The sequence below is a fragment of the Lithobates pipiens genome, unplaced genomic scaffold (genome assembly GCF_037356315.1).
Source record: "Lithobates pipiens isolate NorthernLeopardFrog02 unplaced genomic scaffold, aLitPip1_a1.2 Scaffold_18, whole genome shotgun sequence".
Taxonomy (NCBI): Eukaryota; Metazoa; Chordata; class Amphibia; order Anura; family Ranidae; genus Lithobates; species Lithobates pipiens.
In genome coordinates, this window is record NW_027507758.1 from 557,785,312 (window position 1) to 557,929,490 (window position 144,179).

General features: G+C 41.4%; 1 protein-coding gene across 3 annotated transcripts; it reads right to left on the bottom strand.

The window, feature by feature from the left end:
- Positions 1 to 7,600: 7,600 nt before the first annotated feature.
- RUNX2 (RUNX family transcription factor 2) lies at positions 7,601 to 117,771 on the bottom strand. Of its 3 annotated transcripts, XM_077488951.1 has the most exons (7): positions 116,500 to 117,769; positions 114,532 to 116,411; positions 94,997 to 95,153; positions 82,342 to 82,446; positions 39,019 to 39,192; positions 31,290 to 31,451; positions 7,601 to 10,257 (listed from the first exon to the last, which is right to left on the bottom strand). In XM_077488951.1, exons 2-7 carry the CDS (start codon positions 114,823 to 114,825, stop codon positions 9,782 to 9,784), a joined length of 1,368 nt encoding a protein of 455 aa, XP_077345077.1. In that variant the 5' UTR covers positions 114,826 to 116,411; positions 116,500 to 117,769; the 3' UTR covers positions 7,601 to 9,781. The 3 variants fall into 3 exon arrangements, with proteins under 3 accessions (XP_077345077.1, XP_077345078.1, XP_077345079.1); XM_077488952.1 differs by lacking the exon at positions 82,342 to 82,446 and having other exon boundaries at positions 116,500 to 117,771; XM_077488953.1 differs by lacking the exon at positions 39,019 to 39,192 and having other exon boundaries at positions 116,500 to 117,770.
- Positions 117,772 to 144,179: the final 26,408 nt, after the last annotated feature.

Consider the following 144,179-nt stretch of genomic DNA (forward strand, 5'->3'; position numbering starts at 1 on the left):
GTAAGTTGTTTAGGAATGCTGCCCAAGAGTCTCTTGTGATTTTTTTTTTAAGTTAAATTACTTCATAGTACTTGCAGCTACAGAGATCAGTTAGAGCTAGTTTTAAAGTTAATTTACTGCTTGTTCAGAATATGTAAATACTTTAATGTCTGTAGCCGGGCCACATGTACATAGAAGTATCCTCAGGACTTTAGCAATGGCAACCTACATATTTATCCCATGGAAGGTTTATTTTAACTAATTACTAATGATGCAGTTATTCATGGCTTCCTGAGAACTGGTACACTAATGCCCTGTACACACAGTCGGACATTCCGATGACAAAACCTGTCTGCTTTTTTCTGACGGATTTTGGCCCAAATTTGTGTTGCATACACACGGTCACACAAAGTTGTCGGAAAATCAGATCGTTCAGAACGAGGTGATGTACAACACGTACGACGGGACTATAACGAGGCCAGTAGCCAATAGCTTTCGTCTCGTAATTTATTCTGAGCATGCGTGGCACTTTGTGCGTCGGAAATTGTCTACACGCGATCGGAATATAAATGCTCTGATTTTGTTGTCGGAAAATTTTAGATCCAGATCTCATACTTTGTGTGTCAGAAATTCCAACGGAAAAAGACAGATGGAGCCCACACACGTTCATAATTTCCGACAACACGTCCGATCGCACATTTTCAGTCGGAAAGTCAGACCGTGTGTACAGGGCATAAGAGAATTATTGCAAACAGAACAAAAAAATTTATATTTTTCTAGGTAAAAAATTGCAACATTAACAGAAGCATTTGTTGAGCAACAACAAGCATAATTATTATAACTAAAGAAGAAGAAAAAAAAGGTGTGTGGAGTTTTAAAGTGTCATGCAGACATAACAGAGTAATCCAAGTTTGTGAGCTCAATGGGTTGTAAAGAGCACAGCTATACAGTTAACAATGACCCAGAGGTTTTGTAAGGTGCCAGCAGCCAGTAGCTGCCATATTGGGTTACAATATTCCTTAATAAAATTTGAAGTAAGGACTGTCTGTATTTCTCTACAGTTCAAACCTGCCCAAATGAGGAAAGGAAGAAAGTTATAAGTTTGGGTGTGATAAATTTTCAGATAGGTGGATTGATGAGGTTCAATATCTTTGAGAAAAGCTACAGTATTTGTATTTGGATGTAGAAACCATTAAATAAGCTTGCTGCTTTACATGCATAATTTTGAAATGGAATAAGAATGAAGCAGTTAGGTTTCCCTTATAATAATTATGTCACCTAAAGATAAGGGAGATATGATTTTGATTGCAGAACTAGCCAATGACATACCATAAAACTATTGCAAGAGATGTGGCCATAGCTCACACGGTGACAACCAGGGACATGATTACAGACAGCAGTTTCCATAGAGCCCCTACCCTAGTGCAGTGACTTTAGAAAATTTACTGCATTTCTCCATTTACCGCACTGGACCAACCAGATCCTGCATGGCTGAAAGTCTTATGGGAATATTACCTTATTACAGTGACCATTGAGAGTTTACTCCCCTGCAGTGGCCATAAAGACTCTACCCCCCTGCAGTGTCTATAGAAGACCTACCCTATGTGATCACTGGCTCCCTACCCCCTGTAGTAACATGGAGCCTTTACCCTGTGCAGTGACCATATAGACACTACCCCACTGCAGTTGCCATCATGACACTACCCCACTGCAGTGACCACAGAGAACCTACTCCAATGCAGTACCTATAGAGGCCCTACTCCCTTTAAACAGGCCCTGAGAGAAGCACTATACCACATACCTTTTATTGTGACAACACCTACAGGCAGATTATGCAGTAATCTGTGTTCTAGCTATGTACATAATGTACCATACATAGATCAATAGCAGTACAAAAATAATTTTCTGTTTGAGCTATAAGGGACCAAAGGCTGGTTTATGTGTAAAGAACATGCAGAGAATCCCTAAATAAACCTTGTTTATCCATCCACAATGAGTACATGAGCTTCTACAGAACACCGCTAAGAAATAGATCTCAGGATAAACCATCAATAATGGCATCCAGCTATTAAGATTGTCATTATGAAATACCTGAGTGATCGCACAGATTCAAAGTAATCTAAGAAAATATTCTCTCAAACATTGGTTCGGCCCCAAACATTCTACCTTGTGGAGCATTTGCATATAATAAATGTTATAAGAATCTAAAAGGGCGATTCATGAAGGATCATGCAGGGACAGCCTGTGCAAAAAGTGTGCATTTTAATTTATAATGTGCAAAATTTTTAATAACTATGCACATGCTATTTAAAGTTATGGAAAAAACACTAAATTCCAAGAAACATTAAGAAAAAAACTGATTGACCAGAAAATAATCTTCAGCATTCAGTTTTAGGGTTCGGGATTAGGTAACATTTAGGGGTTAGATTTAGATCAGGTTCAGGTTAATGGTTAGATCAGGTTCTGGGTAAAGATTTCAGTTTGGGGTAGGTTTAAGATAACTAAAATGTTAAAGGGTTGTGGTTTAGGTGGGTTCAGTTAGCAGTAATGTTTAGAGGCTATGTTAAGGACTGTTTATGGGTTAGGCTGAGTATTGGGATTATTCTTTAGGGGTCATGTTGAGTTTAAAAGAGAAGTATGCACTAATAAGCATTTTTACTCACCTATGTGGATGCAGCATTGATCCGATGCTGCATTTGTCCCCTACTGGCTCTGCAGTGAGAACTGACCAATCAAACCCCACTTATCACTCAGTTCTCCCCCTCCACTCTCAGCAGAGAGCCATGACTGTCAGTCACCGGCTCTTTGCTTTGCCCTTCCAGCGTTTACTGGAGTGTTGGGCTGTGGAAGGGGCAGGAGAGGCTCTCAGCGGATCACTGAGAGGCCAAGCCATTTGTCAGTCCAGTCATTGGGTGGATCCCAACTGTAAAGTCATGATCTTTCCTGAGCCTGGACCGGCTTAGTGACCTCAGCAGACTTTAGCCTGCTGTCGGCTGCAAAGGGGTCACAGGAGTGCAGAACAAACTGCACTCCTGTGACCTACAGGAGAAGTATAGCCAAATTAGCTTTGTCCATACTTCTCTACTATAAATTGATTGAAAGTTAAGTAGGAGTTCAGAATAACTTGTTTTTCTAATATTGGGTATTCAGAAATGATCATTTACTTGTGATAAATTAGTGCCACCACCGATGCTCAAAATTATTTTATTTTATTAACTTGCCATGCAAGACTGTTTATAAATCTGCCAAACACCATATGAGCAAACTGTGCTAATGCTGCCAGCAGCCACTGTATATATTCCGCTACTAATATGAAGTGAGAACCCTAAACACTAATGCCCCGTACACACGGTCGAATTTCCAACAGACAAAGTCCAATGGGAGATTTTCATTGTATATTCCGACCGTGTGTATGCCCCATTGGACTTTTTTCGTCAAAAATTCTGACGGACCTATAAAGAGAACATGTTCTATATGTTTCCAACGTACCAAAAATGATGCATGCTCTGGAGCAAGTACAAGACGGAAGCTATTGGCTATTGAACTTCCCTTTTCTAGTTCCGTCATACGTGTTTTACGTCACCGTGTTCTTGACGGTCAAAATTTGGTGTGATCGTGTGTACGCAAGACAGCTTCAGCGGAATTCCGTCAGAAATCTGTCGGAAAAACCTTCAAAGTTTATTCCAGTGGGAAAACCGGTCGTATGTACAGGGCATGAGATGTACTCGGACACAGTACTTCACTAGAAATAGAAGTTCTGATAGTAGGATTTTTTTTAGTACCCGCTCTCTATTGGAGGCAACTTTTTAATTTGGTCAGTCACCCCTTGCATAAGCATTATAGGACACTGCTTTCCCATAACAACAACAATGTAGGAAAGTGCTGAGTTTTCATTGATTTGTTCAGTTTTTAGGTATCACTATAACGGACACTACTGTCTCCAGGAGAAATGAAAGATAAATAAAAGCTAGGTTCCCCCAAATGGCTTACTACTCCATATATGATCACTTAAAGGCTTCCACTAAAGATTGACAAGTAGTGGATAGAATTCAACTACAAAAAACTCTCACCACTGAAGATAACAGCTTTGTTGTCCTACATCCCCCTTTCATTGTGGTCTATAGCATGTTGTCACCCTCCCCTGTTGTAATTATCCATTTATTCCTACAGTATAAGGAGTATGACAACCTCTAGGGCTAAAGCAATGACCAATGTGATGGGACAGTAGAATTGTGTATCCAAGTGGAATGATCTCTTTGGCTTTTTCTCTAGACTTATTGAGAGCTATAAGGAACCAGCTAATGGTTAACCCTGCTGACCTATACCTAATATTGAAATACTCCTTCTGGGTGAATTTGACCTATAAGTGTCAAAAACATCATTTAGAAAACGTGTGAAGAGCAATTATAAATATGAGCAATGAATGAGTAAATCTCTAAATATAAAAAATAATTTAAGGTACCTGTTAGTGCCAAGTGCAAAAGTCTGAACCTGGAAAGTACCATATTTTCATTTCTCAAGTAAATGCAGTGGAGGTCACTTTCACACAAATCATTTTACTTCTGCTTATTTTATGCAGAATTGTTGCGGCAGTTGATTTCGAGTGAACTTGTCAGAATTATGGGAGCGTCCAAAGCTGGCTGTTATTTTAACCACTTGTTGTCACATGGACCAAATTCATTTTTATATTTCAGATTTAAGCCCATAGGTCTGGAAATCATTTTTTTTTTATTACCTATTATACATTTAATTTTTGTATTTATTTTTTGAAGAAAAATTGGTGGAGCTGCCTTTCCAAAAGCCATTTTGTTTTATGTAGATTCTAAAGGCAAAAGGATAAAATTAAGAAACTGTTATAACTACAAAGTGTATTTTATTCTGTAATTTTCCTCATTATTATGACATGAAATAATGTTTCTGATAGAAAGCATGATGTATATAAGAGCAAGTTTTAAAAAAAGAAATTGGGTGTTTTGTTAATACTGCAAAAGCATAAAAAGTAGAAAATAAAATCTGAGATTATACATGTTTGCAGATATCTGGAAAAAAGTTAAGCTGCAAACTTGAAGGAATTTACGGTAGTTCATTAGGGCCTTTAAGAATAGCCTAGGAATTTATTAAAGTGCACATGTGCTCAGACTATGGACATTAAAGAAGAAATCTCGGTATGGTTATTTTTACATTGGTCCAGCTTGGACTATGCATTTACCATACCTGTGGGATCCCTCTAGAAGCTGGAAATCATTCTTGTAGACAGCCCTACTACAGTGATGGCCACTAGCTTCTGGGCCCCATGCAGAGTGACTGTCCTGCTACATTGTGAACACAGGAGGTAGACTGCTAGGAATGGGTGTCCTTCAGAGAATGCTGTGTATTTTCTCAATGAATGCAAAGCATTCTCTGATTGAACAAGGTGAAGAGCATGATATCACTACTCTGCCTTTCCACCTCGTTAAATCAGAGAATGCTTTGCTTTCATTGATAAAAGGCAAAGCAGTGTTTACAACAGTGATTTCCAACTTCTAGGTGGATTCCACAGGTATGGTATCCCTGGACCAATGTAACTATATAAAAGTATTCATACCTGGAACTCATCTTCAAGCTATTTACATACTCTTAACAAGCAGCAAATAAGCTTTAAACAAGCCCTAACTGACCTCTCTATCTGCTTTTAATATAATGCTTCCAAAGTTTCTTTCAGTCTCTAACAACAAAAGCTGGCCATATATTATACAATTTTCTTATTTAATTTCCTTTAGATATACCTTCAATTATGTAGTGCAAGGGCCGGCCTGATTGCATACAAATTGAAAGGGTTTAGGTTTGACCTCATATTATATGGTTTTGGTAAATCTAAAGGAAAATTATATAACGTATGGGCAGCCTTAGAAACACCTGCTGTTTGTTTACATTAGACCAAGTTTATGCTCTCATAGTAAAAAAGTTTATTTCAGTTCCTGTGTTTTGAAATTTTAAAATGGATCTCTTCATAATACCAATAGATACAGAGATGAATAAGGCTCGGTTCACACAGGGGCGGCATGACTTGCAGCACCGCGACCTGCACACGATCAGCGGCGACTTGCAAAACGACTTCTGTATAGAAGTCAATGCAAGTCGCCTTAAGTCGCCCCAAAGTAGTACAGGAACCTTTTTTCTAAGTCGGAGCGACTTGAGTCGCTCCTATTAGAACGGTTCCATAGTACAGAACGGAGCGCGTCTTGTCAGGTGGCGAAGTCGCCTGGACAAGTCGCCCCTGTGTGAACCGAGCCTTGGGGCTTGTTTAAAAGTGCTTTTAGTGCTTGCTTGCAAATACTTAAGTGTGCATGATCTGGGCACAGGTTAATGTTAAGCAGTATGTTTCATATATACAAATATATATATATATATATATATATATATATATATATATATATATATATATATATAGTATATATGTATCTTCTGTAGCTGACAGCTACAACAAAATGATTACACTGTATCCCTCAATGATCACTGTAGTAGACTCTTACAGTGGTAACCGAAGAAGAAGCTTTTGTCAGTGGCTCTTGTATACAGACCAGGACCTCAACTATTAACTTGGCAGTGCACATCTGAAGAAGCACAAACACACCAGCTGCGAATAGAGCTGTAGGATGTACAAAGTATGTCCTGTGGGCTGCCATCTTTAATTGGACTCCACTACTTAGTGAGCTACTTATCCGGAACAAGCATGAAGCTAGTAAAGTCTCAAGATTGAATCATATTCACCATGGCAGTTCCAGTTCAAGTAGCCCCTGGGTAATGGGGCCAGTATCAGGATGACAGCTTTGCAGTTTGCAACAAAGTCAGCAAGGACAGCTTCCATATTTCTTCATAGGTTCACTCTGAACACAGCAAGTATAGTTAATTAGTTACCAAAGTTTTTCTGAATTTATTTTTTAATTGAGCAAAAAATTACCCTATATTTACCCTAATCATAATGTTATGTAATTTTCTCCCAAAAACTAACCTGCATCACCCATATGTGCTGTTGGAAGAAGCTTTACTCCATCATTGTACTCTGAAACATATCTTCCCTTGTATGAGAGAGCAAGAAGCCTACTGTAGGTGTGGTTGAAGAAATATGGCCTTACCTATTCATGTAGTCAGCAATTAGTGTTCCCAGAACACCAAATTGCTTCCAAAAAGGATGATTAAAGTCAGTGGGATGGCATGATGCTTGGAGCTTCCAAGACACTTAATAGGTTGCACAGTGTGGTAGACTCACTGCTTGACACCTATGATGATAAAATTGCTACACTGGGCCTATAGTATCCAAAGTATGCCCCTGGTTTCAAAAGGCATGAGCCAGAACAAGGCAAGGTAAATTATGCTGTAATACATGTTTGCAAACAAAACATTGTTCTATAAGTGCACCTAAGGTTGAGACTGGTACCATACGGCTCAGAATGGAGCCCCATGAAAAATGGTGCCCTAAGCAACAGCTTATTCCTAAAACCGAACCTGAGCACAAAGTTTTTTTCTATGGTAGTGCAACCAGTACCGTAAATTTGTACATACCATACCTCTATTGAGGTAACACTCTTAGTCAAAATAGATATTTTTTTAGGGACCATAAAATGTGACATTTTACAGCATCTGTGTTAACCCACAATAAGTGCGTGTACCGTTTATTCATAACTAAATACATGTATCGATTTTCAGGACAAGAAACAAGCCAAATCTTTGGAACAGAGAAGTGCAAGAACATAACAGAGGCAGTGCATACTTTTACATATAACAACGACAATAGTGCTTAAAGCTTTAAATGAGTTCAAACACTTTTGAGTGAATTGATCTGTATGTTGCTACATAATATTTGCATTTTTTTTAGCTCAGGCCAAAATATTTAAATGTACCCTGTCATTAGATGACATTCTAGCACGTTGTACGTAGATTCCCAGAATAGTACATTTTACATCTGTATGCTCAGTGAAGACACAGAGAGACCAAATTACAGGTTGCAATTCCTGAGGGGTTATTAAAGGGGTTTTCTTTAAAAAATATACCTCATGGAACACCCCATAACATTTGTCTAGCCCAACTGGTCAACCAGAAAATATTTGGACCAACCACTTCAATTTTTTCAAGCTAGGCCCCCTTAAAGGCCTCCAAATTACATACCTCCCAAGTGCTAAGACTTCTTGTTTCCATAAAATATGGAGGACCACGGGGGTTCGGGGTGAGTAGAAATGTTAAATAGTACAGATATGCTTCCCGCAAGTCCCAAAGCTCAATAAGCAGTGGGATGCTCAACCTCCTGTAAGTTTCCACCCCATGAAAACTTTCATTGGCACCTGCAGTGAATGGATACTGGGCCCAAATGGGAAACACAAGGAGACCCGCAGCACGCCACGTCAGTAAAGGTACTGTTTATCTCTTTTAGGTTAATTTCCTATCAGAACCCCCATCCCAAACTCTACATTTAAGAAAATTACGTTTTTCATTCAAATGGCAAAATAGACATTTATACCTCACTACTGAGCAAGTGTCTATATTTGGACACAATGCTTTGATATGACCCACACCTTCCTACGTAGATCTTAGCAGGATCCAATTACTGAATGTAGTCTGGATCTACCCAGCTTTTCAACATTTTGGATGTAGCTGGCAGCCATGGTTTTAAATATAAAATGTTAGCCCCCAGCTAAAGCATGGTTAAAAAAAATAAATAGCAGAAATCCCCTTTAAAGTTTCCTTATCCTCTGAGAATGGCCATTTTGTGAACTCAAACCATTAATCATGAGATTACAAAATCCCTTAGCCACCAGTGACATCTGAGCGGCCTAAAAAGTCTTTGTTTGATATATTGGGGTTTAGCCCACAAAATATGTGGCTTCACTGAGCACAGACACACAACCATCAGTCTTTGTTTATACACTGTATGTACTATGAGCTTGTGAACTTTTCAAAAAGAAAATCTGTAAAATTAAATGAAAATACATATTTAGGGACCTATCAGCATATTTTAACATAACAAATACTTGAAGGGTCCAAATATTATTAAATAATTATAAATTAAAAATGTGAAGATGTCAAAATTTGTAAAAAACAAAACAAAACAAAAAAACAAAAAAAACAAAGTTTATACATACAGATAATTTAAAAATAAACATTAAATTCATATGTTTTGAGCTAATATTGTTGCTTCTTTTTTTTTTTGTCTTTCGTTTACATAGGCAATGTTTTTTATTCATATTTTATATGTTTTTGTTTGCTTTGTTTTAAGGCATTAAAATGAAATTGAGATATGAGATAAGTGCATTTTGCAATGTTCAAAGTCTGTACCATCATCCAGATGAAATTGTACAAAACAAAAAAATTTCATAAGAAAATTCATAAGACGTACATTTTGTGCAGCTTTCTGTATCACTTGAAAAATTCCCTTTTTTCAGTACATAAGGCAGGTTTCAGCATTTTTGGTATTGCATAAAGCACGTTCATTTAAATTCCTAAAGTTTTCTCCTTTTTTTCTTTCTCCCACAAAAAGTCACATCTGACGATGTTTATTTTCATACTCGTAAAAACTATAATTTTCTTTGGAATGCTTCAGTTCAATATAAATATTAATAAAAAGAAATAGTTTAAGGCAATGTGGCTTTTAGCCCTTTTTTATAACAAAATGGCACAATTGTTGACTGGTAAGTTGTATTGCATAAGATTTTCAAGGTCTTTCTGAGTCACACTCAAAATATGAATTCGTATATAAAAGGATTAAGGCACGTACTGATTTTCTTAAAAAATAATGTTTAAAATAGTCTAAGGCCACAGGAGCATATGATCAATAAGGCCTCCAAACTGACTCATCCATTCGACCGCTAGAATTTAACACAGTGGGGGAGCTGCTGTGGCTGCCATCTGCATCAACGCCGTCATTCTGGTTGCCTAGATTAGGGTTTAGCAATGTGCTGCCATTTGCAGTGGTGCATGCAGGAAGCATCCGAGATGGTGAGCGGTCACCCCCTGGGACCATAGGAAACTGGTAGGATCCAGATGATGTACCATAGTAGAGATAAGGTGTGCTGCTGGTTTGAAAAGGTCCACTTTGGTTCTGGGAGGAGCCGGGATAAGGAGGTGGCAAGTAAGTGTGATAGTGAGTGGTTGCAGACATACCCAACGACATCCCTGAGGTGACTGGCGGAGTGTAAGTAAATGTTGCAGGGTAGTGCATTCGTGGGTTCGAGAAGCGACTCTCCGTTAACGAAGAAATACTTGTAAACTGCCTGGGATCTGAAAATGGGCCCAGCTCTGAGGCACCTTTAAAAAAAAAGCAAAGAATTATTTATTATTTCATTTCAGTAACCATACAACACTAGCTACTAATAAATTGGAACAACTGGAAAATGTGAGATTTTGAATTAAAGCCGAAATCTAACAAAAGTATCAGAGTGTCCAAGGAAAAGAACCTCTGTCAAGTTTTTGTTTGCAGTCTATGTCTACACTGAGAAGATTTCTCACTTTTTGTCAGGAGAAGAAGCAAGGGGAAATCTCTCCACCGGGGACACATACTGCATCAAAATTTACTTGGTAAAGTAAAATATGGAAAGTAGGAACCACCCTCAAATTATTATTACTCTTCCGTCCTTTTCCAAGTGACAATCACTCCATTATTTCTTGTTCTCCGTGAAGTTGGGTAAAATCTCCCCAGCAAGTCCGGGGGAACAATAAAAACATAAATACTTATTCAAATATTGAAATAAAATTCACCTTTAATTAGGTAGAGTTTCTTAAAGAAAACCTACTGAGATAAACATAGAGGTTATCACTAATAATCTCTTTCTGAAAAATTAGCACTATTAAAAAGAAGTCATCCTTTGTGTTTTTTCTCACTATGGTTGTCCATACAGGACACTCCTTCCACATTGTGCTCTCTCCCTCCCCATCCACTGCATCTATCACATAGTCAGGTGCATGGCCCAGGAACTTTGCAGTAGGAGTGGATGATGCCTGATGCGGAAGTGAGGGACTATTTTCCCATCAGGTCCATCTGGCTGTTGATTTACAGTGCACGGCAGCGAGCGTATCCACAGCCACTATTCAAAAGTAAGGTGGACCTAATGGGAAACTAGTCTCTGAGTTCCCCATCAGGCTCCAACCAACCAGACTCCATTCAACCCAGTGACAAAAGTAATTTCCCGAACTTGCCATATTTGCCTGAACTTTCCCGAACTTGCCATATTTGGCTAATGACATCACCACTGGCACTGTTTACATCTAGCTTTTGTCCAATAAATGGCCCCCCGATAGCTGATATAGAGCCCCATATGGTTATCTGTCACATACATGACAGTTTCCCAGCAAGTTCGATAAAGATGCTAGCACTCACTCACAATCACACTGCAGAAGCTATATAAAAAAGTCAATAACAAATACCAGCTACATTTCATAACCACAAAGGACCCTTCCTCAAGGTTACATAGTTACATAATTAGGCTGGTTGAAAAAAGACACACGTCCATCCAGTCCAACCCATGCAGAAAAAAACAAAACACCCTAATAGAAAACATCCATATACATAATCCTATAACAGTTGATCCAGAGGAAGGCAAAAACAGCCCAAATAAATAAACAATCCCATAATCCTATAACAACAGTTAATCCAGAGGAAGGCAAAAACAACCCCATGATGCAAGTTGCTCCAGTAGGGGGGGGGGGGTGTATTGTGTTCCTGATTACCCATGAAGCAATTGGATATTCCCTGAATCAACTTTACCTATACATATTAGTATTCTGTTATATTTTGTGCATTTAGGAAATAATCCAGACCTTTTTTAAAACAACCTGCTGAGCTGGCCATAACCAGCTCTGAACTAGGCACAGGTAGTTCTAAAGAAACTGCCATCATAAAAGTGCTTTTAAATCTTTATTTTCAGTCAAGGCACCCTTTAAAATTATGGACTCAAGTCTCAAGGCACCCCATTCTAAAATGTAAAAAATGATTCAAAGTGTTTTATGTAACGCAGCGGCATCGACACACGTAGGACACCCAACATTAGTGGTGATTTATTCCTCCAAAGCAAATTAACTCTTGCACACTGGTACCGACTAATATTTCGGTGTTTCTCCTCTCCCTCAGTTTCTCTCTATCACTCAGCTAACCCCACTGTTGACGGAGCGGGGCAGGGGAGGGTCAAACAAGAATGCTTTACAGGCAATCAACACACTTCTTAGCAACGCTGATGACATGTTTGTTAGGATGCCAGAGGATGGAAGGTTGTAATGGTGCAAAATGAAAACCCGTGGCTTTGTATAAGTAAAAGGCAGACTTGATCCACCTGTTGGCTTGTATACATTTTTGATCAATTGTTAGGCATTTTGCCAAGGCACTCCTGAAGAAACCTCAAGGTACCCAGGAGTTGAAAAAGGCTGCCATAGAGAACCAGTAAACACCTTAAGGAGCTTGTCATAAGAAACATACATGGGTAGGTCAACGATAGCTGCGTATTTTCCCATGACAGTTCTCCTTTAAAATAAAAAAAAAAAGAGACTATTTAAAGTGAAAGCGACTTCTAATAATAAATATGTTAAATTGGTTACGTTTTCAAAGGCTGATAAGTGTGATATTTAGTTATCAGCAAGAGGTGGCTGGCTGTGTTTTAAATAACCCTTCCTCTATCTGAAGGGGGGAGCTCACTTGGGATTATGAACTAAAATGAAGGAGTAGATCCTAGTAAGACCTTTACAGAACAATCGCTATTAAGTGAGAGAGCACACATTTATATTTTCCATGCTCACTTGTAACCAGAAAAATCAATTCAACGAGCAATAAATAAGCAAATTAAAACCCGACCTAAACAGGCTGCAGCTACGACACCTTTGCTTTTTCTACAACATACATTAAGCTGCTCAGCTTTTTCTCAGAGAGTAGAACAATTAAAACGTCATGTGTTTCCAGTTAGAATGTTGCAGAAGTCTCATTAAAATTTTCAGGCTTGGCCTTGTGCCAGCCTAACCCGTCTGCATCTCAATAGACGATTCTTTCCTTGAACCCCCCCCCAGTTTGCATAATTTCACGTCCCAGCCTGCTGTGTCATGACCGCTCTCCATGCGTATGCCAGGTAATGTCACTTGCCGTTCAAGTAACAATTAGAAGCCAAAAAGATGTGCATGCAAGGAGTAACGGAAAATAAAATTTCCATCTGGCTGGCGAGCCCTCAGCCTTTCGTTCTCAATTACAATAGCAGCGGGAAGATCACTTCCTCATTGGCCAGTCAGCCTAATTGCACAATAATGGTTACATTAATTCGGCAAAGTATATGCGGCCGTTTCTGCGTCAACTTGCATTATGTTCTTGTTAGACACTGTGCAAAAAGAGACCACTAAGGAACCGAGTTGAGGCCCTGGTGGTTTGCTATAAAGGAACAGTCTATTTATTGAGACCTCAACTGAGAGGCACCAAGGCATGCAACAGTAGGTTTCAGACATCAGGCAAAAAAAAGGGCTAATTGTCTGTAGTCCTCAAGCATGGGCCCCAACAGTAGATCAGCAGCCAAAACTTTTTTGTCTAGTTTTGTATTGTGTGAGGAAATGTTAAAAGCTCTGCCAGGTTTTTATTTTCGACTGTGCCCCATTGCTCTGGTGAAAATTTAAAAAAGTGAGGGGTTGTCCCCAGAAAAGGAGAGAGAAAAAGAGAAAATTCTCCAATGAGGACAGTTGTCCAGTGACAATGCCTCAGAGCTCCTCATTTTGGAAAAAGTTGCAATTACTTCTGGTTGTGTCCCTGGGACAGGAAATACAAGTCAGTGTCACTACCTACTCTACCTGAAACTCAAAAAAAAAATTCTCTCCACCCTGTGCACAACATTACTCTTCGACTCTCCCTTATAAACATAAGCTGGATACCCACTATACAATTTTTTTGTACATTTCTTTCCTTCACATTTACCAAAACCATATAATATGATGTCAAACCTTAATGCCCTGTACACACAATAGGATTTTCCAAAACAAATGTTGGATGTGAGCTTGTTGTCGGAAAGTCCCACAGTGTGTATGATCCATAGAACATTTGTTGCCGGAATTTCAGCCAACAAATGTTTGAGAGCAGGTTCTCAAATTTTCTGACAACAACACTTGTGGGAAATTCCGAGCATGTGTACACAATTCGGATGCACAAAAGTCCACGCAGGCTCGGAATCAAGCAGAGGAGCCGCACTGGCTATTAAAATTATTTTTTCTTTTCTCGTCGTACATGTTGTGCGTCACCGCGTTCTTGATGTTCGGAGTTTCCGACAACACTTGTGTGACCGTGTGTATGCAAGACAAGTTGGAGCCAACATCCTTCAGAAAAAAAAATCTACGGCTTTGTTGTCGGAAAATCCTATCGTGTGTACAGGGCATTAGAGTTTCAATTTGTATGCAGTCAGGCAGGCCCTTGCACTACATGGTTTTGGTAAATCTAAAGGAAATCAGACAACAAAATTGTATGAGGTCTAACACATACAAGAGCTTTTGCCCAGGATGAACATTCACATTTATGTAGCACTTTGATATGACTAGTGCTGGAGAGTGTTTGGATAGTAACTTCTAGTCCAGAACAAAATTAGAAAGGAAATCTTCCAATGAAGACACTTGCGCCCATGACAACTGTCTAAGGGGATTTCCATCACATTGAAAAGATATCCCCTAATGCTCTGTTGAGACTTCATGATAAAAAGTGTGTGTGGGGAGGGGAGGGGTTTGTGGTATCCAGTTGGCACCCTTATTATTAAAGGGGTTTCCAGATTTCAGTAAGCCCCCTGCCTGCAGACCCCCAACACCACCAGGCCTGGGTTATGGGGAAGAGGCACTTAGTCCTCATCAACATGGGAACAAGATGTTTTTTGCCAGGTGGTTCCCCCTGGCATGGTACCCTCCCCCTACTGTGTTGGGGGCAAGTGGCCTGGTATGGTTCAACAAGCAGGCCCACATGCTCGGCACCCCACCCCCTTGTTTCTGTCCTGCCAAGCTACATGCTCAGATAGGGGTCTGATATGGATTCTTGCAGGAGACCTGATGCTTATTTCTGTTTGCATGGAATTCCCCCAAAAATCAATACTAGAACCTTAAGCTCATCCTTCACCAGAAACTATAGAAATACTTTAAAACAGGTGTAGACAAATTAATGTGATATAAAAAAAATATTGTTTTTCAAAATTAGATGTGGATAGTAGAACTTCTACTAAAAATGTCTTTAATATTATTTTACCATAGCATTTAAAAGCAAGGTCAGATTGACCAATCCAGCAAACGTTTTTAGGAGGCAGCTCCATTAACAACAAATAGAGACAACCCTAAAAGTTATGCCGCGTACACACGACCGGACTTTTCAACGGACTTGGTCCGGCGGACAATCCGACAGACTTTGCAGCTGAGGTCTACCGGACTTTCAAACGAAAGGACTTGGCCACACGTGATCACTCCAAAAGTCAGACAGATTCGAAAGTGATGATGTAGAATAAGGACGATCATATCCAGTAGCCAATAGCTGCCCTAGCGTCTGTTTTAGTCCATCGGACTAGCACACAGACGAACAGATTGTCCACTAAAAGCCGAGTCCGGTGGACAAATTTGAAGCCAGTCTTATTTCAAGGTCTGCCAGACTGTTGGGAAGAAAAAATCCCTTGGAGCCCACACACGATTGAATTGTCCGACGGACTCTGGTCCGCCGGACCAAGTCCACCGGTAAGTCCGATCGCATGTATTAGACATTAGCTGTAATATTTAGTGAGCATTGGCTGCCTGATTTCTGGGATTTGCCCAGCCCTGCTAGAAAATCCAGCGTGCAGGAGACATCCAGGTCTTGTTTCTAGCAATGACATTATTATTTTTTTTGCTTATCTGTATATGTTTTTCTTATTATGTTTGCCAGGCAACACAACTATTTTCGTCTTTCCAAATAATCTTCTGTAGGCGTTATTGTGGGTTTTTTTTTTCTTTTTTGTTGTTGTTACTGTTGATGATGATATCTATCTGAAAGAACAGTGCTCGGCAGGTGACTTCAGAAACGCTACGCGAGCCTCCGGTACTGACCGTCTTTTTTAGGTTATGTGAAATGACTGGAAAAAGTCCTGGGCTCTATTTCTATAAACTTTGATGTAAACCAGCTCCCGCATTCCTTCTCCAGAATTTTGGGAGGTAAACTTTCTGTTTACGTTTTATTTAATCTATGCCGATTTGAACAGGAAAAGGAAGACGGAATTAAGAATCTTTTTATTTACAAGCTGAGAGTAAACAGAGTCTTCTTCAGAGTAACAAAACATTGTCGCTAAAAGCCCCCCCTCCCCCCCTGGTGACGAGTCTCGCGGTAGGATCCCTGCACGGATTACTCACATTCTGCCCTAATAAACATTTCATTGTTGCCATTGAGGGTCAGGCTGATCTGCCAGGACCGAAACAATAACTCTGAAGCAATTTCTTCTCCTCGGCGGTGAAATAATATTTACGGTTCTGCCCAGGAGTAATAAAACTGTATTTGTTTACATCGCTCAGTACATCGCAGCCCACGGAGGGACCCGAGACGCTGGCTGTTGATGGAAATTGATTGCAGACATTTGAAGATCAAATATTTGTCTAACTTAATGGCTTCAACTGCCCTTAGTCACAAGACTCGGTTCTCACAGAAGAGTAAAAATAAAAAGATGGGATGGACAGTACTGTATTACTTAATTTCATATGACTTTCATATTCTTGATATGTGCCTGTTGTAACATGTACTTGTATAGAAAGTATCCTGTTCTCTTTGTATTGCTTTCCTATTAAAAACTGAACACACTAGACATGAGAGCACATCATGGGCATGGGTTTCTCATCCGCTAGCTCATTATGCAGCTAAGAACATATGGAATGTGATCACTTCTAAAAAAAAGGGGGGGGGATGTTTTTTATATTTATACAAAAATGTTTTGCCTTTTATTTCAATTTTAAACTGAATGGATTGTTTTAAAATGTGAGGGTTTACATATGCTTAAGGCTGGGTTCACATTAGTGCTCTGTGCGGCATTTGCACAGCAGTCAGAATCACATATGATGTCTGTGCGATGCAAATTCAGCCATACAGATTGTATGGCTTAATTTGCATCGTATTCAGAACAAAGTTGTGCAGGACCCTTTTTTTGGTACACACCAGAATTGGATCGCTTGGATGTTCACACCCATGTGATCCGATTCCTGTCCGAATTGACAGTTCACACTGCGATATGCGAACCATTCTGGGGGTGTATTGACACTCGATCAGTGGTGGCCCGTGCACTGTGGACGCATGGGTGCTGCCCCTCCATCCATGTGCCCGGCCCCTTTCAGGACGCCGGACGCATGGATTCCTATGGCGGGGGTGGCCAGAGGCTCTAATAGGCTTCAAAATAGGGTGGGTTCAGGGCACAGAATCGCCTCCAATTGTGTGACAATAGCAAATAAATTTTCACTATTTCCACACTATCCTTCCTCCTCACCAATCAGGAGGCAGGGCATCAGACCTACTTCATGATTAGCCAAAGCGCCAGGCAACACTTTTGATGCTTAGGAAGAGGAGCAGAGTGGAGGTCATTGCCGCTCTGAGAGGAGCTGCTGCAGTGCTATGGTAAGTCCCATCGGCTCTGCCAGAGCGTACACACGATCAGATTTTCCAACAACAAATGTTGGATGTGAGCTTGTTGGCGGAAAGTCCAACAGTGTGTATGTTCCATCGAACATTTGTTGGAGGACTTTCCGCCAACAAATGTTGGCTAGCAGGTTCTCAGGATCAGACTTTCCAATCGTGTGTACTCAAGTCCATCGCACAAAAGTCCACGCACGCTCGGAATCAAGGATGAGCCGGAAGCGCTCGGTCTTGTAAAGCTAGGGTTCGTAACGGAGATATCACATGACTATAGAACATCCTTTTTATTGGCTCTTCCTACGTTTGTATTTGTTGGCCAACATTTGTGTGACCGTGTGTACCATGATGCCCCGTACATGCGATCAGACTTTCCACCAACAAAACCGTGGATTTTTGTTCGAAGGTTGTTGGCTAAAATTTGTCTTGAATAAACACGGTCACACAAATGTTGACCAACAATTACAAACGTGGGAACAGGGTGATTTACAAGAAGTACGATGAGCTGAGAAGAAGGAAGTTCAATAGCTAGTGCAGCTCCTTCTGCTTGATTCCGAGCATGTGTGAACTTTTGTGCCACGGACTTGTGTACACACAATCGGAAATTCCGACAACAACGTTTTGTTGGCGGTAAAGTCGAGGACCTGCTAGTCAACATTTGTTGGCGGTAACGTCAAGAACTTGCTAGCCAACATTTGTTTGGCGGAAAGCTCCGACAACAAATGTTCGATGGAGCATACACATGGTCGGACTTTCCACCAATAAGCTCACATCCAACATTTGTTGTCGGAAAATCAGTTTGTGTGTACGGGGTATTAGAGTACGTTCATACTAAGGGCTTTTGTTAGCTGTACTTCATCCTGCGCCATTATAGAATTACCTTTTGTTCCATATTAGGAGAGCAACCTAGGGTGACAACCTTGATTCCCTCCATAGATACAGTGGAGGCATGAGTGTAGTCACCCAGGAACAGGAAGTGTTTTATTTGCAGGATTACCAGGTGAAAATGAATGCAGCCACCACACCAAATCCTTGAAAGCTGCAACATATTAGATTTTTGGTTTTGGATTTAGATACACTTTAATAGCTGATATGAGAATTCAGTGATTGGGTGTACATCTACTTCAATATTTGGTCGGAGCACACCTTTAATCGCCCCAGAAGACTTTGTCATAACCAACGATGCTTCTAACAAATGACATTTTAGAAAATTTCAGTAGGACCTAAAAAAATGAAATGAAGCTTGGCATTTCTTCCCCTCCATGCCTCACAACATGCCCTCTTCAAACAGGACAGGCTCATTAGACGGAATTCGGCGGCTCTCCCCTGACAGATTGATTAGCCACTATGAAAGCTGAAGTAAAAAAAATAAAAAATAAAAGAAGAGGAGGGGGGGTCTTTCACTTTGAAACGAAATCTAGTGTAGAACAAAAGCCAGTCCTGAGGCAGCTGGATTATTCCGAGAGGCCACCCACATTGCCACACAGACCATGTGACTCTCTCTGTCACATCCTGGAGTCATTTCCAGCCAGCGTGTGCGTGAGTTTGTATTCCGCTTGGAGAAAGAGAGTGGAAAAAAAAAAAGGATGAGATATATTAGGACAAAACATATGGAAACACTTTCAGCAAATCTGCTGCCATGAAATTTATAATGAGCCGAGAGGCTTCAGATGTGGTTAGGAGCCTGAGATAAGACCCCCTAAAACAAGGACAGACGACAAGCTTACCCTTGCCCGTCTTTGCTTTTCAGGAGGCAAAAATAAATAAATGGGGGGATCAGAATTCCGCAGACGTAAATATCCGATAACGGATTGGTCAAGTGGATATCAACTGAGCACCTGTCACTCAAGCTTGGGTCCAAGGATGTGGGGGGATTCCTCGAAGCCTGGACTACAAAGGGCGCTCTCTTCACTACACGTGCGCCCGGCTCAGTTCTCCCCGAAACATCATTTATAATTCTGATCAAACTCTGAAAAGTTAATCGCCGACAGGATAAGCTGAGGGGGGCCGGCATGTTTAATCTAGTTTTCGATAAGGCATGTTTAAGATTCTGTAGCGTCAGGAGGAACGTGATTGATCATCTGCTGGGGCGCTGAGAATCAGCATTTGTTATCCGGGATTAGGGGAGAATTAAGAATGTAGAGGTAGAGAATGCTGCGGTAGACGAAGCGAGCGTTGTTAAAAGGGAAAAGTCGTCTTTACTCGCCAGAAAATGGAAAAAAAAAGGGTTTTATTTGAACATATATTTTACTTTGAAATGATGTCCTTAATCATTTTACAGTACATGTAAACCCTGACTGAATGACTTTTGGCCTGCTAAAGAATCGTGTATTTAAAAGAACTGCCTTTTTTTTTCTAATAAAATACTGCTTTCGCCATTTTTTTCATCCTGTGTTCCATTTTAGTGCTGCTGATCTCCTGTATCCTGTTTGCTGCCACTTTCTCTCTACATGCACTCCAATGAAGGCTGCATGACATTCCTTTCCTTTTACCCAATGGTGACAACGGTGGACCAAGCTTACCTAATGCCGGTTAAGACCGCCACTTGTAGTCTGCAACAGAAGCCCGTGTGACAGCACAAGAGAGGGACAGAAACATAGATTGTTGTCCTCTTATAAGAGGTAGAGACTGACTTACATTTAATTTGCTAAAGCACTGTGATATATATATATATATATATATATATATATATATATATATGTATGTATGTATGTATGTGTATATATATATATATATATATATATATATATATATATATATATATATATATGTATATGTGTACAGTGGTGTGAAAAAGTGTTTGCCCCCTTCCTCATTTCCTGTTCCTTTGCATGTTTGTCACACTTAAGTGTTTCGAAACATCAAACCAATTTAAACAATAGTCAAGGACAACACAAGTAAACACAAAATGCAATTTGTAAATTAAGGTGTTTATTATTAAAGGTGAAAAAAAATCCAAACCATCATGGCCCTGTGTGAAAAAGTGATTGCCCCCCTTGTTAAAACATACTATAACTGTGGTTGTCCACACCTGAGTTCAATTTCTCTAGCCACACCCAGGCCTGATTATTGCCACACCTGTTCACAATCAAGGCATCACTTAAATAGGAGCTGCTTGACACAGTAAGGTCCACCAGAAGATCCTTAAAAGCTACACATCATGCCGAGACCCAAAGAAATTCAGGAACAATTGAGAAAGAAAGTAATTGAGATCTATCAGTCTGGAAAGGGTTATAAAGCCATTTCCAAAGCTTTGGGAATCCAGCGAACCACAGTGAGAGCCATTATCCACAAATGGCGAAGACATGGAACAGTGGTGAACCTTCCCAGGAGTGGCCGGCCGCCCAAAATTACCCCAAGAGCGCAGCGACGACTCATTCCAAGAGGTCACAAAAGACCCCACAACAACGTCCAAGGAACTGCAGGCCTCACTTGCCTCAGTTAAGGTCAGCGTTCATGCCTCCACCATCAGGAAAAGACTGGGCAAAAATGGCCTGCATGGCAGAGTTCCAAGGAGAAAACCACTGCTGAGCAAAAAGAACATCAAAGCTCGTCTCAATTTCTCCACAACACATCTTGATGATCCCCAAGACTTTTGGGACAACATTCTGTGGACCGATGAGACAAAAGTGGAACTCTTTGGAAGGTGTGTGTCCAAGTATATCTGGCGTAGAAGGAACACTGCATTTCATAAAAAGAACATTATACCAACAGTAAAATATGGTGGTGGTAGTGTGATGGTCTGGGGCTGTTTTGCTGCTTCAGGACCTGGAAGACTTGCCGTGATAAAAGGAACTATGAATTCTGCTGTCTACCAAGAGATCCTGAAGGAGAATGTCCGACCATCTGTTCGTGTACTCAAGCTGAAACGAACTTGGGTTCTGCAGCAGGACAATGATCCTAAACACGCCAGCAAGTCCACCACCGAATGGCTGAAGAAAAACAAAATGAAGACTTTGGAGTGGCCTAGCCAAAGTCCTGACCTGAATCCTATTAGACATGTGCAGAGTAAAATATTTCGTTTCGGAATTTCGTTTTCGTCTGAAAACTTAATTTATTTAGTTACTCCCGAAATTCGTTTTTATTTATTTCATTTTTCGTTCAAAAATTGCATTCGTCCGAAAATCCACATGAATCACGGTCGAATCTGTCTTTGAAGGCTTATGGTGTCTGTCGAATGTATAAAGAAGATTCGACGGAGCTAGTATATAGCATACTTTAGAACCCTATTAAAGTCTATGGGACTCCAACGTTCAAAATCTAAAGTGCTCATTTTAAAGGCTAATTTGCAAGTTACTGTCCTAAAAAGTGTTTGGGGACCTGGGTCCTGCCCCAGGGGACATGGATCAATGCAAAAAAAAGTTTTAAAAACGGTCGTTTTTTCGGGAGCAGTGATTTTAATAATGATTAAAGTGAAACAATAAAAGTGTAATATTCCTTTAAATTTCGTAGGGGGGGGTTGTCTATAGTATGCCTGTGAAGGGGCGCATGTTTCCCGTGCTTAGAATTGTCCCTGCACAAAGTGTCATTTATGCAGGAAAAAAAGTCCTTTAAAATCACTCGCAGCTATTATGAATTGTCGGCTCCCGTAATACAGAGAACACTCATTGAAAGTCATTGATAAAAAAATAAATAAATAAATAAATAAAAAAGCGTGGGGGTCCCCCAAATTCAATTACCAGGCCCTTCAGGTCTGGTATGGATATTAAGGGGAACCCTGCCTCAAATTTAAGAAAAAATTTGACGTGGGGTTCCCCCTAAATATCCATAACCAGACCCTTCAGGTCTGGTATGGATATTAAGGGGAACCCCGCGTCAAATTTAAAAAAAAATTGACGTGGGGTTCCCCCTAAAAATCCATACCAGACCCTTTATCCGAGCACGCAACCTGGCAGGCCGCAGGAAAAGAGGGGGGGACGAGAGAGCGGCCCCCCCTCCCTCCTGAACCGTACCAGGCCACATGCCCTCAACATTGGGAGGATGCTTTGGGGGTCTGTGACCCCTCAAAGCACCTTGTCCCCATGTTGATGAGGACAAGGGCCTCATCCCCACAACCCTGGCCGGTGGTTGTGGAGGTCTGCGGGCGGGGGGCTTATCAGAATCTGGAAGCCCCCTTTAACAAGGGGACCCCCAGATCCCGGCCCCCCCCCCTGTTTGAAATGGTAAGGGGGTACAAAAGTACCCCTACCATTTCACAAAGAAAGTGTAAAAAATGTTTAAATAAAACAAACACACTTTTGAAAAATTCCTTTATTAAAAATAAAAAAATAAAAAAAAGATTCCAGCGGCGGTAATCCACTCTTGCTATCCATCGACGGACGGTCATATCTCCAGCGATGTCTAATATCATCCAGCGCAGCGCAGCATCCTTCTTCTGTCTCCGTGGAGGAGACACTACAGGCATTCCGGCGGCTGACGTTTGTTATATACGGAGGGCGGGGCCACCCGTCACCTGACCCCGCCCCCCTCTGACGCAAGGGGAAACCCGGGGTTCCCCGTGACGTAGGGGTGACCCCGCCCCCCTCTGATGTAACGGAAACCTGCCTGTGTTACATCAGAGGGGTGCGGGTCACCCCTACGTCACGGGGAACCCCGGGTTTCCCCTTGCGTCAGAGGGGGCGGGGTCAGGTGACGGGTGGCCCCGCCCTCCGTATATAACAAACGTCAGCCGCCGGAATGCCTGTAGTGTCTCCTCCACGGAGACAGAAGAAGGATGCTGCGCTGCGCTGGATGATATTAGACATCGCTGGAGATATGACCGTCCGTCGATGGATAGCAAGAGTGGATTACCGCCGCTGGAATCTTTTTTTTATTTTTAATAAAGGAATTTTTCAAAAGTGTGTTTGTTTTATTTAAACATTTTTTACACTTTCTTTGTGAAATGGTAGGGGTACTTTTGTACCCCCTTACCATTTCAAACAGGGGGGGGGCCGGGATCTGGGGGTCCCCTTGTTAAAGGGGGCTTCCAGATTCTGATAAGCCCCCCGCCCGCAGACCTCCACAACCACCGGCCAGGGTTGTGGGGATGAGGCCCTTGTCTTCATCAACATGGGGACAAGGTGCTTTGAGGGGTCACAGACCCCCAAAGCATCCTCCCAATGTTGAGGGCATGTGGCCTGGTACGGTTCAGGAGGGAGGGGGGGCCGCTCTCTCGTCCCCCCCTCTTTTCCTGCGGCCTGCCAGGTTGCGTGCTCGGATAAAGGGTCTGGTATGGATTTTTAGGGGGAACCCCACGTCAATTTTTTTTTAAATTTGACGCGGGGTTCCCCTTAATATCCATACCAGACCTGAAGGGTCTGGTTATGGATATTTAGGGGGAACCCCACGTCAAATTTTTTCTTAAATTTGAGGCAGGGTTCCCCTTAATATCCATACCAGACCTGAAGGGCCTGGTAATTGAATTTGGGGGACCCCCACGCTTTTTTATTTATTTATTTATTTATTTTTTTATCAATGACTTTCAATGAGTGTTCTCTGTATTACGGGAGCCGACAATTCATAATAGCTGCGAGTGATTTTAAAGGACTTTTTTTCCTGCATAAATGACACTTTGTGCAGGGACAATTCTAAGCACGGGAAACATGCGCCCCTTCACAGGCATACTATAGACAACCCCCCCCTACGAAATTTAAAGGAATATTACACTTTTATTGTTTCACTTTAATCATTATTAAAATCACTGCTCCCGAAAAAACGGCCGTTTTTAAAACTTTTTTTTGCATTGATACATGTCCCCTGGGGCAGGACCCGGGTCCCCAAACACTTTTTAGGACAGTATCTTGCAGAATCTTTTCTCTCTGTCAAATCTTTTTTCTCTGTCGAATATTTTCTCTATATAATCTTGGACTAATAGAGGTAAGGTTAGGCACATTCGAACACAGGTTCTATAGACACGTTGTCAGAGTCACGTCGAATCTCCTATTCTATATCGAACTGTTGTAACAATGAAAACGAAAATAAAGCATTTATTTATGTCGGATCTTTCGTTTTTCGGATTTTGTGCTTTCGTTATCGTTTGGCAAAACGAAAACGAAAATAGCTGAAATTCGGACGAAAATGCATTCGGACGAAAACGAATGCACATGTCTAAATCCTATTGAGATGTTGTGGTATGACCTTAAAAAGGCCGTTCATGCTCGAAAACCCTCTAATGTAACTGAATTAGGACAATTCTGCAAAGATGAGTGGGCCAAAATTCCTCCAGGACGCTGTAAAAGCCTCATTGCACGTTATCGCAAACGCTTGGTTGCAGTTGTTGCTGCTAAGGGTGGCCCAACCAGTTATTAGGTTTAGGGGGCAATCACTTTTTCACACAGGGCCATGATGGTTTGGATTTTTTTTCACCTTTAATAATAAACACCTTCATTTACAAATTGCATTTTGTGTTTACTTGTGTTGTCCTTGACTATTGTTTAAATTGGTTTGATGTTCCGAAACACTTAAGTGTGACAAACATGCAAAGGAACAGGAAATGTGGAAGGGGGCAAACACTTTTTCACACCACTGTATATATATATATATATATATATATATATATATATATATATATATATATACACACACGCATGCACGCACACACACACACACACTGTATAGTCAAAATTATTGGGACGCCTGCCTCTCTCCATAGAGTATTGAGATATACACAGTCCTACCACACAGCACAGCCAGGTGGCTGAAGCCACCTACAGTACAGCTGGGGAAAAATGTTGTCTTCTGTCCACTCTAGCACTCTGATTGGACAATGAAGGAGCAGTAGCAAAGTGATGAAGTCAACCTTCACTCTGCTCTCTCCTCCTGACAGTATGTTCCATGCCAGCCCATTTATATGTAGCTAATCCGACTGGCACCCAACCTTCAGGATTACAAAAAGATGAAATCAAGTTCAAATTCTAGTAGTACACATTGCAAACAAAATACTTAAACAAAATATATGTAGGAATGAATACAGAACTGCACTCATTTTTGGCTGTAATGTCTGCCTAGAGTAAAAAAAAAAAAAAAAAAATATATATATATATATATATATATATACACACACTATATTACCAAAAGTATTGGGATGCCTGGCTTTACATGCACACAAACTTTAATGGCATCCCAGTGAGCTGGCCCACCCTTTGCAGCTATGACCGCTTTAACTCTTCTGGGAAGGCTGTCCACAAGGTTTAGGAGTGTGTCTATGGGAATGTTTGACCATTCTTCCAGAAGAGCATTTGTGAGGTCAGACACTGATTTTGGACAAGAAGGTCTGGCTCGCAGTCTCCGCTCTAATTCATCACAAAGGTGTTCTATGGGGGTTGAGGTCAGGACTCTGTGCAGGCCAGTTAAATTTCTCCACCCCAAACTCGCTCAGTCATGTCTTTATGGACCTTGCTTTGCCATGATACACATAAATAGGGACGAGGGGTCCTGCAGAAGGCACCATGTCAGCGCTTGACGCAACCATTACATATGGGTTGCAGGTTGTGCTTCTTTGCCCCTTTCCTACCTTCTGTCCCACCAACATTCTCAGGTGTGTTGATCTTCAAAATTTCCCAGGTATGTTTATTGATCTCCAGTTGACCTCCTTCTGACCTGCCCTTGACCCGCTTTAACTCCCATTTGTTGCACTTTTTTGTGTATTGAACATGACATCAAGATCCCCATTTTTTTGCTATTGTGGCTATTCACATCTCTACACTTAGTCACTTGAAGCTTGGGAAAGTATGCAAAAAGCAAACGCACACATTTTTGGCTCTTTAGGCTGGGTTCACACTGGAGATCGCAGCGGCTCATAGCAGGAGTCCGGTGCGTCTCCATTCACCATATCGGAGCAGCACAGCAGTGTAGTGGGTAGAACTCTTGCCTAGCAATAAAACAGGTCGCTGGTTCAAATCCCAACCACAACACTACCTGCCTGGAGTTTGCATGTTCTCCCTGTGCCTGCGTGGGTTTCCTCTGTGTATTCCAGTTTCCTCCCACAATCCAAAGACATGCTGGTAGGTTAATTGGTTTCTGTCCAAAATTGGCCCTAGTATATGAATGTGAGTTGGGGACCTTGGATTGCAGGCTCCTTGGGTGTGGAGACCAATGTGTGTGTGGTGTTCTGCGTAAATTGACATGTGGGTACCCTAAAAAATAAATACTATATAATGGAGGAGCATCTTCATGAGATTCAATGTGCAGGGATAGGGACAATTGTAGACATGCACCCACACTCACTCAGGTTGGACTGGTGTCTTTATTCAACCTTACTAACTATGTAGGTCTGATTTAAGGCCAAATTTTTGGCTGAAATGAACCAAAAGACGCACAGGACTCCTGTGCAATTCAGATCGGAGCCACACCAGAGATGTGTGAACCGGCTCCATAGAGAGCAGGCCACAATCTCCTGCTATGTGAAATGGATGCGGTGAAACCCACATCCAATTCGCAATAGTGTCAACCCAGCCTTAATACAAGAAACACATGTTCTTTTGCACATTTTCCCACCTGCACTTCTGTTCTCCTCTGCTTTCCCCAATAAAGGTCTTACATATAAGTGCAAAAACATTTGCAAAACACTTAAAACATCAAAACAGCACAGAAAACGTAAAAAGAAAAAAAAATGCTTCCAACCTACTAAAATCGCTCTACTCAGGGGTGAATGGGAGCTAAAGCTGCTTTTGCATTCTCAGACTTAGTCAGACACAGGGTCTTTTAAATGTGACATAAAACTGGCACACCCAAAAGGGATTTGAATTTTATTATAGTTGGTGTGACACCAGTTGATTGAAAAATGGCGCAACAACACTAATGACCACTAGGGTGCGCAGGTCAGACATTGCTAGACGCAAAGCAGTGTCTCAATTATAGTGAATAGGAAAATCTGAGAATAAAAACAAGGCAACTGATACTTCTGACTTGTGTTTAACAGGTGAGGGCTCTGACATCATTCTGATTTTGCTTTCACTGCCCAATCACTAACCTTGAACATAAATGAAAGGTAGGAGCTTTTTAGACTCCAATGGCTTCTTGCTTGTTCCAGGGCTTGCCTCTTTAAATTAAAAAAGCAGCGCCCATATATCCATCCTCACTGGTTACATTTAAAGCCAGTCAAATCACTCATACCTTACATGCAATTAGTAGTAATGCACAGTGCCCCAGCCGCCCAGAACAGATTTGGCACATGCAAAGAATTTTTTTAGAATAATATTGATAATATGCCCATCCACCCAACACCAGATTCCACATTTTTGGGTGACAAAATCATAAAGGAAATGAAATGGTCAAGGTAAGGCCCGGCAAACAAAACTGAAAATAAAAAAACAATTTGTTGACTCAACCATTCTCAATGAGTGATAATCAGTAAATCAGTGCTGCAACTCACTGGGCTTTGTCAAACCAAACATTTCTTTTATTAACAAATACTAGAAAAATGTTGCACTTCATTAAAGGTACCCAAACCACATAACTACACACACACACACACACACACACACACACACACACACACACACACACACACACACTTAAAAACACACACATCCACCCCACTCATGCACACAAGCACACCTCCCAACATTTTGTGATGAGAATGAGGGACACCTACTAGCAAAGGTATGTAGGCATAGGACACGCCCCTGCATCACACCCCCTTAAAAGAGAATTAACCAAAAAATAGTTAATTAAATCCACAAGTGTTTTTTTTTTTACCACTGCTATTCCTTTATATTGGCATTTAAAATTTACAAATGCAGCAATTTAGAAATTGAATGAACGGTTTAGCTCTATATACAACTATATAGATCAGACCAAAATGAGGGACAAATGAGGAGGAAAGAGGGACATTGCTCCAAATCATGGACAGTCCCTCAAAATCAGGGACAGTTGGGAGCTATGATACGAGCATAGTGACCCAAAGATATTTATAAAGATAATATCACAAGTCATGTGTTTCTACAAGGCAGATATATACAAAAGATATCTCTCCAAGAATCATTGGGTAATGGTTCCCGTCATGGATAATAATTCCTACATTGGTACATGTACATCACAAGGAACCCAATTTCTTCACAATGGCAAATTTAGAGCAATTTTTGGTGAATGTGCCAAGTAGGTATATGGAGGAAGCATAGAAGTCCTTGGGAAAATTCCTAGTGCCGAGAAATGCAATTTCTTGTACAATTTTCCTTTAGATTTACCAAAACCATATAATATGATGTCCAACCTAAACACTTTCAATTTGTATGCAATCAGCCAGGTTCTTGTACTACATAGTTGAAGGTAAATCTAAAAGAAATTGAACAAGAAAATGGTATAATGTCCAGCAAGCTTCAGGCTTGTACTTAAAACCTAACTCCGGGAAACCTGAAAATTCTCTCTTGTGGTGGAGCTGCACCCACACTGAAAGGGTTAGCTGCTGGTTTATTCTAGGGGCTGCAAAAAGCACTTTTACTTATGCCCCATGCACATGGTCGGAAATTCAGACGGAAAAAGTCTGATCGGATTATGTTGTCGGAAAATCCGATCGTGTGTGAGCTCTATCAGACTTTGTCTGTCGGAATTTCCGACGGAAAAAGTTTGAGAGCTGGATCTAAAATTTTCCGAAAACAAAATCCGATCGGATTTTTTCCGATCGTGTGCAGAGAAAGTGCCACGCATGCTCATAAAAAATTTGGAGACGAAAGCTATTGGCTACTGGCCTCTACATAGTCCCGTCGTACGTTACGAACGTCACCTCATTCCAAACGATCGGATTTTCCGACAACTTTGTGCAACCATGTGTATGCAAGACTAGTTTCGGGCAAAATCTGTCTGAACAAATCTGATGGATTTTGTGGTCAGAATGTCTGACTGTGTGTATGGGGTATAACAGTACCTGATCCTTTTGCTCCCCTGGCAGTGGACTGTCAGTAGACTGTCCCTCTGCATCCTCACGGCCAATACAGGGCTATGGACTTAAGCCCCATACACGCTATCAGACTTTATGCTGAGTTTTTCCTTCAGATTTACCAAAACCATGTAGTGCAAGGGCCTGCCTGATTGCATATACGTTGAAACTCCTAAGGTTTGACCTCATATTATATGGTTTTGGTAAATCTGATGGAAAAACTCAGCAGAAAATATGATGTGTGTGTATGGGGCTTTAGGATGTTAGAATACAACAGTAGAGCAGATGCATGAGGGATGCAGCACAAAGGAGTGGCAGATTGGGTAACTAAATCTACTTTTCCATGCCCCCTAGACCTAAACGAGTTAATCCATGCAGTGCCTCTTAAAGGGAGAATTTTCACTTTTCCTGAAAGTCAGCTATAAATAATATTCACACATGGTAAGCAGGTTTTTTTTTTTTTATTTCCTCAGCTGCAGAAGAAGAGTTCTACTTTACTATTGCACTATCTACTTTACTATTGCACTCTATTGGACTGCGCCGCCAGTAATATTTATAGCTTTAAGCAAAGTATGAGGATAAAGTAAATGTTTTATCACTAGCATAATGAAAATTCCAACGATTGTCATTAATCGGAAATAACAATACATGTCACAATAGGATATGTTTTTTTAGTAAGGATTATAACACAGGGCTGAGCTGTGTAACGTCCCCAGACAACAAAATAACATTATTCTGAGCGGTGTATTTATTTGCCGGCTTGAAGAAACACAGCAAAGACAACGTGGGCCATCTGGGTGTGACAGCGACAATTGTCTTTAGAATGCCCACGCACTAATGTCATTACCAGTGTAAAACAATTTCTCTATAAATGAACAATGTGTCTCTTTAGATCACAACTATTGGCCAATAATGTCAGCATGAAAACATTTGAAGCAGAGATTTTTAGCTGCACCAATGAGGGGTTGTGTTTGAAAGTTAACCCGTCAAGCTGGCCGTACATGGTCATACATGGCCAAACATGGATCAAAATTTGGCTGGCCGAATTTCGATCCATATATGGGCACTCTGGTTGTACTCAAGTCGATCTTGAGCAAGGGGAGAAGAAACAGCAGCACACTGATCTTCCCAGATGTGTTGATGGGAGAATCGAGCAAATTTCCTTCCTTCCACCCGTGGTGGAAGGAAAGAAAATTGCATGATCTATGGCCTGCCTTAGTGTTCTACTTAACAATGCTGCTTGTAAAGCCAGCCATAGACAATGGGCAGGGATGTCCAAATCTGGACAGATTATTTTGTCCAACAGTAATGATTATATAGCTTACACATGCCTACAATGCTACCTTTACATAGGATCTCAGTCCATTATGAATACTACTACCAGACTCATCCTCCTTACCAATCACTCACTGTCCACCACCCTTTGCCAATCCCACCACTGGCTTCTGCTCACCCAACAAATAAATATTAAAATACTAACAACAACCTACAAAGCCATCCACAACTCTGCCCCAAGCTATATCACTAAGCACATCTAAAATACCAACCAAACTGTTCTCTTTGCTCCACCAACATAATTTGTATTCATGTGTAGAGGGTTTACAACCTCAGAGAGGGGCAAAGATTGGGACTAGACTGCAATAAACTATGTTTTGAAGCAGGATGACCAGTCCTCTATAAACTGTGACACTACATATAGACCTTTATGTAACTACATATTGCAGAGATCAATTGTGTAAAAGCAACACGTTTATTTTATTTAGACCTTTCAAAATAAAAAAGGAGGAAAAAGGACGTGAGGGAAAAGAAGTCGTCAATATATCTTAAGATCAGCATAATATGGTAGAGCCAGTGGGCACTTACCTGAGAGGCGTCTAGGCACATCCGAGATAGCTGGGAGCCCTGTTCCTCGGCTGGAGGATAGGGGTGTTGTGGAATGAATGGATGGAGAGGTCATCTGGCTCAGGTACGATGGATAGGACTGGTCGTAGGACCACGGAGGGGATGACTGTGCTTGCCTGGGGTCTGCAAATAGAAAATGAGAAACTGAGTCTCCATTCCATTAATTGTTTTTATGGTATTGAGTTAAAATTCATCAGTGATGGCGTTCATAAATGCAAATGCTATATGTAATCTAGATAATATCTCCATAGTATTAAACTCAGCTGTCCACGATTTAAAAGGCTATCAGCTAAATCACAGAGCTGCTTGTTAACAGCATGCCCTCATGCCTATTCATTTCTTTTCTGGAGGTCCACAAGAATGAAGAGCTCCAAAAAAGTTGTTGGAAGTGCAGAGGGTACACACAAGCCTGGAGGTTTTTGACAAGCTGCTCTGTGATCTAGTTGGCAATTTATTACAGAATGTGGAAGGTCAAGTATACGACTGGTAGGCGTCTAGTTAGGTACGATTATGCTGGACATACATTATGCAATTTTCGTTGCTTTAACTGTGGGCTAAAAGAAAGAAAATTGCTCAATTCCCCCATCAACACAGTGGGTATTTATTGGAGAATGCCTCCTGTTGGGCTATTGTATTCTGACAGTGGAAAGTTTCCATGCGGTCAGAGTACAATGACAGGATGCTTGTACTGAAGGCAATCAATAGATCGCCTTCAGCACAACCAATCTGTCCATAAATAGATCGAAATTTGGACGGTTCCTTCTGAACCACCCAAATTTTTATCCGTCTATGGTTGGCATTACCCTATTAAAAAAAAAAAGAAGTGTTCTATGACTAAATGATAGTTATGAATATACAAAGGGGCAACTATATTTCATTACATATGCAGATGCTGCTTCCTACTTTGTAGTGCTACAAAGCAACAGTGCTTTACTACTCCCTCTTACAATGCAAGCCACCTGACTGATGGAAGACAATACATTCCCTTGTCTATCTTTTCTTAACACTTGTTAACCATTTACGAAAAATACATTTAACAGCCAGCTTGTAATAATATGAAAATTGCATTAAACGTTATTTTAAATTAATCACTGTAAAAATTATTCCAGCTATCTACTCAATTAAAATATATGTGTTTCCTTCACTTATTGAAAGCATAGTGGATAAATATTCATTTAGTGTGAAAGCATTGAATACAGGTCCGATGTAAGAATAATCAGTGTGCAGTGTGGAGTTTAGGGTGATGAGCGGAAATTTCCTCTCGCCCTGTTTTTTCCCCCATCTGGCAGGGTGAGGTCCGGCTGCAGATTTGGCAGGGAGGACATCTGTGTCATTTCCATAAGTCATATTGTTTGCTTTATTTTATTCTTATTTCCTAAAATTTCTGTCCAAAGGAAATCCAAACTAAACAGCCCGATACACAGCCAGCATGTGCAAGAGATTAGTGAGCCGGTCCATGCTTTTTATAGGTCAGCCTAATGAGGTCTGCTTTAGTCATTGACCCGTACCCAACAAACTACTGGACAGTCATGGTAGACAGGGAAGTCGGAGGCTGCTCCGGATCAAACCCAACCTATGACTTTTCTTGGACACTTGTTAGAAGGGATTAAAGGTACTTTTCCTGTTGCATGAAGCGTTTCTTTACTCACAGCTTTTCTGGTTAATGTTGAAGTTGGATGATGGAGCTTTTCTGACAAACCTATTTAAGGCACTAGTACCAATATTAATTCTTGGTTCTATCAGTTTTTTTTTTTTAGTTTTTTCTTTTTTATGTAATTTATCTGAAAACCAGACAGTGTAATAAAAAATCCCTTTTTGAAAGCGGAATAACACAAGAACCCAAATCCTCACAGACGGTTTGAAAAAAATCCAAATCACAAGGATGATTCTGAGGTTATGGACTATGACTTAAAGTGTTACTAAACCCAGGAGCCTGCATTCACTATATCTGGTCTCCCACAGTACACACAACATGGGAATGCAATGGTTTTAGTAAATATAAACTGCTAAATACCTTTTCTTATCAGCAGTATATAGCAGTCTTGTGTCTTCTATTAGTGTCTGGTTAAAGCCTGTAGGAGGAGTTTTCATTCTCCTGTGATTGTCCTATGAGGATACAGGACTTCTGACCCTCTGTTTGGACAGTGATGATTGGCCCTGTGCTGATCACATGCGCTCTCCCAAGAAAAAAAAAACCTCTAGTAATGCACACTAAACTGAGCATGTGCAGCTTGCCCCTAAGGCTCTGTTCTATCAGGAGATGGATTGGGGACTGTGGAAAAAGGGAGGGATCAGGGAAGACAAGATCAAACAGGCATTTTACACAATGCAGAGGACTAACCCCTTAGGTTCCATAGTGAGTATAACAAGCATGTTTTACTACATATACAGACTGATTTACTGTTTTGGGTTTAGTAACACTTTAAGTCCAACTTCTAGAAAAACAAGAACAAAAACACTTTCTTCTTAGCAAATGGAAGAAGTTAGAACCTTTGTCTTTTTACAGCTGTGAACCCATTTGTGAGTGTTGCCACACTTCCTGTCCCAGTGACACCTTTGCATGCTATGGTGTAACAGGGTGTTAGTAAGACAGGAAGTAAGGGGAACTCTACATAACTCTACATAGGCAACCTCAAAAGGAAATTCTAACTCTTACCCACTCTTTAAAAAGAAAAATGATCCTAAAACTGCAACACAGTGGGGGTTATTTACGAAAGGCAAATCCACTTTGTACTACAAGTGCAAACTACAAGTGCAAAGTGCACTTGAAATTGCACTGAAAGTACACTTGGAAGTGCAGTCGCTGTAAATCTGAGGGGTAGAGCTGAAATGAGGGGAAGCTCTGCTGATTTTATTATCCAATCATGTGCAAGCTAAAATGCTGTTTTTTATTTTCCTTGCATGTCCCCCTCAGGGACATGCAATTGGATAATAAAATCAGCAGAGCTTCCCCTCATTTCAGCTCTACCCCTCAGATTTACAGCGACTGCACTTCCAAGTGTACTTTCAGGGCAATTTCAAGTGCACTTTGCACTTGTAGTTTGCACTTATAGTGCAAAACGGATTTGCCTTTTGTAAATAACCCCCCCATGACTTTTCGATGCGAAGCTCTGATAGCCAGTTGCTGCATAAGTTGCACGCAAATGATTGCAGACAGTTGAACAAGGCTGTAACAGATCATGATTGTGGCATAGTAGAAAAGTTAAAGGGATGGATGCCGAAATGCTGAAACTGCCATTATTGATTGGTTTTTTTGAAGATTCAACAGTACAATTCTTTTACTATTTAATGAGTCATTGACATTGAACAAGTGTACTGCTACTAAAATTGGCCTAACCTGACTGTAAAGCCATGCACTGTACAGCTTACAGAAACCTCAGTACAGTAGTGTATGCAGGGAAGTCTGAAATGCTCTGAATCTCTGAATGTAAATTAGGAACGTAAAGTATAACTAAAGCTAAAAACGTTGTATTTTTTGATAGAGTTGTGAAGGACAATTAGAGAGGAAGCATCTCCCTACAGGGGACACAGACTGTAATAAAAACATGGCAGTGGTCCCAACCCTTTTCTAATGTATCCCAATTTTTTTTTTTTTAAAGTTAACATTAAACATGTCTTTTATGGAATACATTATGCAACGTTGACCTACTACTACAAAAAAACATAGATATAAATACAAAGGATCAGTGCACAGGGCCCATTTTTTTCTGTGTACTAAACTTAGGAGTGGATGACTAATTCTCATAAAGTGTTAATTATAAATGTATTTTTTGATTAATCACAATGAATTATATTCATGTGTTGTTTACTGTAGTTATTCTGGTGCCATGAAAAAAAAATTCAGAGGGTGCAGGCACTCTGCTATATTTCCTGTACACAATAATAAGGCACCCGGGTCCTCGGTGAGCATGAAGCAGCTCCTTCCTGTGCGTGCTACAAAACTGCCATACACCAAGCTTCAAATATTGCTAGTTATCTCGTTCCAAATATGTTGACTTGTAACTTTGAAGAACAGGTCTTGTGCCTGTGTGCTGCACATGCTAACGATCTGAGCAACTTTTATCTTGCTGATGACAAGTTGAGCGAGCCAACGACAGAAAAATGCTAAGATACAAAACAACACAGTGCACCTTAACTCCTTATTTGCCAGAGATGGCGTAAGATCTCATACAAATGATCGTAACCACAACACGGCTGTAAGTGCATAGTAATGGCTGCATCTGGAGATTATTGCAATGGCAATGTAAATAGGTAAATAGCAAATATTAAACAGAGACACCCTTGTAACTGTTCACAAAAATATTTAAAAGGTTTCTAAACAAATTACCATAAAAATTGCCTATGTTAGATACAACCACTGACACAGAGGCTTTCAAAGAACAAACAACTACTCACAAGAAGGTTTCCCATGGAGGTTTGTCTTTAGTAGACCCTACCATTGACATAGAAGCTTTTCTATGATTCAAAAAACCACTGACATTAAGTTTTTCCATGGTGGACCTTACATTCAACAGAAGCTTGTCCATGGTAGATCCAACCACTGACATTAGAGCTTGCCCATGGTAGACACAGCCACTGACATGAGAACTTGTCCATGGTTGACCCAATCATTGAAAGTTTGCCCCTTGTAAACCCAAACACTGACATAAGAGCTTGCCCATGGTACACCCAATCACTGACATGAGAGACTGTCCACAGTTAACCCAACTGCTGGCATGGAAACATACGCATGTAGACCAAGTCACTGACATAGAAGCTTGCTCATGGCAGGCCCAACCACAAACATGAAAGATTGCTCATGGCAGACCTGACCACTGACAAATAAGTTTGCATATGGTAGCTGGTAGCGTCAACCACTAACATGGAAGCTTTCCCATGGTAGACCCAAACACTGACATGAATTTTTTCCAAGGTAGACCCAACCATTTACATGTAAGCTTGCACATGGTAGACCCAAACACTGACATGTAATTTTGCTTATGGCAGACCCAACCATTAACATGGAAATTTGCTCATGGCTGACCTAATCACTGATATGGACATTTCACAATGACAGACCCAACCAGTGACCTGGGAGCTTTCCAAAAAATATCCAACCATGAACACAGAAGCTTGCCCATGGTAGACCCAACTTCTGACATTGAATTCTAATATACTAGAGATTTTTTCAATTCATCCTCTAACATTCTATCTATAATCACTGAACAAGCTTGTAGAAAGCCTTCTATTTTACCTGCACAAACATAGCCCAGAACTCATTCTCATAGCTCCCAACTGTCCCTGATTTTAAAGGGACTGTCCCTGATTTGGAGCAATGTCCCTCTGTCCCTCATTTTGGTCTGATCTATATATAGATGTATATAAACTGCACTTTTTATCTATCAAAAAGTGTTTTCCAGTACTAAATCTTTCATCTGATTTCTAAATTGCTGTATTTGTAAATTCCAAAAGCGAGTATAAAGGAATAGCAGTGGTAAAAAACATTTGTAGGTTTAGGCAATCTTGTTTTGTTTTTTTATATAATTCTCCTTTAGGGGGCATGGCAAGGGGTGTGTCCTATGCCTGCATACTTTTGCTGGTAGGTGTCCCTTATTCCCATCTCAAAAAGTTGGGAGGTATGCATTCTATGTGACCACAGGCTGGAATCTACCCTAATGAATTGTCAGTTCACTAAAGAATCAGGAATAATGGCAGTGGGTGGAATATTTTGCCTAATTGTTTATTAATACTGCAATTAAGGTTCTCTGGATATACTACCACACCCTTAAATCAAATAATTGCTTGTTCCCAAGCTGTTCTAAGTGAACAGGGAAGTCTCTTCATTAGACTATTTCCTGACTCCCTGCCAACACATTATAATATGACTGAACACAAAACAGAACTGACACAGCTAGCTCATCCATGTCTAATAAATAATCATTTATCTAAGAATAATACAACACTTTGAGAAGAATTCAAGCTAAATTAAATAGAAGGATATTGATTTTGAAATGTAAAGCCACCAATTTCACTACATACAACCAATTAGCATTTTTACAATTTGGAGTGCAGCAAATGTGTGAATTTAGTACAGAGGGGGGCCACAGGAACTTGAACAATCAAGTCTAGAAAGAGAGGCGCTTAAATTGGATAGGCCAGTTGGTGGTAAAGACCATTTTAATGCCTCGATGTGCTCCTTTACCCAGTAACATTAACTGAAAAGTACATTTAAAACCATTCCCTAAAGTCTCACAAAAGCTTATTATGCAATTTCAAAAATTGTTGAATTATTTTTAATATTTGTAAATCAGCAGCTTTCATCCCTGGTGATTTTGCCATTCTTGTCCTGGCAGTTTCTGTTACAGAGTGAAAACTGCCTCCCAACTGTGCTCCTACATTGTCTCACTGAGACTACAACACCCATTGTACAGGCATGGTCCACTGTTATCATAGTACTTGGTAAATTAAATGTCATCCAGTGTGGGCTTTATGTCTACTTTAAGTTAAGCTGGTGCTATTTTACCAAGGAAAAAAAAAACAAAAAAAGAAATACCCGGCTGATAAGTTTTGAAACAAATCAAGCTCTCTGAAAGTCACAGTTGAAGACTAGTTCATAAGGCCTTGACCTAGTTTCAAAATTTTGAAGAAATACATTTATCTAAGGAGGGAAAGCTTTTGCAGTTTGCACATTTTCATAGACCCATCTACAGGAGAACTCAATATATCATTTTGTTTCATAAATATGACCACATGTGGGATAATATAGAAACGTAAGTCTATGACACTCTGCAACGCCACCAAGAAACTCTTCCTCCATGCACATATACTATGCAATCAAGCAGTGCATGCTCAAGGATCTTTCCTATGAAATACTTTTAGCATTCTGACTGTAGTGTTATATTAGACTGCCATCTAATGTTGATGGCTAGCTACAGTTTGGCTTGTCCTACAATGGGTTATAGCTCAGTGGTACCTTAGCAAGTGTATTGACTATACTCAAGGGAGGATGAAAAAAAAAAATTGTATTGTCATTGAGTCCATTGGGGGAGTTCTCATCACAGGGACTTCTGATAGACATAAGAGGACAATTGATAAGTCAGGCCATCAGTAATATCCCCAACCCAACTTTTAGGTTTGAGAAGGATGACCCATTAAGAGGAGCAATCTAAATAAGATGAAAGATGCGTCAAAATCCAACAATTTGTTCATAACTTGCTGTGTCAGAAAGGTGGGAGCTTTGGTGGTGTATGAGCCAATCTATCTTACCATTTTACCATCTTACTATCTTAATCAACTTCAAATGAAAATGAAAAAAATGCCTATATATATATATATATATATATATATATATATATATATATATATATATATATATATATATATATATTATCATTGAACTATTACTAAAGATAGTCGTCACTTCATTGCCCCCCACCTGAAAGATGAATAAAGCACTGAGAGTAGGGGCTTACAATCCCCTTTGATTTCTGGCACAAAGGGGATTATGGGAAGTTAATAAGAACACCGATTTTAGATAATTATACTGGTAGTATTTAACAAATGCATATAGTCTTTTAAAAATGAATACATAACTGGATGAAAGGTTAGATCCACCAGGAGTTATGCTTCAAAACAATACATAAGACATCTAATCTGTATTCTAACTAGAAGAGGCTATACAAAAATAAAACAATGTAAGTCTGCCCCTTACCTGCAATCTGACTCTGTCCTTGTGGATTATAAGGACTTGGTGCAGAGTTCAGGGAGGGCCGAGGACTCTGGGTAGGGACACCCACTCTCATACTGGGATGAGGGATGCGCCCTAAATCACTGAGGCGCTCAGAGAACAAACTAGGTTTAGAGTCATCAAGCTTCTGTCTGTGCCCTAGAAATAGCAAATCATAAAACGAGAGTTATTATTATTGTCAGTGAGAAGCCTTCCATACAAAGCACATAACACCCGCCTAAGAGAAGGGTTCTGGTCAATCAATTATACAGAACAATCTCTAAACCTGTAAGCTCTAATTAACAGGGCCCTTTGATTCATCCTGTATTGAATGTTATTGTAACTGTACTGTCTACTGCTATATAAATCCTGTATAATAATAATAAACCTATAAAATATCACATGGCTCAATGTCAATCTAGCAAAAGGAGAATACATGTCAGCACAACTCACTCCTTGTAGATGAGACACTGGCAGAGCCATCTGAACAGAACTCCTAGAACCAATATATAAGCATGGGCGGGCATTGGTGCTATAAACTGTACTGGGCCTCTCCATTGGACAACGCAGGAGGCAGTACTTAAAATAATCAATCTTAGTGACCAGAGACAATAGACAAACTTTTTAAGAAACTGCAAGAGCTACATAGACAACCCCTTCATGAAGGATCTTTCACATTTGAAATATCTTATTCATCAATCAATTTGATACAAGCTATGAAATTTTCAAATACTATATTTGCCAAAGATGTGTTTTTCCAGAGCTAGCCCTTCCATAAGAGCTAGCTCTTCAATTCTGCTTCTCAGCTTTGAATCGGGCATTTTTCTACATCACTCCTACATACCTATGTTTTAGTACAGATTTTCTCCTACTACCACGTTTCTTCTATTGGTGATGTGATGTCTGCCAGATAAGCAGTAGAGATGGATTGGGCACTTTTGGCAAATATATGTAACTTGCGTGAAATTTCTATTTCAGAGGTTGCAGAAAGAACACAGGGAACCCCCTCCATGAGTCTATAGGCCAGATACCTGCAGTGGGCCTTCACCAAGTGCAAGGAGTGCCACACCAAGCAGTACCTGAAGTCACCTTTCTCGCAAGCTATTACTGCTTTATAACCTTAATACAGCTAATACAAAATAAATGAGGGTGTTTTTGAGCCAGGGGAAATATTGCATGTGTATTTTATTCTTAAAGTGTATGCAAATCTTAAGTCTGTTGTTCCGTATGTTTACCATCATGCCTCACTCTATAACAGCCTTTCTTAACCTTTTACCCCTGAGGAACCATTGGAATAATTTTCAGGACTCAGGGGAATTCCTGGTAAAAAAATGAATTGGAGGTCAGTGGGAAAAATGCCCCTTACGTTGGTGGCCAGTAAAAAGAATCCCTCCCCTTATAGTGGTGGCCAGTGGGAATACTATCCTTACAGATGACTAAAATAAGAAATAGTTTTATGCAGCTGGCTCTGTCAAGTGGCTTTGTCCTTAAAGTGGTTGTAAACCCTTACAAACCACTTTGACCTACAGGTAAGCCTAGATTAAGGCTTACCTGTAGGTCCAATATATGGTTTAGGAGATATTTGCCCGAAAACAGGCACTGCTGTCTACGGCGCATGCGCCGTAGACAGCGGCGCACAGGCGCACTGAGCGCGGCATTCTCAACGACGGAGCTGCCGCGCGTGTCGGCTCCCGTGCGCATGCGCGGGAGTGACGTCATCGCGGCTTCGCCGAATGACAGCGGCGGAGCTGCGAGACCCCACCAAGAAGATGGATGCGGCGGACTACAGGGGACAGCGGCGACTTCGCTGGCTCCTGTGTCAGGTAAGTGACACATAATGCGATGCATAGTAGTCCATTATGCTTTGCCTTTGCAGGGAATGAAAGAGGAAGTAAACTCACCAGGGTTTACTTCCTCTTTAAATTATGTAGGCACCTTTAAATGGGAGATCAATCAGCCACAGTTCAAAGAACCCCTAGCAACCTCTGGAGGATGCCGAGTTCGAGAATGGCTACTTTATAGAGTTTTCTTACCTGGAGAGTGTGCCAGTAACAGCACTTCCTATTGCAAGCTAGCAATGCTAAGCCACTGCTTCTCAACTAGCGGCAAAATTGTCAGCCTTCCATTTCAGCTCCTTTAATAGGCTGCCGGGCTGCCTATCTGATAGACCCGAAAATCAGCCCATTGGCCAATTCTGGGAGCACACACAGCAGGCTGACAATGCTGCTGCTTGCACGGCAGCGGCGTAGCATTGTCAGCCTGAAACTGAATGAGTTGCTTTTGGTAGGACCATCGGGATATAACTTTGCAATAAATTTACAAAAATATATTTGCTTAAAAAATTGTATATGATATATGACATCAAATATACAGAAAAATCGTTTTTTGGGCTTTTTGGTTCATATGCACTTTAAAGATTTTAAAGCTGGCTGAGGTCAAAAGTTCCCACACTCCTACTCCTCAGGTCCTTCTGGAGGACAAGATAATAGGATCTACCCTGCTGTGAAGCCACTGAAATGTCTTACATCAGGGGTCTCCAAGCTTTCTAAACAAAGGGCTAGTTTACTGTGCTTCAGATTTTAGGGGGGCCAGACCATGGCCAGTGGGAGTAGAAAATTCCCTGGCATTAGTGGGAGTAAACAATGTGCCATCTTGGATATTATGGGACATTTTAGTGCCCCATTGTTGTGCCAGCGGAAGGCATAGTTCCCTATTGTTGGTGTAAGTGGGAGCAATAGTGCCCCATTGTTAGTGTCAGTGGGAGAAAAAATGCCCCACTGTTGGTATCAGAGGGTGGAATATTGCCTCAAATCAGTGGGAAAAATAGTGCCCCAAGGGCCGGATAGGACTATACTAAGGCCGCAGTTTGGAGACCACTGTCTTAAATTAATACTGAGAATATGGTATTTTATTCTGAGAAGTAATTATTTATTAGACAAAATAAACTGACTCTGACAAGCTTAGTCAGCTTAAAGGACAGGGAAAAGGTCACAGTTTCAGGCTTATAATGTATCCCCAACCTCTACAATACAAGGTACAGGACAAATTGGAGCCTGTGCAAAAAACTAATGGAAATCAAATAAGCGCACTCCAAAGACTTCAGGTCTTCCTTTCAACTTTTTAGAACTGGACAAAACACCCCGCAGCCTTGCCTAGAACTGCCCCACTGTAATGCGTTTCACCTGTTTCACCCTTTCATAGGCTTTCATAGAGAGTGATTTACTCTTTACAATGAAGCCCTGGCAAGTGTGAAACCAAAAAAAGTTTTATTTTAGACATACTTTAAACAATCCTAACAGTCATCTAACACTTTGCCAGCAACTCAGAGCAAGACATGTTATGCTATCATGTATATCTCATGAACATATTTCATTATGCACTACTAAAATGTTCTTAGCTTACAGTGAATAATGACATATACTTTTGTCAGAGCTTAGTGAGTCTACTGGCTTATTTTTATCGTGTTCACTAAGTAACACCGGAATTCAGTAATGACTCATTTTTGCAAAGCAGCCTTCTGTCTCAGGTTTTAACCTTTATTTGAATCATTAAAGAATAGGTAAACTTATATCTCCCCCATCTACATCACCAACCTCATCTGCAGATATCGCCCAAATCGTCCCCTCCATTCCTCCCAGGACCTCCTGCTCTCTAGCTCCCTTGTTACCTCCTCTCATGCTCGTCTTCAAGACTTCTCCAGAGCCTCTCCCATCCTCTGGAACTCCCTGCCCCAGTCTGTCCAATCAGCCCCTACCCTGTCCACCTTTAGGAGATCCCTAAAAACGAATTTATTCAGGGAAGCCTATCCCACACCCACCTAACAACTGTCCCCGAGCCACCCCCATCAAATCATTCTCTGCAGCTATTACCTTTTGTACCACCACCCCCTCCCTTTAGAATGTAAGCTCTACGAGCAGGGCCCTCTTGTACATTTTTTATTGTACTGTAATTGTGTTGTCCCCCCCCCCCCCTATACATTGTAAAGCGCTGTGTAAACTGTTGGCGCTATATAAATCGTGTATAATAATAATAATAATCCAGCAACACCCTAATTTGACCCCATCTCCCCTTGCAAATATAAAAGCAGAACCCCTTTGCACAGAGGCAGATTTATCCCTTGTTCAAGATGCTCGGCCAACACTTGATCAATCAGAATGTTGACTATGGGCTACCCAAAATGAGGACCTGTAATACAAGAATATGTGCTCTGTTGAAAGGATGTAAAAGCCCCTGGAGGAAAGTTTTGGGTGACATATGGTTGTGGGCCTACAGGCTGCAATGAGGGAAATCCAAGCCTAGTTATGAGTCTTCATGTTGCTAGTGCCCTGTCCAGTACAGAGCATGCCTAGTTGACAGCCATTGAGTGGAATAGCTATCTGTCTACCTGCTGTAGTTGTAGTGAAGCAAGGATAAGAATGAAAGACATGGAGGGCGCCCCTTCAGAAAAAAGTCCTACACTGTACATGCGGACACTGAGGGCCCACCTACATTCCAAAGTGTTGAATAATGGAAGAGAGTGCCAGGTGCCAAGGAAGCATGGAGTAAGATACGTACACCACTTAATTCATCATATCCTAGGCCAGGGGTCTCCAAACTTTCTAAAAAAAAGACCCATTTACTGTCCTTTAGACTTCAGGAGGACCGACTGTGGCCAATGGGAGTAGAAAATACGCTGGTTCTGTGGAAGAAAACATTCCTGCACCTGTGGTATTAGGGGGAGGAATAGCGCCATAGTGTCCCACCGTTGCTGTCAGTGAGAGAAATAGTGCCACATCGTTGGTGTCAGTGAGAGAAATAATGCCACATCGTTGGTGTCAGTGAGAGGAATAGTGCCCCATCGTTGCTGTCAGTGAGAGGAATAGTGCCCCATCGTTGCTGTCAGTGAGAGGAATAGTGCCACATCGTTGGTGTCAGTGAGAGGAATAGTGCCCCATCGTTGCTGTCAGTGAGAGGAATAGTGCCCCATCGTTGCTGTCAGTGAGAGGAATAGTGCCCCATCGTTGGTGTCAGTGAGAGGAATAGTGCCACATCGTTGGTGTCAGTGAGAAGAATAGTGTCCTATTGTTGGCGTCAGTGAAAGGAATAGTACCATCATTGGTGTTAGTGAGAGGTATATTGCCCCATTGATGGTATCAGTGGGAGGAATAGCAAACCAGCGTTGATGTCAGTGGGAGGACTCATGCCCCATCATTGATGTTAGTGAGAGAAATGCCTTTGTTTGTGTTAGTGAAAGGAATAGTGCCCCATCATTATTGTCAATGGGAAGAATATTGTCTCATTGTTGATATCAGTTGGAGAACTAATTTCCCAACGTTGGTATCAGTGGGAGGAATAGTGCCACATCCCTGGTGTCAGTAGGAGGAATAGTGCCCCATCATTGGTATTAGTTGGAGGAATAATGTCTCATTCGTTGTCAGTGAGGGGAAAAGTGCCATAGTTTATGTCAGTGGGGAGGAATAGTGCCCCATCACTGGCATCAGTGGGAGGAATAGTGCCCCATCACTGGCATCAGTGGGAGGAATAGTGCCCCATCACTGGCATCAGTGGGAGGAATAGTGTCCCATCACTGGTATCAGTGGAAGGAATAGTGCTCCATTGTTGGTGTCAGTGGGAGGAATAGAGCTCCATTGTTGGTGTCTGTGGGAGGAATAATGCTTCATTGTTGGTGTCAGCAGGAGGAATAGTGCTCCATTGTTAGTGTCAGTGGGAGGAATAATGCCCCATTGTTGGTGTCAGTGGGAGGAATAGTGCTCCATTGTTAGTGTCAGTGGGAGGAATAGTGCCCCACTGTTGGTGTCAGTGGGAGGAATAGTGCTCCATTGTTAGTGTCAGTGGGAGGAATAGTGCCCCACTGTTGGTGTCAGTGGGAGGAATAGTGCCCCATCACTGGCATCAGTGGGAGGAATAGTGTCCCATCACTGGCATCAGTGGGAGGAATAGTTCCCCATCACTGGCATCAGTGGGAGGAATAGTGTCCCATCACTGGCATCAGTGGAAGGAATAATGTCCCATTGTTGGTGTCAGTGGGAGGAATAGTGCTCCATTGTTAGTGTCAGTGGGAGGAATAGTGCCCCACTGTTGGTGTCAGTGGGAGGAATAGTGCTCCATTGTTAGTGTCAGTGGGAGGAATAGTGCCCCACTGTTGGTGTCAGTGGGAGGAATAGTGCCCCATCACTGGCATCAGTGGGAGGAATAGTGTCCCATCACTGGCATCAGTGGGAGGAATAGTTCCCCATCACCGGCATCAGTGAGAGGAATAGTGTCCCATCACTGGCATCAGTGGAAGGAATAGTGCTCCATTGTTGGTGTCAGTGGGAGGAATAGAGCTGCATTGTTGGTGTCTGTGGGAGGAATAATGCTTCATTGTTGGTGTCAGCAGGAGGAATAGTGCTCCATTGTTAGTGTCAGTGGGAGGAATAATGCCCCATTGTTGGTGTCAGTGGGAGGAATAGTGCTCCATTGTTAGTGTCAGTGGGAGGAATAGTGCTCCATTGTTGGTGTCAGTGGGAGGAATAGTGCTCCATTGTTACTGTAAGTGGGAGGAATAGTGCTCCATTGTTGGTCTCAGTGGGAGGAATAGTGCCCCATCATTGGTGTCAGTGGGAGGAATAGTGTTCCATTGTTGGTGTCAGTGGAAGGAATAGTGCTCCATTGTTGGTGTCAGTGGAAGGAATTGTGCACCATGGGCTGGAAGGCAAGCAAAGGGCCACATCTGGCCCCCAGACTGCAGTTTGGAGACAACTGTCCTGCACAGTTCGGCTTTAAAGGACATGTATACATTTTTACATAGTAAATCTATCTAAGCTGATTAATGTGTAAACATAACATTTCCCCTAACAAAGAGCATCCACCGACAATGCCTTTATCTCTTTTTTCCCCACAAAAGGATGGACCCATTTTTGTTTTGGTATTATTCAGTCTTCTTCCTGGACTGAGATGACAGCTCAGAGATAACACAGTTGGGTGCAGGTCCCGGCTGTGTTTACAATTGTCTGGCACATATTAGCCCCTGCTGCAGCCTCTCATCTCATGACAAGGAAATGTTTTATCCTGCCTGCAGCAGACTGATGACATCATCACAGCCAAGCCAACGTCACTGCCTGGCTCTCTTAAAAAAAGGTGGAGCAATATTGTGACATATCAGGAGTGTATTCATTACTTTAACAGTGCCAGCTAATAGTCACCCTGTTCAATAGGCATCATGGGGTGCACAAGTAAGCGTGCAGTGGACTGAAATGCGCAGTTTTAGCTCCCTATTACCAACTTTCTAAGAAAAAGTAATTATCCTCATATACTGTACATCCTGGTAAAAAAAAAACAAAGTTCAACCTCCTGTGCACAGGAGTGGTGCTCAAGTATTAGGAAAACCCTCCTTATTTCAAATTACAAGGATCTAATTCCACTCATTAAAGCGGTAGTAAAGTAAACCGCATCCCAAAAAAATAAAAAATGTAAGTCATAATGTGCTAGTATGCATTGCATACTAGCACATTATGACAGACTTACCTGAAAACGAAGTCCTCAAGCTGTGCGCTGTTTATTACAAGGGAAGGTAGGTCATTGAACTCACAAACCAGTAAGAAGGACATGCTCAATCAATATAGCTTTGATGACGAGGGACCCCCCCCCCCCCCTTAAAACATATCAACTTCTGCAGACCCGTGTGACATCTTCACCAGCATACAAGAAGCATGTGTAGCGATTCTTGCGGTTTTCCATTTAGATATTTATGATGAGCATTTCCTTTTTACTGGTTTGTGAGTATAATGACCTACTTTCCTTTTTAATAACCAGTGTTTAAAGATAATGCACCAGGCTGGTGCTCTCTGTTTTTATTTTTTTATACATATCCTGGTAAAAGGACCTTGCTTTGTGCAGTGGTCCAAACCACTTGATGGAGGGGGGGGGGGATTATGGTGTGGGGTTGTTTTTCAGAGGTCAGGCTTGGCCTCTTAGTTCCAGTGAAGGGAACTCTGAAGGTGTCAGCATACCAAGACATTTTGGACAATTTCATGCTCACAACTTTGTGTGAACAGTTTGGGGATGGCCCCTTTCTGTATCAACATGACTGCACACCAGTGCACAAAGCAAGGTCCATAAAGATATGGGTGAGCGAGTTTGGGGTGGAGAAACGTGACTGGCCTGCACAGAGTCCTGACCTCAACACAATAGAACACCTTTGGGATGAATTAGAGCGGAGACTGTGAGCCAGGCCTTCTCCCCAACATCAGTGCCTGACTTTACAAATACGCTTCTGAAAGAATGGTCAAACATTCCCATAGACACTCTTAAACCTTGTAGACAGCCTTCCCAGAAGAGTTGAAGCTTTTATAGCTGCAAAGGATGGGCCAACTCAATATTGAACCCTACTGAATAAGACTGGGATGTCATTAATGTTTATGTGTGCGTAAAGGTAGGCGTCTTAATACTTTTGGTAATATAGTGCAGGTGTGTGTATATCTATATATATATATCTATATATATATATATAGATATATATATATATATATATATATATACACACTATATTACCAAAAGAAAATACAAAAATAAAAATAAAATATAAAAATAATTATATATTTTGGGATTACAAAAATATGAAATCAAGTCAAATTCAATTACTTACTGTACACATTGCAAACAAAATACTGAAAAAAAAAAAAAAAAAATAAAAAAAAAAAAAAATATATATATATATATATATATATATATATATATATATATATATATATATATATATATATAATGTATTTATTTATTTTAAGTATGTACAGTAAGTAATTGAATTTGATTTGAATTTCATCTTTTTGTAATCCCCAAGGTTGGATGCCAGTCGGATTAGCTATATGTAAATGGACTGGCATGGAACAAACTGTCAGGAGGAGAGAGAGCAGAGTGAAGGTTGACTTCCTAACTTTGCTACTGTTCCTTCATTGTCCAATCAGAAGGCTGGAGTGGACAGAAGACAACACTATTTCCCAGCTGTACTGTAGGTGGTTTCAACCACCTGGCTGTGCTGTGTGGTAGGACTGTGTATATCTCAATAATCTATGGAGAGAAACAGAAATCCTTTGGATTTATTTTTTTATTGGAATTTCATTGGTTATTGCATTTCATTTTGCCTCTGAGAAAGTTGGGAAGTACAAGGCCATGCTGGGACTTGTAATTTTGTTTTTGTTTTTTGTTCAAAATGTGGGGTCTTTCTAGGCACAGACGCATATCTCTTCCTGTGGCGTCCGCTCCGATCATTTCTGTGCTGCTCGGAGCAACTGATAAAAAAGCTGCGGTCTCCCCATGCCTAGCTGATGCCAGATGATGGTTACATGTGTGTTTCTCCCAGGGCTTTGGGAGGAAGTCTGATAAATGTCTTTGGCAATAAACACCCCTGAGTGAGTGATAGGGTCCCTTCACACGCCGGTGCAAGTATTACAACAGGGAGGATGAATATGCCAACATGAGACAGCAGGGTCTCTTGTGGTTTGCAAACAGGAAATGTGTAAAGCAAAGATCAAGCAAGGTCTTGGTCTGAGCAATAAAAACACAGAAGACTCACAGGCCAAACAAAAACTACAGCTGTTACAGGCAGTCATTGTAGGCAACACTTCCCAAGGAACTACAAGGCTCAGCATGCCTTGCCAGTCATTATGGTAGGTTTATGGTAGAACTGACTTGACTAATGGGGGTAGAGGTAAATCCAAATGCAGCAAACCTTGACAGAGCTGTAAAGTAGAAATAAAGACCCCATTCTGGACTTAGGCTGGTGGCTTTCTGATCACAATGATCCAATTACTGATTAAAATCTTCTAAGCCCCTGTACACACGGTCGGAGATTTTGCCAACCAAATCCGTCGGATTTTGCCCGTCGGATTTAGTCGGACGAATTGTGTCCGAAACTGTTGCATACACACGGTTGGGCCAAGTTGGCGAAAAATCCGATCTTTCAGAACGTGATGACGTAATTTCGTTACGATGGGACTACATTCAGGCTAGTAGCCAATAGCTTTGATGTAGGAATTTGATCTGAGCATGCGTGGCACTTGGTCCGATGAAAATGCTCTGCACATGATCGGATTAGGTCCGTCCGGCCCAGTTGGTCGGGAAATATTTCCATCATGTTGGAAAATTGGGTCGGACGGAGATTCGGACGGAATCAGTTCGATGCATACCACACACAGTCGGATTATCTGATGACACGGTCCGATAAGACTCATTCCGACAGATTCTCCGACCGTGTGTACAAGGGCTAAGTGTGTGGTTAGGAGCACCTAGGAAAAACTTCCATTTCACTTGAAATTTGTTTAAAATCTTTTTTTGTTAGGAACAACAAGTACACCCAACGCATTTTGGGGGGAGATCCCCCGCTTCTTCAGGGCTTGAGCAACATTTTATAATGCAATAAAAGTAAACTACCATAGAAGCCTGGAACTGAGGATAGTGTGTTCTAAAGACATTCTGGAGAATACAATGGTGGGGTACCTGTTGCCTTTGCGGCTATATGGTGCACTTGAGCACCAGTTCCTTGGAAAATAGGTGAGACCATGTTTGTCAATTCTTCCTTTATAATTTATATAGAACTGACAAATTCCTCTAACTGAGTACACAGAACCAAGCATAGTTCCTGTCCCCAACCATCTTCATATCCATAAAGTATGCTTTGAGATAATGCAAGAAACCTGAAGATCACCCACACAAATGTGACAAGCAAATTTCACAATGACATCCTCCCTGGTAGAAAGTGAAGCCAGGATTATATGTAAGAGAAAATGTATAGGATTCTTGTTTAATGAAATGTGTGTATTGCTTGAACTATCTGCAATGATGCTTGAATTGCTTGCTTTGGCTGTGCGGGTCCACTGGACAAAGTGTAAGCCTTTACCTACAGGGTGGTCAATGTCTCCTATGCTGGCAGTCATTAAGGACTGAATGTAATATAGTACAGTAAAGACATTCCCTGCAGCCAACTGTCTGCTTCAGTATACAGAACAGTAACAGTTTATAGTACAGTACAGGTATCCCTTGCACCCCCTTACCTTATGTATTATATAGTACAATAGCAGTATACAGTATAGTACAGTACAGGCATCCCCTGCACCTCATTGTGTTCTTTAGTATACAATACTATAGCAGTATATGGTGCAGTACAGGCATACCCTGCACCCCATTGGGTTCCTTAGTATACTGTAGCAGTATATAGTACAGTATTCCTGCACCCCATTGTCTTCTGTATTATATAGTAGGGTCTCCCAATTTTCTAAACAAAGGGCCAGTTTATTATCCTTCAGACTTTTGTGGGGGCTGGACAATGGCCGTTGGGAGTAGAAAAGGTCCCGTTGTCAGTGGGAAAAAACAATCCCCATCTTTGATGTCACTGAGAAGAATTGTGTCCTATTGTCGGCGTCATTGGGAGGAATTGTGCCCTATCATCGACGTCATTAGGAGGAATTGTGCCCTATTGTTGGTTTCATTGGGAGGAATTGTGCCCTATTGTTAGTGTCATTGGGAGCAATTGTGTCCTATTGTTGGTGTCATTGGGAGGAATTGTGCCCTATTGTTAGTGTCATTGGGAGCAATTGTGTCCTATTGTTGGTGTCATTGGGAGCAACTGTACCCTATTGTTGGTTTCATTGGGAGGAATTGTGCCCTATTGTTGGTGTCATTGGGAGGAATTGTGCCATATTGTCTGAGTCATTGGGAGGAATTGTGACCTGTTGTTGGTGTCATTGGGAGGAATTGTGCCCTATTGTCTGAGTTATTGGGAGGAATTGTGACCTAATGTTGGTGTCATTGGGGGGAATTGTGCCCTATCATCGGAGTCATTGGGAGGAATTGTGCCCTATTGTTGGTGTCATTGGGAGGAATTGTGCCCTATTGTTGGTGTCATTGGGAAGAATTGTACCCAATTGTTGGTGTCATTGGGAGCAATTTTGCCCCATTATTGATGTCGTTGGGAGAGATTGTGCCCATTCATTGGGGTGGTGGGGGGGGGGATTATGCCCCATTGCTTCATATTTGTTATCAGTGGATGACATAGTGCCCCAAAGGCCAGATAAAAGCAAGCAAAGGGCCGCAGTTTGTAGACTGATATAGTACATTAACGGTATATAGTATTGTACAGGCACCCACTGCACCCCATTACCATCTGTAATTTATAGTACAGTAACAGTATATAGGCAGTAAGGCACTCCATGCAACCCAATGTCTTCTGTATTATTTAGTACAGTATATAGCACAGTACAGGAATCCCCTGCAGCCTATTGTCTTCTTCATTATACAGTACAGTAATAGTAATTCTCTTCTACTTTCATTTTACAATAAGTAACAGTATATAGTACAATAAAGCCATCCCTTACATCCATTATACGGTGCAATAACATTACACAGTACAATACAGGCATTCCTTGCACATGCACTCCATTGTCTTCTTCAGCTTACAGTACAAAAAGTGTAAAGTACAATATCTACATCCCCTGTACACCACCCTTCTTCCTTATTATACAGTGTAGTACCAGTATATAATATAGCATAGGTGTCCCCTGCACCCTATTGTCTTACAGGGGATGGTATACTGTATAGAGGAGGTATACAATGCAATCCATTTCACCCCATTGTCTTCATCATTATACATTACAGTGTTCAATGTACTGTATAGTATTGCATCCCCTACAGCTTAGAGGTATTCAGGGGCCAATGGTAAAGCAAGGCCTTGGGGCTTATGCATGAGAAACCTGGAGCTTTTCCTCAATGTAAAATATCCTATTTACCGTGAAGGAGTATTAAGGTCATGACAGCATGATGTCTCTGGCTCAGCTCTTCCTCCAGTGAGATAAGAGTTTTAGGGTTATTTTCCATGCAATGGGATCCGGGGCCCCAGCACTGCCAAGCAGTAATGGTGACAATTCATATAGGAAGTCATTTTGCTGTTACCACTGTACTTGGAGAAACATCTCAGAAGTCTGATTTGTATTTTAGCATACTTGGGCATATGATGTTGTTTAATATAAGCACAAGGAAATCTACTTGTGAATGATCAGCCTTTCCATGTGAACCGATCTGCAGTGACCGTCTGTAATAGCTCACCATGTTCACTAGAGGGCACTTGGCTTTATCATCTTACTATGTACAGTAGTCTAACTCCTGGACAGAAAGTCTGGGCAACTTGACATTGGGATTTGGGCTACTTTTTATGGCAAGCCTAGTTTGCAGAAAGTTGCAACATGACCCTTGGCTGGCTGCATTCTACAGCAGCGCATGGGAAAGACAGACACTTACTCAAAAGACCCTCCTCATGGTACACAGGATGTGATTAAAAATAATTCTGCAGAAACAGCAAGTTAAGACGGAGAGGGAAAGGGAGTAGCACAATGAGCAGATCATGTACTGGCAAAGAGCATGCTGATAGGAGGGGAAAGCAAAGGGATGAGCTCAACACTGTGTTGCTTTTCTTTTCACTGTCCAGTCACAATCTGGGGCAGATCCATTACAGCCTTGGCCTAGAGGAAATAGCTTGAGTAATACTTTCTGTCATTCAGCCACAATGACTTCTTATGGCGGAAAAGAGGTACTGCAGAGTCAGCTCTAGGTTGATGCTGTGTATTGTAGTTTCCTTTTATTTTATGTTTTAACAGACTCATCTTTTTTTACTGTTTTACTTTTAACTGGGTGTCTGCTTTAAACATAATAAAAACCTTTTTATTTAAAAAAAAAAAAAAAAAAAAGTCTTGATGGACCACTTAAGTATTTTTTCTGCCGTCACGCTTCTATGTTTCTGTTTTCACAGCTAAATATAATTTAATTGATGTATATCTGACAGCTCTATATGAAAGCAAGGTTTGTGGAAAAAAGATGGTATTTACAACTAAAGAGGACAGCTGGGAGTACTGTTCTACACCACTGACCACTGATAGCCACAGCATGCTGGTTCTTGTAGTTCTACAGCGACTGACAATTATTCTTATAACCCAAAGTAGACCACCAAGCCAAAACACAGGCGTTATCAATTGCCGCTGGGTTCAGTCACCTGTTTTTTTTTAACAACCGTCGGTGGAACATGTGTACACTGGCTGTGTTCCTACACCTCCCCATTGTTTTTAGACCCACAGAAAGCCCAACTCCTCGTTCCTGCCGTGCAAATGAGAATTCAGGAAAGTAAAAGTACTGCAGATTTTCAGTCCAAGGAAAATAACTGTGCAGACAATCCAGGCTGATTGCTTTCAGCACGGCTTAACCTGTGTGGTCCATATGTGCTCGTTGACACCTTGGGGAAACACAAAACTATTCTTATAAGCGTGTAATTAATGTTCGGCCCGGGATGAAGATGAATGCTCAGTAAGATTAGCACCTGTCACGTTAAATACGCCGTCACCTGAAACATGCTGAGCAATGCAGGGAAGGGGAGCCAGGAGGCCTGCTAGCAATAGTTTAACAGCCTTTACTGGCTGCACCAGGGGGATGGAGAGAGACAAGTTGCTCTGAAGGATAAGAAAATACCTAGGGGTCTTCCATCTGAGTCAATGCACAAAACAAGCTTTCTAACGCCACCTCTGCTGCAAAATAATTAAGCTCATATATAGGGCGCATTTGGATCTATGTGTGTGTAGAGGTGAGTCTTTTTGTAGCATTAGACAGGTGTTTTGCCATGCGTGTGAGTTTCTTTTGTGCATTAACATGCGTTTTGACATGCGTTGATCTACGTTTATTGTGCATTTTTTATTTTGAATTTTCGATTGGATAGGATTAACCAAGAATGGAATGGATATGATTGGCCAAGGATGGAGTGGATAAGACTGGCCAAAGATGGCGTGGATAGGACTGACCAAGGATGGAGTGGGTAAGATTGACCAAGGATGGAGTGGGTAAGATTGACCAAGGATGGAGTAGAGAGGATTGACCAAAGATGGAGTGGAGAAGATTGACCAAGAATGAATTGGATGGGACTGACCAAGGATGAAGTGGATGGGACTGACCAAGGATGGAGTGGATAAGATTGAACAAGGATGGAGTGGATAAGATTGAACAAGGATGGAGTAGAGAGGATTGACCAAAGATGGAGTGGAGAGGATTGACGAAGAATGAATTGGAAAGGACTGACCAAGGATGGAGTGGACAACATTGACCAAGGATGAAGTGGATATGACTGACTAAGGATGGAGTGGATAAGATTGACCAAGGATGGAGTAGAGAGGATTGACCAAAGATGGAGTGGAGAGGATTGACGAAGAATGAATTGGAAAGGACTGACCAAGGATGGAGTGGACAACATTGACCAAGGATGAAGTGGATATGACTGACTAAGGATGGAGTGGATAAGATTGACCAAGGATGGAGTGGAGAGGATTGACCAAAGATGGAGTGGAGAGGATTGACCAAGGATGGAGTGGAGAGGATTGACCAAGGATGGAGTGGAGAGGATTGACCAAGGATGAAGTGCATAGGATTGACCAAGGACGCAGTGGATAAGGTTGACTTAGGATGGAGTGGAGGATTGAATAAGCACTGTTTGCAATTAAGATGGGATGGGCTCCCCATCATTTAATCATTGTGATTAGCTTTGGCACATGATTGGGAATCTGTCCCACCAACTAATCACAAACAGTGAATGGGAGCCATGAGTGACACTGTGTTCTCGGTACTGGGGATGCCTTTAGCATTACAAACTCCTAGACAGCTCACTCAAAATTTTATTTGTTTCTATATGCTGGAGAGTTAAAGAACCTGACAGCTTCTTGTGTCCCTTGGAGACAATTTTAGCAAGATCTCCGTGCTCTTGTTCCTGGGTCTGCATACCTGCTGTGGCCATTGTGGTGGGTTCCCACTCTCTCTCTCCCAGGTGAACATGAATATAGGAACTATGGCACGGAGCTATCAATGCTGAAGTATCCAAGACATACTGTATAAGAAGCTAGGGGCTGACTCAGCCTACTAAGCCGCCAATAACTAAAAGATACGTTTTGGGTGAAGCTGGCCCTCTAAGGATATATATCTGTATAATAAAGGCTGTGAACCTATAGAACCTAGTTATGTATAGTTATGTGAAAACCAAGTAAAGCTGCCATATTGCAGCCCCATGCTAGGTCTTGGAAATATGGCTGACCTTTGTCAATTTGATTGCCTTAGTACATAAACAGAAACAGCAAAATACATCAGGACAATAATAATGGGGTAATTTTAAATTACCCTTGAATGCAAAGAAAGTGACATATGAGTAATTAAGGAAGCAATTGAAGATATTCTAGTAAAGAATAAATCCCAAATTTGTACCTAAAAAATAGGATTTTTTTAGTTACTGGTAAAAAAAAAAATTCTATGAGTACAGTACAGGGCATCAGATCCATGCCATGGTTAAAGTCTAAAGATGCTGTGTCCTGTACTGTCCAATTTATTTTTTTCAAATTTAGCCATGTGTCAATAATGTATATTCAGTCCGCACATGTAAATTATTGGACTACGTAGCAAAGACGAATGCTGTCCTATCATAAGTTACTGGCTCCCTTAACCCCAGGCAGCTTCCTAGATGGAGAGCCCTCTTTTTCCCTTCAATTTTGGCTGGTGTATCATCAGTGTCATTGGTGCATCATGAGTGAATTCTCTGCAGTGGTTTTGAGGTTTTTGGTCCTCAGAAGCCAACCGACTTGCTGTAATTGACATACTGTGCTCCAGGACACGTCCGACTTCCCAAGTCTACAATAAGCCAGTTTAACTAATTCACTACCGATGGCTGTCACGGCCTACCACAAACCAGAGAGATATATGTGAGGTTTTAACGTCACCATGCCATGCCAATCTACTAACTCAGGCCATGTATCAGATACATTCAGGAGGTATCATGTCAGTGTAAACACCCCCACTTCACAAAACAACATTAATCAGTACAGCCAGAAATGTGTTGCATAGTATTATCTATTTACAGATTGATCGATCGATCTATCTATCTTAAACATGAATTCCAGGCAAACAGCTAAATACATACACTATATTGTCAAAAGTACCAGGTCAAATGCAGGTACTTATATTGATTGTATTAAAAAAAAATGTAATGGTGTAAAAATGATAACAGAGTTCTGACAATGTGTGTATTTTATATCTGCTTGGAGCAGTTTTAAATCTTCTTATCTGTGTATATGCATGTATGCATACGGTTATACACTGACAATGCCCTTCTTAGAACCTTACCCTGAACCAGGGCGACATTCCCAGCATGCATTTCAGCCCTTACAGTATAAGGACTCTTGCTAAATGTGAATTTACAATTTTTTTGCATTTGAGCCTGGAAAGCATTGTAGTCATGATCAGTGTATTATGGGTGTAATGATCTGGCCCATGCAGGCTACCAAGGTAAGGACCTTCAGGTATGAAGCTAAAGGAAGTATCAGTGTGGTGACATAGCTGCTCTTGTGCTCCATTGAGAACTACAGTCCATCTGCCACGGTGGAAGATGGAACTTGAATGATGCTGCTGTGCAGGCAAAGCCACACACAGCCATAGCAAATTCAAATTTGGAAGGCTAGCAAGGACAAGAACCCATGATTATGTAAGGTGGAGAGGAGGTGGACTAAATATGGGTGTAACATGAAACATGGTCCAAAAGTTGAAGTTAACTTTGAAGCCAAAGATAGTCTCCACCATGACCAGCGCCATGAGCACTTCCATGTTTGATTCTTCCTCTGGGAGAGCTGGCAGCTGATCAAGCACTCTCCCATAAGGATCTCTGCTTACATTACATAGGATATCATGGCGATCTCATGAGCTTAGAAGGAAGTTGAGATGGGAGGGGGAGTTAGTGGGGTTAGCAGGACAGCCTCGACATAGGGAAGATATCCCTTCACTTCCTGTCCAAGTGACCACTTCCAGACAGATGTGAAATCTCTTTTAGCTGGGGTTGGGCTTTAAGCTCAGTTGGGGGTGTATCAAGTGCCCCCTTTGTGGACTGAGCTGAAGTTCAGGCTACCCACAGATGCCCGGCGGCCAATGGTGATAATGGTCCTCTTCATAAACCAACCACAGACTCACTTCCACATCTACAGTCCAAGGTCCGATGCCAAGACCACACTAAAATACAATCAGGACTCAAGCTCAGACGATTTATGAGCAGTATCGAGTTCCTGGCGGTTTTTTCTTCAGCAGAACAATTATGATTTAGGCATCTCTTTCCAAACCATATTATCAAAATAGTCATTTTCTATGAAATGCGATATGCATTTAAATTGCTACTTGGTGACGCAAGGAAAGGCTGCGATTCCTTTCTGGGCTCGTTACATCTCCTCCGGTTTTGCTCCCGGTTCGTCCCAGAAGCCTGCCTGTGCCAAGCTCAACAGACTGGGGTCTGCCAGAAACCATCTGCAGAATAATTCTTCGTGCAGACACGGTGCAGAGGGCTGTACGGCCGGACAGCTTGGCACAAAGTCTCCTGAAGCTGACAAAGGAGCCCTGCGAATAGCATTCATAACTTCAGACCAATCTGCCCAGACCGAAAACAACAGGATGATTTGTTGTTGTGGACTTGTTTGGCTTCTGGAACGGCCAGAGTGGCGGATCCGTTTTCCGGGAAGTTATTTTCAAACCCTGTCATTAAAGGGGCTGTGTCAAGCAGAATGTACAATTTTAACTTGTGATTTTATCTGACAATGTCAGCAAAATGTCAAGAACCTTGACGGCAACAAAAAAAATGTTTTTTTTACTGGTTTTTATAGACTGCATATTACTAATCTGAACTGTGGAAGAGCTTAACACAGAATGGGTAGGCAACATGAAATCTGAAGGGTGTATATAAAAAAATGGACAGCTATTTGTTCTGTACATTCATTCTTTGCAAATAGGAGCACAATTGAGTGTTAGAGGCTGTTTTCTCTCCAGGTCTAATGTTATACATCCATACAGAATTGAGTGATTTAGGAAAATTTGTCCTGTGCATGTACATTTGTTCTGTGCAAATAAGGCAAAATTGAATGTTACAGGCTGTTTTCTCTCCAGGTCTAATGTTATACATTCATGCAGAATAGAGTGAATCAGGAAAATATCACAATATGACAACTAGATGGAGCCGTTGATAATAGGACATAATCGCCATCTAGTGGCCATAATGCAGTATTTACCTAATTCACACTAATCTGTATGTATAAATCACATTTAACCTGGAGAGAAGATAGCATAATAACTTTTAATTTTGCTATCATCCACACAGGATGAATGTACATCCAGTTTTGAAAAAGAATAGCTCTGTGATTTTTTTTTTCTAGACCTTTTAGAGTACATGAGCTGCCTTTTTGTGCAAGCTGACTATTTAACAAATATGAATGATAATTGTCATGTAACATAAAGTGACTTAAAGTGAATGCATGCTTTGCACATCCAGAACAAAGCAATAGGTTCACTTTGATCTCCACCACCCTAAAAATATATACTTAACTCTCCTTCATTTGGCTACTAGGAGCCACTCTGGATCCCATGTGACAGTGCTGGTGTTTGTTGATTGGCCCAGTTGTGTCACATGGAGTGAGTTGCAATCTCCTCTGCACTGGGTATTTTCTGTAATCCGGCTTAAAGAGCAGCAGGAGAGCAAAGGAAAGGTAAGAATGCGCAGTCGTGAAAGAGGGGGGTAGATTAAATCTTGGCCAAATTGATATCATTATTCAGGATCTACAGTGAGGGGAAAAAAGTATTTGATCCCCTGCTGATTTTGTACGTTTGCCCACTGACAAAGAAATGATCAGTCCTTCGTTTTATTTTAACAGCGAGAGACAGAATAACAACAAAAATATCCAGGAAAATGCATTTCAAAAAAGTTATAAATTGATTTGTATTTTAATGAGTGACATAAGTATTTGATCCCCTATCAATCAGCAAGATTTCTGGCTCCCAGGTGTCTTCTATACAGATGAAGAGCTGAGATTAGGAGCACTCTCTTAAAGGGAGTGCTCCTAATCTCAGCTTGTTACCTTTATAAAAGACACCTGTCCACAGAAGCAATCAATCAATCAGATTCAAATATCTCCACCATGGCCAAGACCAAAGAGTTGTCCAAAGATGTCGGGGACAAGATTGTAGACCTACACAAGGCTGGAATGGCCTACAAGACCATCACCAAGCAGCTTGGTGAGAGGGAGACAACAGTTGGTGCGATTTTTTCACATATGGAAGAAACGCAAAATAACTGTCACTCTCCTTCGGTCTGGGGCCTAATGCAAGATCTCACCTCGTGGAGTTTCAATGATCATAAGAAGGGTGAGGAATCAGCCAAGAACTACACGGGAGAAGTTTGTCAATGATCTCAAGGCAGCTGGGACCACAGTCACCAAGAAAACAATCGGTAACACACTATGTTGTGAAGGACTGAAATCCTGCAGAGCCCGCAAAGTCCCCCTGCTCAAGAAAGCACATGTACAGGCCCATCTGAAGTTTGCTAATGAATATCTGAATGATTCAGAAGAGAACTGGGTGAAAGTGTTGCGGTCAGATGAGACCACAATCAAGCTCTTTGGCATCAACTTAAAGCGGTTGTAAAGTAATTTTTTGACTTTTACCTACAGGAAAGCCTATAATAAGGCTTACCTGTAAGTTAAAAAAAAATCTCCTAAACCTGTATGGTTTAGGAGATATTCCCCTCGCAATGCGCCGCTGACTGCAGCGGCGCATGCACACAGTGGATTCTCGGCTGGAAGCCCCGCAGATGCCGGACCCTGCCCGGAAGAAATCTCCCACGTGCACGCACGGGAGTGACGATATCGCAGCTCAGGCCACTCACAGCTCCGGAGCCAGGATACCCGGAAGAAACGCAGAGGGAATATGTCAGCTCCCTCTGCGTGGATCGGGCCAAATGTCGGGGCCTCGTTCTAAGGTAAGTATGCTGTGCATACTAGCTCATTATGCCTTTTCCTTTGCAGGTCAGAAAAAAAAATCTGCGGGTTTACAACCGCTTTAACTCACCGTGTTTGGAGGAGGAGGAATGCTGCTTATGACCCCAAGAACACCATCCCCACCGTCAAACATGGAGGTGAAAACATTATGCTTTGGGAGTGTTTTTTTCTGCTAAGGAGACAGGACAACTTCATCACATCAAAGGCACGTTGGACAGGGCCATGTACCATCAAATCTTAGGTGGGAAACTCCTTCCCTCAGCCAGGGATCTGAAAATGGGCCATGGATGGGTATTCCAGCATGACAATGACCCAAAACACACCACCAAGGCAACAAAGTAGTGTCTCAAGAAGAAGTACATTAAGGTCCTGAAGTAGCCTAGCCAGTCTTCAGACCTTAATCCTATAGAAAATATGTGGAGGGAGCTGAAGGTTCGAGTTACCAAATATCAGCCTCAAAACCTTAATGACTTGGAGAGGATCTGCAAAGAGGAGTGGGACAAAATCCCTCCTGAGATGTGTGCAAACCTGGTGGTCAACTACAAGAAACGTCTGACTTGCCACCAAGTACTAAGTCATGTTTTGCAAAGGGGTCAAATACTTATTTCATTCATTAAAATGCAAATCAATTTTTTTTTCTGGATATTCTGTCTCTCACTGTTAAACTAAACCTACCATTAAAATTATAGACTGATCATTTCTTTGTCAGTGGGCAAACTTACAAAATCAGCAGGGGATCAAATACCTTTTTCCCTCACTGTATATGGCACCACCGGTTTGCACAGCACTTTAGAAAATGACCAGAAAATAGAAGAACTCAGTTCCCTTCCTAAGCCACACCCCACCGACGCATTTCATCTCCATTGGGCTTGTTCATAGCGGTACTCCTAGAGTAGAGCAATGGAGTACTATACATATGTACAGTCTCCAATAACATCCTCATACCATTCGCTTTTTATTTTAGGCCACACTGTATATCAGTCACGTCACATCGATTATCTTCATACCGTGCTCCCTCTTCCATGTAACATTGCCCATAGCAAAGACAGCGGTACTAAAGAGGAAGTGCAATGGTCAATTTTATGTCAAATATTTAATACAGGGGAATATAATGATACCATTAAGGACCGTCTGAATGCCTATTGGCAACCTGTACATAACTGACTAAGTCAGAAAGTCTTTCTTAGCTAGGGAAGAGGGAACTGTGCATTCATTCGGTATGACTTGCTTTAGAAATCGCTATACTGTGTGTATAATCTGTTCTCTCCTGCTATTCAGGTCTATTTTATAGTCTGGGCTTCAGAAAGCAAGGGATGGAGACCCCCAGAATTACACACTGCATAGCTCAGTAAAGAAGAGCTCTAAGAGTTGATTTGAGAGAAGGGACACACCCCCTTCATACAGCACACAGGAATAAAGTAGAAGCTTTCAATCACAGGCTGTGTGCTGGAGATCCCTCCTCGTTCACTTTTTTTTCTCTTAGTGTCAGGAAAAGGATGTTAGAATTGACTCATACAGATAGCAAAGAAACAAAGCAGCAGAAAGAAATGTCACTTAGGGGTTAATTTACTAAAACTGAGAGTGCAAAATCTGGTGCAGCTCTGCATAGAAACCAATCAGCTTCCAGGTTTTTTCGTGAACAAGCTAAAGTTGGAAGCTGATTGGCTACCGAGCTGCACCAGATTTTGCACTCCCCAGTTTTAGTAAATCAACTCCTTATGCCCTGTACACACTGTCGGAAATTCAGACGGAAAAGGTCCGATCCGATTATATTGTCAGAAAATCCGATCGTGTGTGGGCTCTATATGACTTTTTCCGTCGGAAATTCCGACGGAAAAAATTTGAGAGCAGGATCTCAAATTTTCCAACAAGAAAACCCGATTGGACTTTTTACGAACGTTTGTAGAGAATTCCGAACGGACAAAGTGCCACGCACGCTCAGATCAAATTACGAGACCAAAGCCATTGGCCACTAGCCTCAACGTAGTCCCGTCATAACGAACATCATCACGTTCCGAACGATCAGATTTTCCGACAACTTTGTCCAACCGTGTGTGTGCAACACCAGTTTAGGACAAAATTTTGTGGTCGGAATGTCCGACCGTGTGTACAGGGCATAAGTGCTTTTAATTGCGACAAGCTCACACTATAGAGGGGTATGCGTTGTTCATATTTCATGTTTGAGGTTTACAATCGCTTTAACAAGCTGTAGGCTATAAATCACTGAATGGCCTTTCTTTGTAGAAGAAAAAATGTGATTCCAAATTTTTTTTTTTTTTTTTTCTTTTTTTCACTTTTCTTTTTTGGTTTGTGATAAACCGGAAAACCCCTTTAAAATGCTTTAATAAACATGTCATTTTCAGGTGTCTCGTTTTCTGTGGTCTCCTGTGCATGACAAGCCTGGAAACAGTAGCTGAGCAGCGAAGTGTTATTTTAGAATGCTGGAAACTATGTAAACCAAGGCGTAATTAATGTTTGCTGGCCCTTTAAAACCAGATGTCTGTAAAGTGGAGGTAAAGCAGGACAACCAGAAGCCACCATATGCATCGTGTAACACAATGCGCCGTTGTTTTGGTTACGGATGAAGCTATTTCGGTCCGTGCGCCCCCTTCCACCCCCCCATATGTGTCTTTTTCTATTCAGTTTTCTCTGAATGAAGTCTCTCGGTGGCTCAGGTCAGACCCCAATCTCTCCAGTCATAACAAAGTTTATTTATGAAGAAGCCGAGCCCCCCAGCGGGATATTGTTATTCTCCCATAAATATTGCTTTGTATCGCGTTCGTTACAGACTCGCTGCGGTGTGAAGTCATTATTTCCTCTTCCTACCAGGAAAAAAATAAAAAAAGAGGACAATCTTTGCCCAACTGGTATAAACCTACTACAAACCAAAAACTGCCCATAAACTGATAGATCTTTGTGCGAATGTTCAAGAAGATCGTTTATCAGAGCATCAGATAATACCGCGAGATACTGTTAGTGACTCTTTACATTTCATATGAAAGCTCTGAAAATTTTCTTAGATTTTTAATATTTGATTTGGGGGTGAAATGAAATGAATAAAACTCCAAACGGGAATCACATTCAAAGTTAGAATTTAGTTCTATCCTTCAGTTTCCTAAGTCATTGTGGTCATAAATGATCACTGATTTGACCACACTAACCATTAGGAAACCACCGTTTTACAACTGAATATCTACCAGTGTATGGCTAGCTTAATTGTCTCTAAATGAAAGAGTTACTAAACCCAGGACCCTGCATTCACTATATCTGGTCTCCCACAGAACATGGAACTGCAATTATTTTAGTAAATATAAACTGCTAAATACCTTTTCTCATCAGCAGTATATAACAGTCTTGTGACTTCTATCAGTGTCCAGCTGAGCACTAGTTAAAGCTTGTAGATGGAGTTTTCTGACGGTCCTATGAGGCTGCAGGACCCCTAACCCTCTGTCTGGACAGTGCTGATTGGCCTTGTGCTGATCTCTAGCAATACACACCAAACTGAGCATGTGCAGAGTGACTCCATAGACTCTGTGTTTTCAGAAAGTTATTAGGGGACAGTGGAAGGAGGGGAGGATCAGAGAATACAGGACCAAACAGCCTTTTTACACAATGCAGAGGATTAACCCCTTAGGTTCCACAGTGAGTAAAACAAGCATGCTTTACTGCATATACAGACTGATTTATTGTTGTAGGTTTAGAATCACTTTAAAGAAGAATTCCAGTAATGGATCATTTATAGCAGTGGCGGCCACTCCATTAGGGTCGCTGCCCCCCTAATCCATGCGTCCGGCCCCTAAGCTACATGTTTTTTGCTGGAAGCACATGATTAGAGCCTGAGGCTAATTGGCTTAAAAAAATGGTGGGCTCTGGGAGCAAAGCACTGCACCCTGAGCCCACCCAGTTGTGTGACAATAGCGAATTAATATTCACTATTGTCTCCCTGTTCTTCCTCCTGGCCAATCAGGAAGCCAGTCCTGAGATCCAATTGGCCAAGATGAGAAGCGACCACATTGGCTGGTACCAGGGAAGCATGTACATGGAAATCCAGTGGAGGATGTCCTCATTGAAGGGAGCGATCTGGCTCTGCATGGGAGGGTGGAGTAGGTTCTGCTAGAGGGGGGATTCAGGTGGTTTGTTTGACGACCCCCCCCCCGGCTGGAGTACCAGCCGCTATTGATTTATACAGTACATAGTTACATTAGTTTAGCATGGACCACTGTAACTATGTATATATACCATACCTGGTTGATGCCCCAGGATGCTGGAAATCACTGAAATAGACACCACTACTCCAGTAATTGCCACTTGCTTTCGGTTCCCTGCTTAGCGGCTGGCCTGCTGCATTCTAAACACAGGTGTCGACATGTCCGCACGGGTGCTATTCAAAGAATACTTTGCATTTGTCTGAATGAATGCATAACGTTCTCTGATTGGATGAGGTGGAGAAGAAGCAGGACAGTGATGTCATGGACTATGAGGACAAAGCCATAACATCAAATCAATCTCCATCCAATTGCACAGGACCTTACATTACATAGTTGTTGGTAGATATAAGCCCCGGTTCACACTGCTGTGACATCATATGACTTGTGACATATAAAGTCATATGACAAGTCAAAACACATTCATTTTGATGGGTGCCGTCTTAATCAATGTGACTCAACTCTACTTTTCTGCGACTTTGGTGTGTCTTGAGTGTCGCAAGGAAATCACATGAGGTCATACCAGTGTGAACCAAGCCTTAGGATACTGTGTAATCAGATCGTATAATGTCAACTATAAGGGCCGGTTCACACTGCGACGCGAGGCGAGGCGACACGGCTCGCCTCGCCTCGCTCCCGCAAGTCGCCCCCATTCAGTGCTATGGAACCGTTCTGAGAGGAGCGACTCGAGTCGCTCCGACTCAGAAAAAAGGTTCCTGTACTACTTCGGGGCGACTTCGGGGGCGACTTGCATTGACTTCTATGCAGAAGTCCTCTGCAAGTCGCCGCTGAGGTCCGTGCAGGTCGCGGCGAGGCAAGTCGGAGACGCCTCGCCGCGCATCGCTGTGTGAACCGGCCCTAAAGTACAACTAAAGGCAAAACTTTTCTTTAGTTTTGTATAGAGTGTAGAGCAGGGGTCTTAAACTGGTGGCCCTCCAGCTGTTGCAAAACTACAAGTCCCATGAGGCATTGCAGGGCTAACAATTACAAGCCTGACTCCCAGAGGCAGAAGTATGATGGGACTTGTAGTTTTGCAAAAGCTTGAGACACTTGGTGTAGAGGGATTAGAGCACTTGTCAGTTTTTATTGCTATCTGCGCCTCCTTTAGGGAGATTCCCCTCTCTATTAGTCCTGTTTAATATTATCATTGAAAGTTAAAGTAAAATCCCAAATTTCGGATTTGTCCCTAGAAAAGTTATAGAGGGGAAATCTTCCGATGGGAAAACTAATTCTGGTGACCTGGGGTTCCTCAAAAAATTTACAGGGATTTCCTCTCACTTCCTGTTTGGCTATGAGACAGGAAGTGAATGTAGATCTCACTAATGGGACACCCTTACTCTTTCCAAATTAAACAAAAAGTTTAGCTTATAGCTCTACTTAAAGGGTCAGCTTTACATACCTCCCAACATTTTGATGAGGGACACCTACTAACAAACGTATGTAGGCAAGGACACGTCCCCTGCCACACCCCCTTAAAGGAGAATTAACAAAAAAAAGGTTAATGAAATCCACAAGGGCTTTTTTTTACCACTACTATTCTATTATATTGGCTTTTAAAATGTACAAATGCAGCAATTTAGAAATTGGATGAAAGTTTAGCACAGAGAAACACTTTTTGAAAGATAAAAAGTGCATTTTTTGCAGAGGGACATTGCTCCAAATCAGGGACAGTCCCTCGAAATCAGGGACAGTTGGGAGCTATGGCTTTAAAGTGTTAGCTCACCTTTTACAGAAAAAATGTAAAGGTGAACTAATACCCCCACTGGTAAACTTGTACTAACTTCTGGGGTTTGCTGAGCTGTCACTGCCCACGGTTCAGCAATCCAGGGATTTGAAAGCCCTACTGGTCTCCCTCTTCTCTCTGCAGCGCTTCTGGGATGAATCAAAGCAATTCTGATTGGTCAGCGCAGTCACGGAGCATTGCTCTGATTCGTTCTGGAAGAGTTGCACAAAGAAGAGCGGGATTTCAAATCCCCGGCCTGCTGGACCACCTACGTGGGCACTGACAGCTCAGCATCCCCAGAGGTAAGTACAGCGGTAGCAATGGAGGTTTACCATGTCAGTTCACCTTTACATTTCTTCTCTAAAGGTGAACTTACACTTTAAGGTTAATGTTGAGTATTATTGCTTTGTGCTTGGTTCTCTGTGCCAAAAACCAATGAGAGCCCAAATAAAAGAGAAAAGAAAGAGAGGGTGAGAAGAGGAGAGAGAGGGAAGAAAATACACCTGTCTTCTTGGTATCCCACCAGCGACTTCCAGAATAATAATTCCGGTCAGTCTTGGTGTAGAGTTGCCACCTCATCCCTTTAAAACCAAACACATAATGATTACACAGGTTCTGTGGCTGATTAAGATGGTAATTATACACACTTGGTGCCTTATCTAAAATAATTTAGACTCAGAACCTGTGTAATTCATATGTGTTTGGGTTTAAAGGGATGAGGTGGCAACCCTATCTTGGTGTGATGCTGCAATGAGAAGCTCTGGCATTGCCTGCATTCCCTCAGCCAGTTTTAGTGGGCAGTGCTGAAAACACACAGCGAACTGTCTCCTCCAGCAGCTGCTTCCTGTCCTCACCGCTTCCTCTGAGTCCCACTTATTACAACGCAGATGAGAAGATTCAAATGAGGACAACGTTCTGTTATGCAGAAACAAACATCATGGTGGGGACATCATCCAGCCGAGTGCATGGAGCTGACAAACATACCTGTATTTACCAGCCCACGAGGGGTCATTATTAATTTAGAATTACAATACAGGCTCTCCTCACTTAACGACCAGGTTCAGTTCCAACGACCAGATCATTAAACGAGGAGCCACAAGTAATCAATATTTTAAGCATTCTTAAAGAGGAAATAAACCCTGATGAGTTTACTTCCTCTTTGATTCCCTGCAAAGGTAAAGCATAATGGACTACTATGCATTGCATAGTAGCCCATTATGTGTCACTTACCTGACACAGGAGCCAGCGAAGTTACCGCTGTCCCCTGTAGTACGGAGCATCCATCTTCTTGGTGGGTCTTGCTGCTCCGGCGCTGTCATTCGACGGTGCTGTGATGACATCACTCCCGCGCATGTGCACGGGAGCCGCCACTCGCGGCATATCACCGTTAACAGCGGCACGCTCAGTGCGCCTGCGCGCCGCTGTCTACGACAACGGTGCCTGTGTTTTGGCAAATATCTCCTAAACCGTGTAGGTTTAGGAGATATTTCTTGGACCTACAGGTAAGCCTTAATCTAGGCTTACCTCTAGGTCAAAGTGGTATGTAAGGGTTTACAACCACTTTAACTACTGTACTGTATTGTTAAAAAAAGGTCTAAATACAAAACTCCAGCTCAACAACGCTGTTTTATTTTGCATAAGTACAGAACGCAAACAAAAATTCTGTACTGTACAATACAATGATGTACAGCGCGTTGCTGGGGTGGGGAGAGCTGGTCGCAGGTCCGGATGGTCATAAAACAGGTAAATCGTTAAAGGGGTTGTAAACCTACATGTTTTTTGTCCTATCCATTAAGGTAAAAAGACACCTGTCAGTGACCGCCCCCCCCCCCCCCGTTTTGCTTACCTGAACCCTGGAACTTGACCCAAAGGGGATGCAATGTCGCTCTGCCCAGGGTTCTTGGCTCTTGATTGGATAGATCGATAGCAGCACAGCCATTGGCTCCCGCTGATGTCAATCAAATCCAATGACGCGGGCGCCGGGGGGTAGGGCCAAGTCCTGCATTCATCCTCTATGGATGCAGAATGCTGGACTCGGGAGCGCGCCCACAAGGTAACCTCAGGGGGTTATCTGATGTGGGGAGGAGCCGCAAGCGCCGCTGAGGGACCCCAGAAGAGGAGGTTCAGGGCCACTCTGTGCAAAACGAGCTGCACAGTGGAGGTAGGTATGACATGTTTGTTATTTTTTTTTTTTTTTTAAATAAACAAACCCTTACAATCAGGAGGAGTATCTGTATACAGTGCTTTCCATTGCTGCACCACAGGGAAACTCAGCAGCTGATCTCTAACATTAAGGTGAGCCAGTCATGTCCTATAATGAGTGTAAGCTAAGAATATTAATTTAATGCACGCAAAGTATCATGCCGAGAGCCTGGAAAGGACTGTAAATACCAGGAACAAGCTGTACATGGCCTCAACTGCACCCCAGGGTCACCACTAGGCTCCATCCTGAACTGGTGCTAAGCCCCACTTTCTGTAATGTACTCCAAAGACATGCTGGTAGGTTAATTGCCATCTGTCTAAATTGGCCCTAGTATATGAATGTGAGTTAGGGACCTTAGATTGTAAGCTCCTTGAGGGTAGGGATGTGCAATGTATATGTAAAGCACTGCATAAATTGACGGCGCTATATAAGTACCATAAATAATATTAATAATTATAATGTAAGCCAATGACAGGGATTTTACAGGTTCGAATTCTGCTGTGGGTGGGGCTTAATGTCTTGTCTTGATGTATGACTAAGTGCTGACTTTCAGAGAAGTCAAAGACCCTTGTACCCGGGATGCAGTGCCAGATTAAGGTCTGACGATAAAACCAGGTATCTATCTGTTACCAGCATTGTAAGTCTACATGCTTTGCACAAGGTTTAATTCTAATCAACATATCAGTTTTTGTGTTCACAAGGCTTAAAGAGGAACTTCATCCCCATGTGTATTTTTTTTTTAGCTCTCCTCTTAACTGTTTTACTGGGGTTAACCTTAAACAGGTTATAAAGGTAGAAGATTTTTCACCTTAATGCATTCAATGCATTAAGATAAAATACCCTTTCGGTGTGTAGCAGCCCACTCAGCCCCCCTAATACTTATCTGAGCCCCATCTCTGTCCAGCAATGTCCAAGAGTGCCTTGGCCATCCGGGACTCTCCCTCCTGATTGGCTGAGACACAGCAGCTGTGGCTTCCGCTGCTGTCAATCAAACTCAGTCAGCCAGTGAGAAGAGAGAGAGGAGGCGGGACTGAACAGCAGCTCCGTGTCTGAATGGATACACTGAGCTTGTTGTGGGGGCACTCAACAGGAGGGAGGGGCCAGGAGCACCATAGAGGGACCCAGGAAGAGGAGGGTCTGGGCTGCTCTGAGCAAAACCAACTGCACAGAGCAGGTAAGTATAACATGTTTGTTACTGTTATAGAAAAAAAACAAGACTTTACAATCACTTTAACATGGTTCTAAAGGCTCAAGATTTTTAGGGTTAAGATTTTTTACCTTAAATTGGTTGCAAACCTCAGACATAAAGGCACTTATTTCTATAGTGTTTACTAGCCTCTCCCCAAAGCACTAAGGGTAAATTCTCTCTGCTGTCTAGTTCCACTGTTATCTGCATAAGTCACGTCTGACAAGTTTGCCAACACCAAGAGCTAAAAAGGTGAGAGGTGAGGGAGCTCCAGCACACAGCCTGTGAGTTACAGCCTGAGCTCTGTTCCTGTGAGCTGTGTGGAAGGGGGTGTTTACCTTCTCTCCAATCAGCTCTCAGAGCACAGTGTGTAACTGCAATTCGACGCCCCCTACTTTGTGAGCCTGTGAAAAATCCTTTTCATCTCTGAGTTTTACAATGATGCACAGGGCAAAGTGGAGGATATATTTAATCTTCGTGTATCACCTGAGGCCAGTCACTTCACTAGGTATGGGTAAGGGTTGAAAACCATTTTAATGCATCCTCTACATTAGACCCCTTTCACACTGGGCACTTTGCAGGGGCTACAGCGCTAAAAATAGCGCCTGCTAAGCGCCCTGAAACAGCCGCAGATTTGTCTCCAATATGAAAGCTCTGAGGGCTTTCACCCTGGAGCTGTGCACTGGCAAGACGGTAAAAAGTCCTGCTAGCAGCATCTTTGGAGCGGTGAAGGAGCGGTGTATTCACCATTCCTCCACCGCTCCTGCCCATTGAAATCATTGGGGCACCGCGGCTATACTGCCGGCAAAGCGCCTCTGCAGAGGCGCTTTGCTGTGGTTTTTAACCCTTTCTCGGCCACTAGCAGGGGGTAAAACCCTTATACTCACCTGAGCCAGATCTTGATCCAGCAATGTGCATCGTTGCTTTCTCTCCTCACAGGACACACAGGAAGAGGCAGCGGCTAGAGCCATTGGCCAATGAGAGCCAATCAAATCCTGTGAGGAGGGAGCAGAAGGTGGGGCTTAACTGCACTGTGTGTGTCTGAGGACACACGGAACCCAGCTCGGGAATGAGCCAGCACGTCTGCCCCATAGCAAGCTCTTTCTGTGGGAGCAGACACAGATAAGGAGGAGCCAGGAGCACATTAGAACACCATTGCACAGAGCAGGTGATATATTATTTTAATTTAAAAAAAATATTTTAATAACACTTTACTAAACTAAAGGCATTTTTTTTCTATTTTGGATAGAGTAAGGGAGGGTTATAACCCCTGGCAGTTTTATTTTTGCCCTCTAAGTCCCATTGGAGACATTTCTTTTCATTTCCTATCCTATAGCCAAAACAGGAAGTGAGGAGAAAGCCTTCTAAAGTGAGGCAATCCCCTTAGCAGAACTCCCACTGTCCCCATTTGAAGATTTCCAAACTATTTCTGTTCTTGGGACAACTCAAAATGTGGAATTTTCTTTAAATTATGATGTACACAGGACAGATGGAGAGGGTAAATCTTGCTAATGGAGACACAGACAGCAAAAAAAATCTGCCAGGTGTTCTAATCCCTCTACTCTCCAATCCATCTAAAACTTTGAAACTAAAATTGTTGCCTTTAGTTATACTTTAGTAAACATATAGACATACCCAGCAAATCCAGGGTTGTTCTGGTGTGATCCACCACTCAGCTGCACTCAGGGTCCCATGCCGCCATTTTCCTTTCTGACATCATCCGAGGCTGACTGTCTCTTCCTGGTTCATGCAGCCGGTCCTCTGATGACACACCACTTGGTCTCCCCTCTCTATGGCCACTGTGTTGAAGTGCCACTTTAGAGTGAAAGTCTGCTTTAAGTCAGGCGTGGAGTCTTTATTAAGCAAAATCAGAAGTGGATTCCTCATCAAGCAATGTAGCCTTGTCACCTCCCCACTCCAGCCTGTGATTGGATAGTGAAGGAGCAGAAGCACACTGATAGGGTCATCCCCAGTTTTGTTGTCTCAGCATTTTCTTGAAAGCATATGTGGATTGCAGCATACTGTACCTGATTGGACCCCTGTCCCCTAGTCCAAGATTTACAGTGCAGTGCATTAAAAGAGGCTTACATCCCTTTTAAAAAAAAATAAACTGTTCTGTTCATCAGGTACCAGCATGTCCCATCTTCCAACATGCTGTGGAAGGCTAGCTGCATGTTTGAACAGAATGCACTTTCCCCCCGACCCTCCTCACGGCAGTCTGACAACACAGCTAGCAAGGATATGGCTGCATTGACTCCAACTCCAAGTGATGGCCCAGGCAAGAGCAATGCATGTGAATTAGGGGTGTGTCCTGTCCCATCTCTCTGCATTCCTCTTGCAGGCACTTGCCTCAGGAAAGTGCTTTGTAAGCAATAAATGCAGCCGTCTCCTTGCTAGTTGCGGAGGCAGATGACCGGGGGAAGTTGGAGGGCATCCTGTCCAACCACCTACCTAGCCTTCCGCTGTGGTTGTAGAAAAGGTTCTTAAAGTGAAAAAATAAAACAAATGCGGTCACCAATATACTGCATTTTTGTTCTTGAGTTTAGATATATTTTAGGGACAACAGTACTGCTTTCTTGTTAGTATAAGAGAAGTCCCCCTATGATGAAGGAAGAATTTCTGTTGCTAAACCCTAACATTGCAGGAAAACATAAACAGCTAAGAGGGACTTTAGGTACCAGGACTGACTGCATACAAAACTATATCCTAGAGGACATGCCACTTGTATCTTTTATTAAGGCTTACAGTAAGTCCTCATAGAGATACAGTATGGCAGAGATATGGTACAAGAGATACGACAAGACACAGGTCTGCCATTTCCAGTTGTATACAGCTCTTTCTGATAAACAGCCTGTGTATCCTTGCATCAGTTCCTTAGAACTTTGCGCAACATAAATGCCTCTTGATGTGTCATTTCCTGCTTGGCCAGCGGCCCAGCTCCTGACACTCAAAAACTTACAAAAAAAGGAAACTGAATGATTTGAGAATTCTAAATTGTGCTTCTCCCACCAACTTATAACACAGAACCCACGAATAGAGGAGGTGCTATGAATGGGATTTAATGAACCCAACCAAATGCCCAATAATGTGTGCTATCAAATAATGATATATGTACAGTATATACATCACAGTAAGTTAATAAGTCCAACTTGGTTCATTTTATTATTAGTTTTGGATAGATTTGGGATGAATTTTCTTGTCAAACTTTTATAGCTCTCGTAACAGCAGCCATGCTTCTTATCCCTTTGACAATTCATTACTGAAGGAAAAGAAATGATTGGAGTGGTCATCACTGGGACACTGGGTCATCCAGCTTGGCACAATGTAATTATCCATATTGTATATCTGGAGGGCTTACTTGGGATGCTGCAAACCACTGTAGTAGCATGCACTGCATACATTGATAGCCACAATCTTCCAGGTCCTGCCCCAATGGCTTTCCCTCTGCACACTAAACACAGGGGATCACTCACTCGGCACCGGCACCAACCTGAAACTGCCTTGTGATTTTTAATGAATACAAGGCATTCTCTGATTGGACAAAATGGAGGGAAAGTGTGGATGAAGTCTAGATCTACCCTCGTCCAATTCATTGAAACAATGGTGGTGCCAAGTGGGCAACCTCCTGTGTTCAGTGTGCTGAAGCTGCTCGAGCAGGACTTGGAAGATCGCAGCTGTCACTGCATCAATATAAGTTGGTGATAATGATAATTCCTGGACTTTAATACTTCTTCCTATATAGGGTCAGCCTAAACCACAAGCAAACCACACAGCTTCCTACTTTACATAAGAAGCCCTTGAAAAGTATCAGTAATCAAAACTTCAACCCAGAGAATGGTCAGTGCTGGAACCAAGAAACACGCTGTCCTAAATTTTCACAAATTAGAGTCAAGGTTATTCAGAAGATAAAGATTTAACCTAGACAACCCAGTCCAGGTCCACACGGTGAATGTCATCATTAAACGACATTTCATGGGAGACATATTTTAATTCTGTTGTCCAGCAAGGTAAAGCTAAATCAGAGAATTATGAGACACATTTACTACAAAATAACAGCTTGCATCATAATTTCCTCCATCTGATGCTCTAGAGTACAGTACCACTGAGGCAGAATGAACCCTGACCCTGTCCACTGCTTAATTATGCAGCTTTATGGAGCAGCCATTCTCAACCAGAGTTCTGTGGAACCTTAGGGTTCCTTCAGAGGTTGCTAGGATTTCCTTGAGCTGTGGCTAGTTGACCTCCCAATCAATGATGGTGCCTTCACAGTTATAGGGCCAACACCACTTGGCAGAATCAATGGCATTACACCAATGATCTTTATAGACGGCAGAGCAAAGAAACTTCTCATCTCAACTATCTCAATTATTCAGTGCGTATGTGCTACAAAGCAGTAATGGTTCCTGGTTAGTATTTCCCAAAATGTACCATGTTTATTAAAATTTCTGGTTTAGTGCATTTTTTTCAGTCTATGTATAGGAATAAGCGTTTTTTTTTTTTTTGGATAGGAAATAGTTAGCCCCCCCCCCCCCCCCATTTCTTTTTCTTTGCTGTCTCTGTCCCATTGAGGAGATTTTCCTTTATTTCCTGTCCCACTTGCACAACAGCAAGTGAGAGGATTTTTTTCAAAGTAAGGACAATTAGACAGTTATTACTGGAACGGGGGTTCTCACTGATAAACCCCCCCTCTCTTCCTGTCCCAGTGACATCAATAGTCACTGGGGCAAAGGTAACAAATAACTCTTCCTAATGAGAACACAAACAACAATAAACATTGGCAGGGGTTCCAACCCCTCACCGCTCATCGGAAGCTAATAAAAGTTATGTTTATAGCTTCAATGTAATAATACATTGGATTGATTGCATCATCTCATTGTTGATGAAGTTTCTTTTGCTGTACATCCAGGGAAAACATTTGGAAATCCGGACTCTACTTCTCATCCAAAATGTATATATCAAGGGAGTAGAATATTTTATTACTTTTTGTCTGCTTTTCTGTATGTCAGGATAAAAATAGCTCAGCACGTACTATACTAATTAAAATCTACAGGACGTGGCTCCATGAAATGACACACTAAATTGATGAAACATGCATAAAAGTATTTGCTCGCTTAGCATCTTTGTAGTAAATGACTCTGTTCTGTTTCCCCCCATGCACTTACTTTTTATGTCTTACAATTTAGTTTGATAAAACAAAAAGATTCTTCGGTCTTCTATTTACAGTATGATTTGGACTGGGTTCACAATTTTACAGTGCATTAACGTGTGTTACTTTGGGTGTTAAAGTGATACTAAAGTCTTGTTTTTTTTTTTGTTTTTTTTTAAATAACAAACATGTTATACTTACCTGCACTGTGCAGTGGTTTTGCACAGAGCAGCTCAGATCCTCCTCTTCTCGAGTCCCTCTGCAGTGCTCCTAGCCCCTCCCTCCTGCTGAATGGTGCTTGCTCTGAGGGCACCAAGAGACGAGCCGAGCTGCTGCTCTGTGTGCCCATTCAGACACAGAGCCGTGACTCTGCCCCACCCCCTCTCTCTCCTCATTGGCTCACTGAATTTGACTGACAGCAGCAGGAGCCAATGGCGCCCACTGCTGAGTCTCAACCAGGGAGGAGAGAGAGTCCCAGACAGCCGATGTTCTCGTGCAACAAGGCTGGATTGAGATGGGGCTCAGGTAAATATTGGGGGGAGGCTAAGGGGAGCTGCTGCACACAGAAGGTTTCTTTTTTTATCTTAATGCAAAGAATGCATCAAGATAAAAAACCTTGTGACTTTAGAAAGACTTTAACATGCATTGTGTTAAGGCAGCCCATGCCAATGCACTGCCTAAGGGCCCATTCATACGGGCGAGCTGATCAGGTCCGCCTGTCATTCTTTCACTTGCACCTGATCAAAAGGTCCATGCATTCATATAGAACAGTGGGAATAAACGTTTACACCCACCCAATCTCCACATCCAATCAGGCTAAGAAAAAAAAAAAAAATGGAGGAGGACAGTGTCCTCCTTTGTTTGGGAGTACCAGATTGGAGGCAGCCATATGTAAATGGTCAGCGGAGACTGTTTATTCCTCCCGGCTGCCCATGCAGGACTTTTTGGTGCACCTGATCTAATAGAAACCACCTGATCTAATAGAAGTCTGTGGGAAAGCATGAGTAACCCGCACAAAATCTGCAGGTACACTGCTCTGCATCCAAACTGCAGCAGATCAGTGTGAAACCAGCCTTAGAGTAAGGAGGCCCTTAATGACCTACTTTACCCCCACTAAATAAAGTTCAGTACAGATTTTAGCACACATTTGACATACTCTGGAAAAATACAAACAAGTATATACACACGTAGCAAATACTAAACTGATTATCTTTTGATAATATTACCACACCTACACTGGTGGTTAACCTAGAAATTTACATGATTTTATCATGTGTAAATAGTAAAAAAAAAAAGTTATTTAGAAAAATTACATTTTAGATTTTTTTTTTCGTTATTGAGATAAGATTTTTAAGGAATTCAATCAAAACTTGTTTTATTTCTTGGCTTTCTTGAAAGCTGAATTTCAAACAGAAAAACTTTCAAATCAAATGTTTTCCTCAGTAGCCACAAAGGATGCAAATCCACTTTGTGTGAACCAAATGGCTTGTAAAAGTGGTACTAACATCTTAGCCTTTGTAGACAGCAGAGCTGTAGGAGGGGCCAAGCAGGCTCCACCCAATGGATACTGCCTGTACAAAACTAGAGGAGGGGGTGGAGACAAGACCAGTCACCCTGCACAAGGAGAGAGAGCAGCAGTGACTGGTCCTTAATACAGGATGTGTGAGTGAAAAAAAACTCCTGTGCTACCATATGATGGCTCTCAAATTATAAAAATATACCTGATAAATAAATCACATAATCTGTTGGGTGCTGCATGCACACAATTGTGTTTGCAAAATTCAAAAATAAAAAATAATGAAAGTGTGCAGCGCTACCAATCTCAAAATTATAAATGTGCAATACCATTGAAAACAACTAAGTACTGACTTAGTAATAATAATGTCCTTCATATACATCAAGTGTTAAATAATAAATCAGTTTCCCCTGGTGAAGTTGAGTAGTGTGTGACGTAACGCGTAGGGCAGAGCCTGAGGGATCACGGACCGGACGTGACGTCAAACTAGGATGAACGATACTCTGTGAATGTATGCAGTATTATTATCAATGTAAGCAGCATTTTAATTATTATTAAGCCTTCCTTTTACAATATTAGACTTTTGGGGGCACCCTCTCTATTTTAACATGGCATTGGAGTAGCCATACATCACGTGAGTAAGACACTCTTAAAGAGACCAGCACCCTATTACCCTGGAGAAACACCTAACAGGATACAAGCACCCTAGTGGCGAGAGGTCACACTACAGGTTCACGGAGGACCCTGGCATAAGACACTGACTGGAGAGAACCAAGCTGGATTTGATTTTACATGCATATATATCATAATATTAAGGTGAGGGCACTGAGAGCACAGTGGCGATCAGGAAGAAGTGGTTTTGGATCTTATGAAGATTGTTTGGATGTGATTTTCACAGTTATGCACTTTTGATGAACTGTCAATATTATAAACTGATTTATTATTTAATACTTGATGCATATGAAAGACATTATTATTACTACATCAGTACTTACCTGTTTTGCATGGTAGTGCATATTTATAATTTTGAGATTGGTAGAGTGGCACTTTCATTATATTTTATTACAGGAAGTTCCTGCACAGAGACAAACATTCACACTGGGTTATTGCAGGGATTTTCGAAAAAAAACACAAAGCACGCCAAGATTCAAGAAAGACTTGATATGACTCTTGTATTTAGACAGTATTTGCTTATTGTGGAGTTCAGCTTTAATGTCCCCTAGCTGGGCAGGCTTAAAATTGTTGCAATGGCACCTAGAAAACAATTGCTTTCTATGTGCCAAGCGCATACCATATTTGTGCGGTGGTGTGCACTGCCTAAAAAGGGCACACGCAACATGCATAAATCTTAATTGCCACCAAATAAGACATTTTTCTAATTGACTAGAGTTCAGTTGTAACCCCCCAGCCACTTGCTGCTGTACCAAAAGAATGACCTTCCCTTTTATAAAAAAAATAAAATAATAATACATAGCAATTCACCCAATAAAAGTGCACATACGTTTGTTCTGTGTGAATGGGACAAACAAAAAAAAACACAAATGTTATTAGTTTATCTTTGTTCGAATGTTTTCTGCCTGAAGTTTAGTGGTAACCCCCAAATCACTTGCTGCTGTACCATAATAATGACCTTCACTTAGGGTGTCTTTATGAAAAGAAAAATTAATGCATAGCAATTCAACTAGTGAAAGTGCATGTACATTAATTCTGTATGAATGGAGCAAAAAAATGAACGTTATTAGGTTATCTCCTGTGCTGGTTGAATGTTTTTCTTTATAATGGAAAATACTGCATTTGGGCACTAGGTGGTACTAAGTATTATAGGCATTTCCTATGATACTTAGAGCCATCTAGTGGCCAAATGCTGTAATTTATATTTTAATTCAATGCAAAACATCAACCAGCACAGGAAATAAAAAACATTTTGCCCCATTTGCACAGAACGAATGTACATGTACTTTCACTGGGCGAATAGCTATGCAATTTTCTTTTATACATACCCCCACTTAGTTTACAGCTCATCATTTTGCTACTTTTGAGAACTATTATTTCTCACTTCTGTTATCTGTCTGCCATAAATCATTTTGTTTCAAAACATGATCCCCTCTTATCAGCACAGTATAAATATTTCTCGCTGAATCTGGGGTGTTCGACCTTAAGCAGTCAGTCTGACACCGTGTAATCTCCTATCTGGTACACACACAAAAGCAGCATTGTGTCAGCGCACCACGTCTGCACCAAAATATTTCACATATCCAGACGAGTGTGAGGAAACCAGGTTCACTTAGCTGAGACCAACCGTAGTAATTGCTGCTAATTCTTTGACTTCAAACAATTATTTCCGCTAGCAAGACAATCGCAGTGCATGTGGCAATTTCTGCAAGTCTGAGTGACAGAAGGAGGGGGGGTGGGGGGGTGACATGAGACTGGAGGGTGTCCATCAGGCAGCGAGGACATGGCATTTCATTGCTTTTCTCAGTAACACATTGATGTTATTCCAAGGATTTCAGACTGCTCATTCTCTATTTTTGCCATACACTCTTATATTCTGTCACAAACCAAAGCTGGAGTTTAATCTGCTCATAATTTGCCTTTTTTTAATTCTTCTTCCCTAATTCTAATTAACACGCTAAATAAATTTGTATATGAAGTCTTTAAATTTTCACAACTCATTTTAGATCCTACATGACATCTCCGGTTCCCTATGCTTCTCAATGCAATGCAGGCAGATCATAGCTGGTGGGAAAGGCTGGCAAATATCAAAATGCCTTGATGGGTGGATGTCAGCCTGGAGTAGTGAGTGTTCGTAATCAGGCTGTATTTGCATAGTAGACCGCCCTAGTTAACACCCACATGTAATGCTGTGCCTCCATGATTGAAAGGCCTAAGATCCAAAGAAAGCGGCAGGCCAGTCTGGAGAAGAAAGGGCTCCCTCTTCTTTGGAATCCATTCAGACCATCACAGTGCATTAATGCTGAAGGAAGACAAAATCGAATCTTGCCGTGCCCCATCCCCTTGCACTGCAAGAGATAGATGATTGTTTAGTCTAGGCTACCAGATTATGATAAGCCCCCTCCCACCGACCCCCACAATCACTGAGTCAGAGTTGTGAGGAATAGGCCATTGTCTTCATCAACCTGGGGACAAGGTGCTTTGCCAGGGGCTATGTGGTCTGATGGTCCAGCAAGGATGGACGACCCCCCTTTTCTGGTCAGCCAGGCTGCATGCTCAGACTAAAGATCTGGTATGGATTTTTCGGAGGACCCTTTTTTTTATTTTGCGTGTGGATCCCCCTTAAAATCGATTCCACACCGGAAGTCTTGTGCCTATGCTATCCCCTTGACCCAAATCGTGAGCTGTGGCAGGGTAACACTTATGACACCACCCAGTCCTGGGACCAAGTCATCCAGTGCCTTGGGCAAAGAAGCCAAATTGCGCCTCTCTCCTTCATTATGTGCAAGCTTAGGGGCTGCTACCCCCAGCTGTCAAATGCCTTGTATAAGAATGAGCTCACTGGTGCCCCCATCCATACAGTAAACTGCTGCACCCAGGGCAGCCTCCCTTCCTGCCCACCCATTGTCCCGGCCCTGACTCCACCCAGCAGCCAGCACAATTTCTGCACAGCCTAATGACAAAAGGGCTCCTGCTGGTCCTTATGAAAGCTTTTGTCTCCTGTTTTGTGAATCCTGATTGCTGTGTTTGTTCTGTCCATTTCTCTGTCTGTCATCTGCCTTAAACTTTTGCCTTTATTATGACCTGAATGCACCTGTCCCATCCCATTTCTATCATTCTAGGCTGCCCGTAATCCTATATAAAGCTCCTACCTCTTTCTGGCATCATAAATACATGAAACCTTTAGGGTGGGTTCACACCATTGCTAATTGAATGCGGCTTCCCGCATCCAATTTGCAATAGCAGGAGGTTTTGATCGGCTCTCTATGGAGTCAGTTCATATATATCCGTTGCGGCTCTACTGCAAATTTGCACAGGAGCCATGTGCATCTTTTGGTCAGATTCAGGTCTGAATTCAGACAAAAAATTGGGCTGAAATCGGACCTGAAATCGGACCCCTGCTGGGAGCCACATATGGTGTGAACCCAGCCTTAGACTTTGCAGGCCAGGTCTAAAATTGTACAAAGTGCCAGGTATGGCCCACTCTGATTATTGCAAAGCCTTTCTTGTTGAAATATCTCTACACAGACTATCCCCCTTGAGTCCATTAAGAATGCTCCTGCCAAACGTATCCACCTATCCAAATGCTCGGTGTCTCTCTGAAATCCCTCTATTGGCTTCCACACACCCAATGCTTAAAGATTCCAAATACTAACAACATACAAAGCCATCCACAACTGTGGTCCAAGCTACATCACCACCCTCGCCTCAAAATATCACTCAAACCATCTTTACTCCTCCCAAGGCCTCCTCCCCTCTAGTCCCCCCCTCACCTCTTCCCATGCCAATCTTCAGGATTTCTCCAGAGCTTCTCCCATCCTATGGAACTCCCTACCTCAGTCAATCTTGCTATCTCCTACTCTGTCTGCTTTCATTTGATCCTTGAAAAATTTCTCCATCAATCCCCCTCTAGCTATTGCTTTCTACCTTTTGTATCACTTCCTTCTCCCTTCAGGGCCCTTTCACAGTGATCAGTTTTCCTTCAATTTTTGCCTTACAAAAAGCAGAAGAAAAATGGATGACCATTAAATCCTATGGAACACTTTACACCAGGCATTTGCATTTTGAAAGTCCTGAATGCTGTTTTTTTTACGTGTGCTTTTTGCACATGTGCAGGTTGATGTCAGACACCTACACAACTCACCGGAAAGACTGCAAAAACATGGCAAAAACACAGCAAAAACACACGGCAACGAAGCTGTGTGAAAGCAGCCTTATATTGTAAGCTCACATGAGAAAATCCCTCTAACCCGCTTGTTTTGAATTGTATGGTAACTGTACTGTCTCCCTTAATTTTCTAAAGCATTGCACAAACTGTTGGCGCCATATAAATCCTGTATTAATCCATAATAGCATTGTGATACCGGTATGCTCTGATACTAAAACTGATACCTCCCTGGTTCACACCAGTGCGATTTGTCATGCAATTTGCCCAATTGCCAGCAATGGAACCATTTAAATTGCTGTGACTTTGAAAAAGGTTCCTGCACTACTTTTTTGGTGATTTCATTGCGACTTGCATTGACTTATGTTAAATGAAGTTGCAAGCCGCAATAAAATGGTCCAAATTACACTGATCTGTGGCTTTGAAATTGCGCTAAAGTAGCGTGATTTCAAAGCCGCAATGATTGATTTTATGTTTGCGCAGCCTACTTAAAATAGGTATTGGTAATAGGTATCAGCTAGTACTTGAGAAAAAGTATTGCTACCCATACTCTGTCTTAAAAAAACTGGTATCGGTGCATCCCTTATCTATGATCAAAGAACAAGAAAGCATAACCTTTCACAATCACTGCTATCCATTGAAAAAAAAGCATGACTGAATTTCAAAATTTTTTGATGCATATGATTTCATACAAGATTCATAAGATTAAAGGTCAGTCCAGTCAAAAACTACAATTCAGTTTTTGGTAGATGCTGGAAAGTTAAACAATTTGGCAGTTTCTTATATTTTAGATCTCTCTATTGAGTTCCTAGGTCTGCACACCTTCTGAACCCATTATGAGGGTCTCCCACCATACCTGCAGGCTTTCCTATTTATTTTCTATCATGGATAGTGTAACAGGAGTAGCTAGAAAACTAGAACATACAAAAGTAAGGCTCCATTCACACCCAAGCGTAATGAAATTGCAGGCAGAATCTTGCGATTCCAGAATCGTCACAAAACACAGGACACGTTTGCAAGACCATTATTTCTTAATAGGTGAGATTTTGCTGTGATTGTTGAGTGACAAAACATGCTAAAATCACACAGAAAAATTGCACCGCTTCTTTGGCATGTTTTTGGAGCAGAGGGAGGCCCATTAAAACAAACGTGTCGCTGCAGTACGCTTAGATGTGAATGGAGCCTTAGTGGAGAAGCCAAATCTCCCTGATGGACAAAACCACAGCTTGGAATTATGACTATCACTGTTGGTATATCCAAGTCATATAAGAAACTGATGCCCCCCACACCCTATATCTAAGATGAACATTTTGGGCGGAGCATGCCCTGACAATTTCAACAATTCAAAAAAGATAAAAACTAAATAAGACACATACATTTGAAAGCCTCTGCTAAATGAAAATGTACTTTATAGTCATAACTGTCCTCAATTAACTTTTCATTCACCTGACATATACTGGAATCACTGTACTGTCCTACAAAGAACCCAGCAACAGCAGGTCACATGGAGGACACCACTTTCAGCAATATGAGGTCTGTCACAGTAGAGCAGGAGGTGAAACTGAGGTCTTGAAGAAGAGGAAATTAGGTTCCCAGAGACCAACCAATTAGAGTTCAGCAATATAGAAAAGAGTGGTACTTACGCCTTGGTTCCCTTGGTCCGTCGACCGTCACTTTTATGGCTCGGTGGTAGGTGGCAACTTGAGGTGGGTTTGTAAACACCGTGATTGTTAATGTAAAACTTTTACCTGCAAAAGGCAGATAAAGGATCAGGCATTAAATAATTGTCTTTTAATATAGTGAACCTTATAGCTATTCAGGAGCATGGCTGCTTACTCTTATTTTGGTGCCCCCCATGCACCATGGAACTGGAAGTCCAAGCAGACCCCATAGGCTGACAGTGAGAGGGACTCCCAACCTTTGCAATTTCTCCATGCAATTTACTCTTTACAGTATACTCCTGTCATTGTCTAAAATAAAGACCTCTACACACTATCACTGGATGGTTACTTCTTTGGAAGAAATGATAATAGCATATACATCATTCATCCTGAAAAGGGGAGCCATTCTTGGGAGTTAGTAACGTGTAAAAGAACTGTACATAACTACAAACAATACGCCTATTCACTTATACACCATATGCATTAAGTCCAGGCAATCAATCTATTTTTACCACAGTATGTCCATCTCCCCATCTTCTGAAGTTCACTTTTATGAGGTCTACTGGTCTTGTTTAAACATATACAACTCATTAGCTAAGCTTTAAACAAAAACTGCCATATTTACCATATTTGATCATATCACAACTCTTTTAAACAAGCCCCACCACTTTCAGAATCCAAATCTGGATATTAAGAGACAAGGAACCATGTCATTAATCAATGAACCTATACTGGGTATATATAAGTGGTCAACGATAGGCAGTCTGCTGCAAGCCTCCACAAATGGGGACTACTTGGTGAATGCAAAAGAATAAAATACAAATTCTTTGTAGACAGGACCTCGATCAGAGTTGAATGAATGCCCCACATTTGTCAGCCCTTGTAAAGTTCTTGTTTACTAAATGTTCTTTTTTTTTTATAAATGTGAATGACTGTATTGTATTTTATTATAAATCCTTTCATTTGAAAGAAGCTGAACACCCAAAACCAAAAAGCTGCTCCAAAACTGGATTTGGATACATGTTTGCACCTAGCAGTTCTGTTGCATTTGATGGATATGTTCAGTGTTATTTTTTACACTATACCTGAACTTGAGATTTAAGGTCATTGTTAGGGGTAAAAGTTAGGTTATGGGTTAGCAATAGGGATTCATTGAGGTTTATATCTATGTATTGGTTAGGTTGAGGCTTTTGGTCAAGCTGAGGATAAGGTGAGCTTTAAAATACGATTCAGGTTTAGGACTAATTGTAGAGGTGAAGTTCAGTTTTAGAGTTTCATGTAGGTGACGGGTTCAGGTTAAGGGTTGGTTTAGGGTTTGATTAGGTTGAAATATAGGATCAGGCTAAGTGTATTGCCGCATACAGATGTTTACAACAACCAAAGCATGGATTTATTTCCGACAGATGTTGGCTGAAACTTGTCTTGCATACACACGGTCGCACAAATGTTTACAGAAATTCCGAACGTCAAGAACGCAGTGATTTACAACACGTAGGACGGGACTAGAAAAGAGAAGTTCAATAGCCAGTGCAGCTCTTCTGCTTGATTCCGAGCATGGAATTTTGTGCGTCAGAATTGTGAACACACGCTCGGAATTTACATCAATGGATCTTGTTGTCGAAAATTTTGAGAACCAGCTCCCAAATTTTGATGGTTGGAAATTCCGACAAAAAATTTCTGATGGAGCCTACACACAGTTGGAATTTCCAACAACAAGCTCACATCGAACATTTGTTGTTGGACATTCCGATCGTCTGTACGCGGCATACGAGTTAGCTTTTGGAGGAAGAATGAGGCTTATGGTTAATTGTAGAGGTGAGGTTAAGACTGAGAGTTCACTTTAGGTGATCATTTTAGGGGTTAGGTTGGTTAGATTGAGGTTTAGGATCAAGCTGAGTGTACATGTTAGCTTTAAGAGGAAGGATGAGGCTTAGGGTTAATTGTAGAAGTGAGGTTAAGATTGAGAGTTTGGTTTAGGTGATGGGTTCACAGTAGTTCAGGTGTTAGGTTGGTTAGATTGATGGTAAAAATCAGTCTGAAGGTAAGGCTTATATTTAGAAGGAAGGATGAGGTTCACTGCTTACTCTAGGGCAGGGATCTCCAAACTACCGCCATCCAGCTGTTGCGAAACTACACATCCTACTTGGCATTGTAAAACTCTGACATTCACAAACATTACCAGGCAAGATTGTAACTTTAGTTCCTGGACAACTGGAGGGCCATAGTTTGCAGACTCCTGCTCTAGGGGTTAGAGTTAGCTCCAGGGTTGGGCTCAAGTTAAGGGTCGTTTTAGGAGTTAGACATAAACTTAGGGTTTGAGGTTACCCTGAAAGTAAAGGCCAACTCCAAGCAGAATTTTATTTACTTTAGTAAGAGGGGAGAAAGATTATAACCTCTCTGAGTTTTCTATTGTTGTTAAGCCCCTGTTAGGGAAATTATACTTCACTTTGTGTTTCAGTAACTAAACAGGAAATGAGGGGATCTCCCCATTAGAAAGACAGATGGCAATAAAAACAGACCCTACTTCTAACCCTTGATTACGCTACTTAAAAGAAATATGTATATTTTACCACTGCCTGTACCATCATTAGATTGAGACACTCAGAAACAGCAGTTTAAATAACTTGACAGGGTTCTAACCCTTGCCCACCCCATCCAAAACTGATAAAAGTTTTGGATGGAGTTACGAGTCAGGTGTATGTAACTTGCTTAGTGTTCATGGGTATGCCCAATGAAATCATCGTAGTTTCAGTGCCAAATAACAATGGCACTGTATGTATATGTACACATTACATGGTAGTTAAAATTCATGTACAGACATTTCTGGTGCTTAAAACCTTTGCCATAATCGTGCCAGGACAATTCAAAGTGTAATGAAACCCTAATCACAATGCACATAAAATGTCACTATGTGGAGAGAATGTACTTTTTTCATTAACTAACATTATCTACCAAAGAAAGCCAAGTGGAATAGGCTGGCTGCACACATATGCCAGCAGCCAACCAGAAGTCTGCTTCTAAAAAATTCATCTTTTTTCATTCAGTTTCATTCAGTTTTCTAATACAGACAATTGAATGATCATTTTTAACTGCAATTAAGACTAAAAGGGGAAAAAAAAGAGAAAAATCAAAAATTCAACCCAGTGGGCTGAACGAATTTTTTTTTGAAGAGCTCAGAAGGCAATCCTGTACCAACAATAACAATCCGATGTTAGTACATCGATCTCCCCGCTGAGCTATTGTGTTCTGATAGAGGGAGCGGGACCGCCCCCCCCCCCCCCCCACACCACCAGCCAATAGCTGCGAGCACTAACTGGATGCCGACCGGGAGACCTTTTTTGGTCGTGTACCTTTGATAGAAGCCGGACATTTGGCCAGCTTCTGTCGGATCAGCTGCCGTACACATGGGCCGAATGTCGGTTTCTATTGAACCCGCAGATACTCCTGATATTTGGCCCATATGTATGGGGTTTTAGACAGTTGGAGCATGGGGACAAGATGCTGTTGGGACTGGTCTAGTGCCTGGTACACATGATGAGATTATCGGTTGAATGATTGTCCGTTTTCTGGGGGGGGTTTTCACGCTAATCGCAGATCGAACCTGAAGAGTTTACCAAATGGAAGTGATATAATGTGTTGTTGTGTATTTGTATTGCATTTTCGAATGACAACTGTACTGATTAAACTAAAATTGTACGCTCTGCCATCGTATGAAAATATTTTGTGCATGTCCGATCAAATTATATCAGATGCAGTGTCCTAATCGGCTCTCGAAAGCTCTATACCAATGATCCGATTATCGTACGATCGCTCCGAAATGTGTATTTTTCTTACAATTTTCTGATCGTGTGTACGGGGTTTAAAGTGGAGGTAAACCCTCCTATTGTTTTCAGCTAAGGAAGCTGCCATCTTGGGCTCTGTGATCATCTGCCATGGTGCTGCACATGTGATCAGTTATGACACCAGCCATTTGGATGGTTTGACAGTTTGGTTAAGAGCACAACCAATGTGACAGTTAGCCTTCCCGGGATGCCGGGAATGTAACTGTTTTTTGAAACTGTTAAATTGTTGGGTTTACCTCCGCTTTAACAGTGCGCAAGTTGTTAAAACAGGTAATTATATCTTCTTTTCTATGTTCCCTAGACCTAAACGAGCAATTATTCCCTGCAGTGATGGCACAGCCCTTGATAACTTAGATAACTATGTTTCCTGGGTTGGGCTTTAACGGTTTTCTGTCTAAATTTGTTGAATCACTTATGGTACTACTGAATGTTTCTGAATTTCCATACGAATGCCTAGCCTTACCCACAATCCTCCTCTCTTGAAATATACACTTTTATGACATGTTAGGCAAGATATACTATAACTAGCAGATATGTTACAAGACTTATAATTTATTTAGCCTTTTTGCCATTTATTTATGCTAAAAAATACAACACAACATGTGTTTTTCTATTATTATTATTTATGAATATCTGATTTAATAAAAAAATTCAATTTTTTTAATACTTTTTTAATAATTAAAGATTATAAGATATTCATAAATAATGCATGTTTATAACACAAATATCTGAATGTTATCTTAGGGTTAGGCCCAGCCTCAGATAAAATTCTATTACAATTGTATTTTAGGGAGATTTTTCTCATTTTAAACAATGAGTATGAAAGCACAAAGCTACAAAGATCTATGCTTATGGCAGAAGCACTTTAAACATGGAACTAAACTGTGCCATTGTGCCCCTGGCAGCAATGCCATCCAACTCGTCTCCATTTATTTATTGCTTTTCACAAGCAGAGCTGAAGTAGCTGAATTTCCTCAGCTGTAAAACAATGACTGTTTGGCTGGATGAAATAGGCGCAGGCTGGACTCCCTGACAGTTGTAATCTGTTGAGATGTATAACGGTTATTCCTGTCACACAGAGACTTCTGCAAACTGTTTTAACACAGGAAGATGTGGGCGGGAAACGTTGACTCAACAAACAGTCAGCGGTCCCAGGCCTGGGCTGATGTATGAAGATGCTTCTGTTCCCAGTTAAAGGAGCTGTCTCCCAACATGAGCCAACCTCCCGCTGTTGCCAGCCCTGGTGACACACAACGACTTCCTCTCAGCCTATTCTCAGCGTCCCACAGTGTCTTCTCTACAGAGGACATGCAAAACTATTTCATAGTTACTAAGCGGGGTTATTTACTAAAACTAGAGTGTAAAGTCTGGTGCAGCACTGCATAGACACCTATCAGCTTTCAGGTTTTATTGTCAAAGCTTAACTGAACAAGCTGATATTAGAAGCTGCTTGGCTACCATGCACAGCTGCATGAAGTTCTGAGTGCTCCAGTTTTAGTAAATCTCCCCCCCTAAACTAAAGCCTAGTACACACTACTAGCTGGGTACTAGCAACCAACCGGGTTGAACAAAAAAAAAAATCGGACAGCTCTGTATGGGGCCACTGTACTAACAATCTGATGTCAGTACAGAGATCTCCCCCGCTGAGCTGTTGTGTTCTGACAGGGGGTGGACACCATTGGCTGAGAGTGCTGATCAGGTGCTGGTCGGCTGCTGGTTTTCCAGCATCCTCGCCCAACAGAAGCCAACTGAACAGCCGGCTTCTACCAGACCAGCTCCCATACGCATGGGCAGAATGACGGCCAGTATTATTGATCTGGCCGATGTCGCCAGAAATTCGGGCCACGTGTACAAGGCTTAAAGGGTAATTAAAAAACAAACAAAAAATAAACAAATATGTCATAATTACCTCCTCTGTGCAAGGGTTTAGCACAGAGCGGCCCCGATCCTCTTCTTCTGGGGTACCTCAGCGGCGCTCCTCCTCTTCTTGAGTGCCCCATCAGAGAAGTGCTCTACCTCAGGGCACCCATGCAGGTGCACTCCCGAGTCCTACTGCTGTGTCTATTGACACAGACAGCAGGACTCAGCCCCGCCCCTCACGTCATTGGATTTGATTGACAGAAGCAGGAGCCAATGGCTGTGCTGCTATCAATCTATTCAATCAGGACACAAGACTCTGGCAGGAGCTGGTGTGCTCAATCCCAACGCGGGAAATACAGGGTTCAGGTAAGTAAAACGTGGGCACTGGGGGGGCTGCTACACTTAAGGAGGTTTTTCACCTAAATGCATAGAATGCATTAAGGCAGCAATGTACAAAGCCCAGCCCGCGTTCCGGACAGCCCACCTGGTAATTTTGACATTTATATGTTTTGTGGCCCCCAGCGAATCCCCGAGTGTCACAAAAGATACACATGCTGGCTGCCTTGGAGGGGATAGGGAGGGGATGGATGAGTGCCGTACACACAGGAGAATTTCCTGTTTACACGGCAGCCTCTGTAAAAGGAAGTCCCATCTCCTGCGCTGCCATTCGACGACTGTTCTGTCCATCATAGGAGGTGGGACTTTCTATTAAAGAGGCCACAGAGAAAACAGGAGTTTCTCCTGTATGTCTGTTGGCATTTGTCCTACCCCCCCCCCCCCCCCCGCTGTCCCGTCTGAGGCTGCAGATGGGCATGAATCAGGCTGCACTGATGGCAATGGTGAGTCTGCATTCATGTCAATGGGGGTGCTGCATTCAGGACTAAGCCACCTAGAGTCTTTGCATTGCTAGGAAGCTAGGTGGATATTGCCGTTTAGCCTCATCCACTGCTAGGAAGCAGGCCGCTATTGCTGTCTTGTGTCAATTGGTGGGAGGCAAGTAGATTTTTGCTGCCTAGCATCCTCCATTACTAGAAGGCAGGTGGCTAGTGCAGCTTAGCATTCTCTGTTGCTAGAAGGCAGATGCATATTGCTGCCTAGTATCCTTGGTTGCTAGGATGCAGGCGGCATCTCAAGGAAGCCACCTAATGTTCTCCATTGTTAGGACGCAGGCAGCTTTTCAAGGAAGCCACCTAGCATCCTATTCTGCTGGGACGGAGTTGGCGCTTGTACTCCAATAGAGTACATTTGTGCTGGATGCATACTGCGTAACATAACAGTTCATATGCAGGACCTTTTTACAGATATGAATGCAGCACAGGTACTGATATGAGATGTATGCAGAGGTGTGCATGGGCCCAATATACCTGTATTCAGGTAAAAAAAAAAAAAAAGTACTAATGAAAACATTTTCACAACCAAATGCATAAGCCCTTAAAGTGCAGCTAAGGCACAGAGGTGTAGGCACTGTTCTGTGAGCTATCACAATTCAAAATTATTTGGACTGAGGACAGCAGAGGTCAGCTAGTAGAGCCACTGCAGGCATCTCATGTTTTCATCAGCCATTAAGTCTTTGCACCTTGCTCTGTGACAGGGTCTCATCCTACAGTATAAGAAGTGCACTCATGTATAAGCAGGCATGTACAGGCCCATGTCTCCAGCAGACAGAGAGGAAGAATCGTCACTCTTCTGCAAACTCTGATCTGCTTCAAAGAGCAGAAGGGGAAAAAAATGCCTGTTTTTCCTCCCGTTAAGATCATAGGAATCAAAAGAGGAGGGGGGGGGGTCATTGCTGTTTGGACATAATTACCCTCCATCAAAAGAGCCTTTCTTCATCTACCATGCGTGAAAAGCTTGCTAACAGTTACGTCTGCCCCTTTTCCCTCTTTTTTTTTTCAAATATTAAAATCGCTGCTTGGGAAGCTGCCCAAAGTTGAGTCGATACAGCAACATGCAGAAAGGCCTTTGTTTTTCTTTTAAGTCCCTAAGATAAATTGGGCTCATAAGCTTTAGAAAAGAACACATTTCCTTCTTTATAGGGGCTTCGAAGCTGGAGTCACAGGTCAGATCTCAATCAGTGTCACAATCTGAAGGGGAAATTTCATTTTTGTAAATGTTTGATAGGTCAATATGTCTGCTCCGGGATACTTGCATGAGCAGTTTTACAATATCCATTTATTGCTCTTTGGGAGGTGTGACACCCTTCATGCAGCATTAATGTAGTAAGTGGAAAGCCAAAACGTTTTTCTTTTATTTTTGGGTATAGTAGGGGAGGGTTAAAACTGTCAGTTCTTTTTTTGTTTTTTTTGTTTTTTTGCTATCTGTGTCTCATAAGGGAGACTTTCCTTGACTTCCTGTCCTGTAAACTCAACAGGAAATAAGAGAAAATCTTTCCAAAGTGAAGAAAATTCCCACTTAGATAGTTGTCCCCTATGGAAAATGTCTCCTCTATTCCTGTTCTGGTGGTGACTCAAAATTTTGGGTTTTCACTTACTTTCATTCCCATTAGTGATCAGGACAATTAGAAAAAGTGAATCTCCCTAAAGGGGACAGCAATAGAAACCTCCAAAGAAAGATGGCAGTGAGGCGCTAGGCACAGGTCCTCAACCTATAACAAGGAATGATCAAGCATGCCTAATGGCTTTATGGGGCCCACCAAAAAACTTGGGTCACCCAAACTGAGAAGTCCACATAAAAATGAAAAAGAGAGAGTCAATTATTTTGAGTCCAAAATCCTTTATCATTGTTTACACATTACAACAGGATGGCAAAAGACAGCCAATGCTTTTTAGGGGCCAAAAATGACTCTTTGTCAGGGCGTGGACAATATGGCAAAAGGGTTGCCTGTACTTGGCTCTGGTAGGTCTTGGAAAAAGGAAGGCTGGAGCAGTGTCTTTCTATTGCAGTCTTTCTATTGCTCCAGTTGCTGACTTGTTTTTGTAGGTGCATGTTCCAGAACCTCTATGCTCATTTTTTGTTCAGTATTAGCAGGAGAAATTATCTCGAACAAGCAGTCAAGCACATTTACTAGATTTTTGGACTGTGTCTAGTGGAATAGTGATTCAAGGATGGCAATGACAACTTTGGAGTTTAAACCTTCAAAAAGAAAATTCCAAATTTGTAATCTGATCATTTTCCTTTAGGAATAGACTTGCCTCCCCGAATGTTTGAAGGGAACTTTTACCTGAAGGTAAGTTTAGCTTCCTGGCTTTTGTAAATCTCGATACAAATTTTTTCAATACACTTAACTCACTTCTGTGTTTTCCACCATGTCTCTGTATCATAAGACAGTGTTTAGAATATCTGTTTTCTTTGATACAACATCATAGTGAAACTGTCCTTATTGCACACTGAACAATGGAATGGGAATTGCAGGTGGCTTAAAGAATCAGGCATTAATACCAAACCAGCGAAACAAAATCAGACAGAGAGGCATTTAATAAGCTTTTCTCACTAATAAAGACAATAAAATAAAGGTCTTGCTTTAGTGTAGACACCCCAATGTGCCTGTTTATATGTGTGCATTGATCTAAAAAAAAAACTCTCCTGTGCCCCTTTCTGATTGAGTCCACCAGGAGCAACTTTCCTTGACTTCGGGATCCTTGTCCAGCTGCTATTGAAGGATGTTGTGTACAGGGTAACGATTAATGTAGTGATTAGGTTGAGGCTTAGTTTAGCCGGAGGCTAAGGCTTAGATTAGGTGTTTAAGGTTAAATTACCTGTTAGGGGTTAAAGGGTTTGGGTGAGGTTAAGTTATAGGCCACTTTTAAGAATTAGAGCAGCCATTCTCAACCAGGGTTCAATGGAACCCTAGGGTTTCGTCAGAGGTTCTCAGGAGCGCCTTGAGATGTGGCTGATTGACCTCCTATCTGAAGGTGCCTCCATAGTTTGGGTCCAAATCCACTTGGTGGCATACAGTGGCAGCTGTCTGTAAGGGTGGCATTCTAACCACATTAAGGGGGTATGCTTCCCATATCATGAATGTAAGAGACATTATTTCCATTGGCCCCCAATATAGTAATTTTAGCAATGGTTTCTTGAATACTGAGAATTGTTCCAAAGTTTCCTCTGGGGTAAAAAGTTTGAGAAAGGCTAAATTAGGGGTTAAAGAGTTAAGAATAGACTAAGTGTTAGGCTAATGAAAATGGTTAGAGTTTAAAGGGTTGAGTTGAGGTCAAGTATGTTAAAGCTTATGTTAAGGATTCAAGATTAAAGGGTAAGGTTGAGACAAATTGTTTAGCTAATATTATGAGTTAGGAGTAAAAAGGTTAGACCAATGTTGAGCATTAGGGGTTAAAGGGTTAGGTTTAGGTTTCCTGTTAAACTGAATTTAAGGGTTAGGAGTTAAAGGATTTGTCAGGATTAGATAATTTACTTGACGTTTTCAGGTGTAATACTTTCACTTTCAATTGTTAAAAGTTTTTCAAAATATCAAATGCAGTGAAAGTGTTTGAGCAAATTTGTATAGGCAGTTTTGATGCCAAGATTAATGTATCAACAAATTTATTGCAGATACTTTCATGTGGTAAACAACTGTATAATGATTTGAAAGCAGTGCACTGGTATTTCTGTGTGTGTGAGACTTCTTCATATGTACCGTAAATGTGCTGGGAAGTAACAGTAGAAATGTCATCTGCACAATCGGATTTAATAATCTGCACATGTTTATCCCATTCCACATAACTGTATGGACTCAAGGTCCACCACACATAGTTTATTAGAGGACTGGCCTTCAGGCAGAGGGAGTAATGTCAACTAGTCCAGGACAGGGATGGGCCACTAGGACACAATCAGTTTTATACACATTAAGGAAACACTGAGGTCTAAAAAAAGACATGGTACTGTTTTAAAACGAAGCTCCATGCTCCTTAAAAAAAAAAAAAAAAAAGTCAGTAGCTACAAATACTGTATCTTCTGACATTTAATATTAGGACCCTTACCTGTCCACAAACCCAGCGGTGTCTTCACCCGAGCCAATTTTTCAATCAGCTCTCGGGTGCTGCCGCCGTCATCTTAGCTGAGGAAAACCATCAGTGAAGCCTTGTGGCTTCACAGCCGGTTCCCTACTTGCGCAATGCTTTGTTACTTGGTCCAGTGCCAGAGGAAGGAGCAAGGAGGCTGAACTTCCGGCTGAGTTTGGCGTCGTGAGATAAAGCAGCCAGGCCAGTGACTGAATTTTTCTCTACTGCAATAAAGCAATACAGCAAAGTCACCTCCAGCCAGCCCCCAGCATGTGACTGGACAGAAAAAGAATAACAGCAGGCTAATAGCTCCCATCTCTCATCCCATCAGCAAGCTCCTTGCCAGCCCCCAGCATGTGACTAGACGGTAAAGGAATAACAGCAGGCTAATGGCTCCCATCTCTCATCCTATCAGCATGCTCCTTGTCAGCACATGTGCATGCTAAAGAGTCTGGTTGGCACAAAGTATTGACCCCCCCCCCCCCCTTCACAGTCTCAGTTGTGCTGTGCAGATGAATATATTTGCCTGGAGTTCAGTGTTAAACAGGAAGTAAACCCTGATGGGTTTACTTCCTCTTTGATTCCCTGCAAAGGTAAAGCATAATGGTCTACTATGCATCGCATAGTAGTCCATTATGTGTCACTTACCTGACACAGGAGCCAGCGAAGTCACCGCTGTCCCCTTGTGTAAGGAGCCTCCATCTTCTCATTGGGTCTCGCTGCTCCGGCGCTGTCATTTGGCGAAGCCGTGATGATGTCACTGCCATGCATGCGCATGGGAGCTGCCACTCGTGGCATATCGCCGTTAACAGCGGCGCGCTCAGTGCAGGCGCACTGAGCGCACCGCTGTTAACGGCGATATGCCACGAGTGGCAGCTCCCATGCGCATGCGTGGCAGTGACATCATCACGGCTTCGCCAAATGACAGCGCCGCATGAGCCGTAGACAGCGGTGCCTGTGTTTTGGCAAATATCTCCTAAACCGTGTAGGTTTAGGAGATATTTCTTGGACCTACAGGTAAGCCTTAATCTAGGCTTACCTGTAGGTCAAAGTGGTTTGTAAGGGTTTACAATCACTTTAAATAATAAATAAAGGGTTACCTATGAACACTTCAATAGGTATTCATATATCAAGTCTTTGGTAGACCCCTTAAAGGGTTTCGGTGGTGAGATCTCTGTTCTTAAGCAGCAAGAAGAGTAGGAGCATTAGTTGGAAGCAGCAAGTATAGCCCCAGAAAATGAGGGGGGGGGCACAATGATGGTAGAGTTCCCCAAAAATTCCAATAGGAAACCTGTTGTAGATCTGCTGAAGACGTTAAACTGAACCTCTTCCAGTATAGAGTGCACCATAAGGTGTCAGATTGTGCCTTCAGGTCTGCTGTCCCCCTCCTCAGAGTGCCGCTATGGCAACAATTCTTATGGAAATACTGACATTAAGGTCTATTGAGAGGTCAGCCCACAGTTATGTCACACAGGTGAGAAGGCATAACAGCACTCCCCATAACCATCTCCAATTTTGACAGGTGCTATGAGGAGGGAAACGTAGGACCTGGTACAATCTGATACCTTATGGGGTCCACTAATATAACTGGGGTTCAGTTCAATATTTTTATTACGACTATTGCTGGATTCACACCTATACATGCAAATTGCCAGGTTCATTGACTTTTGTCTTCACAGACATTAATGTGAGATGTAATGCGTTGTACAATATGGGCCATACTATGCACATGATCCTTCATTTTACCACAGCACATGGTCATGGTGTGCTGTGGGGGCCAAAAAAATGTGTTAGGTACATTTTTTTGTGCTTTGAACCTCAGTATGGGCCTCTAAAAATTAAATGGGTGGGTGTAATGGTGTTAATGTGCCTTACACATGCAGATACATATGTGTGGGCCCTAAAGATTTTCTTTAAAGAACAAATGAACCATACAATTCTGTTTAGGATTGGTCATTTTGGAATCAAACTTCTTACCTCTTCCACTTCTGCCAACGAATCTTAGGTCGTTAAACCTTGCCACTTGATTTTTCATGACGGCAGAAGCGTTCCTGAGTTCCGCAGAGTAGTTTTCATCATTCCCAGCCATCACAGTAACCACAGAACCATCCGGCACCTCTCCCAGGGCAACCACCTGTACAAGCACAATGCCAGAAGTTAATGTGAAACCACTTTTAAAGAGCCTTAAAAGTTGTGATAAATATGTACAGGTCATGCTAGGACCAGCAGTATCACAACAGTACAGCTTCCATGTGTCCCTGTATTAAAGTGCCAAGTGTTGACTGTGATTTGTCCTTGGAATTTTGTCCCTTGAAATGTCCCTCATGTTGTAGATTGATCACACCTACTCTTAGTAGGAATCTGTACAAGTGAATGTGAAGACCATTTTTTGTTTTACGTTTTGGAAATATGTTGAAGGATTAGAACCCCTGTCAGGTATACACTGTTGAACAAAAAATCCATACTATACTAAACCTTTAAACACCTTCAGGAGGGTGCACAACCAACACTGATACCATGGAATCCAAAAATGGCCAGCACACCACTAAGTAAAGACCTAAAATTTTTACTGAGGTATTTATTGCAATAACAGTATATTTAACAAATAGATACCATGGACATTTCAGAGACACTGTGGCCTCCTTTTATCTGTCACCTTGAAAAAGAAGGCCATAGTGTCTCCAAGCCTGTGGTTTTGATATTTTCCTCTGCTAAAATTTCTGTTATTTTACTTAAGACCTCAGTAAAGATTTCAGGTCTATAACTACTGCAGTTGTATGCTGGACATTTTTTAGCTTTAATTTTTTTACTGCTGTCTATGTCCTCACTGGGGAAATCTATCCTCTTCTATTGGTCCTGTTGACTATTTTCTCCAGTACAGAAAGTGATGAAAAATCCAACATCTGCATTGTCACCTAAACAGAGTCTTCGATTGGGGAAATCTCTGGTGGTGACAACTGTCTAAGAAAGGAAATACTTGCTTTTAACAGATATCCTGAAACATATCTCTGATGGGAGATAGCACAAAAATGTGAGTGGCCTTTACTACTCCCCACTTACCAAAAACTAAAATAAAAATTTGGATTTGGCTTAAGCTGGAGGCAAGTCTGCCAATATCACTAGTGCATGATGGAAACAAGATGCTCTGTTTATGTAATTGACCTAATTATTAAAGTTCTGTAAAACAGCAGAAATTGCTGATTTACCACTTTTACTAACAGAGTTATGTGTGAACAATTCACCTTAGTATGTCACCTTTCTTACACAGTGAAAGCATCTAACGACACCCTCTTAGGAATATCAACAGTTGGCCCATAGGTGTGCGTAGGGAGTGTGCCAGGTGTGCCAGGGCACACCCTAATCGCCCTGTCCGCCAGGGCCAATGATAAGGCAGTATAGCCTTCCCTCCTGTACCAGGCCCATGTCCTATTAGTTTAAAAGGGTGGCCCAGGCACCTGCCATGCAGAAGGATCGGCTGTACTGCCTTTTGCAGATATCAATCTTCTTGTCCCTCAAACCTGCCAGCTGCTCCGCCTCTCCTTCCCTCCAGCTGCGCTGTAGAGGGATCGGTTTCCAGCATCTGCACCTTCATCCTGTCCTCAGTCCATTTTTCAGTCTTAAATGTAAGTCATCAATGGTCTGTTTAGAACCCTGATATTTCACCAAAGGCCCCAAAAGAGCAGTTAAAAAATGCAAAAAAAATAAATAAATCTAAAAAATAAATAAAATCTCAAAAAAATTATTTAATTAAAAAAAGAGGACTTCACATGTGCTTTGCACTCGCCACTGCCGAGCTACTGCCTCTGTTGCTCTGTGTTTTAGCTTTGAGGTGCATACCCTAATGCAATAGGCTGCCCACACCTATGAGTTGGCCACATATAGTCCCAACATACTTTAACTAGACTCTGCTATAGTAAGTTGCCTATTGATGTGGCTCCAAACGGGAGCTGGTCGGCAGACCTTTTTTCGTGCCATGACCCTTTGACAGAAGCCAGCTGGCTTCTGTTGGACAGGCTGCTGTACATACGGGCCGAACGTCGGCCAGTTTCTATTAAACCAGCTGATGCTGCCCAACATTTGGCTCGTGTATACTAGGCTTTATGTACTATCAGCAGGGGGAAAAGCCACCAATCCTCTCCATAGACCATTTGCAAAATACCTTAGTTACTCTCTTCAACACTTCAAGTCTGGATTTCCACCTATGTGTCTGAACACCAATGTATTTCCACTGAAGTCCATGTAAAAATGTTAACACGTGTTGTACACATGTATGTTGACATGCATTTTCACACAGGCTGAAGAACAATGCAAAGTGAGTTGCAACTCACGTGAAAACGTGCACTAACATTGTCAAGAATCTTTACGCCTTTTTATTGATTGTATTAGGAAAATGTGGGCTCCTTTAACTAGAGTGAGGTTTGAATGCAGCCTAGGGTTTTATTCAGTGATTGTTGTCTGTGAATCTGTTGGAGAGATGTCCTCTAATTTCCTGGCCCATTGACACAACAGTTCGTGAGGGTAAAGCTTGCAAAGTGAGGACATAGACTGCAATTAACACCTAATAAATGGCCTAACCTTTCTTCATGCCATCTAAATTTGAAATGTCTGTTGGGTGGAGTTGCATTTTAAAAAACAAAGTACATGGTAATTTTTTGCTTGTCTATCTATCTATCTATCTATCTATCTATCCATCTATCTATGCATAGAATTATCATGTTTCCCAGAAAACACTTTCTATTAACAGATCGATGTTCCATGTACTGTAGCTGTATAACTGCTATATAAACTGAAACAAGAACAGTGAATGGATAATGCCTATATTTTTATAGTATGTGTATATTTTAACAATACCAAAAATATTCATAATTTATAAAAATGAATTCAGCCTGGCAGAAAATAGCTGAATAGTCACATAAAAATGAGCAAACACTATAAAACTGGCATATGCTAAGTAATATATTTTAATAAACTCATTGTTAATGAAAATCCGCACTGTTTGAGAAAAGTTAAACACTGCATTAGGCAAGCAAATTGGGTGCATTTTGCAAATTATATTTTGTTATTAATTTTATTGTTCGTTAACTCAACGTGACCTTGGCTCGTTAGCTAGAGAGCTCTCTGCTGTATTTTAAAAGTACAGGCTTTTATTATTTATTATTATTAAAGCCAAATGTAAATCAGAACAATGTAAGGTACCAGAATGTAGTGGTAAAAGGTGACTGCAGTGAGTACAGTTTGCACCTAAGTGGCAGTGATCACGTTTGTCCAAACTGGGGCAATATAAATTACTCACTGAACTAGCAAACAGTTTCGTGGGCCCCTTATGCTGGACCACGTCTGTTACTGATAAATGGTGGTTCACGTATTACACCTTTTGAAATGGTGCTGGAAAAACTAAAAGCAATGGGGGACTGGGATTCCAGTGGCTGAGATGCCTTGGAGCATACCAAGTTATCTTGACCTAAGCATCTAATTTGGAGTATATTACTGTACAGTATTTCACCACACTGTCAGCAAATAATCTGCATCACTGCAAATGACATGACATAACTCTTGTGCTAAAAAAATAAAAAAAGATGGGTTGCATTCTGCATACCGGTCCTCAGCTGAGTCATTGGGGTGGGTTGAAAAAAAGACCTGGTCACCTCTCTTGTAAACAAAACTGCCAAGAAAATTCTACAGAAAACAGTTCTCAAGCGTATGATTCATGGTGCCAAGAGAGCTGGCCCATAGAATTGAGGAGAATTGCATATGACTGAATGTATTGATGCATATAAATTGAATGCAGTGTTCCACCTCAGATACACTATATTACCAAAAGTATTGCAACGCCTGTCTTTATACGCACATAAACTTTAATGGCATCACAGTCTTGGCCCATAGGGTTCAATATTGAGTTGGCACACCCTTTGCAGCTATAAGAGCATCGACTCTTCTGGGAAGGCTGTCCACAAGGTTTAGGAGTGTGTCTATGGGAATGTTTGACCATTCTTCCAGAAGCCCATTTCTGAGGTCAGGCACTGATATTGGACAAGAAGGCCTGGCTCACAGTCTCCGCTCTGATTCATCTCAAAAGGTGTTCTATCGGATTGAGGTCAGGACTCAGTGCAGGCCAGTCAAGTTCCTCCACCCCAAACATGCTCATCCATGTCTTTATGAACCTTGGTTTGTGCACTGGTCCAAATCCTTTGGTGGGGGGGGGCTTATGGTGTGGGGTTGTTTTTCAGAGGTTGGGCTTGGCCATAGTTCCAGTGAAAGGGACATTTAAGGCGTCAGCATACCAAGACATTTTAGACAATTTTATGCTCCCAACTTTGTAGGGGATGGCCCCTTCCTGTTCCAATATGACCAGTGCACAAAGCAAGGTCCACAAAGACATGGATGAATGTGTTTGGAATGTGTTTGGGGTGGAGGAACTTGACTGACCTGAACTCAACCCAATATAACACCTTAGGGATGAATTAAAGCAGAGACTGCGAGCCAGGCCTTCTCGTCACAAATGTGCCTCTGAAAGAATGGTCAAACATTCCCATAGACACCCTTCTAAACCTTGTGGACAGCCTTCCCAGAAGAGTTGAAGTTGTTAGAGCTGCAAAGGGTGGGCCAATTCATTATTGAACCCTATGGACTAAGACTTGGATGCCATTAAAGTTCATGGCATGTAAAGGCAGGCGTAACAATACTTTTGGTAATATAGTGTATAAGATAAAAAATTCTATGCACCGAAATGTATTATGTACAAAAATCTGCATTGCAAACTTTGTGCCCAACAATCGGCACTTAAATCTCCTGATCAGTCCTCATACTGGTCTGACTTAAAGTGACTAATAAAAGAATTTACACCCACACAGCATGACATGGCCTTCTCCTAATTCAGCTGCACGTCATCTGTAACCGATTCTAAATGGGAATACCCCTCTGAGATGTGTGGGCATGCATCCCTTCTCATCACTGAGCCTTGGTTAGAACAAACCACCATTACATAATTCAAGAAGGTGACTAGAAGTCCCATCTAGTCTTAGAGTGGTGTATTTGCATACAAGTGTCACAGAAAGCTGCATACATTTCCTCAGGCGGCCTGAAATACTAAAATCCATTTCTACATAGTAACACCTTTAATGATGGTGTATAATCTACCAAAACTGGAAAATGAGCAATCGATAAACTGAATATATACACCTAGAGCTAGCTTACAGCTAAATTTAGGTCTAAAGAAATGCTGAGGATGCAGGAACAAAACTGTTTGCTAGAACTGCTTATAAACTGTTAGCTGGAGTTCAGCTTCACTTTGTTAAAGTATTTAAATCTGCTAGTGCATCTAACACTCCCCTTCCCACAAACTTCTGTCCAAAGGTGCCCCCTCATCCAATGTGGGTGCACTCTAATACAGAGGGTGTGTTACTGGCCAAATCATCAGGTGCAAACAGAGGGGAAAAAGCCTAAAAAAAAGAAAACGAATGCAGCCACCACGTCTAATGATTGGTAAGCTGTAATATATAACTTTTTTTAGTTTTGGGATTAATACTGCTTTAACTAATTTCTGTGTCATTCCTGGTGTCTATGCATCGTTAGGCCGCGTACACACGCGCGGACTGTTCGCCCAACTTTGTCCGTCAAACAGTTTCGGCAAACAGTCCGCTCAAAATTAGCATGGACGGACATGGCCACACACGACGGACGAACAGTTTGCTGAAACCGTGCGCGATGACGTGAACGGCACGTACGACGGGACGAAAAATACGACGTCCTATACACTGCATTATAACTTTCGGCGTGTAAATCCTTTCTGAGCATGCGCGGAACTTAGTTTGACGAACAAGCCTACACACGAGCGGACTGTTCGCTGAAACAAAGTTTCATCGGACAGTTTTTCGGAAATTCCGTAAAACCTTGTTCGTCAAACTGTCCGCTGAAACTGTCCGCTGAAAGCCCACACACGAGCAGACTGTCCGCCCAAACACTGTTCAGCGGACAAAGTTGGGCGAACAGTCCGCCCGTGTGTACGCGGCCTTAGCCTTTGGGGTGTATATACAGTACAGATATCTGCAATAACCATTTCTTGCCCAGCCAGGTTTTTCATAAGTTTGTGATGCTATTTGCAGAGTCGTGGGCACAGGAACAGGAGACTCATAGATCCAGCGGCTCCTTCAAGGGAAACCACTACCCCCATGTCAGCCAGAGAGGCAGCAGAGAACAGGAAGGAGCTGCAACAATGGATGGCCCTTTGAAGTCTATGGGTGACGTCACCATTTCAGGCTTTACAAACCATTGTCTGAGTGCTCTCTCCTCTCCCCTGCAGCTGCCGCTGGCTGACAGAGGGGATCACATCATCAGACCTGAACTGGCTGGAAACAGGTAAAGCTGGCCATACATGGTTCAGTTTTATTCATTCAGCCAAAAGAACATCCAGGAAAAGAAGGATAACTTTTTTTAGTTTTGATATAACATCACAAAATAATAACAGAGGACAGGACGATGATTATGGAATGCAAACAGTGCAGTGTTCACATCTAGTCAGTATGCCTCGTGTTGACACAGGCGCTCTTTTCAAACGCTGCGTTTGCTATTCAAATGCAACTGTAGTTGAATTGCAAACACAGTGTTTGTCAAGAAAAAAAGTTTGACCTACTTTGCAGTTCAAATATATCTCAATAAGACATGCTGCACACAAAGAATATTACACATTGCAACACTTTGAGATCAGGATGTCACCACTACTTGCTTCCACCTCGTCCAGTCAGAGAACATCTTATATTCATTTAAATAAATAGAAGGTGTTCTAACAATGGTGGCAGTACCAAGAGAGCAAACCCCTGTGTTCCGTGTGCAGAAAGTATGCTGCTTGACACAGGACCTAGAAGTTTGTGGTGATCACCGTAGTAGTGCCAACTACTAGTGTAATTGTCAGCTTTACTAGCATGTATGAGATATGCATACTTACATTGTTCCAGTCTAAACCAATGTAGGTATACAATAATGATCATTCCTAGAGTTCTGCTTTAAAGTCACTTATTGTTGATTGACTCACTACTTTTGCTGGAAGTCTATTCCAAGCATCAACTACAGTAGAACCTTGGATTACAGGCATAATCTGTTCCATGAGAATGCTTGTAATCGAAAACACTTGCATATCAAAGCGAGCTTCCCCATAGAGGTCAATGGAAACAAAGATAATTTGTCCTGCATTGACTTCTTTTGCATGCAATACCGCATGTGGCCAGAGATGGCGGGGGCACAGGAGAGCCTCAGAAATACTCAGGGACAGCTCAGCTGAACTCGGAAACCCTCAGAAAGGTTCGGAAACACTTGGGAACAGAGTATTTCTGAGTATTTCCGAGTGATTCCGAGTATTTCCGAACGGCTCCGAACCACTCCAAGTGTCACCGGCGCCCCCGTACCTCTGGCCAAATGCAGTACTGTACACCAAATTAGCTTGAATTCTGCTCGTTTTGCAAGTTGTTCATCTTTCAAAACCCTCATTAACCGCGTTACTTGTTAACCAAGGTTCCACTGTACTCTTTTAGTCAAATAATGATTTCTAAGATACATTTTGAGATCATGTTTCATATTAAAAATACTGCCCTCCTGAACCTTATAATTATCATAGCCAGCAACAGGTACTGTTTGTGCTAGTATTGTCCCTATACTATAGTATAATTTGGATTCCACTTCATAAGAGGGCAGCTAAGACTGAGCAATAAAACGCATTATTTTCACCACAAAAAGTAAGCACGTTAAAGCATTAGGTGATATACACACACTCACTGTTGATGCTTCCTACTACAGAGTGCCACCACCTTTTCATTTCACCTCTTCCACCTCACATTTCACTTTCCCTGGTTCCTCCCTCCATCCTCATCAATATGGTAATACAATATTTAAATAAAACCTTTCTGCTGTCATTACATTGCTTATTATAGTGACATCATCACTGGGTCCCTGTGCTACTCTGTGAAATGTAGACAGATCATGGCTGGCAGGAGGGGCTGGCAAGGTGCTTGTACATAGCTTCCTGCAGCACCCTGTCTCAGTTCTCCGCTGAGGAGCCCTCAGCCCTGATACAAGCATTAGGTGGGCTCTAGAAAGGCATTATGAAAATATCAAAAAGCTTTTAAGGTTTGATGTCAGTCTGGAGGAGTGGGCATTCCTAGGCTGGCTGTATTTGTATGCAGAGTGCCCAAACTAGCGCCTACTTGACATCATGATATCATGATGGCAGCAATAATAGAAGACATGAGATGACATCAGCAGTGGGCATGGGTATCTGGCCATTTGTAATGTTGTCTGTGGTTCCTGTCCAGGCCACAAAGTCCCACTCATTCCTTTTTTTTTTTTTTACATTCTTACTAATGGGGTCCAAGCAGAGAAAATCCCCTGAGTGAAATTTTAACTCCACAGTACATTTAGGACAAAACCAACTGTCTGGAGATAGGGTTTAATAAAAGTATGGTCAAAGCTTTTTTGGTCATACTTCTCTTGAAGGTCAGAGGAGTGCACTTACGTCTGCTCTCCTGCGACCCAGAGTCAGCTGACAGTAGGCTGAAGGCTGAAAGTGCCAGAGCCTCTACAAGCTCTGGAAGGATCCTGACAATACTGTCTGGATCCACCCGGCTGCCTGATTATATATAGCCAACATACAGATGTGCAAAGTACCAGAATCATTCTCTTCATGACACACATACAAACTCTTTTAAGACAGATTGCTTAAAGCCATACACGAATGTGCTGCATTACCTGCATTTATCAGGCCACCAATGGCCACTCTATGGCCTAAGGCCACTCTCAATTTAAGCTAAAATAATCTGGCCATGCACTAACAATTGTTAGCCAATTTCAACCACAGTGGTTTCAAACCCATTGGCTCAAGAAACCACCAGAATTAAGTAGACCATAAAGTCAAAACTGGGTAATGAACTAACAGCTTCAAAGCAATTTACTGAAAGATCAAATTGAGATGGAATAAACATTTTATTAAAGGCGATTGGAGCAATTTCAATCACAACTGTTTGGTGGTCAATGTAAACCACCATTATATGTTTGCGATAAAATTGGAAGTGAACATTTGGTTGTTCTTCTAAATTGCCACGTGTATGGCCGGCTTTAGAGTTGCCATTAATAGTTCCATAATCTTTTCCATAGGCAACCACAGCATTCAATCTTTGATGAAAATTCTGCCTCATACATTGTATCTAAAGTGCCCTGACACCTAGATAGGGAATCAGCAGAGCAATAACCTCTCCTACCCCATCTTATCTTCACTTTTATACTTAAAACTCTACACCAAGAAACGTTTCATTTATCAAGAGAACATATCATAGAACAATGCTGAATAAAGCTGGTAGTGACCTAAAGCCGAGTTCAAGGTTAACACTATATCTCTACCATCTGGGTTGGTTTTGTTCTTAAAAAGAAGAAAAAAAAAACTATTAACAGGTGCAAAAAGAGTTCAAGATTTATGTTCACATAAAATATGGTCAGAATCTGTTACTGTGTTACATTCAAAAAGACAACCCATTTAACAGCCACTTTACATTTTATTTTATAGGGAATAAAAGTCGATGAACTTATACAGTGAAAGGTTACGTTGCGTTGATGATTGATAGTTTTATATATACATATATATATATATATATATATATATATATATATATATAGATATATATTAAACAATTATATATATTATATATATATATATATATATATATACACACACACACACACACACATATATACATATATATATATATATATATATATATATATAATTTTTTATTTTATTTTTTAAATGTGATGGAATAAGGTAAAAATATGTATCCTTTTTATTTTTACATTGTTTAATTTGGCAGGTGTTTCAGATCTGCACTTAGAGCAGAATAGTCAAATACGTTTACAGCAACAATTTACTATTGCTATTTTACCAAAATTAAGCTTTTTTACACAACTTTCTAGTAGTTTGATATTTAAACAAAATGTTTTTTACATACGAGTCGAAGCAAACATGTTATTACTATTTTCTATCCTAAAAAAAAAAAAAAACAGCCTTTACTAAATAATGTAATAAAATTATAATGAATAAACAGCCTATTTTTAAAACAGTGTTTGCAGGTGTTACTATTAATCTTTTTCATCTAATAAGTCTTCTTGTTTCACATATCAAGTATGATTACCATGTTTAAGTATATAAAATATACAAAGCTTTATTTCTTTATTTGTTGTCCCATAAAAGCCCTATTAATAAAGTGTACAAACCCCATTTCAAAGGGACATCGTTATAATAAAACAGAAATAAAATATTTTTTTTAAAAATGGTCTGTCAGCATAAGAATGTATTAAACATAATTTAAATCCAAAGGTTGCAAACAGAATTTCAGCATCTGAATTTTACTTATGATCCCATCAACTTAAAAGATAAAATGAGCTAATTAGATTACTAAGAAATAAGCCATGACATCCTTGAAATAAAGTAATTAATTAAAAAGGCAGAAGCTGATTACTTAAGGTGTCATTTTCACTACAGCCCTTATAAAAGGGCATTTGTTTTTTTGTTTTTTTTTCCTTCCTCCTGAACCTGTCTGGGCATTTGAAGTATACACAATTCTTTAGCCTCACATTATTTTGAATAATATATTTCAATTAATTCAAATTGAGTTTCGCAAACTCTGTTTAATATAAAGAGTGTGCTTAATATGTTGCACGGGTGAGACATTCCTTCTGAAAAGAAGTTACAGCATTCAACAAATAATATCCCACATGCAAATCGTACTGAAGTCAGGTACTTTTCAAAAAATGTATAGTTTCTACTCCCCCCCCCCCCACCACCACCAAGTCTTGGTCTACTATATCATGCCCGTCTCTATATGAAAAAGTTTCTAAGTGCCTGTTACACATATAATATGTATCAATATTGTTCTATTGGGCTATAGAATAACTTTTAATAATGTAAGTGCTTATAAAACCTGCCTCCTCTTTCTAAGGATGCTCAGAAAAATGCTTCTTCCCCATCCAGAGCATATAAAATTAAACACACTAGCTACATAAATCTTTGGGGGAAAAAAGGCCAAATTTATATGTAAATCTATAAAGGAAACAAAATAACTACATCCGATGATTAAATTTAAAGTTGCAAAAAAAAAAAAAGTATAAATAATCCTTTATTGTTACCAATAACAATATTAAGTTATTATTATAATTAAAATAAATTCAGTCAAATGTCTACAGCCTACAAAATGGTATGAATTATTCTAAATGACTATAAGGATATGTTAAAATGACTGCATGGTCTATATTTAAAAAAAGAGAAAAAGTCTATGCATTGTAGCCCTATACAATAAATATTTCCACTCTTGAGTAGGTTCAAAGCTTGTGATACAGCCACTATGCCTTAAAAGACACTGCGGCTGCGTAGAAAGGATCCTTATTTTATAGGCATAGAATGGCAGTGCTACAGTAGCCAGGCCTTAATAAAATATCCTCATTCAGCCACTGCCCACAAGCACCTCCTCAATTGACTATTTATTGTAAGACATGTGCTTGTAAGGCTCTTAAAAAAAAAAAAAAACAGCAGATCTTACTCTAGACTGACTTTGCAGCTCTTCAGGCCGTTGATGTGCTAAATATATACAGCAACCTTCTAAAATTAGCTGACAAACTATATGATAGGAAATATAACACCACATTATAAATAAGAAAAATATTATTATTATATTTATCAAAATCAAATAATGGCTAACGCAATTACTAAAACTCATTATTATTTATTATTAACTCAATAACTAAAACTCATTATTATTTACTATTTTCTTAAAATGCCTATATATTTTATAATCTATCGTTTTTATTATTGCAACATTACATTTTCAGGATGTGAAAATTTCAAAATTATATTTTTATTGAAAAACACCCATTAAACAGCATAATAGACAAAATAACTGACCCCGATATATGGGCTTTGCTAACGCTGAGGTTGGAGTACTGTCCCGTTTTTACAATGCCCACATTATTTTAATGGGTACTACTTTATCAATGCCGGGATGCTATTTTTATAATGTCAGGATTAATCAAGTATTGAATTGCAAATGCAGGAATGTGCTATGTAAAAAGATTTGCAATTTTTTTTCTATGCTTTTCAAATAATATATTAAACCTTGAAAATATATTCAAATTTTTGTGATTTAAGCTACAGGCTTACATGGGCATTTACATTTCCTGGACAGGAAATACAGTTGACACCCATTTGACATTAACAGTCGGAAGCTTTTTTATTCTTCAGCTGCCTAGCAAAAATAAGCACAACTAACCCCACATAGTATCAGCTATTGTTGAGGAAAAAATATAGCCAAGTAAAAACTGGCAATGAAAAAGAAAAGTGCAAAATGGTAAAGAAATTAGAGTAAAGTGTAACGGACCAGTTTTTTTTATTTTTTTTGATAACACAGCAAGTGAAGGAATTCTTGGTGTGAACCTGGGACAGGAGCCTGAAACCTTTTTAGCCATATAAAATACACTTTATTTAGTTGCAGAAATAGATTGTTTTATACATATGCCCCGAGAGGGAAAAAAAAAACTCTGCTTCATTGCTGAGTTGATGCAGAACCCCCTCTGGGGATATTGACTGTAAATTAAAATACTTGGCTCCAAGCTTGCAGCAGGAAGACATAGTCAACCACGATTAACTATTCAGATGCCAAGTCACTGCCAGAGCGAATACTTTATTTTTTAGAATATATCAGGAATATCGGAATAACTGTGATTGCCTATATCAGCTGATAATGGGGTGACTTCCATAAAAGAATATTATAATTTTTTCTGATAGGAAGTTTGAAAAAAACCCTCAAAGATAGTATATCTACTGATAATGGTGTGGCTTCCTTAACAGAATATTATTAATTTTTCTGATAGGAAGTTAAAAAACAAAACAAAAAAAAACCTCAAAGGCAGTCCTCAGATGATTTAGTAGTGAATAAATGCATATCATGAAAAAAAAAAAATGCAATAAAAAAATAAATAAAGAAAAAATAAAATAAATAAAAGTAAAATAATAATAACACAAAATAATAATAAAAGAAAAATAAGATAAAATAATAATAAAAGAAAAATAAAAACAATTAAAAAAAACTAATACACATGTCTGGCCTCCTAATGAAATGCTAAGGGACATGCTGAACAGGCCATTGCATTTCCAGGGGCACTGATGCTGAGCGGCTAGATCTAAGGCTACTTATTGACATGACACAATGCTCACCATACTTAGGGGCAATTGTGTTGTTGTTCAGTGTTTCATAAGGGTGATTTTTTTTTTCTATCAGATGAAAGAGAAGCAACACTTACAGCAAATACCCTAATATACTATGTTCCATTAATTGTTTTATGATGAAAAAAACAGACATGCTGAATAATTAGTCACACAGAATAAAAAGAACAAATAACTACTTCCAAGGATCCTTTTTATCTTCATGGTCAGGCTAATATGGCTAGAATTTATTTATTTATTTCGTTTTATTTATTTTTTTACATTTCTTGAGCCTGCTGTCTCTTTTTTATGGATAGACTAAGGGGGTTATTTATCAATATTTTTACTCAAGAATCAAAGAATAAGATGTTTTTTCTAATTGAATCCTTTTAGTGAACAAATGTGTAAAAACATTGATAAATAGACCCTTATATTTATCAAACAAAATGTTATATTAGAGGAGAGTTGGGCACCACCCTACCAGATGTTACATATTTTTGGAAGTGGATAGTATAGTATCTTTTCTCTTCATACACTTTACTAAAGGTTGTTTTATACCATCCATAGCTCATAGAGTGATTATGCTACTTAAGCCTACCCTGCAGCTTTACAGGCACTGCACTGTACAGGCAGTTGGCTGGTACTGAGTACAAGGGACATGTACAGGAGATTGTATCCGTGGGCATGGCCCAGAATTTTAAGGACAGCCAGTCTCAGTGCAATGGCAGTTAGGCCATCTAGAGAACAGGGTTACCTCTGAACTGATGCCACTGCTTTGTCTAGAACACAACACGGGTGCATATAGCAATTAACCAGCTTTGGCTAGTGACTTCGTCCTAAGTAACATTGTATCATCCGGACTGTCATTGTCTATATTATTGTAATAATGCAAAAATAAATCCTCATCTAGTCTGGACACAATGAAAAATCCCTCATCTGCTCTCTGCAAAATACTGGAAATGTTCATAAAAAGGCACCAAAACTGATTATTTTCCACTGCTATGTACTGGGCAATGGTACTACACATGCTAAAAAAAAGTGTCCACTGCTATGTGCAATGCTACCACACATGCTAAAAAAAAATGTGTCCACTGCTATGTACTGGGCAATGTTACTATACATGCTAAAAAAAATGTGTCCACTGCTATGTACTAGGCAATGCTACTAAACATGTTAAAAAAGGTGTCCCCTGCTATGTACTGGGCAGTGCTACAAAGTGTCCACTGCTATGTACTGGGAAGTGCGACAAAGTGTCCACTGCTATGTACTGGGCAATTCTACTACACATGCTAAGGAAAAGTGTCCACTGCTATGTACTGGGCAATGCTACTACACATGCTAAAAAAAAATGTGACATTTGCTTTAGTGCACTGTGACTTATGAGGTTTTGGGGTGAGTGAATTTGGGGAGTGCCTTGTATTAAAATAGATTTACTTGGTATGGTATTTTTATTATTTTTTTTCGGTTACCACAGTGGCCGACAGGGGCAGTCCCTGCTTTTAAAAGTCAGGCCCTAAACGTTTTTATGGCTTTTTGTCACTGCTTTTCAACTAACCAACAATTCCATAAATTCCCTTTATTTCGACATGTCATTAAACTCCTATCATCTTTTAAAGTGAATTTGGCTTTTTTGCAAAAACGGACAGCAGAACGGTATTTAAACCATAAAAGCGAAAGTATATTCTCCCTACTTTACATAACTGGGGGTACAGTGACTGTGACTTTTAGAGGGTATTTACATAGTAAGCAGCCATTTGTGGTTGTGCGTGGTGTTGATTTACTAAAACTGGAGAGTGCAAAATCTGGTGCAGCTGTGCATAGTAGCCAATCGGCTTCTACCCTCAGCTTGTTCAATTAAGCTTTGACAAAAAAAAAAATCTTGAAGCTGACTGGTTTCTATGCAGAGCTGCAGCAGACTTTGCACTCTCCACTTTTAGTGAATAAACCCCATTAGATTTTGGATGCCTACAAAGTCAGTGAAATGCCTCTATTTTTTTGGGTGGGGGGGGTTACCCTAGTCGAGATGCTTTTAAGCAAACTTTCTTAACCATTGGTACTATTATTGTTTTTTTTCACAACTAAATCTCATAATAAAACATTCCAAATCTTACAAAATTGTGCATCATTTTGCAGGGTAGAATTATGACATTTCCAGGGATACTATGCCAGGAAAAGGCTGATGTGACCATCCTGGGGATTTAAAAATCATTCCAAATCTTACAAAATTGTGCATCATTTTCCAAGGTGCAGTAGTAGAGGGTAGTTGGGGGCACTAAATACATAGATTGCCCTTCTTAGCATATAAATGGGCACATTTCTTAACTTTCTTAACCATTGATACCTTTATGGCAATGGGGGGACCTGTGACAGGCTAAGGGGGGGGGGGCATCTGCTACTTATATTATACTTAAAATGACAGTTCAACATTTGTAAAATTCTGATGCTAAAATATTCAAAATCTTACAAACATTTACATAATTTTGAATGGTGGTAGCAGCATTATACAAGCCTCTGGGGGTGGTAGTGGGGGGATTGGGGGGTTTTAGACTGCTGCTACTTCCATTCAAAATTATGCTCATTTAAGATTTATGCAGATTGCCCTTTTTGGCATATAAATGGACCCATTGTGGTTTATTTACTAAAGTCAAATAGATTATGAACTTTGCAAGTGCAGTTATACTCATTTTCCCCAGCGCTTATTTTATATGGTGAAGCTCTGCTGATTTATATAGACTGTACATTGATTGATGTAATAATATATCTACCTATAGCCTTGTTTATGGTTTTTATTTATTTATTTATTTATTATAACAGGAATCCTTGAAAAGCTAATGTCATATTTCCCAATAACCACCCTCAGGGCCTCTGCCATTTATATACCCAATTAAAAAAATTCTAATTACACTTGATTTTAATTTGCTGGCACTTAAATGATAGATCTAATGTTGATTTTTAAAAATCACAGAAAGCATTAATGGCGATAGGCAAATGAGGATTTTTAATTGGTATATAGATGATCACAATGGATAACTGGGGAAGATCTTCCAAAGCCAATGGAACTCTTCGCAGAATGGTGCCAACTGCACCGAGATAAACGCTGCGCCTTATCTCCTGCTATGTCATGTAGAGTTACTTTGGACATGTTGAAGGGGACACTTGCTTTTTTAAACTTTAACGTTTTTGAAAAATATATAAATATTACACAAAAATTAATTGTTATATAAACAATAAATACATTATAAATAATAACTATGAATTTAAATAAATAAATATAAATATTACACAAAAATTAATTGTTATATAAATAATAAATAAATAATAAATAATAAATATAAATACATCAATATAAGTATTACAGAAAAATAAATATTATATAAATTATAATTAAATTATAAATAATATATATATATATATATATATATATATATATATATATATATATATATATATATATATATATATATATATATATATATATATATATATATATACATACACACACATATAAATATAACACAAAAATAAATATTATATAAATAATAAATATAAATATTACACAAACACAGTCCATTCTGGTTATTTTGTGATATGTAACTAACTTACAAGGGCCCTCTTATTAATATATATGTACATTTAGAGGCTGTTGACCTGACATGTACACAGCTATGGAGGCACTTTAGATAAAATGGTATGCCAGGGATATCTAACTTAGGAAAAAATAGGTATCATTTTGAGGGACACTTACTAGCCTTGCATGCCCTATCTCTACAATTACTCAGAGCTCTACCTGATGAACCTGGAGTCCAAGTCCTCAAGTATAATTGCTCATTTCTACTCTTCTGTTATAGATATTAAGTGAAAAAGACCAAATTCTAAGTAGATGAGAAGGGGAACACATTGTCATGTTTATTAGAATTAAAGGGGACATTTCTCTTTATTCATTCTCCCATATCAGGATGCTCTATCAGTGCCTCTGTCATCACCTGAGTCTCTTTTTATGATCCTACATCTCTTTTGTCTGCTTATTGCTTGCTGTAAAAACCTGAAACCTCTTAGCTAATAAAAATAGTGATTTCCAGGGACAAAATGCAAGGAGAATCCTGATAGAGCCATCCTGGGGTGCTGGAAATTAGGGATAGATTTATAAAGGTACAGCTGAGTATAACTGAGATGTTTCTAGGGACAAAGTTACAGGATAAGTCTGATGTGGTCATGCTGGGATGCTGGGAATTAGGTACCGTTTTTATAAAGATATGCCTAAGCAGAATTAAGACATTTCCAGGGACAAAACGAACAGGATAAGCCTGATGTGGCTATCCGGGAGTTCCAGAAATCAGGGAAAACTATATAAAGGTAAGGCTGAGAATCATTGTGTTATTTCCAGGGACAAAATTCCAAGTCAAGCCAGATGTGGCCATGCCAAGGTGCTGGAAATAAGGGATAATTTTATATAGGCTCAGCTGATAATAATTATGACATGTCCAGGCCAGGGACAATATGCTAGGGCAAGCCTGATGTGGCCATCCTGGGATCCCGGAAATCAGGGACCATTATATCAAGGTGCAACCAAGCAGAATTATGACATTTCCAGGGACACTATGCCAGGAAAAGGCTGATGTGGCCATCCTGGGGTGTTAAAAATCAGACACAAGTGTGCATTTTAATGAGGTACAGCAGCTGAGGGACAAGTTGATGTGGCCACCCTGGGGTTCTGGAAATCAGGGACAGGTTTATAACTGCATATTCTACCTGAGCTGAATTATAACATTCCCAGGGACAAAAGATTGCCAGAGGCTGATCTTTAACCCTTCAAATCTTTCATTTAAGGATAGTAGCCCTCTATATACAGAAACAGTTGATCATTCCCAGGAACATCATACCTACAGACCACCCCCCCCCCCCCAAGATCAGACACATAAGTACCCCTCTTCCCCCTGGAAGATCAGACACATAAGTACCCCTCTACCCCCTGGAAGATCAGACAGGTAAGTACATAAGTACCCCTCTACCCCCTTAGAAGGTCAGACAGATAAGTACCCCTCTACCCCCTTGGAAGATCAGACAGATAAGTACCCCTCTACTCCCCTGGAAGATCAGATACATACGCACCCCTCTACCCCCTTCCTGGAATATCAGATATATAAGTACCCCTCTACCCCTGATCAGACACATAAGTATCCTTCACCCCCTTGAAGATCAGAAACCTAAGTACCCCTTGGAAGCTCAGATACTTAAGTAACCCCCTCAAGCTCAGACACATAAGTACCCCACTACCCCCTGGAAGATTAGACCCATACATGTCCCTCTGCCGCCTTCCTGGAATATCAGACACATAAGTACCCCTCTATCCCCTGGAAGATCAGACAAATAAATAGCCCTCAACTGGAATATCAGATGCATATAAACCCCTCTACTCCCCCCTGAATGATCAGACACATCAGTACCCTTCTAGTCCCCCTGGAAGATCAGCCACATAAGTAACTCTCTACCCCCTGGAAGATCAGACCCATAAGTACCCCTCTACCCTCCTAGGGGATCAGACACATATGTGCTCCTCTGCCCCCTTACTGGAATATCAGACACATCAGTACCCCTCTACTGACCCAGGAAGATGAGACACATAAGTACCCCTCTGCCTCCTGAAGGATGAGACACATAAGCGCCCTTCTGCCCCTTTCCTGGAAGATCAAACAAATAAGTACCCTTCTTCCCTCCTGGAAGATCAGACACATAAGCACCCCTCTACCCCCTAAAGGATGAGACACAAAGTGCTCCTCTGCCCCCTTACTGGAAGATCAGAAAAATAAGTACCCTTCTACCCCCCTTGAAGATCAGACACATCAGTACACCATCTATCTCCCTGGAGGATCAGACACATAAGTGCTTCTCTGCCCCCTTCCTGAAAGATCAGACACATCAGTACCCCTATACCCCCCCCCCCCCCCGAAGATCAGACACATCAGTACCCCTATACCCCCCGGAAGATCAGACACATCAGTACCCCATCTACCTCCCTGGAGGATCGGACACATAAGTGCTCCTCTGCCCCCTTCCTGAAAGATCAGACACATCAGTACCCCTATACCCCCCTGGAAAATCAGACACATCAGTACCCCTCTACCCCCTCCCCCCCCCCTCCTGGAAGATCAGACTATAGAGTAGAACCCCTCTCCCCCTGGAAGATCAGACTAATGAGTGCCCCTCTCCCCCCTGGAAGATCAAACACATCAGTACCCCTCTCCCCCCTGGAAGATCAGACACCTCCCCATTCCCCGGTACCCACCTTGAATGCCACGGGCAGGGTCTTGTTGCAGCGCCAGTGGGAGGGCAGCACTGAGCAGAGGAAGTTGGGGCTGTCGGTCCTGACCAGCTCGGCGGGGTGGTCGGCGATGATCTCCACCATGGTCCGGTTGTCGTGTGCCCGTAGCCTTGGCACCGGCAGAGCCGCTTCCTGCTGCTGGGGCTGGGACTGCTGCGGGCCGGGCACCGGGCTGACGTCGCTCATCTTGCCGGGTTGCAGGCTGCTGGAGGGCGGGCTGAACCTCCGGCTGGTGCTGGGATCTAGGGGAATATGCATCACAACAGCCACCGGTTATTGGCAGGGCTTAGGTGGGCACAGAAGAGTAGAAGAGCTGGGGGGTGGGGATCGGGCGCTCAGTACATGGGACGCCCGGTGTGCTGCTGCTTCTGCTGCTGCGGGGGTCGGTGGATGGGGTGCAGGCTGGAGCGCGGGGCGCAGATTCCGCGGGGCGCTCCTCGGGTGAACGCGTCTTCCAGTTTACAAAGGTCGGTCTTCTCCGGTAATGTACAGTCTGTGCGGGAAGGGGCTGCGACTTCTGTGGGAGGAAAGCTGCTGCCGGGGCTCAGTGGGATTCCAGTGATCTTCACAGGCTGTCAGTGAGTGTTCCCTGCTTACTGATGTCTGTTCCCTTGTCCTCATCCACTGGCATCCCCTCCCCTACAGGACCCCCTTCCCACCGCCTGTATGAGATCTACTACCCACCGGCACCACCACTGACTGCAGAGGCACTACTGAAAGGTGCAGGGGGATGTCCTCATATACAGCTCTCCGCGATCACTGAAATCCTCTCCTCTCTACAAAACACTCAGATCCCTTCCTACAACTGGAGAGGAACTAGACTGTCTGCAATCACTGTGTATGGACCATCTACTCAACTTTACCCAACCTTCTACAAGAGGGACGACTGCCTTCAATGGGAGGTGATTGTCTCCGATGTTCTACAAGAAGGACTAAATCCAACTGTTTACAGTTCTCTAAGGGAAGTTATATTGAGAGTTCTGATTGTCCCCAATGTGCTACAGGACTAAACTGTCTACAGCCTTCTATTGGAGATTATTATAGTATTGTAAGTTCTGATTGTCCCCAATGTTCTACAAGACCTACAGGACCCAACTGTCTACAGCCTTCTGTGGGTAGGTATTATAAGATTGTGAGTTCTGATTGTCTCCAATGTCCTACAAGAAGTTTTAGACCCATCTGTCTACAGCCTTCTATGTGAAGTTATAATATTGGGAGTCCTGATTGTCCCCAATGTTCTACAAGAGGTACTAGACCCAACTTCCTACAGCCTTCTATGGTATGTTATGATAATGTAATTCTAATGGTCCCCAATGTTCTACAAGAAGTACAGGACCCAAATGCCTACAGGGTTCTATGGGACTTATAATATTGTGAATTCTAGTTTCCCCTATGTACCACGAGAAGTACTGTGATAGACCCAACTGTCTACAGCTTTCTATAGGATGTTATAATATTGTGAGTTTTAATTATCCCCAATGTTATACAAGAAGTGAGCACTATACCCAAATGTCTACAGCCCTCATATAGGAAGTTATAATATTGTGAGTTTTAATTGTCCCCAATGTTCTACAAGAAGTTGCACTATACCCAACTGTCTACAGCCCTGGTATAGGAAGTTATAATATTGTAAGTTCTATCCAATTGTCTACAGCCTTCTATGGGACATTATAATAATGTGAGTTCTAGCTCAATCCAGAATTCTATAGAAATTTAGAGTAAATTCTACCCAACTGTCTACAAGGTTCTGTGGGAAGAACCTGTATGCACCCTACTATGGGAAGATATATGAGTTGTACCTGTGTAAAGGGTTCTATTGAGCGTAATGATAATGTGAGTTCCACCTAACTATCTGCAGGGTTCTGTATGAAGGTATAATAATGTAAATCTAACTGTTTGCAGAGTTCTATGGAAAGATAAAATGAGCTCTGCCTAAACCATCTACTGGGTTCTACATGAAGGTATAATAATATAATTCTAACTGCCTGCAACCTTCTATGAGAGGATACAATAATGTGAGTTCTACCTGTCTGTAGGGTTCTATGGAAAGTAATAGTTATATTCTATCTAACTGTCTGCAGGGCTCTATATGAAGTTCTGATAATGCAAGTCTAACTGTCTGCAGTCTTCTATGGGAAGTGTTCTGCACTGATCTGTTAATTAAGTTTCCCGAAATGAATGAAAGTCCTAAGCCTCCATATAAATGATCAATCTTCTTCCCCTTTAATAACTAATACAATGACATACCCAGCTGTCTAGGATCCCCTCTTCTAATGGTGCTACCGCAGTCCCTAAGAGAGTCCAGCACAAGTTCATTCATCAACGGGCAGAAGTCATGGGAGAGCGTCCCGTCTTCTCCTCCACGATCACCGCCGGCTTCCCATTCATCCAGCCCTGGGATAGTCGCTTCCTCTCACTCAGTCCAACAATGACAAAAAAAAAGTCACAGAAATCAGCAGCTTGGAACCTTCAGTGCCCCCCACTAAAAAAAAAAAATCTGTGCAAAAATAGAAGGGGGTAAAAACTTTTCTTCTTTTCTTTTTTTTTTTTTTTTTTTTTTTTTAATCTGTCAAATTTTTCTCCATCAAGGGAGCTTGGAAAAAAAAAAGGCTGCGGTCGGTGGATGAGAAGCCGCCGTTTTGTCCTGAATTGAGTCTTTTTTTTTTGTGCAGTAGGCTGGATTTGCAATGATTAGGGGTTTGTGGTTTATATAGTAGAGAGTCCTCCTTAGGCAGCGTAGGAGACACAGCAACACGTGGTATCCTGACACAGGATCAAAGTCATTAGCATGTCCCCAGCCAGCTGCTGCACTACACCCCATCCACAGAGGCCAGCAGAAGCTTGCTGACATTCACCATCACTAAGGAGCAAAAAAAAGAAGTTTAGAGCTTTTCTGGATGCGGTAGCAGCAGCCCCCCGCCTGCACAGCCAGCTTGTTTGTGTCTTATGTTAGAAAAGGGCAGATCTTATTAAGAGCATTTTCTGTACCCAATAGTAATAGTGCAGGACGCCTCCCACTGCAGATAAGGGCCTATGAAAAGCCTTGCTGGCTGATTTGGGGAGCTTTACAGTGCCATGTCCTGTTCCACCTTTCTGCCTGGCTCTGGAGGGAGAGAAATGCTGCTGCTGCTGCTGCTGCTGGGTTAAAGAGCCTTGCCTTGCCTGGCAGTGTTCTCAGGAGTTAACCCTAACCGGCCTCGCTCACTGTCTGTGCTCGCCTGATGGGATTACTCACAGATGTGTGCGGATGTGTGATCACACTGCTGACTTCGCTCACTTGTAAGAAATCACAAGTTCTCATTCCCCAAGGGGGGGGGGGGGGATGCCAGGCAGTGCCACATTTATGAGAGGGCAAAAAGGCCAATTGCCCCAAGCCCCCTCTACACAAAAAAAGCATTAAAGCATTTGTTTTATATGATTTATCTTGGGAAAGTCATATTTTTCCTGCAGTCATCTGTAAAAGTTTTTTACTCTATATCAGTTTTTAGTGAACCTTTGCCAGCTCAGCTGTGGGAATTTTACAAAAATTACCCTTGGAGTGGAGCCCCTGTGCACTGCAAGGGTTAAACGATGGTTAAAGCCCAAATCCGGGAATTGCAAAAGTCTACCCTTGCAGTGGGGCCTCTCTACAATGCAAGGGTTAAATACTTGGTAAAGCCCATCCCCGGGAATTATAAAAATCTAGCCTTGCATGGGAGCCCTTCTGCCATGAAAGGGTTAAATGCGTGTTAAAGGACAACTCCGGGAATTACAAAAATCTACTCTTGCAGTGGGGACACTCTGCGGTGAAAGGGTTAAATGCTTGCTAAAGCCCAACTCTAGCCATTACAAAAACATTCCCTTGCAGTGGAGCTCTTGTGCATGACGAGGGTTAAATGCTTGTTAAAGCCCAACTCTAGCCATTACAACAAAATTCCATTGCAGTGGAGCCCTTGTGCATGGCAAGGGTTAAATGCTTGTTAAAGCTCAACTCCAAGAATTACAAAAATCTATCCTTGCATTGGGGCCTCTCTGCATTGAAAGGGTTAAATGCTTGTTAAAGGACAACTCTGGGATTTTACAAAAAAACTACCCTTGTAGTTTGCACTGAAAGGGTTAAACACGTGTTAAAGCCCAACTCTGGAAATTACAAAAAACTACCCTTGAAGGGGCCCCCTGTGCACTGCAAGGGTTAAATGCTTGTTAAAACCTAGCTATAGGAATCAACAAAAACTATTTTGGACTTTTTATGAGTTCAATACTTGTTAAACACAATTTCGAGAAATACCCTTGCAGTGGGGAACACTCTGCACTGAAAGGGTTAAATATTTGTTAAAGGACAACTTTGGGATTTTACAAAAAAAAAAACTACCCTTGCAGTGGGTCGCTCTGCAATGAAATGGTTAACACTTGTTAAAACTCATCCCGGAAATTACAAAAAAATATGCTTGCAGTAGGAACTCTCTGCACTGAAAGGGTTAAATGTTTGTTAAAGCCCAACTCTGGGAATTAACAAAAATCTACTCCTGCAATGTGTACTCTGTGCACTGAAAGAGTTAAAAGCTTGTTAAAGCAGAACTCCGCAAATTACAAAAATCTACCCCTGCACTGAAAGGGTTAAATGCTTGTTAAAGGACAATTCTGGGATTTTACAAAAAACTACCCTTGCAGGGGAGCCCTTCTGCATTGCAAGGGTTAAATACTTGTTAAAGCCCAACTCCGGGAATGAACAAAAACTACCCTTAAAGTGGAGCCCTTCTGCATTGAAAGGGTTAAATGCTTGTTAAAGCCCAGCTCCGGGAATTAACAAAAATCTACCCCTGCAATGTGTACTCTCTGCACTGAAAGAGTTAGAAGCTTGTTAAAGCAGAACTCCGGGAATTACAAAAATCTACCCTTGCAGTAGGGCCTCTGCACTGAAAGGGTTAAATGCTCGTTAAAGGACAACTCTGGGATTTTGCAAAAAAAACTATCTCCTGCTGTGGCGCCTTTCTGTATTACAAGGGTTAAATACTTGTTAAAGCCCAACTCCGGGAATGAACAAAAACTACCCTTGAAGTGGAGCCCTTCTGCATTGAAAGGGTTAAATGCTTGTTAAAGCCCAGCTCCGAGAATGAACAAAAGTCTACCCCTGCAGTGTGTACTCTCTGCACTGAAAGAGTTATGCCCTGTACACACATTCGGACATTCCGACCGCAAAATCCATCGGATTTTTTCCGATGGATTTTGGCCAAACCTTGTGTTGCATACACACGGTCGCACAAAGTTGTCAGAAAATGCGATCGTTCAGAACGAGGTGACATACAAAACGTACAATGGGACTATGTAGAGGAAGAGGCCAGTAGCCAATAGCTTTTGTCTCCAATTTTTTTCTGAGCATGCCTGGCACCTTGTGCCTTGGAATTCTCTACACATTAGAAAAAGTCCGATCGGATTTTGTTGTCGGAAAATTTTAGATCCAGCTCTCAAACTTTTTCCGATGGAAAAAGTCCTATAGAGCCCACACACGATCGGATTTTCTGACAACATAAACCGATCGTACTTTTTCCGTCTGAATTTCCAACTGTGTGTATGGGGCATTAGAAGCTTGTTAAAGCAGTACTCTGCGAATTACAAAAATCTACCCCTGCAGTAGGGCCCCTGCACTGAAAGGGTTAAATGCATGTTAAAGGACAACTCTGGGATTTTACAAAAAACTATCTCCTGCAGTGGCACCCTTCTGCATTACAAGGGTTAAATACTTGTTAAAGCCCAACTCCGGGAATGAACAAAAACTACCCTTACAGTGGGTCCCTCTGCACTGCAAGAATTTAATGCTCCTTAAAGCAGAACTCCGGGAATTACAAAAATCTACCCCTGCATTAGGGCATACTTGTTAAAGGACAACTTCTGGATTTTTTAAAAACTACCCTTGCAGTGGGGGCCCTCTGCATTGAAAGGGTTAAATGCTTGTTAAAGCCCAACTCCGGGAATTAACAAAAGTCTACCCCTGCAGTAGGGCCTCTGCACTAAAAGGGTTAAATACTTGTTAAAGCCCAACTCTGGGAATGAACAAAAACAAAAACTACCCTTGCAGTGGAGCCCTTCTGCATTGCAAGGGTTAAATACTTGTTAAAGGACAGCTCTGGGATTTTATAAAAACTACCCCTGCAGTGGGGACCCCCTGCACTGAAAGAGTTAAACACTTGTTAAAGCCCAACTCTGGCAATTACAGAAAATGACCCTTGAAGTGAGTCCCTGTGCACTGCAAGGGTTAAATGCTTGCAGAGGCCCAACTCCAGGAAGTAACAAATATGACCTCCTGCAGTGGAGCTACTCTGCACTCCAAGAGTTAAATACTTGTTAAAACCCAATTCGGAGAAGTACAAAAGTCTACTCTTGCAGTGGGCCCCTCTGCCCTGCAAGGGTTAAATGCTTGTTAAAACCCATCCCCGGAAATTACAAAAATCTACTGTTACAGTAGGCCTTTCTGCTTTGCAAGGGTTAAATGCTTGTTAAAGCCCAATTCCAGCTCTCTCCATCTGTACAACTGGTTCTCTCGAAGCCTCTTCTCTAAAGCACAGGGTAGCGCGATGACGTCATTAGGTACAGTATAGAGCCAACTGTTCTGTGAGAGACTTCCCACATCCCAGAGCAGACATCAGCACCTGAGCTTTCCAGAGCAAGGAGTAAGGTAAAGCCCCATACACACTATCAGATTTTTTGCTGAGTTTTTCCTTCAGATTTAACAAAACCATGTAGTACAAGGGCCTGCCTGATTGCATACACATTGAAACTCCTAAGGTTTGACCTCATATTATATGGTTTTGGTAAATCTGAAGGAAAAACTCAGCAGAAAATCTGATGTGTATGGGGCTTAAGTCTTATCCCTTGCTCTTCATCCCCACAGTTAATGATCATTTAACCTTTACAGTGCAAGAAAGGGGGGGAGGGGCATCACTACAGGGGTAGTTTTTTTTATCTTCCTGGAGTTGGGCTTTAAGTTTAGGGGGTAAAACTATAAGTTGTAATACCTTATTCCTCACTCCAGCTGCTCCCTTCACCTGTACAACTGGTCCCTCAAAGCCTCTTTTCTAAGATGCTCCGGGCCTGCAGTTGGTACTTACCTTATTCCTCACTCCAGCTTCTCCGTTCATCTGTACAACTGGTCCCCCGAAGCCTCTTTCCTAAGATGCTCCGGCTTACAGTTGGTACTTACCTTATTCCTGGCTCCATCTTCTCCCTTCATCTGTACAACTGGTCCTCCGAAGCCTCTTCCCTAAGATGCTCCAGCCTACAGTTGGTACTTACCTTATTCCTGGCTCCAGCGCCTCCCTTCATCTGTACAACTGCTCCCCTGAAGCCTCTTCTCTAAGCTGCTCTCGCCTACAGTTGGTACTTAGCATTTTCCTGGCTTCAGCTGCTCCTTTCATCTCTACAACCGGTCCCCTGAAGCCTCTTCTCTAAGATTCTCAGGCCCACAGTTGGTACTTGCCTTAATCCTGGCTGTATCTGCTCCTTTCATCTGTACAACCGGTCCCCCAAAGCCTCTTCCCTAAGATGCTCTGCCCAACAGTTGGTACTTACCTTAATCCTGGCTGCATCTCCTCCTTTCATCTGTACAACTGGTCCCCCTGAAGCCTCTTCTCCAAGATGCTCCAGGGTACAGTTGGGCACTGACATCTTCATGTACAGTGCAGCACACATTGTTCATGAGGATGGCAAGGAGCCACTCACAGCCCAAAGGATCAGAGAGAAGAGGAGAGCGCCAACACCTGCCAGATTGAGGTATACAGTGAGTACCTTATTCCTCTAAGTATTAGGATTAAGAATTCCAGCTCATTCCCTCTTGACCAAAGGAGCATCTAATCATTAAGGTGAAGGAAATGGCCATCTGCAAGGTCATATTTCTGTAATTCCCAGATTAGTTTGTTCAGGAGTAAAGTCATTTACCGAGCACCTTTCATGTAGAGTTAGGTCTTGGCAGCACCATAAGGTTAGAGCAGGGTTTCTCCACCAGGGTTCCTCCAGAGGTTGCTAGGTGTTCCTTGAGAAACAAGCGGTTTCTCCATCTCAGATAAGTTCCCACTGTCCCACCTGTAAGGGGATAATTCTTCCTAATGTCCACCATTGTGAGGAACATTCTTCCCACTGATCATCACACTAATGTATTATGAGTTGGAGATCTAGGAATTTTTAGTAGGGGTTTCCTGAGACCGGAAAGGTATTTCAAGTGTTCCTCTGTCTTGAAACCAGAAATGCCCTCGGGCCCCCTGAGGTCTAAATCCGGCTGTTATAATAAATTATACATAAAGGATATCTGTATTTTAGTTATTTGAAAAATCAATGGGCTGTCACTTAATTAGGGGATAGCTGTACTAAAGGGATGCTTGAAGCTGGGTGCCCAACACTAGGTAGTTGTCATTGGTAAAATTTGGCTTTTGTATTGGGGTGGGGGGGGGGGGGGGGCGTTCTGTAACATACTACTATTACTTTGTGCTGTGATAGGCGATGATGATGATGACGATGATGATGGAAGACAAGCTGCCTGGCAGTTTAAAGGGGGGACCCACATCTAAACAAAAACTTTTCTGTGGTCTCTAATGGCAGAGCTGTTTAAGTCTTAAAACATAATCCAGGCATTAAACTACCAGTAAGTGAATATTACTGCATGAAATCACATTTCAAGTAGAAATGCATTCTTTTATACGTGGCTGCTTCTCACCTACTGTTCTTAAAGGGGGACTATAAGAGTCCATTCACACCTATGAGTGTGTTAATGAGTCTTAAAGAGACATTGTCATAATGCAGAGTGACAGAACCCATAGTTTACTAAAGAAATTGAGAATATTTACACAGTAAATTGATTTAAATCGAAGTCGAGTGAATAACATATTTCATCTGCACAATGACTGAGTGCTTAAAGTGAACAGGGATTTGCTTTTCACATGGATAATTAAACAGAATATAGATTTTAATGTATGAATATTCTCAACTTCTTTTGTGAATCAGCCTTCCTGTGTCTGACTGTGCACCCTCCGACCCTACACCTACCTCGTCAGTGCCCCCTGGCTGCTCTTTCCTCCATTACAGCCAGAAATAAAAATCCGCAGTGTTCGCTGATGTTGAACACAAGGGGGAGCAGTGACACCAGGGCCCAATAAACAGCTCCAATTCATATCATTACTGTTTAATAGGCTGAAATTTGAGCCATAACATCACTACGCTCAACAAACAAAATTGACAAGGCTAGGTGGCACCATTCTATTCAGGCAGCTGCAGGATCCACATCTTTCTGAATACAAGAGCCATCAGTAGAGACCCCTCCATCCACGCTGTGTAGCATGGATGGGGGAAGCTATTGGTTTTCTTTTGTTCAGGCCCCTGGAAGATTACAGGTAAACTTCACAATGTTCCCACTGCCCTGTTTGACATATTAGTCTCTGGGGCTGTTGTGTAATTCTGCTCTAATGGCTCTTTCGCACTTACAGATGGGGGGGGGGGTAAAAACAGGTTTTTTAACACCCCCTGCTTCCCACTGAAATTCTACCATTACAGGGCTGTACCCATACCGTGGCAATTTTAACTTGGGCTGCAGAGTTTGATAGGCAGCACTGTCTGTCAAACTCACCCAATGAGATCAATAGGGCAGTGTTCTTTGAGATACATGGGGCAAGCATCTGGCTTGCAGTTGCAGCGCAGTCCTGTAATGTAGAATTGCCATTTGGCAATGAAAAAAAAAAAACAGGCACCAGAAGGGGGCAGTAGTGCCTGCCAACCGCTGCTATACCACCTACTGAAAAAGTGATCCACAGCAGATCTCTTTTCAGAGGGCAGTAAGCATTACCACCTGTGTGAAAGAGCCTTGAAGTAAAGCTTTGAAATATAGAGGCTGACATTGCTGACAAAGCAATTTGCCTGGCTGTCATGGTGATCCAATGGCTTTGAGTCATTGACCTGGAACAAAGTCTGTACGTCATCAAAGCTGATCCATGAAACACAGAGAAAAGAAAAAATCCCATTGGTTCACGTCAGTTTTTTTTACCAACACAGCTCCTGTCTTTTTTTTTCTTGCACGTGCGTGCGACTGTTAGAGGGATGGGGACCCCACAGAAAGTTTTTTCTTCCAATTAGTATTGCATTACAGAAAACTAGAGACCCCGCTCTGCCATTAGGAAGCACAGAAACATTTTTGTGTAGAGAAAAGCTCTTATGTAAGTCATTCAGGGCTATGCTGCAACAATGCCCATGTTAGAAGACAGAATTATACATGGATATACTGTAACCAGAACAGACACAACTCTTTTGTAACAATGTTATACATGATTATATGGGGGATACAGGCAGTATTATGGTAATTAGACACAACTAGTTGTAACAATGAAACCCAGACTGATATTGCAATAGAGACATTCCACAGATTTCTGCTGTAACATGATGTTATTCTCTGTATACTGGAACAATCTTATTATACCAAAATACACAGCGACAGGAAATATAGAATACATTGCGCTGATTCCAGCAGCAACCAATCAGATGTCTCTTTTCAGATGAAACTAGAACCCCGAGTGGTTGCAATGGACAGCGTCATCTGTGTTTCATGCCATGATTACTAAAGGGCCCGTTCACATCTCACACCTGCACTTTCTGCATAATGTATTTTTGGGGCATTTTTAATGCGTTGCTTTAAAAAGTAAAGCAATGCAAGACTTGTTATATACGCGTTTTGTGTGCATTTTACATTAGTTTTTTTTCCTTTTCATTTATATCATTCCTTTGCTCCATCAATAACATTTAAAAAAATGTTAATTCATTTTAAAAATTGCAAATTGTGTTTCTAGGGTGTTTTCAATATAATGAAAAGGAAAAAAAACGCATGTAAAATGCACACAAAGCGCGTATATAACACGTCTTGCATTGCTTTACTTTATATATGGTCACCTATAATGTAGCAGGCATTTTTCCAAAAAAACACACAAAAACACACAAAAATCTATTTTAAAAATACACAATGCACTGATGTGAAAAGCTTCATAAATTATAATGGTAACTAGTTCTCTACTGTGCTTTGATCTCGCTGAGATCCTGCAAAGTAGTGCACAAAAAAACACAATGGTGTGAACAGGCCCTTAAAAACAATGGTGCAGTAATATTATTATATTGTAACAGTGTTATACAGTATATTGTGTGTTATGATGTCACTGCAATATAAATGTATATATGCTTTTGTTGTATGAGCATTGCACACTCTAATTATATATAATGTAAAATGTACACTATAATGTATATATAATGTAAATGTATACTGCAATGTATATAAAAAAGTAAACTGTACACTGTAATTTATATATATAATGTAAAATGTACACTGTAATGTATATAAAAAAAGTAAATTGTACACTGTAATGTATATAATGTAAAATGTACACTGTAATGTATATATAATGTAAATGTATACTGCAATGTATATAAAAAAGTAAATTGTACACTGTAATTTATATATAATGTAAATGCATACTGCAATGTACTGTATGTATAAAATAAATTGTACACTATACTACATACCTCCCAACTTTTTGGGATGGGAATGAGGGACACCTATTAGCAAAAGTATGTAGGCACAGGACACACCCCTTTCTACGCTCCCTTAAAGGAGAATTGCACAAAAGAAATGATTGGTTAAACCCACAAGTGTTTTTTTACCACTACTATTCCTTTATATTGGCTTTTGGAATTTACAGATGCAGACATTTAGAAATTGGATGAAAGGTTTAGCACTGGTAAACACTTTTTGATAGATAAAAAGTGCATTTTATATACAACTATATGGATCAGACCAAAATGAAGGACAAATGGGGAGGAAAGAGGGACAGAGGGACAGTCCCTCAAAATCATGGACAGTTGGGAACTATGCTATAATGTAAAATGTATACTGTACTGTATATGGAGCACAAGTTATATAGGCTAAGGCTAAATCTAGAAGTGCAGTTTGGCGGGGGTCCAAAATGCACTAAAATGCCAACCGCCCCCTACAGCTGCAATAGGTAGAGGACAGGGGTGTTTATATGCCACGGATGTGATCCTTCGTGACCGTGGCAAAGTTTACCGGACACGAAGCGATATACAATCAAGCAAATGGGGAAGCGCTGCAAATGCTTTGTACCCGCATGCACTGCGCGCGGTTGCGGTGCGTTTGACGCCAAAAATGGGGTTAAAACAGGCGGCGAGGAGGCATCGCATCTCTTCCTCACAGTCAGTAGCTATCTGAATGTGGGTGGAGCTTGAGAAGATAGTACCCGTCCTGTAATAATATTTCACCAATTCTTACCATGCATTCTTATACTAAATCTAATAATGAAATCGAAAAAATCTATCTCACCCTATTAGATTGGAAGCTCTTTTGAGCAGGGTCCGCTTAACCAGTGTAAAGCACTGTGCAAATTGTTGTCTAAATCCTGAATAATAATATCCTAAAATGTCATCTTATTATACATGTCTACGCTAATTGACAAGTGTCTGCAGATTTTTGTCTTTAGATTTACCAAACCATGTAGTGCAAGGGCCTGCCTAATTGCATACACATTGAAACTCCTAAGGTTTGACTTCATATTATATGGTTTTGGTAAATCAGCAGAAAATCTGATAGTGTGTATGGGGCTTAAAGCTATGTAACTAATGCAGAGGAGAATGGTCTTAAACTGGTCATACATCTAATGATCATCTAATTGTACAATCTCTGTAACTATGTAATATGAGGACCTCCCTATACATTCCATTAAAGTGGTTGTATACCTCTCATTGTCACTTTTACCTATAGGTAAGCCTATATTAAAGCTTAACTATAGGTACTGTAAATAAACATGCGCCATTAAGGAGATATTTACCTTGTAGTGTGCCGATGATGTCATTGGTGCATGCGCTGAGAAGAAACGGCCCTCCGTGCCATTTTCTTCTCTAGCAGGTGCCGTGACTGATGGCTCCCGCGCGAGTGCACGGGAGTGAGGTCACGTGACCCAGGCCAGTTACAGAGCCAGAGTCTGCGGCCCCGGAAAGGAAGAGGGGCAAAGATGGATGCAGCCACCAGCGGGGACAGTGCAGGCTTCGTTTGCAGGTAAGTGGGACATCATGGGCATCATGCCATGCATACTAGCCCATTATGCTTTTACTTTGCAGGGGAAAAAAAGAGGAAGTAAAACCCATCAGGTCCTTTTTAAATATGAATGCAGTCAGGTAGATTCTCGAGCTGGGTATAGATGGCTTGAATTTTGTACATTCAAGAGAAAGAGACATTTCTCCATCCATACCAACAACGTGAATAGCAGAATCTCCATTGTATTCAGGCAGCCATGGCTCTGCATCTGATCAAACACAGTGAATGTTCAGCCGACAATTCCCCCCCCCCCCCCCCCCCCAGCTTATTTAATCTTTCAAACCACTTTTGTTAAAGCGGAGCTCTGGCCTTTAAATAACCCCGGAGATAGTTGCAGCTTATGCAATCTAAATTGGCATATGTAAATGATTAAATTCACTGTCCGTCCCCCCCCCCCCCCCCCGTAAGCTTCCCTCCTTAGTGTGGGCATCTGAAGCCTGCTCAGAGTTTCTTCCGGGAAATGGTGCTGCCTGGTACCCATCATGCGCTTTCCAAACTCGCTCCTTCGCCCAAAGCGCGGGGCGGGAGGAAGTTCTCGTCCCGCTGTTATGGCAACCTGTCAATCAAGAATGCCTATTGACTCCTGGGATTGATCACACTAATATCCCAGGAGCCAACGGGTGGTAGGAAATGACGAACTTCCCCATGGCTATGTACAGCAGAAATGGACATATTTAGGGGCCTTAAAAAGATAATCTACTTTTAAAAAAAAAAACATTGAGAACCTTAATGGCAATTGAATAAGGAGCAGTAGTTTTAAAATAGGCCATAGCTCCGCTTTAAGTATGTTTGTAATGGTGGTTACACTACATAGTTTCTAGTAGATCTAAGCCCCTGTACACACGGTCGGACATTCTGCCAACCAAATCTGTCGGATTTTGTCCGTCGGATCTTGTCCGAAACTGTTGCATACACACAGTCGGACTAAGTTGTCGAAAAATCCGATTATTCAGAACGTGATGACATAATTTCGTTACGATGGAACTAGTAGCCAATAGCTTTGATGTAGGAATTTGATCTGAGCATGCGTGGCACTTGGTCCTATCAAAATTCTCTACACATGATCGGAGTATGTCCGATCGAACCAGTTGGTCGGGAAATATTTCCAACATGTTGGAAAATTGGGTCCGACGGATATTCCGACGGAATCAGTCCGATGCATACCACACACAGTCAGATTATCCGACAACACGGTCCGACGGATTCTCCGACCGTGTGTACAAGGGATAAAGGATATTGTCAATCAGATTGAAACATGTATGGCCAGTTGTAAAGTGTGATTTTTGTTTCTCTGATCTTCAGCTAATCATTTTTTATCCAATAAAACGTGTGTGAATTTTCAGTAATTTATTTCTCACAGCACATCATCGTCACCAGAAAAAAATAGTTCATGTCATACTCTATCATTGGTGTGGGCAGCCTATTCCATTAGGGTGTGCACCCCAGAGCACAAACACACATGTGTGTATATGAGCAGAGCAGTGGACGGTGTCAGTAGTTTTTTATTTTTATTTATTTTTTACAATATCATTTTCTTTTTTTTAGCAGCCCTGTTGGAGGGTTTAGATTAAATATCAAGAATCTAAACAGACCCCCCCCCCCCCCACGATATCTCATTCATGAGACAGAGTAAGGGACTGTAGACAAAGATTCCCTAATCCCTTTCTCTGCAGGCTCAGCTGCCCTGGACAGTGAATGAATGGGAAGTGATGAGCTGAGTTTCTTCCTGTTCATTCACAAACTGAAGCATAGTAAATGTAGTTTACTATGCTTCAATTAAGAATGACCACAGGAGCAATAAGTAGAGATCACTCACTGTTTACTCAGAAAAGGAAAGGTATGATAAATGAAATATTTACCAGTTTCTTCCCCCACTCTCCATCCTGAAATATCCCCCGCAGCAGCCGACAGGAGAGGAGGGAATCTGGCAGCACTGCAGGGGGGAGACACGGGAAATCGGCACAGCACAACGTGATTAGGGAGTGCCCAGGCGCACCTGGCACACCCTGTGCGCATGCCTATATACTCTATACAAGGAAGGCTTCCATCTGATGAGCTCCGTAATCTGTGTGTGGAAGGGCAAACACATAACGTGGTGTCATGCTGCCTTTTACCTGGGAGTAACGATTCCTGGGTTTAGTAAAATAATCCTGCCTTGTGTGTATTGCACATTATTAGGTATGATTCACTATATTTTTAATTCAAACAATAGAATTCGAACTGGACAGGAAGAATTTAATCTTGCTGGCAGTACTGAATTCATTATAAGAGAATGGCAGCTTTTATTCCAGGCCCACTGGGGCATTCTCAAGCCAATACTTTGAGCTGAATTCCAGAAATGCAGTCACTTTGTAAAACATGTAGGCACACTATGAGTTAAGTCCAAGGAGCTGCAGGACATCTCTATTATTTACATTTGACTGGGTTATTGCTCAACCAGAAAGACACTCCAGGATCTGAGAGGAAAGAAGCACACTGAGCTGCTATGCCTGCTCCAGCCCTCTGCTGCCTATTCACAGAAGCCTTTGTATTTTGCAAATGTGTTCACCTAATACCAAGGCTTCTGTGATTGGGCAGGAGAAGGGCAGGCATAACAGCTGCAGTGACATTCCTGTTCAAAATGCAGAGCCCAGAAAGATCAGCCTCACTCTCTCAAAAATACAGCAATAGCCTTCTTCCTGGGAGTACTATAAAGCTGTAAGATATAAACAATAGAGCTTAATCTAGGGCAGGGATATGCAATTATCGGACCTCCAGCTGTTGCAAAACTACAAGTGCCATCATGCCTCTGCCTCTGGCTGTCATGCTTGTGGCTGTCAGAGTCTTGTTATGCCTCATGAGACTTGTAGTTCTGCAACAGCTGGAAGTCCACTAATTGCATATCCCTGCTCTAGGGAGGGTCATGCACTTCCTTCGACTTAACTTAGAGTGTGCTTTCATTTTTTACAAAGGAGCTAAATTGGCCTCCATCACTGTTCTTCACTGCTCTCCTATCCTATATATTTTTTTCCTTTAAAAAGGGTGAAAAGCAGATAGAAAGTGGCATGAAGAACATACAGAATTTTTTGTTCATATTTTTCCAGCTGTGGGAAGTCTGTACATTTTTCCATAGATAATGAGAGTTACTATGCCACGCTACACTGCTTTCCTTTTTTATCCAATCTATAAGCCATTTTTATTCTCTAAAAAAAGGTTACATTGGGAGAGACAGAGATCAGAGAAAGTGGTGTTTGTAAGTTCCTATGAAGTTTGCGTGACCCACAGGCCTGGTGAGTAATGATGGAAAATCAGAAGTCAGGTTTTAATAGAGAAGACCACTAGGGGTACACATGCAGCACGCTTGTACATGCAGGTGGCTCTCCGAATACAGAAAGAAAGGAACATTTACAAGAAATGAGGAATGCTTATTAACTAGCTTGCGTGTTTGCTGAGTCTTAAAGGAGAACTCCAGAGAAGACACAAAATGCAGCCAACCCGGCCTTAGACATTCTATGGGGCATCTTCTGAGGAAGTCAGAAATTTTCAGGAGGGGATAAAATAACGTTTCATGAGATTAAAACAAGAAATAAAGTACACATGGCTATTTTATGTAAAAAAAAAAAGAAAAAATATATTGCACACCTATATAATAGTATGCCTGTAAATTGCCAATTTTATGAGAAAATCATCATGTGATAAATAAAGAACACAAGTAAGTTACAGCAATTCCTGGGAGACACCAGAGTGTAATTAAAGAAGAACTTCATTCCCTATGTTAATTCTTTACAAATTTCTCCTTTTACCTACTTCATTGGGTTATCCTCAATAAACATTCTCACAAATCCATTGAAGTTCTGTTGTACTTGCTGCTTCACACCGTGTGCCACACCGTCATCTTCCTTTCTAACATCATCGGGAGCTGGCTGTCTCTTCCTGGCTCTTTCAGCCAGCTCCCTGTGGCATATACTTATGTGCTGTAGATAGCCCTGAAGCCTCCTGAGATGCATAATATGATGCATGACTGCATTGCGTGAAGCTGAGGGCTATATCATTGTGGTCTGGACGAGAAAACTGGCAGTATGGGGCTGATTACATAACAAAAGGTATTTACAAAAAAAATTATATAAATATGAAAATGTGAAGAAGTAGGGCATGAGATGTAATCTTATGGAAAAAGAGGGTGAAGGTCCATTTTAACTGGAGGTGTCCTTTGCTAAGTGGTGGTACCTTCCTCCAATCCCTATGTCACTGTAGACTCTTGTAATGAAGTAGGGGTCAGAGAAAAAAAAAAACAGAACGCAACAGGTGACACAAGCATCCAATGCCCCCAGAAGTGTTGAAGAAGACCACTGTGCCAGAACCAAAGGGATGTAATACATGCGGCCCAGGTAACTATAGCAGTTCTTCTCTTGCAGAGAACTAAAATTTTATTAATTTAGAGCTATGACAGGCTCTCTTTCAGTGTGGTTATAGATGGCCATCTAGCTCGCACCATGGGAGGGTCATTTTTGTTTGCCCCACCACACAGATTCCACTCTGGAAGTTTTTAGTTGCTTTACCTGCACTGTCCCCATTATAGAATGAGGGGATATCTTCATAAAAGTGCTTCTAGCCTTCCCTGCTTTATTTACTACCACCACCACAACCGTTTTGGTTGTGGTTAAAGTGGTTGTAAACCCTTACAGACCTCTTTTACCTACAGGTAAGCCTAGATTAAGACTTACCTGTAGGTGCAAGAAATATCTCCTAAACCTACATGGTTTAGGAGATATTTGCAAAAGACAGGCACCGATTTCTACAGAGCATGAGCCATAGACAACGGCGCGCAGGCGCACTGAGCATGTCGTTTCTAACGGCGATCGTGCAGTTAGTGGCAGCTCCCGTGTGCATCGCGTCAGTGCTTTCATTGCAGCTTTGGCAAATCACAGCGCCAGAGTCGTGATACCCGGAAGGAAGGTGGACGCTTCGTGGAAGAGGGGACAGCGGTGACATCGCTGGCTCCTGTGTCAGGTAAGTGACACATAAAGGGCTACTATGCGATGCATAGTAGCCCATTATGCTTTACCTTTGCAGGGAAACAAAGAGGAAGTAAAACCCATCAGGGTTTACTTCCTGTTTAAGCTTTAAAGCCCAACTCCAGGAAAAGGGAAAATTATCTCTTGCAGTGGGGAAACAAGGGTTAATTGTTTGTTTAGTCTAGAAAACATTCATACTTACCTATGTAGATGCAGCATCAAACTGATACAACATCTGTCCCCTGAAGCCTCTACACGGTGATTAAGGTCAGTCACTGGCTCTATGCTCTGCCCCTCCAGTGATTACTGGAGCACTGGGCTGTGGAGGGGGTGGGAGTGGCTGACTCAGGCTCTGGGCCGATCCCGACATTATTGTCAGGATCCCTGCAGAGGCTGGAGCAGCTTTGTGACGTTGGCTGAATCTGGGTCATAGGAGTGCAAAACAAAGTGTGACCAACAGGTGAAAATAATACCAAAAGAGCTTTGGCCATACTTCTTTTAGCTTACTTGATCCTCAAATCTACTGTTCCTCAGAGTCATCATGTTCATTACAGGGCTATGGACTGTGCATTGAACTTGATGACATCAGGACCTTAGACCACTGGATCGTAGATGAGACGACACTGTAGGGCCCAGACGTCTAGTCCCCTCAGTGCTGTGACAAGGTCATCCAGCACCCAGGGCAAAGATGCCAAACAGTGCCCCCCTGTTCATGATTTAATGCTCCCCAGCAGTCACTCATCAAAATCACTGCCGTTGTCACTTTGTAACACAACTTGTAACAGAAGGAAGGAGCCCCCATCCCCACAGTAAACCATTGTGCCCAGGGCAGGTGCCCCTCTCGCCCAACCCTGGTCTCAGCCCTGAGTCCCCTAGCCCTAAACAGGCATCCAACGCTTGCACTGGGGCTGATCATTTTTAAGTCTCCCAGAGTATTTGGATAATAATTATTTTAATAATCTCAGATGGGATCCTGATCCTAACTAGCATACAGTCAGCCATACACATTATGACCTGATTATACAATCTCCTTTAGATTTACCAAAACTATGAAAGGGGTAGATCCAAATAATGAATTCCATTTATACCCAATCAGGCAGGCCCTGTGCTGTAGGAGGAGATTTACTAAAACTGTAGTACACAGAATCTGGTGCAGCTGTGCATAGTAATCAATCAACTTCTATCTTCAATTAAGCTTTAACAATAAAGGAAGTAAAATCTCGTCCGATGAACGATCTGTCGATTTTAAGATCGTTAGTGCGGTGCTTTAGACAGCCGATTCTGGTTTTTCGTCAGACAAAAGCTGGATTTGCAGGCTATAAAACTTTTGTCTACGTGAACTCAACGTCTGATTTTCGTTTAGTTATTATGGTTTTCATACAAAAAAAAATTTGTAAGCGGAAGACTACGCATGCTCAGAAACGAAAGACTACATACAAAACTAGTCAACACATTACGTCACTACTGAAGTTGTATTCTGCCGTACGAGAATTTTCATATGGTAAGTAACCTCTTTACTTTCAACATGAGACTAGCATGCAACAAAAAATGATTTTCGGTCGTCCGAAAATCTGATTGTGTGTATGAGGCTTAAGGCTCCATTCACAGTTGTGCAACTCCAAAGTCGTGTGATTTACATTGCGACTTTGATGCATTTTTGATGCGAATTTGAATGGGTGTGACTTTGACTGTTGCACAACTGTCACACTGACAACATTAAAATGTGAATGTCTTGCTCAGCCCATATTCAAATGAGGGCTAAGCGGGGCATTCATCATTCCAGATGGACATCATACTAAGTCCTCCCGACACGCGCATCGGCACACCACGCTGCACTGTGGCACGATCTGTCACCTGCTATGTTCGCCGCCGATGACGGATCAGGCTACCGTATCACTGCTGGTACCATGTGATCTCTGTGACCAATCACAGCAGATCGCATAACAATTGTAAGCAATAAATGCCTTTGATTCATGCCATTCATTGTATACAATTGTGTTGCTAGCTGTGATTGGTCACAATAATCATGGTAGAGACAGGGCTAATCATAAAAATACACACTGAATGAATCAGTTTCATTTAGTAAAAATGGTTGCTTATACCAGTGAAATTTACTGATATAAGCAATCATAATGTGTAAAAAAAATAAAATCCTGATCCCTTACCCTTTCATCATATGACAGCCACCCGGACAATAGGCTGGGAGGGAAGTGGTTAAAGTCACTGAGTCGCTTAGATTTTATAGGTTCCATTAAATACATGGACTGCGACTTGTCATGCAACTTTATATGTCCAAAGTTGCATGGAAATTCACACAAGCGTGAATGGAGCCTAAAACCTAGATGCTGATTGGTTACTATGCACAGCTGATTCTGTGCACCCCAGTTTTAGTAAAACCCCCCCATCACAATTGTTGGTAGATGAATAAATTCACCAGCACTCAGCTTTACCATTCAGCAAAAGGGACCTAATTAAAGCTCTCTCAAGGTCAGTTTGCTCTGAGATTAGTCAGATTGTCCAAATGTCTGTATTCTCATCAGCTGGAGTAGGCCCGTGTAACAGATGCGTTTTGACATTTTTTTATGGCTCTTACATGTTTGCAAGCATGCAGCCAAGACTTCTGCTTTTATTGAAATCCTAGACATACGTTTTAGTAAGGTCCAAAAAATTTTATGGAAAAAAAAAAAGTTACATGATTTAGATGAAGAGGATGTAAAGGATATAAAATCTTTGGGATTGCCATTGAGCGCAGCTTGCACTGAATACACCTATATATTCTACATTCTAGAATGACGTGTTCATTATTTGTGGACGCATTATTTGCCTTACCTAAATAACCTAGAAAGAGAACCTGTTATGAAAAAAAATACCACGGCTGACATGCCTCACCTCTTCTAAAAAATGCCAGTTGCTTGGCTGTCACTTTGGCTTTAGCCTCTTGCTTCAAAGGACGTTCATCTGTCCCTGCGTATGTAAACGCCCAGATGGGTGATGACCAGTACACAACCACAGCCTGTTATTGATTTGTAGAGGAAGCTGTATGCAATAACATCTGTGCATCTCGAGCGCAAAAACATGCTAGTTTTAATTGGTGTACAGACCCCTGCGCTCATGTAAACTAGCCCCAAACCAGAACAAGTTTGTGTGTCAGGAGTTTGGACTTCTCCACCCCGCACAATGATCTGTGCTTACTTTCTGTGCAGCTTGGCCCTTAGGACTGAGCTATGACAAGATGTAAGGGGCATCTCAGGATGTGGTACCAGCAATCCATACTAGCCCTCGTCATCCCTTTCCCTCTGGCCACATTCTGTCAGCTTCTGGAATAAAGTTTTCAAAAATTAACTTTTCCGTCACAGGGGAGAGCTCTCGCCCAACTCCAGGCTTGTGGAATGAATGACTCCGGCACTGAGGCTGCCTGTGCTCACATGTCTAAGGCTGGCTGTTAGATCAGTGCTGTGTTCCTCACATGAAACATCCATAATAAAGAGTTACACAACGGCAACTAATAAATATTTCAGCTTCTCATGTGACACCACACGCCAATCATGGCCAGATGTTGCAGCACTGACCATTTCAAGTGGTGTCTCTATAATACAAAAACATGGTTGGATTGTGAATAATGCTAGCAACTAACTACATTGCTATACAGATAATAAAATACAGTTCAGAAAGTTAAAATGTATCCCTTTTACCAGGGGTCTCCAGACTATAGCCTTCGGGCCACGTCTGGCCTGCTACTAGATTTTATCCAGCCTGCAGCTGATGTGCAGGCCGGAGGGGCATGAAGATCCAGATCAGTAGGTCTCTGCTCATGGGGATCCTGCTGTAGAGGGGACGCTGATGGGGACCCTGATGTAAAGGGAACTCTAATGGGCATCCTGTTGTCAAGTGGATTCTAATGGGGACTCAGATGTAAGGGGGGCTCAGATAGAGACCTTGATGTAAGTCGGGACACTGATGGAGACAATGAAGTAACGGGAGACTCTGCTGAAGGTTCTAATGTGAGGGGGAATCTGATGGGGAACTCTGATGTAGGGGGGAACTTTGATGATAATGTAAAATGGACCCCTAAGGTGAACTCTGCTATGAGAGGGGCTCTGGTGGGGACCCTGATGTAAAGGGGACTCTGATGGGATCCTGTTGTAAAGTGGATTATAGTGGGGACACAGATGTAAGGGGGGCTCAGATAGAGACCTTGAAGTAAAGGGGATTCTGATGGGGAAGCAGATGTAAGGAAGGGCCCAGATAGAGACCTTGATGTGAAGGGGTTTCAGATGGGGACACTAATGTAAGGGAGACTCTGATGTAAGGGGGAGGACACTGATGGAGACACTGAAGAACAAAAGACTCTACTGAGGGTCCTAATGTAACGGTTAATCTGATGGAGAACATTGATGTAGGGGTGGGGACTTTGATGAGGACTCTGATGTAAGCTGGACCTCTAGTGTGGACTCTGTTATAAGAGGGGCTCCAATGGGGACCCTGATGCAAGAGTAGATTTTGTTTTACTTCAGTTCTCTCTCTTTTGTTCCGAACTATGTCATGCTGCTTTCAAAAACCCAAGACAAATGTATTAATTTAATTAATATTCATTGATTCATAAAACAGTTTTTTTGTTGGCATATTTGTAAAATATACAATGTGCCTCTCATACTGAAATGTTTGGAGTCCCCTGTCATATAATAAAGCAGCCCCCTAACATAATTTCCTCTTCTTCCTGAATACTTCACACTTTGCCATCTCCTAAAGTCCTTAATATTAACCCTCCACACCAACCATAAACCTAACTATTAACCTAACCTCTAAAACTATCCCAAAACCTTTACCCTCAATACTTACCCTTCTCCTCCCACCATAAACATAATTCTTAAATTAAAATATATGACCTACATGACATTTCTTGTTCCAGAAGCTCAACAGGAAGTCAAAAATAATCTTTCCAAGGGAGGGAAATTCCAGTTTAGACAGTTTTCCCCAGATTAGATTCCTCCTTTGGGAGAGTTTGCCCCTTACCCTTGTTCTGGTAAAAAAAAAAGGGGGATTTATTTTCTTTTCCTGTTCCTGGACAATTATCCCCACAACAAAAGAGTGCTTCTAACCTGTCCAGGGGTTCTATTTAACCCATCCTCGGCCTGTCCAAAGCTACAAATTAAAATGTTTTGCCTTTAGGGCTAATTGTAGTGTTACAAAAAGGGTTAGTATGAAGATTTTCACATATAGTTTGTCACTGATGACACTTGATAGCTAATAATTGTCAGGTGTAGAGAGCAGAGGGATCCAGTTACCTTTCCATATAGAACAGAAGCTGGAAATGTTGTTTTTAGCATTTGCATGATCTTGACGTGATGTTCGGTGTTGCATTTGCCTCGCGCGCACCTTACGAATACAGTTCCGTTCATTAATTCTGGCTCATTTTGCAAGGAAAAAAGTGACACATACGCAAAGTGTGCATCCTTAGATGTGCACAAGGCATGGAGATATTCAAATCACAGCTTCCTATGGCACAGGGGAGAGGGAGGTCGGAGCTTACGGCTGTTCGCCATGAAAGACAAGGCAGAGTGGATTTGTTTGAAATATACATCTATTTGCAAAATCCAGAACTGAAGAAGGATGATTGTAAAAGGAAACTGCTTAACCCTTTAAAATATACCTGGTAAAGGAACACATTAAAAATGAAATAGAGGATTTATATGCTACAACAAGGAACTGGATGAAGGAGTCAGCGAAGGTTCCAACGTGAAAAGGAAATGCTTACGATCTATTCCTTTAAAAGGTGGATTGATTGGTCATCAAAAAATAATACAGCAACTTCATTATGTAGAAAAGTGGGTGTTCAGGTCCTAAATAGCTTCCATATATACAACACATGAGATACTAAAGAGGTATAACCACTTAGTAATCCTTGCATAGGCTCATAGCAAACTTCGGCTTATAAAAAGTGTGATTCTTAGCATGCATACTGTATATTGCAATACATGTTCTAGCTGGTCAGCTGAATCAAAGTGGCCGGTCTCAACTCTATCTTGCATATTGCCTATTTTCTAAAATGGCATATTCTTAAGAGCATGGACTTGTGGTGCCAATATATTTGATTTACTTTGGTAGCTTCTTTAGGGACACACCTGGTTGCATGCATAGATAATTGTCTTTACCTGCAGGTGTTGTTCACCTTCCTACACTATATACAGTACATATATATATATATATATATATATATATATATATATATATATATATATATATATATATATATATATATATATATATGTGTGTGTGAAAATTTGTTGTAATCGTATGCTCAGTTGCTGGAGACTTATAGCTCATATATGTTTACAACTATTATGCATATGAAGATATAGCCACCATTAAATATTTCATTATCACTATCTTCCCTATACATTATATGGTTTTTATTTCTTAGGTCAAACAACTTTTTATTCAAAAGATTTTTAGGATACAAAATATCACACAACGATATACTAGAAAAATGTTATACGTGGCATTGAAGAACAGTGCCAGAGATAGAAGATACACATATGTCTTTGAACATGATATAAGTAAGAAGAGCTTGCTTTGTTTTCATAGTACTAAGTTGTTAGAGGCTGCAACCTTGTTACATTGGGGCCTGGCCCTTTCTTGAACTTGAATAAAAATTATACTTGGAACATGATATAAGTGCATTAATTATAAACCAACAGGTATAGGAATAAACACTGTGATTCACTAAAGAGATCTGTGTAAGGAACAGAAAGTGAAAAAGAACCAGAAGTATTATGGAAATGGACAAGCAACTGGGGAGCTATGCTCTGTAAAAGAGTAATTGGGCATCACAATGTAACAGGGGGGAAGAGAGAAGAGGTTCAGGACAAGAAAAGGTGGAACCAAGAAAAATGATTAACCTTGTCTCTGTGATCAACTCAGGACAGTCAAAAATATGTCTGAAATCTGGAAATGTTCAAGAGAAATTAAAAAAGGATCGGGCAGGAAAGTGGGGATCAATTCACTATGGAATTAGGGTACGAAACCTGTCTGAATCACTGTAAGCTCTCCAGCAGGTCCATGTAGTATGAACCTTTTCTGGGTCAATACTGTCTTCTTCTACAAGGGTCTCCATTTGCCATAATGTCAATGAGTATCTAGGATCATTCAAGGATATGTGGAGAGGAGGTCGATTTCCAATGACAAGAGATGGCAGCAAAAGCTGCCAGCAGACTGTCTCAGGATCCCTTTTTTGATTTTAGAGAAGAACCCAGGAATCGTTGACAAAAGGGCAATTTCAGGGGAGGTCTGTATACCAGAAATATACATTAGAATGTAAGCGGTGAAGACCTTGTGCCAAAATAAAGAAATCATGCTGCATCCCCACCAAAAGTTCCTTCACCTTCCATGTACCTCCAAAAGGTTGCTAGAGAAGAAGGATCCATGTGATGTAAGTCCACAGAGTCTTATACCACAAGGATAAAATATTATAGCTCTTCTGCCGGAAGAATGAAGACATTGAGAGTTTGTGCGTGAAAATAAAACACTTCCCCCAGTTAGTGTTATGCAAGCACTCGCGCCAATGCATATCTCTATGTGCAACATCTGTCCCAAACTAATATTTATAAACCACTAATAACACACAATGTGCTATGAAGGCGCTTGCAAAAATAATCACCAGACATAATATTGTGCAGAATAATAAATAATAAGTGTCAATAATTATAAAGTAAATAGTCCCAATGGTTTAGGTATTAAGTTCCACTGTGAGAGTCTTTACAATATGATAAATAGTCCATTCAATATACTGTGAAAATTGCTGTTGTGCCGATCCACCCCCTGGTGCTGTTGTGTCACCATGTGCTCAAGTAGAGAACCGCACTCACCAGATAATGTTGACCCATTCATTTTACAGCAAAAAAGGTCAATCCCGCTTGTTGGTCACCCTCAGGCACCTGACGGTATCTGCCGTCTGTAGCCTGGTGTCCTCTCCTTGTTTTGTATGACTCAATGGTTCCAGTGGCAAAATCAACCAAGTGGTTATAAAAAGAGAGAAGGGCCTCTCATAGTGTAAAAAATGTTGTCATTTATTTTTAAAATCATTTATTTTGCATATAAACTTTTAAAACCATATTATTTATGGTGATTATTTTTGCAAGTGCTGTTATAGCACATTGTGTGTTATTTGTGGTTTATGAATACTTCCTCCAGTTGACTGCTAAGAACATCTTACGTAGGTTTATATGGTTTTCATTTTCGTTTAATCAATTACACTGTACTTGTTTTTTATATTTAATTTTTTCTAGAAACACAATAGAATAGTAAAATGTGTAGAATTCCAGCAGTAGATTGGCAATCATATAAACAGAGATTGCAAAGTATTTTATATTTCCTATTTTGTGTCCTTTACACCTATCTTCAAGAAGGCCCGAAACGTGTCAACTGTGTTTTTTGGATGTTTCTTTGATACGTATGCATTTTTTAAAGAAATAGGTCTTAAATATCTCCTTTTCACACAGATGCTTCATCATCCAGATCTTTTTGGGACATATAAATCCTCTACTAAATTTCACATTAGGATCCAATTAACACACAGTATTTGATTTTCCAGATCACCCTAATTGTTATCAAGAGCTATCCTATTCTGCACAGAGACAGCTATATTCTTCATAACCCTTCAATCCAGCTTGCTAGATGCCTTTGTGGGTCTCCTGCAACCTTACAGATGTGAGTTCACAATCTAAAATCTCATTGATCTAATTCCATTTCTGTATATTTTTTTTTTCCCTAGAAATTCCACATCTCATAGAAAAAATGCGAGAGGGTGTCATTGGTGTAGGAAATAAGAGTAAATAATAAGGATATTGAGAAAAATCGCAACACTGGATACACAGACAAAAATACAATATTGACAATTTTTTTAATGCTTCCTAGTCTAGCCAAAACTAAAAAAAAAAAAAAAAAAGTCTGGAGTTTCACTTTAATTTGTTAGCTAACTCCTAGCCAGCTGCTTTTGGTCATTTCAGTAATTTTTTCCTCACTGAGTAAAGAAACTCGGGCACCCGAAGCTATGTCAGAAACAAAGTGCAGAGTAATCCCATCTGTTGGTCACGCAGAGGGCTCCCTGTCCTCTTCCACCACAGTTAATGTCAGCTATTGTATTTTGCACCAGACCTTAATTCCTCTCTGGATCGCTCTTAGTACAAGAAAATGATAAAAGGAAAAAGCCTATCTATGAATTCAAATCTTACATTCCTTTATCATGTCTGATCTCCCTGCCAGCAAATTAAGTAAATTAAATCCAGAAATATCCTATTATCTCTACATTCCTCAAACGCTCCCTCTCTGGATAGAGGGGATGTAACATATAAACAGGTAAACAAAGTCAAGGGAATTTGATGGAAGAGTAATGGTCGATTCACTTGCAATCTCCAAATGGATCTTTGCAATCCAGCAGATATGATTAATTTATATTTTGGTGGTAAAGACTCAAAATGTCATAAAAATAAAAATACAAAAAATATTCAAAGACCACGTATAGGGCCTTATTAAGGATGTCACATGACACATGGGCTCAAGCCTTAACCCCTCCACCCTGTTGATTGGCAGCTAGAGAATACTGTACATCAATACTGCTCACTGATTGGTTTCTAGAGGTTACTGGACATCCTTACCACTCATTAATTGGTTCCTAGAGGTTTCTGCACATTATTACTGCTCACTGATTGGTTGCTAGAGGTTACTGCATATCCTTACCAATCAATGATTGGCTGCAAGAAGTTAGGGCACATCATTACTGCTCACTGATTGGTTGCTAAAGGATACAGAACATCATCTCCTCACTACCTGCACACCACGGACTGGGGAAGTGAGGGGACCCATCAATTGACAGAAAACTCCTAGGGATCCTAGGACTCCTGGGATTAGTGGCAATGCTGGGGGAGGGGTGAGTGAGATTAGTGGCAATGCTGGAGGGTTGATGGGATCAATGACAGTGATGGGGTGATGGGATTAGTTAGGAGACAGTACACTGTGGCAAATTCTGAATCATGCAGAGCAAAGCTGGAAATCTTTGGCAAGTATATAGTGGGGGATTCTACAATGACCACTAATGTAATGGAGAATTTACAATGACCACCAATATGAGGGGGGATTTACACTGACCACCATGTTAGGGGGAATTTACACTAACAACCATTGTTGAGGAGATTTGTACTGACCACCAATGTAAGGTGGCACGTCTACACCAAACACTAATGTTAGGGAGAATTTACACTGGTCACTGACACTTTCTTTTACACCACCCACCAATATAAAGAGGGATTTCTACACTGACACCAATGTAATAGGTGCATTTACACCAACCACCAATGTAAGGGGAAATATACAATGACCTCCATGCCGGAGGGAGTTTACACTGACAACCATTGTTGAGGAGATTTGTACTGACCCACCATTGTAAGGTGACACTTTTATACCGACCACCATTGTAAGGTGGCATTCTACACCGACCAACAATGTTAAGGGGAATTTACACTGACCACCAATTTAAAAGGGGATATACTTTGACCACCAGTGTAAGGGCAATTCTGCAATTACCACCAATTTAAAGGGAAATGTACACAGATCACCAATGTAATGAAGAATTTACACTGACAACCAACTTTACATCAACAAGGGTTATTTCTACATTGGCCACCAATGTAAGGTGGGATTTACACTCACCACCTACTTAAAAGGTGCTTCTACATTGGCCACCTTGCTAAGGGAGGATTTGAAACTGACCACAAATGGAATTTTGGATTTTTTACTGATTACCAATATTAAGAGGAGCTTCTATACTGGCCATCAATGTAATGGAGATTTACACTGACCACTAATGTAATGGGGATTTACACGGACCACCAATTAAGGAGGACCTTCACACTGTCCACTAGTGTGAATGAAAGGATTATACACCAAGCCCCAAAGTAATGAGAAGATTTACACTGACACAGTGGCAGCATTTGATGGGCACAGTGGCAGTATTTGATGCCACAGTGGCAGTGTTTGATGGGCACAGTGGCGGCCATTGATGTGCACAGTGGCAGCATTTGATGGGCACAGTAGCAGCATTTGATGGGCAAAATGGCTTTGTTTGATGGGCACAGTAGCGGCAATTGATGGGCACAGTGGCAGCATTAGATGGGCACAGTGGCAGCATTAGATGGGCACAGTGGCTGCGTTTGATGGCACAGTGGCTGCGTTTGATGGCACAGTGGCTGTGTTTGATGGGCACAGTGGCTACAATTGATGGGCACAGTGGCTGCAATTGATGGGCACAGTGAGGCTGCAATTGATGGGTTTTTTTTCAGGATTTTTCAGTTTGTTTGCACCCCCCCCAAAAATTCTGAGAGCCAGCCGCCACTGCTCCCACCCCAGAATGGAAGGCCTGTCTTTACATTGGTACAGGGCTGTGTAAAGAGTCTACAGAAGCTTTTAAAGTACACCATGATCCACTCATCACAGTTACAAAGCTGTGCAGGCCAAAA

Excerpts from the sequence above, each read along its gene's own strand:
- RUNX2 (XM_077488951.1), bottom strand. The coding sequence starts at position 114,825 with ATGCATATTCCCCTAGATCCCAGCACCAGCCGGAGGTTCAGCCCGCCC. Across the intron at positions 39,193-82,341 it reads CGGACCAAGGGAACCAAGGC|GGCACAGACAGAAGCTTGAT; the intron begins GTAAGTACCACT and ends TGCTATTTCTAG. Across the intron at positions 10,258-31,289 it reads TGTGCCTAGACGCCTCTCAG|GTGCCTCAGAGCTGGGCCCA; the intron begins GTAAGTGCCCAC and ends TTTTTTTTAAAG.